This window comes from Neoarius graeffei, chromosome 15 (assembly GCF_027579695.1).
Source record: "Neoarius graeffei isolate fNeoGra1 chromosome 15, fNeoGra1.pri, whole genome shotgun sequence".
NCBI classification, from domain to species: domain Eukaryota; kingdom Metazoa; phylum Chordata; class Actinopteri; order Siluriformes; family Ariidae; genus Neoarius; species Neoarius graeffei.
Genome location: NC_083583.1, coordinates 70,287,530 through 70,403,493, shown reverse-complemented (window position 1 = coordinate 70,403,493; position 115,964 = coordinate 70,287,530). Strand labels below are relative to the sequence as shown.

General features: G+C 41.4%; 1 protein-coding gene across 1 annotated transcript; it reads right to left on the bottom strand.

The window, feature by feature from the left end:
• Positions 1-18,251: 18,251 nt before the first annotated feature.
• ell (elongation factor RNA polymerase II) lies at positions 18,252-110,141 on the bottom strand. The gene is made up of 12 exons (XM_060941818.1): positions 109,966-110,141; positions 81,812-81,856; positions 67,089-67,210; positions 66,588-66,751; positions 58,504-58,751; positions 56,089-56,213; positions 49,530-49,620; positions 43,699-44,266; positions 29,943-30,006; positions 29,625-29,796; positions 25,183-25,227; positions 18,252-20,071 (listed from the first exon to the last, which is right to left on the bottom strand). The coding sequence occupies exons 1-12, from the start codon at positions 110,098-110,100 to the stop codon at positions 19,955-19,957; spliced, it is 1,896 nt and encodes a 631-aa protein (XP_060797801.1). The 5' UTR covers positions 110,101-110,141; the 3' UTR covers positions 18,252-19,954.
• Between the last annotated feature and the right edge of the window lie 5,823 nt (positions 110,142-115,964).

Sequence of the window (115,964 nt, the reverse complement as noted above, 5' to 3'; positions counted from 1 at the left end):
CGGTGAAATGTAACTGAATTGTCTTGGCCAGCCCTAAGGGTCCCATCTGCATCTCATCATTGCTGAGGAGTGTGCTCCCATCACCCAATCAAGCATCCAGCCAGAGCAGGTCATGATATATTTTACCATATTAACATGCCATTGTTGTGTGTTATGCCTGATGTAAAGACTCTCGTCTCTGCTAGCCTACCACACAAATTTAATACTTGTCATTTTTAGGGCATACCTAACAACGTGTTTTCTTTCTCTCTCTCTCTCCCCCCCCCCAATCTGTCCCTCTGAGTTACATGTTGATCCTGGGATTGAGATGCTGGCCTCTTCTGCCCCTCGGACCTGCTTGATCCATCCTGGTGCCCTGTGTCTGGTCGGAGTTTTATCGCACCGCTCCTGTGAAGGACGGCCCCATGAGGACAGTTGAGGGTTATACCTGTTAAAACTGTTAATATTATAGTCAGGCTGTCTGTTGTTGCCCAAATGAGGATGGGTTCCCTTTTGAGTCTGGTTCCACTCGAGGTTTCTTCCTCATGTCGTCTGAGGGAGTTTTTCCTTGCCACCGTCGCCACAGGCTTGCTCATTGGGGATAGATTAGGGATAAAATTAGCTCATGTTTTAAGTCGTTCAAATTCTGTAAAGCTGCTTTGCGACAATGTTTATTGTTAAAAGCGCTATACAAATAAACTTGATTTGATTTGATACACTGCAAAAAAAAAAAACCTCAAAATAGGAGAATCGTTCGTTTTGAGTTTGAATAATTGAGTAAAATAGCATAAAAATACTGTGCATCTCCCGGTCTAGTTCAGTACATGCAACCACAATCATGGGGAAGACTGCTTTCTTGACTGATTGATAGTTGCCCAGAAGACAATCAATGACACCCTCCACAAAGAGGGTAAGCCACAGAAAGTAATTTCTGAAAAGGCTGGCAGGAAAAGGTGCACAAGCAACAAAGATGACTGCAGCCTTGAGAGGATTGTCAAGAAAAGTCAATTCAAAACCTGGGAGAGCTTCACAAGGAATGGACTGAGGCGGATGTCAGTGTATCAAGACCCACCACACACAGACATCTTCAGAGAAGGGGCTACAACTGTCACATTCCTAATGTGCTCCCGAACCAGAGATAACATCAGAAGAATCTTACCTGGGCTAAGGAGAAAAAGAACTGGACTGTTGCACAGTGGTCCAAAGCCCTCTTTTCAGGTGAAAGTAAATTTTGCATTTCGTTTGGAAATCAAGGTCCTAGAGTTCAAGGAGGAGAGTGAAGAGACACAGAGTCCAAGTTGTTTGAAGTCCACTGTGAAGTTTCCACAGTCTGTGATGATTTTGAGTGCCATGTCACCTGCTGGTGTTGGTCCACTGTGTTTTATCAAGTCCAAAGTCAATGCAGCGATGTACCAGGAGATTTTAGAGCACTTCATGCTTCATTCAGTACACACAACCACAATCATGGGGAAGACTGCTGACTTGATAGTTGCCCAGAAGACAATCAGTCAATCAAGGACACCCTCCACAAGGAGGGTAAGCCACAGAAAGTAATTTCTGAAAAGGCTGGTAGGAAAAAGTGCACAAGCTGAGATGCAAGCTTTATGGAGATGCAAGTTTCCTTTTCCAGCAGGACTTGGCACCTGCCCACAGTGCTAAAACTACTATCATGTTCAGCAAACCATTTGGTATTACTGTGCTTGATTGACCAGCCAACTTGTCTGACCTGAACCCTATAGAGAATCTATGGGCTATTGTCAAGAGGAAGATGAGAAACACCTGACCCAAAAATACAGACAAGCTGAAGGCTGCCATCAAAGCAACCTGGGCTTTAAAAACACCTCAGCAATGCCACAGGCTGATCACATCCATGCCACGCTGCATTGATGCAGTAATTCGTGGTAAAGGAGCCCCAACCAAGTATTGAGTGTATAAATTCAATACTTCAAACTTCTACTTTTCAGAAATTGGACATTTCTATATTGTAAATCATTTTTTGTTTTATCTTAGGAAATATTCTAATAATTTGAGAAACTGGATTTCTGATTTTCATGAGCTAGAAAGCCATAAATTAAAATTAGAACAAAAAAAGGCTCCAAAATATTTAACTTTACATGTAATGAATATTGAATATATGAAAAGGTTTACCTTTTTGACTTAAATTACAAAAAAACAAAAACAAAAAACAAAACACCATTTTCCATGATATTCTAATTGTTTGAGATGCACTAGTATATGAACAATGTCTAGAAACAGCACCAAATTCTATGGGCCTGAGCTCATTTGAGATGGACTGATACAAAGTGGAAAAGTGTGCTGTGGTCTGATGAGTCCAAATTTCAAACTGTTTTTGGAAATAACGGATGTTGTGTCTTCCAGGCTAAAGAGGAAAAGGACCATCCAGATTGTTACCAACACAAAGTTCAAAAGCCAGCATCTGTGATGGTATAGGGGTGTGTTAGCCATATGCAAGTTAGCCATGCCCATGGCATGGCTAACTTGCATATCTGTGAAGGTTCCATTAATGCTGAAAAGTTACATATAGGTTTTGAAACATATGCTGCCATCCAGATATCTTTTTCAGGGACATCCCTACTCATTCCAGCAAAACGGTGCCAAGCCACATTGTGTTTTTTATAATAGCATGGCTTTGTAGTGAAAAAGAGTGTGGATGCTAAACTGGCCTACCTGCCTCCCACTGAAAATGTGTGGTGCATTTTGAAGCGTTCAGAAGTAGGTTTTCTGATTACATAGTAACTCTGGATGGCCTTTCTGTTTCTTCATGTGCAACAGTAAAAGACCTCGGTCTGATCATTGACTCATATCGGTAACATTACCCAGATAGCTTTCTTTCATCTCAGAAATATTGTTAAGATATGGCATTACATGGTGCAGAAAAACTAGTTCATGCTTTTGTTACCTCCAGGTTGGATTATTGTAATACCTTACTGTCAATACTTTGTAGAGGCACCTTTCACTGCAATTACAGCTGCAAGTCTCTTGGGGGTATGTATCTATTAGCTTAGCACATCTAACCACTGGGATTTTTGCCCATTCCTCAAGGAAAAACTGCTCCAGCTCCTTCAAGTTAGATGGGTTGTGTTGGTATACAGCAATCTTCAAGTTATGCCACAGATTCTCAATTGGATGAAGGTCTGGGCTTTGATTAGGCCATAGGCATTTAAATGTTTCCCTTTAAACCACTCCAGTGTGGCTTTAGCAGTGTGTTTAGGGTCATTGTCCTGCTGGAACATGAACCTTCATCCCAGTTTCAAACCTCTGGCTGACTCAAACAGGTTTTCCTCCAGAATTGCCTTGTATTTAGTGCCATCCATCTTTCCTCCAGTCCTGACCAGCTTTCCTGTCCCTGCAGATGATAAATATCCCTGCAGCATGATGCTGTACTGTAGGAATGGTGTTGGGTTTGCACCACACATGGAATTTCCCATGATGGCCAAAAAGATCAATTTTAGTGTCATTTGGCCAGAGAATCATCTTCTGTGTGTTTGGGGAGTCTGCCACATGCTGTTGGATAAATTCCAAACACGTTTTCTTTCAGCAATGACTTTTCTAGCCACTCTTCCATAAAGCCCTGCTTTGAGGGGTGTACAGCTTAAAGTGGTCCTATGGACAGATACTCCCATCTCCGCTATGAATCTTTGCAGCTCCTTCAGTGTTATCTTTGGTGTCTTTGTTACATCTCTGATTAATGTCCTCCTTGCCTGGTCTGTGAGTTTTGGTGGGTGGGGCCTTCTCTTGTCAGGTTTGTAGTGCTGCCATATTCTTTCCATTTTGCTATAATGGATTTAATGGTGCTGCCTAGAATATTCAAAGTTTGGGATTTTTTTATGACCCAACCCTGATCCATACTTTTCCACAACTTTGTCTCTGACCTGTTTGGAAGCTTCTTGGTTCTCATGTTGCTTGCTTAGTAGTGTTGCAGAGTCAGGTTCCTTCTAGAACAGGTTGATTTATACAGACATCATGTGACCAATCACGTGACACTTTGATTGCACACAGGTGGATCTTAAATCAACTAATTATGTGACTTATGAAGTGAATTGGTTGGACCAGCTCTTATTTAGAGGTTTCATACGTATGTACACTCCAGATTTCTGTTTTTTCATCTTAATTATTGTGTCACAATCAATCAACAATTTGCAGCTTTAAAATGGAAGAGATGTTGTGTAAATCAAATAGTTCTAACCCCCCCCCCCAAAAAAAAATCCATTTTAATTCAAGCTTGTAATGCAACAAAAACAGGAGCCAAGGAGGATGAATACTTTTGCAAAAAACACTGTATAGAACAGCCTTCCCGGCACGGTGGTGTAGTGGTTAGCGCTGTCGCCTCACAGCAAGAAGGTCCTGGGTTCGAGCCCCGGGGCCGGCGAGGGCCTTTCTGTGCGGAGTTTGCATGTTCTCCCCGTGTCCGCGTGGGTTTCCTCCGGGTGCTCCAGTTTCCCCCACAGTCCAAAGACATGCAGGTTAGGTTAACTGGTGACTCTAAATTGACCGTAGGTGTGAATGTGAGTGTGAATGGTTGTCTGTGTCTATGTGTCAGCCCTGTGATGACCTGGCGACTTGTCCAGGGTGTACCCCGCCTTTCGCCCATAGTCAGCTGGGATAGGCTCCAGCTTGCCTGCGACCCTGTAGAAGGATAAAGCGGCTAGAGATGATGAGATGAGATGAGATGAGAACAGCCTTCCAAGTAGCGTTTGGAACCCAGACACAGTCTCAGTGTTTAAGTCTAGGCTGAAAGCATATCTTTTTAAGTTTTGGGGGGGGTTTTAGGTAAAAGTAGTAGATTTGGAGGGTCCTCAGGCATAGTGTGTTTTGGTAAACTGGGATGTGTGGATGCTGTTGCCCCCTACTCTCACATGTTCACTCAGGTTTGTTGAGGGTATAGTGGCTGGCTGCTTTATGTCCCAGGGCTCCTTTATGACCGGGTTACCTTCTGGCTTTCCCTTTTAGTTATGCTGTCAGAGTTAGTCTTGCCAGAGTCCCTACTTGCACTCAGTGCAAAATGTATACTGTTCTTACCCCATAGGTGACACTGGGCATACCCACCAACCTGCAGTCCCCCCCAATCTGTCTCTTTCTGTAGAGTTACATGTCGATCCTGAGACCAAGATCCTGACCTTTTCTGCTTCTTAGACCTGCCTGATCCATCCCTGATGCCCTACATCTGGCTGGAGTCTCATCACGTTGTTCCTGTGGAGGACGGCTCCATATAGACAGTCGAAAGTTGCACTAAGATGGCTCTGAACACAGTTTTGCTATGATGGCTGAAGACTACAACTGACATGATAACCTTGCAGTTGTCAAACAGTTTTGCACTTAAGTCTCTATCAATGAACAGTTGATAACCAACAAAATAGACTCCATGCTAAAACTATAATACATTTCCTGGTTACACAGTTGTACTTTGTGGCTATATGGGACACCATTATAGAAGCAAGTTTATTTATAGTCATACTAACTCATCACCCAGATGAGGATGGACTCCCTTTTGAGTCTAGCTCCTCTCAAGGCTTCATCATGTCGTCTGAGGGAGTTTTTCCTTGCCACCATCACCACAGGCTTGCTCATCAGGGATAAATGAATTTATTAGGGATAAAATAAGCTCATGTTTAAAGTCTTTAATTTTCTGTAAAGCTGCTTTGCAACAAATATTGTTAAAAGTGCTATACAAATAAACTTTATTTGAAGAACAAAATAAAACAGTCTCTGAACTCTTGAGCAATATTTAGTTCCCAAATATTTACTGAGTTGTTAAAAGAAAAAGTGATGTAACACCATCTTAAACATGCCTGTCACAACTTTTTTTGGAATGTAGTGCAGACATCAAATTCATCTCATATCATCTCTAGCCACTTTCTCCTTCTACAGGGTCGCAGGCAAGCTGGAGCCTATCCCAGCTGACTACGGGCGAAAGGCGGGGTACACCCTGGACAAGTCGCCAGGTCATCACAGGGCTGACACATAGACACAGACAACCATTCACACTCACATTCACACCTACAGTCAATTTAGAGTCACCAGTTAACCTAACCTGCATGTCTTTGGACTGTGGGGGAAACCGGAGCACCCGGAGGAAACCCACGCGGACACGGGGAGAACATGCAAACTCCGCACAGAAAGGCCCTCACCGGCCACGGGGCTCGAACCCAGGACCTTCTTGCTGTGAGGCGACAGCGCTAACCACTACACCACCGTGCCGCCCACGTCAAATTCAGAATGAGGGTATATTTACAAAACAAAACAAAAAAAGTTTAAACATCTTGTCTTTGTATTTTATTCAATTGAATACAGGTCATAAAATATTTGTGAATCATTGCATTCTGTTTTTATTTCCATTTTACAGTGTCCCTACTTTTTTTTTTTAATTTGGGAATTGGGGCTGTAGAACGAGTATGAAGGCGTTTTTCTGCATCAAGTAATGACATTTATGTTTGCAATATTTTTGAGATGAAAAAATACTATTCTTGTAATATCTATACGAGCTTCATATGAAATACTGGAGTCAAAAATCACACTAAGGTCTTTTACTGCTGCACAACATGAAACAAATGCCATCCTAAGTTATTATGTAAATCAGAAAACTGACATCTAGTGGTCCTAGAATAAGCACTTCTGTCTTGTCAGAGTTAAGCAGAAGGAAGTTAATAAGCATCCAGTATCTCTCCTTTACACATTCCCCAATTTTATTAAGTTGCTGGCTCTCATATGGTTTTGCTGAAACATACAACGGTGTCATCAGCATAACAGTGGAAGCTAATACCATATTTATTAATAATTCTTCCCAGAGGTAGAATATATAGAGAAGTTGGCAGGTTTCCCCTAAAACAGAACCTTGTGGAACACCAAACTTTACTTGGCCAAGCATAGAAAAGTCACCATTTACATCACCAAGCTGATAACGATTAGTTAAATAAGACCTGAGCCATGAGAGGGCCTTCCTTTAACTCCAACAACATTTTCTAGTCCATCAAGGAGAATCAAATGGTGTCAAAGGCTGTACTAAGGACAAACAATACAAGCAAGGAGACACAGCCCTAATCAGAGGTCAGTAGTGCTATGATGAAGCCTAAATCCTTTGACTTAATGTTATTCCTATGGCTGTGCTACAACCCTGTCTAGGATCTTGGAGATAAAGGCCTAGAGTTGGACAGCTGATAGAAGTTAAAAAGTTTGTGTTTTTTTTTTTTTAAACCAAGAGTTTGATCACGGGCGGCACGGTGGTGTAGTGGTTAGCGCTGTCGCCTCACAGCAAGAAGGTCCGGGTTCGAGCCCCGTGGCCGGCGAGGGCCTTTCTGTGTGGAGTTTGCATGTTCTCCCCATGTCCGCGTGGGTTTCCTCCGGGTGCTCCGGTTTCCCCCACAGTCCAAAGACATGCAGGTTAGGTTAACTGGTGACTCTAAATTGACCGTAGGTGTGAATGTGAGTGTGAATGGTTGTCTGTGTCTATGTGTCAGCCCTGTGATGACCTGGCGACTTGTCCAGGGTGTACCCCGCCTTTCGCCCGTAGTCAGCTGGGATGGGCTCCAGCTTGCCTGCGACCCTGTAGAAGGATAAAGCGGCTAGAGATAATGAGATGAGATGAGTTTGATCACTGCTAGTTTAAAGGATTTAAGTACATAGCCAATGCTAAGGGAAGAATTACCTATTTTTTAAGAAGAGGTTCAATAGCTTCTGGTATTATCTGTTTAAAGAATCATGTAGCTAAGGGATCTAGTATACAGGATGATTTTGATTAAATTAATTTAATTTAGTCTCTCAATGGGGAGTAAAACATTCTAAATCGCTGATGCAATATATATAGTGCCCTCCATGATTATTGGCACCCCTTTTAAAGATTAGTAAAAAAGGGTTGGGGGGGGCCTGACCCTTTGGTGAAGTAGCTTCATCTTACAGTGAAAAAAATTCAACCTTTATTTGAAATACATTTATTCAGAGAAAAACAAATCCCTCATCAAGAAATAATCTTCAGCAAAATCACACCCACCAAAAGGTGGATTTTTTTTTCCTAACCCTTTTTACTAATCTTTACAACAGGTGCCAATAAGTGTGGAGGGCACTGTTATATTGTTATTCACAGGGTTTGCCATCAAATTGTCAAGCTTTAAAGTGTCAATTTTTTCTGCCTGATATTTTCAATTTTGTTGCTACTACATACTGAAGGAGTTCATGGTTCAGAGCTGGTCTTATTCTTAGTTCACTTTGCAGTAGTATCAGATAAGAATCTAGGATTACTTTTGTTATTCTCTAGTAGGGTGGAGAGATATGTTGATTTAGCAGCACTAAGAGCTTTTCTATAGTTCAGGACGTTCTCCTTCCATGCTAATTGGAATACTATCAATTTAGTTTGACACCATTTACGTTCTAAATTTTGAGTGGTCTGTTTTAAGGTGTGTGATCATTATACCAGGGTGCTAGGTCCCCCCCCCCCCCCTTCTTTTTCATTTAAGTGGAGCTACATTATCTAAAGTATAGCAGAATGTTTGACTCTAAGCATTCAGTTGCCCGATCAAGTTCTGTGGAGTCTGATATTGATCCAAACAAAGTTGATAACTGAGAAATTGAGATTGATAAAAACCTGATGTGAATGTACATTTGATGCAGTAGCCTGGCAATGAGTGAGGCAATGAGTGAGGCAATGATCTGAGGTGGCTTCAGGTTGTGGAAGTGTGATTATATTATTTATATTTAATCCAAATGTTGGTATTAGATCAAGAGTGTGACCACCATTATGGATGGATCCTATTAACTCCTACTAGATCTTGAATGGACACAACCGCTGTTCTCAGTGTTCTCTTGACAGACACCTCCTCCTCTGCCAGTTAGATAAGGGTGATGTACTAACTCCATTTCCAGAAAAGTTGAGATAGTTTCCAAAATGCAATAAAAAAAATCTGTGATTTGTTAATTCACGTGAACTTTATTAAATTGACAAAAGTACAAAGAAAATATTTTCAATAGTTTAACTGATCACTTTAATTGTCTCATCTCATCTCTCATTATCTCTAGCCGCTTTATCCTGTTCTACAGGGTCGCAGGCAAGCTGGAGCCTATCCCAGCTGACTATGGGCGAAAGGCGGGGTACACCCTGGACAAGTTGCCAGGTCATCACAGGGCTGACACATAGACACAGACAACCATTCACACTCACATTCACACCTACGCTCAATTTAGAGTCACCAGTTAACCTAACCTTGCATGTCTTTGGACTGTGGGGGAAACCGGAGCACCCGGAGGAAACCCACGCGGACACGGGGAGAACATGCAAACTCCGCACAGAAAGGCCCTCACCAGCCACGGGGCTCGAACCCGGACCTTCTTGCTGTGAGGCGACAGTGCTAACCACTACACCACCGTGCCGCCCCACCTTAATTGTATTTTGTAAATATAAAAACAGTTAGAAATTTGATGCCTGCAACACACACAAAAGTTGGGACAGAGGCATTATTACCATTATGTTGCATCACCTTTCCTTTCAGTAACACTTTTTTAAAAATCATATGGGATCTGAGGATACCAAGTGTTGCAGTTTTGCAATTGGAATTTTTGTCCATTCTTGCTTGATACAAGACTTCAGCTGCTCAACAGTCATTGTCTGGTTCTCCTCTTCATGATGCACCATACATTCTCAATAGAAGACACAGATCTGGTCTGGCAGCAGGCCAGTCAAGTACACACACTCAGTCTGGGAAGCCACACTGTTGTAACCTGTGCAGAATGAGCCCTGGCATTGTCCTGGTCAAATGAGCATCGACTTCCCGGGAAGAGACGTTGCTTTGAAGAACACGTCTCTCTAAAATCCCAATATATGCCTCAGTGGTACCTTCACACACATACAACTCACCCATGCTGTGGCCACTGATGCACCCCATACCATCACAGATGCTGGCTTTTGTACCTTTTTCTGATAAACTGGATGGTCATGGTCATCTTTGGCACAGAGAACTTGACGTCTGGTTTTCCCAAAAACAAGCTGAAATGTGGCCACAGCACGTTTTCACCGTCTTTTGGCCCATCTGAGGGGAGTTTGGCCCGATAGAAATCTGCAATGTTTCTGCATAGAATTGATGAATGGCTTCCTCCTTGCATAATACAGCTTCAGGTTGTATTTCTGGATGCAGCAGTGGACTATGTTAAGTGACAGTTTTCCAAAGTACTCCCGAGCTCATGTGGCTATATTTGTCACATTAACATGACTGTTTCTCAGACAGTGTTGCCCTTTACATTATGAGACGTCTTAGAATTCCCTTAATCTTTTCACAACATTACAGTATGTACTATAGATTTTGAAAGACCTAAAATCTTGCATTGAAAAATGTTCTTTTTTCATAATTCCCTCACAAATTTTGGCACAAAGGGGTGAGACACGACCTATCCTTGTCTGCAAAGACTGAGCCTCTGATGCATGCTTCTTTATCACCACCACATTACCAAGTAAACTGCTTATTATAGAATCTGCCAAAATGGTGTTACTCGGATACGCTATAAACGTTTCAGTTTTATTCTGCCTCTGTCACAAGGTTTTTTTTGTGTGTGTGTTGCAGGCATCAAATTCTACCTTCATTTAAATTTACAAAATACAATTAAGTTGGTCAGGAAAACTATTGTACTTTTTAAAGTACTTTTGTCAGTTAAATAAAGGTTCATGCGACTTAAATCACAAATTTTTTTCATTGCATTTTGGAAAATATCCCAATTTTCTGGAAATTGGAACTGTATACAAGTGTATTCAGGAGGACTAGCTTCATTTAATGCTACATACTTATTTGGTTATTTAAAGGGATCCTCCAGCAGATTTATTCTCTATAAAATTAGTCATAGATTTCAAAAATCAAACTTTGATTTCCAGAGACCAGATAGTGTGAGAGAAAAATGAATTTTCTTTAAAATGTCAGATGGGCTTCCTGCAGTGGTGACGTATGCGATGACATCAGGTAGCGGTCGCTTGGAGCACCTCAGCTGTTTATATTCTCTGTTTACATTGTAGTTTTGTAAGTGTTTTTTTTTTTTTTAAACAAATTTATCTGTTTTTAAATAAGTATGCCTCATTATGTAGCATATAAACGCCACAATAATGCTTTAAAAATAAATTTAAAAAAAAGAACAAGCTGGAACTCAAGTCAAATCTATTTTTATAGCGTTTTTAACAATAGACATTTGTCGCAAAGCAGCTTTACAGAATTTTAGTGACTTCAAACATGAGCTAATTTTATTCCTAATCTATCCCCAATGAGAAAGCCTGTGGCGACGATGGCAAGGAAAAACTCCCTCAGACAACATGAGGAAGAAACCTTTGTGCATCTCAATGTCTGGTTTTTGGTGCAATATCTCCATAGGTGTAGAGAGGCCCATTTCCAGCAACTATCACTCCAGTGTTCTAATGGTACAATGTGTTTGCTCATTGCCTCAGAAGGCTAATGGATGATTGTACAAGGGTTTTCTGATCATGTTAAGCCTAGGTCACAACCGGACATACGATTTTTTGGCGTTTCCCAAATCGCTGCTTTTTTTTTTTTTGTTCGTGGAGAAAGACACACGTTGGCCGTAAGTTTGTCTTGCAACCTGAAAAAAACGTAAGTGCCCGTAGAGTTTGTTTGACATGACAAAGAACCTCTGCGGCCAGTCTACGGCTTGAAAATCAGCACATCACACACGTGCCCTCTGTGCGTTTCTTGCATTTTTTTGCACGTAGACAGACCGTAGGAGCACGTACGGCCGGTTGTGACCGAGGCTTTAGCACAGCTAAAAACAGTTTAGCTCTTTAGAGAAGCAATAAAACTGACCTTCCTTTGAGCAGATTGAGTTTCTGGAGCATCACATTTGTGGGGTCGATTAAATGCTCAAAATGGCCAGAAAAATGTCTTGACTATATTTTCTATTCATTTTACAACTTATGGTGGTAAACAAAAGTGTGACTTTTCATGGAAAACACAAAATTGTCTGGGTGACCCCAAACTTTTGGACGGTAGTGTATACAATTGGTTCTGACCCGCACTCATCTTTTCCTTTCTTTTCACTGATTTCCCCCCATTCACTTTTCCCCCATTCAAATGAATGGAGTTTCAAGAGGCAGGGAGGAAAAAAACAAAAACTAGAAAAGCACTTGGAGAGCGCAGACCTCCGCCAAGAATCCTTTAAAAAATTCCGGGATCCAGAAGGTGATCCGGATCACCGCCAGAATTTAATGGATTGTTACTTGTGCCCAGTCACACCTGTGGGAAAAAATTCAGAGCAATCCGTTCATAACTTTTTCCGTAATGTTGCTAACAGACAAACCAACAAACAAACCAACAAACGCTACCGAAAACATAACCTCTTTGGCAGAGGTAAAAATCCCACTTAGTGTCATGTTACGCTTCACGCTGTAAAATCTGTTTTAAATCATGCCACACACTCCGTTAATCTATTCAGCACCATGTAGAGCATGAAAAAAAGATTTTAGAGCACGAAGCATCATGTCACGCTACAAGTTGAGCCATTTTAAACCAAGATTTTAGAGCACAAAGCCATACACACTATACACACAGTAGATCATGTAAAAAGATTCTGCAGCGTGAGGTCTCGTGTCTGATCCAGTTTCTCTGTGATACTTTGCCACAGCTGAGCAAGCACACTTGGCATTTTCTCTCTGGAAATGGAGTCTAGTTCCAGCTTGTACTTTCTTTTTAGCATCACTGTGGCATTTATATGCTACATAATGAGGCATACATATTTAAAAACTGATAAATTCAGTAAAATAATTGTAAAACTAGAAAAACTACGATGCAAACAGAGAATATAAACAGCTGAGTTGCTCCAAGCGACTGCTACCTGATGTCATTGCACGTGTCACTACTGCAGGAAGCCCATCTGACATTTTAAAGAAAATTAATTTCTTAAAATGAAAGTTTGATTATTATTATTTTTTTAATCGGGGACTACTTTAACTTAAGTTTGAGAATAAATCTGCTGGAAGATCGCTTTCAACTACATGATCAGTCATCATTTCATTCACAATAAGCACTTTAGACATAATGCTGTCATAGTTAGTTGCTGGAGTCCCTGCTTGTACTCGGTGCAATATGTATACTGTTCCTACTTATTCAGATGACATTGTTAGGTATGCCCAATCTGTGTTTTCTCCCCCCCCCAAATCTGTTCCTCTGAGTTACATGTCAGTCCTGGGATCGAGATGCTGACCTCTTCTGCTCCCCGGACCTACCTGATCCATCCTGGTGCCCTGTGTCTGGTTGGAGTCTCATCACATTGCTCCTGTGGAGGACGGCCCCATATGGACAGTTGAAAGTCACACTTGGAAGATGCTCTGGACACTTACAGTAATGCTTTTGTGGCTGAGGACTACAGTTGACTTGCTAACTTTAGGACTGCAGTTGTCATGAACAGTTTTGCACTCAAGTTTCCATCAATGAAGAGTTCCATCAACAAAACTGACCCATGTTAAAACTGTTAATGTTATAGTCATGTTGTCTGTTATTACCCGGATGAGGATGGGTTCCCTTTTGAGTCTGGTTCCTCTCGAGGTTTCTTCCTCATGTCGTCTGAGGGAGATTTTTCTTGCCACCGTCGCCACAGGCTTGCTCATTGGGGATAGATTAGGGAAAAAATTAGCTCATGTTTTAAGTTGTTCAAATTCTGTAAAGCTGCTTTGGGACAATGTTTATTCTTAAAAGCGCTATACAAATAAACTTGACGATAAAACTTATGAACTTCACCCTTAGTGTTGGCGAGCTAGTGTGTGAAGGTGTTTGGCTTGCTGGCGAGCTAAGCGAGACATTCTGTGAGACCAGTATAGATACTAACTCCAAGCAGAGATAAAGATAAAAAAGCAGACAGTGAAAATTACTGTGCTGAATTGTTGGGGGAAGATACAGATCAATCATAGGCATGGTCTCCCAGGTGGTAATAACAATGAGCACTCAGGACAGGTGGCGGTAATGTGAGTGTAATCTAGAACACTAATTACTCTTGCAGATAATTATTCTGCAAATGTAGCTTAAACTAGATAGGGTTACACATTGTGTAGGTTGCCCAAAGTCAGCTGGGATTGGCTCCAGCTTCCCCTGCAACCCTGACGGATAAGCAGTATAGATATTGGATGGATGTAGCTTAAGCTCATGCTCTTCTCTAGAAGTCTCTTTTTATGGCCAGTCTGTGTAAATGAGGAAACAGTTACTTGTAATGAGCAGACAAGCTATGCTTTTGCTGAGATTCTTGGCATCACCCACATCATACAAAACTTGCCCATCAGTTTTATTTGTACGGTGTGTAACAACAGACATGGACAACGCAGCTTTACAGAAAAGTGGATATATATTTATAACCCTAATGATCAAGCAAGAGCTGAGAGTAGGACCATTGAAAAACTCTGCAATGACATGAGGAAGGAAGCTGCAGAAGAACCTGACTCAAAAAGAAACCCATCCTTTTCTGGGTGATCATGTGATTAGAGGATACAATTGGGGAAGAGTATTGTTTTATAAAAGTAAAAAAACAGCCCCGAGTGTGTTGAAAGGATGTGTCGTATGAGCATCACATCTTGAATGATTGCAGTACAGTTCTCACTCAGTGCTTTATCCTTGGCGGGGTGAATCCGAAGCCTATCTTGGGAATACTGGGCATGAGGTGGGAATAGACCCTGGCTGGGATGTCAAGCCATCACAATGTACTATTCACACACTCATTGATGCCTGTGGACAACTCCTCATAGGCAGCAACATGAGTTCAGGATCAAATCCAGGACCCAGGAGCTGTGAGGCATCAACCCTTCCTCTGCTGTATCCTTGTGCCATCTCTGCAGTAGAGTTTTTACCTTTAAATACACAATATCTAAGTAAAGTTATCCACTGATGTACAGGTAAGTCTTGGGCATACACTGTTTTTGGCAAGTACAATTGTATACCACATTTATTAAAAAAAAAAAACACTTTAGGTAGTGGAATAGTGAGAACATTTGCAATATTATGCTGTAAAAGGTGGCAAAGTAGAATAAACTACTGTCTCTGCAGAAATTCTAAATCTATTATATAAAAAAAATTAACCACGGAAATTCATAAGGCTTTGGTGATCTCTCCATTAGAACTGACCTTTTCTTAGTTTATGCTCCCAAATCCATACATTTTCAAGGAATGGTACCGGTATAACTTTCCTAGTTTAGTAGCGCGTGTGTGTGTGTGTGTGTGTGTGTGTGTGTGTGGGGGGGGGGGGGGGGGGGGGGGGGGGGGGGGGGAGACTGGTTAGAATGAACTGGGGTGTGGAACTCATTTTAGCTAATGGGCTATATTACCCCCGGTTATTTCATGTAGGACAAATCCTAAAATTAGTTCAATACCCCAATAATACATGAACTTCTCTTAGACATACTTACTTTTCAGCATTTTACCCAAAATATACATTCTGAATGCATGGATTAAACATGCAGTACATCTACAAAACAGATAAACAGCCTGTGATTAATTTTTATTAAAAAAAATTTAATTAATCATTTTATCATACATCAACCCCCTGCAAAACCCCCAACCCCCTGCAAAAATAGGGGGAAAAATGGAAAAAGAAAACTGATAACTGCCTGTAGTGCCCTCACTAGAGCTGTAGGCCCAGTTTATGGGGGGCAGGAATGCTCTCATAACATTTTTTCATTAACACAATTGCTGTTTTAGAGAAAGCCAGAAAACAGAAATGGAGAAAAAAACTCCCGAATCCAGAGTTTCTGTTTCACTGTCTTGTTTCCAGACAGTAAAAGGAGAAAAACACTACATGATTAGTGCCAATGCTGAAGTTGCTGCTGATCATATTCTGCTGCAAGTTTCTTTATGTGTACCAACTTGTTGTGGAGATATTCACAGCAGTTCCTCTCTTGGCTGTAGTTAGGATTAGTCTGTAAAGAAACATTTTACCATAAAGTCCCTTGCCCAAGTATTTCAACTCTGTCACATTACAGCCCGACACTGAAATGATCTTGAAATTATATATAAAGTGGAATTAAATTAATTTTTACTTGCTTTTAAAAATAGACATCGTCACAATGATTGATTGGGATTGTATACAAAACTTGTTTAGGTGTCAATTTTTTAAACTCAATGAATTACATCACTAGCACATTTTATCAGTATCTAATTTTAATTGCTCCATTGTGGACCAACACAGACTAGCTCCCCCCAAAAAAATTTCAGTTCAATTATCCACAAGAAAATGTTAATTTGGAATACATTTTAAATTCAGTTGGTGGGCTGGATTAGATCCTTCATCCCCGCAGCCCACATGTTCAATTCCCCTGGGTAGTCCTCAACTGAATCTACTTCAGCGGAGTTCTGATAACTGCTGCATACCAGTCAGGAAAAATAAACTATGGAAGATTTCTGCTGGATGTACCTCAACTGCCACTTCATAATAAAATGTCCAGATTAGGCAGAAACCTCAATTTAATAACAGAATTCTATAGTAAACCCAAACAGATACTAGAGCAGCATTGGTGAAAGATGAAAGTGGATGTGTCCGAGAGCCAGAGTTTGGAAGATGCCTTGGGGAAATTCATGGTGCCAAGCAGAGTTTAGAATGTAAACTCTAAACTCAATTCAGTTTAGGACTACCCAGGGGAGTTGAACATAAGGGCTGCGGAGATGAAGGATCTAATCCAGTATGTCTTGTCCAGAACCCCACTCAAGCAACTTAATCCAAGATTAGAGATAGACATTTTTACATAAAATTGCCAGACTTTCACAATACATTTTAACAAAATGTCCCTAGTGTGAGCTAGGATATGAGGCTTTTCTTCATTTCACTGCTTTCAACATTTAATCAGGATATGGTGCTAGATTCTTCAGCTTTAAAAACTGTAAGGACACCAAGAATCACCACCTTTGTAGCAAATTGAGAGATACAAACTCTTAAAACGGCATTACATACTAACTAAAATCAGTAAGATGGAAGCAGTCAACAATTATCTTGAGGACTAATTGAGGGTAAACAGAAGAATTGTTGCTTGTTGACTTGGCCATAACCAATTTATAGAAAAGTAAATGTAGTGGTCATCTTGGAAATGAGGCACACGTGTACAAACTTTCTGCTGAAACTAAGTTATTGCATCTAGATCTCCAGGAGGAGAGGTATCCTTTCTAGCCCCATTTAAAAAAAAAAAAAAAAAAAAAAAAAAAAAAGACCTTTTCACTCATTTTAGCATTTCTATATCACTGCATAGAAAATTGGTGCACTTGCACCAAATTCAACAATTTTTTTAAATCATGTAACTGAGGAAAACCTTTATCTAGGCTAATCCATGGCATCTAATGAGACTGCAAGAACAAACTAATTTCTAAGCCTTTGCTTCCACCTAGTGAACCAAGTGATACAGTATTTTAAATGCAGGCATCTAAAGTCATTGTCTGAAACTGCACTAAAGTGGTGTTTCTCAGTTCTGGTCCTGGAGTACCACTGCCCTGCATATTTTGGTGTCTTCTCTCCTCTCTCTCACCTACTTCAATGTAGTTCAGGCTATTTCATTCACATTCAGTTGAAGTTGATAAGTAAGCAGCAGGTAAAACATCAACATGGCCATGGTACGTCAGGATCAGGATGAAGAAACATGGCTCTCAAGGAACATTAAAATGACCCCAAAATATAAAAAAGGTTTGAGAATTTTATTGAAATTCTAAGACAAATTTCAGTCCCAGTCCTGAACATTTAAAAAAAAAAAAAAAAAAAAAAAGCTTTGGGTTTTAGCATTAACATTGAAACTTTTTTCAAAAGCCTCCCCCCCTTTTTTTTTTGGTTCAAACAGCAGCACACTGTATCTTGCACTATCCTATACAACAGGTCATTTGGCATATTTGAAGCTAATCGTGTTGACCGCATAACTAAAATAAAAAATACTGAAATTAAGACCAGTTGAAGATTGAGGTGAGTCCTAAAATAATGCAAGGATGTAAACAGTGTTATTGTTTGCAGCTCGCACCAATTAGCTGTAGCACCAATTAAAATCACGTTCAGGAGAAAACAACCCTGGTGGTTTGTAAAGACAAGGTTCTATTAAAATGTAGTTTAATTTAGAAAGGGGCTAAGATTTCTGCTAAGTGCTATAAATATCTCTCCACCTAACCAGGAACTAACCTACCCAACACAATGCAGTGTCAAATCAAATAAATAAGATAGTGTAATTAGAAGAAATTAAACCCAATACTAAAGGATCAGTTGCTCCTCACACCGACGGGGAAAACAATGGAGGGTATGTTCTGCTCTCCAGTCTCAAATGTTGACAGATATGCATCTCATCAGGTTTTATTAGAATTGGAATACCCTTCTACAGTAGTAACAAAACTATTGTACAAGTTCTGGTCTTTTTTTCCTGAACACATTTCACAAAAGCATGCACTAAGATGGACAGGACAAATGTCTCCTTGCAGCAAAACCCAGGTAAGAGTAACAGCAAGAGGCTGTGCAAAGTGCAGAAATTTTAATATTTAAACATAAAAAGCTCAATATCAGAAAGGATCTTCTGATAAGATTGAACAGTTGAACTATTTCTAGACAGCTGTCAATTTTAAAATCATTCTTAACATCTTTACAGACATAATAGGAGTTGTGACTGGTCTGACTATGTAGATGCAATTGAAAAGTGAACACTCAGGATGACAAATACTCAGACTGATCCTGCATTATGGGTTAGCAGTCATCTCAAAATGCTGGCACTTAAAAGGTCAGTTACATAACTGCATGGTGTGAATTATGATTGGGGGGGGGACCCCGTCTTCATACACATTCCTCCAAACTGCAGTTGGTCTAAAGCTCTACATGACCAAAAGGACTGGCAAATAAAAATACGATACAGCACATATCCAGCTCATACTCTCTGGATCTCTCCATGTGCACGCATTCTTGATACTTTAAAGGGATACAGCCATATTTGAGTGATCTTGTATATAATTTACCTGATAAACATGACTTGAAAACCAAGTCCATCGAGGCTGGTGTAATGCTTTTGCACATATTAAATAGTAATAGGTAACTTCATAATAGAAGGGTGGGCACAAATAGATGGCTGCAATCGTAGCACCCGACTATCACACAGGCTCTTAAATAAGGAAAACAACCACCTTTGGCATAGCAGGATCCATCAAGCCAGAAATTAAAGTCAATAGCATACAGTCAAAGCCTTTACACAGACACCATTGTCCCACCTGTAGGCATATCAACATCCATTGCATGGAAGAGACCAATACAATAAATCACACACAGTGTAAAAACAGGCTAAACTGGCTTGGTTTGAGATATTCAGGAGAGTCCCTGCATAAGCCAGAGAATAAACTTAATGAACTGCAAACTATAGACTACCTGGAACCAAAGGCAGAATTTGCATAAAATACTGTTTTGTGTGTGTGAGAGGTTGTTTTTTTTTTCTTTTTTTTTTTAACCTTGGAAAAAAGTTTAGAGCTCATACTGAGGAGTGTACAACAGATCTGGTATAAACCCCCAGGAAGACGAAAGAATAAATATGAGTACCTTCCATTCAATATATAGGGAAACATGATATTTCTCTTAATTTCCTTTAATAAACAAAATAAGAAACTTTGAGAAACCAGTTTCAGTGTTGCCTGCCCCAGTTTATAAAGCAAGGGGGGAAAAAAATCCAAGGTCTTCTGTTCTTTGGGAGACCTATGTGCTATTAGAGAGGGAACCAATGCCCAGAAGACTTTTCCATATGCAGTGTAAAACACCACCCACCCAACCCCCTGCAAAAATGGGGGGGAAAAATGGAAAAAGAAAACTGATAACTGCCTGTAGTGCCCTCAGTAGAGCTGTAGGCCCAGTTTATGGGGGGCAGGAATGCTCTCATTACATTTTTCATTAACGCAATTGCTGTTTTAGAGAAAGCCAGAAAACAGAAATGGAGAAAACTCTCCCGAATCCAGAGTTTCTGTTTCACTGTCTTGTTTCCAGACGGTAAAAGGAGAAAAACACTACATGATTAGTGCCAATGCTGAAGTTGCTGCTGATCATATTCTGCTATAAGTTTCTTTATATGTGCCAACTTGTTGTGGAGATATTCACAGCGGTTCCTCTCTTGGCTGTAGTTGGGATTAGTCTGTAAAGAAAACAATGGGAGACTATGATGAGTATTCTGTACAAACAGCACCTATACATACATGTCTGTGGGAGACAATATTGATAAATTTAGCCACCAAATTTATCTTGATTCCATTTTATTTCATTCACAAATGAACAATGCACATTTTTTTTAATGTTTTGGAATGTACAAGAGACAAGCTAAGCCATAAAGTCATTCCTTCAACAATCTGTCCTTCACCCTCTCACTCACTCACATATAACCTATTGTTCATGTTACAGCCAAAGCTACTGTCCAAACTGTGCTGTTATGCACACCTTCTGACCAATCAGATTCAAGAATTAAACCAAGCTGTAATACAAGCCTGCATGTCAAACAATACAAATCACATACTGCACAATAAGTAGGCTATTCATAAGTGTGTGTTTATATTACACAAGTTGAAAAAAGTTAAGCAAGCCCATACTCCCTTCCCTGAAAAAGTGCTCGTCTCAATTCAGGAATGAATGAATGAATATATTATATATATTTAAAAAAAAAAAAACTCCCCACATCCTTTTTTACATGAGCCAGCACTGGGACTAAACACATGCATGCGTGCACATACAGGTGCTTTAAGATAGCGTTTCCTGGCAGATTCAATCTGGGTTATGGATCAGCGTGTCGACTGGGAAGTTCAATATTCTTTCAATATTCTGAAAGTGGAGAATGCAGGATTGAAAAATATCTGCGCTTCAAAGACCTTCCTGACTTTCTCAGCAAAACTCACTAATACAAAATAAAATGCACACACAAAAACACGCTTGAGAGTGACACCAGCAGGGTTGCCAGGATTGTGTGTTTATATGCCACATTGGGCTAGATTTGAAACCACACATCAGAAATGTATGTGCAACACAAGGAATTTGTTTCCAACGCAAATACATTTACAAAAGAAGAAAAACACAACTACCCTTCCCAATTCCCAAAGTACTTGGGGTCATTTTATGCAGTTTACGAGATGATGCTGGGATGGAAATTGTGTTCAGACCTGGCAACCCCACACACAAAATGGTCCATGTTTTGTTTGAAGTGTGTGTGAATAGATCAAACAGTTATTATCCCGTTTCAATTACACTGGTCAACAATTTTTCAGAAGTTGTCTGCTTCAGAGATGAAATTGGCTGTTATGAACTTTGTGTTGAATTCAAATATGACAAAACAGCTGATTGGTTATGGCTTCCAAGATATTTAAAGACTTCACATTTTATACTTACGTACATTGTGTCGATAGTAACGTTTTAAGTATAAATTGTAAACCTAGGTCTCTTCATGTGTTTATGGTCAGTTTACATGATATTTCACCTGTTTTATATAACACTAGAAAATCAGCAAAAAGTTTACATAAATAAAATGTATTATGAACCAAATGGGAAAAAAAATAATTACGTACAAGTACCGAATATACTCCGTCCTTATTCAATGTGTACTCCATGCTTTTTGGCAGCTTGCCTCTTGTATTCATGAAATGGAGCATCTCTTGTCAAGCAAAGACTTAATCTCGAGTACATAGCACTGTATGATTTTTTTTTTTTTTTTGCGCTGATATACTGGTACCAAAATCCAGAATTGTGACACACAAAAGCATTTTTGAGAAAGTCGGCAAGCAGTCTTATTTTGTCAATTTGGGTGTGCCGAATTCAAATCTGCAATATGCCGAGCTCTATCTGACCTCTGTTGACCTCTAGAGGTCATTGAACTTTGGGCCTGTAAACGTCTCAGCTGAACCCAGTTTCTCAGCTTTCTAAGGAATGAAATGTACTAAAATGATTAATGAAGTTAGCAGATGGCCTTGTTTGTTAAATGTTTGGGTGCTGAATTCATTTTTCATTTGTAAAACGACATATGACCTCTGATAACCTCAAGGTCATTAAACTTGGCCTATAGGCGTATGCATTTAACGGCATTTTTAAACTGACTTTACTCCCCCAAAAAGAATATGAACAGACAAAAAACAAATAGAAAGGAACAAATACAACATTAAATGCCAGTCCATGTACATGTGACTTACTTTTCACAATGAGAATGCCTAGGCGATCACCTTACATAACATTGCATTACATTTAGCGGTTATTGTTTATACAAAGCTACTGAAAAAAAGAACAGATTCAGCAGCATACAAAATGTGGGGGCATACAGGGTATACAGGTTAATCAGGGTTAGTATATATGAGAGTTTTTTTCTTTGTTGTTTTTGTTTTAAACGGGGTAAAGCCTTTACAAAAAACAAACAAAGAAAAAAAACTCATATATACTAACCCTGATTAACCTGTATACCCTGTATGCCCCCACATTTTGTATGCTGCTGAATCTGTCCTTTTTTCAGTAGCTTTGTATAAACAATAACCGCTAAATGTAATGCAGTGTTATGTAAGGTGATCGCCGAGGCATTCTCATTGTGAAAAGTAAGTCACATGTACATGGACTGGCATTTAATGTTGTATTTGTTCCTTTCTATTTGTTTTTTGTCTGTTCATATTCTTTTTGGGGGAGTAAAGTCAGTTTAAAAATGCCGTTAAATGCGTAGGCCTATAGGCCAAGTTTAATGACCTTGAGGTTATCAGAGGTCATATGTCGTTTTACAAATGAAAAATGAATTCAGCACCCAAACATTTAACAAACAAGGCCATTTGCTAACTTCATTAATCATTTTAGTACATTTCATTCCTTAGAAAGCTGAGAAACTGGGTTCAGCTAAGACGTTTACAGGCCCAAAGTTCAATGACCTCTAGAGGTCAACAGAGGTCAGATAGAGCTCGGCATATTGCAGATTTGAATTCGGCACACCCAAATTGACAAAATAAGACTGTTTGCCGACTTTGTCTCAAAAATGCCTTTAACTCCTTAAAGGTCCCATAGCATGAAATTTTCACTTTGAGTTTTTTTAACGTTAAAATGAGTTCCTCTGACCTTCTTAAGTCACCCCAGTGGCTAGATATGTCATGATGTGTAAACCAAACTATGCTCACCCTTTGTCAACATTTGAGAATGGCACGTCAAAATGGCGCGTTGATAGGCTCTTCCCTTTACTACGTCAGCAAGGGAGATGATCCCCACGCCCCCCCTCTGGATTCCCACCCACTGTATGGATTGCCCGCCCAGCTCAAAAGTTGCCACCATAGATACGTCACTTCAATTTTGTAGTGAGGAGACCACAGAGGACACAACAACATGGCACCACCTAAGCGAGCGAAACATGGAAATTGCGCTGTACATGGATGTGACAACACAGAAAGGAGTCTGTTTTTACTGCCGACGGGAGAGCCCCTGAAGACGCAGTAGCTTAATTTTATTTACTCCAATAATACGCCGTTGAGTCTACCTAAGACGGTGTATGTTTGTCAGAAGCATTTTCCTGATGAATGTTTCCACAACTTGGGACAGTACAGGGCAGGTTTTGCACATCAACTGTCACTGAAGCCTGGGTCCGTACCAAGCATCCCTGCCGCATCAGCCACAAACACCGAACAAGTAAGTGTATAACTGTTAAGTCGTTTTGCCGTGTTTTAAAATCGGTGCGTTAGCCTTGCAATGGCTACATTAGCTGTGCAGCTAACCGCTTCCTGCAGTTAGCCAGGTACTCTGCGCTACAAAACCAAAAAGCATGCAGCATGCTCTGTTAAACTGAGTTTAGTCTGGAAATTGACTGTAACTTATGAGCTTATGTTTGACTATTGCTCCGCAATGCATGTCTTCTGTTGGATAAGCGATATGTTGCTGTAGTTGCTGCTTCTATCCTCTTTGGTTATGGAGTGCGTGTTCAAGCCTAGGGTATTATACGTTCGTAAACTACCACTCCGAACACTCTCACTCTCTGTTGTCTGTGTCACGTTGAGTTTACGAAAGGAGTCTGAGGGAGAACGGGGTTTTGTCTTAGCAGCGTGGCTACAGACGCTGATAGCAGCGAGTATGTGTGCGCGCAGCTTGGTCAAGACCCTCCCCCCATGGCCCGTATTGTACCCTCTACCCTTCCCCGCCTCCATGCTTCTCATTAACAAAACGACGCACTAGGAAAAGGGCTGAAATGGGGCTTTCTCCCAGGAGGCTATATCTACGTGCTGAGGGTTCATTTCGAGAAAGGCTGCGGATATAACATCCGGAAACCTCCACGAGCCCGTTTAAAGCTTCAACAAACCACCATGCCATGGGTCCTTTAAATAAGCACTTTTTTGAATTTTGGTACCAGTCTATAGGGCAATTTGTTCAGCAGAGTGATGCAAGTTGACTTATGATTGCATCATTCGCTGTTTTGCCAAAAAAGTACGTACTATCCAAAGCCAATCATAGATTTATTCATAGAGTCAATCTTGAAAACTAGAGCCAATGAACAATTTTAAGTTTCATTTTCGTTCTCAGCGACCCAGAATTAGTAAAGTTTGACTACATTTATTTTGGAAGCATTTTGGCTGTAGATCAGTGTTATTGTACTTTTACAATAAAAGTTTTAAAGCAGACAAAAATGGAAACCATTTGTGTTGAAAATGCATTTTATGGAGACACCACAATATCATATTGAATTTGAATTGTGCATCATCGTTACAACCCTAAAAGATACCATTAGGTAGTTCTAGACCTCTGTATGAAGTGAAAGACATTAGACAATTTAACCCCCTCCCCCAAAACCCTTTTACAATATGACTGCACTATTGAAATGCCAGTGTTCACATAAACATTACAGAAATTAATTACATACATCAAGTTCACGTCACTAATTTTCAGTTTACTTTAGCACCTGAAACACAGTGGATCCTCTGAACTTCAGTCTTGGGGACCCACTGTCCTACAGTTTCAAGCATTTTCTAAACACAAACTCTTGAAACTTAGTGTGGCTGTCCATATGTCTGCGTACAAAATTATCACTTTCCTAGACTGGGAAAGGGTGTCTTAACACAAAGAACTGAAATGTTCAGCTTAATGACGACAACTACTACTGTGAATAAATTACACATTATTAATCTAATATACATATTTGTCAAAAGGTTACCAGCAACATAACTGACAATGGCCAACAAGAGCTCTCTTGAGCAGGTATTTGTTTTCCCTGGGTGCCAAATGTTCCCCCACTGTAAAAGACCAAGTTTGAGAACTTACCTTTTTTATTTTGCGATACTCTTGAAGTATTTGATTGTGGATTGTCTGCAAAAATATAATTCAATATCAGTGCTTGAACTTTTCTGCATTTTGTAGTGTTACAACCGAGAACTGAAATTGACTGAATTGACACAAAATATCCCATAATAAAGTACGTGTGCACATGCTTGTCCAAAATGGAGCAATGGGGGCATGGCCAAGCATCACTTGGAGGAGGAGTGGGTGATCTCATGAATGACTGCATACTTGTGTGAGATAAGTGATACTCTTCCTATATGTTGTGTCTTACAGCAAAGAGATGCTGAACAGACAGATGGCAGTGAAAAGCAGTGCAACTTTCTTCAATAGTGTCCTGCTGAGCCTGTGCATATGAAATGGCATTTTTGTTGCATTATTTCAGTTAAGCTATAACTGCTGAACTGAAAAGCTTGCTCTAGAGCCCTGCACTCCCACGGGACCCGACGCAAAGCAGTGCGGCACGGGACAAATTTTGAAAGCTCATTGCGGGCGCGGGCGGGAGGGGGAGTGCACAATGCGGGAGCAGGCGGGAGAGGCGATAAGCTGCAGTCCCGCTAACTAAAAACGTGTTTAAAATAAATTTATAAATTATTAATTTAATGTCTATCATATATAATTTGTGCTGGATATTTTATTTGCCATTAATAAAAGCATTTTAAGATGCCTAAATTTGCAGATGTGGTCTAATCTCGCGTACGTTTCCGATTCCTTTCTGCTCTTCCGTGTTTGAGATCTCCGATCATGGTAGAAGAGCAGAGCTCCTCTAGTGAAGCTCACAGTGCTTCAGAAGCAAGTGCTGCTTTAAAAAGAGGTGCCTGGCAACGCGCACCCTCGCTATGTGCGCTAGGTGAAGGATCGGTCAGTGGAGAGCTCAGCTAAGCTCAGCATGTTTAATTCCCCAAGCCAATGACAAGAACTTCCGTGAGAAATAACGCGAACGTCTGCATCATGCGGGATTTGCGGGCGGGAGCGGGACAAAATATGGCAGGCGTGGGCGGGACTGAAAATCATAATTCTTTGCGGGAGCGGGACTGAAAATTCTGTCCCACGCAGACCTCTAGCTTGCTCCATCACACCTGCACCCCAAGTCCTCATTCTCTTCACACCAACCAGGGTGTCACTGTGGTCCTGAAACCCAGGAGAATTTGAGATGAATATGTCCTTAGCCAAGAGCATCAAGCTCCTCCTGAGCTTAGACCAGGTCCATCAGCAGGCCAACCTGCATATGGAGCAAGTCTGGCGCTTCAAACTCCTGGTGGCAGAGGTTAGTCCACCTCTCATCCATCCACTGATTGAGGGAATGAACTGGCTGAAATTTCAAAGGCTCATAAAAAGTATGCAAGTAGATGGATCCTGCAGTAGTGGGATATGGAATTTGTGCAGTGCTGACTGCTGAAAGCCCAGAAAGTGGGGATTCCTACCAGGGATTTCCCCTTGCACACCTTCAAATCAACTGAAACTCACTGACTTGGCTGGACTCGCTGACAATGTTGCACTGTCCTACACATTTCTATTATCAAAAATTGTACAGGGTGATGCAGGACACACACAGGAAAGAAATGAGGTAATTGTTGGTAAGTAAGTGTTCTATACAGCTCATCATAATCCCACAGCTAGACATTTAGAACATAAGACACCAGAACTTCTTACTGCCTGTTTCTGTTCATCTGGCATTTGTGGTGACGCACGCAGGTGGTATGCAGCATGCCACCCTTTGGCCACGCCAAAAGTGTCACTGTCTCCACTTCTACTCATACAAGTCCCCTTCCAAAAGCACAACGGTATCACTGTGTTAATGTGAGTGGATTTTAATACACAATCACCAAGAAACTGTGGCTCTTAGTAACATCTAAGTACTCTTCAGAGATAGCAGAATCCTGAGAGTCTGACTGACCATGCCACATACAATTTAAAAAAAGAAATTCGGGGATGAAATTGATTTGTGCCAGTGTTAAACATCTGCAAACAGATGAGACTCATCAAAGCAAACTAATCAAACCCTTAAATAATCACTCTTATGTTTGTACATGTTTATGCTGAGAATTGTGATAAATGGCAGTCTGAAAGATCCCACAAGCCTCCAGGGGGTTCTCCCATGCAGGGATAAGCCCCATGGTGTCTTAGAGGTCATCTGGGAAGATGACCCTTCACAGAGCAAGAATGGAATTCAATATGCTCTTGCCCAGAGAACAAAACCCCCAACACATTGGGCCAATTAACAAAAGGGGAACTTGGCTGAGTGAGTTTTCACCAGGAGATACCGTAGTGTTGGTGTTATTACTGAAGTTGTACTCTAAACTACTCGCAAAAATGGCAACAGTATTTGAGCTCACACAGCAAGTTGGTGAAAGTCACACTTGCTCTACATCACTGTCTCTCACTGAGAAACACATAGCATATAAAAAGAGCATCATTAATTAAAATCAATCAATCAATCAATCAATCAATCACACAGACTCATTTATGAAATTACCCACTCCTTCTCCAAAGTAGATTCCACCAGGTGTGGCTGCATTGCGGCCACTCTAGACAATGCTTGTGATTCCATCAAATGTGCTGCAGCACTTTTCAGAAGCGGCTCTCTGCGCCACACAAAATACACGCCTAGTCTATTTTTGCCACAAGCCATGCTCAAGCTGCACAGCCAGGCAGGAAGAAGTGGAACAGCATCACATCACTTCAACGTCAGAACCGGTGGCACCAGTCCAGAAGTCAACTGGATGGAGGATTTTGGCCATGGGCCATGAGTTTTTCATCCTGGAAACTGAAAAACACAAGGTGTTATGACACCACAGACCTTCCCCCCCATAAGAGGCCTACAATAGAACAAAGTAGAAATAAACAAAACAGACCCTCCCAAAAAAAACAAACAAAAATGGAGAAACCACCAAAACCAGTCAACAAAATCGGGTAGACATAACGCTCTGCTTCTGAAATGCTCTCAGTGGGGTACGAAGCCGCACTGAGGATGGAACAAAGCCACATTGCAGACACAGTGTCACAGAACTGTGCCCAAGGGTAAGGCTCTGTCCTCTTTTCATAAGCAACACTTGACAATGCCCCAGCCACCACACCTGGTTTTGTGTCCCCTGGAGGAAACACGTTAGCCTTCCCTGGTTTGTAGTAGCTTGTGTGCAGGAACCGGAGACCAAATTTTGGGGGGGAATTGTAGGAAAAGCTGCTGTGGTCTGACCAGACCATCATTTAACTTTTTGGTCTTGACACAATGCCACATTTGGTAGAAACTGAATACTGCTCACTCTGAGAATATCATGACCACAGTGACGCATGGTAGTGGTAAATCAGTTGTGATCAAAAACTCTTTCCACCCTAGTAATGGTTATAAGACTGTAGAGGTCAGGCAAATGCCTCTGCAGCCACATGGCCAACACAGAAAGGCCTAAGAGACATTTCTACCTACAGGATCTTGAACTCTCACAAATCATTTAGGGCACCTGCACATGATTACATACACTGAAATCAGTATTCCTAACCAGACTCAAGCTTTGCGATAAGCACACTTACACAAGTATTACTGCACATATACAGTTTATTTCCTGCCTACTTTCTTATTCTCCATTTATTTAACTGTATTACCTGACTAATCAGTGTTAACCAATCGACATTGGTCATCACTAACTCAATACAACATTCACAACCCTGTACTTGCCCTTCCTGGTAACCCAACCCTAACTCTGGGCTGACAGCAAGATGCATAGAGCCAAATAAGGACAAAATCTTAGAAGAAAACTTGCTCCAGTGTACAACAGGAGAACATCCCCAAGCATACTGCCAAAACTACACTGGAGTGGTTCAAAACTATAAATCTGAACATATTAGTATGAGCCAGTCAAAGCCTAGACCATAGTTCAGAGAATTGATGCTCGCCAACATTCTCCATCCAATCTGACAAGTATTATGTAACCAACCAACAAAGGTCAACAAACCTTTTTTGGTTTAATTAACCTTTGTGTTTTGCAACTTAAATTTAACAAGTGTGTAAATCAAATACCCCCCCCCCAAAAAAAAGTCAATTTCATTTCCAGGTTGTAACAATGTAATAAACAACTAAACAACTTGTAGAGTGAAATGAAAAATATATATTGCATAATGAAAAGTAAAAAAAGTTCAGATAACTTTGATAACTTAATTGTATATACACAAGACAGCAGTGTTCTCTGTGGCTATGGCTAATTATATAACCATACGTTATCACTTGGATCTCCCTACATCAGATAAAGCACAAGTCAGTCAGAAATTGTGGCTTAGGTGTCCTCATACGCAATACAAGTACTACTGATACTGATCACTAGAGGTTTCTGTTCCTTATTTGGCTTTAAATGCGTCATATTGAAATGTAGAGCTTAAAAGGCAAAGGCAGCAACCTAGTCAGACTAACCAGTGTGTATTGGTACAGTAGTTACCTTATACTGATCTGTGCCTTGTTGGAGCTGTTTAAGCTCAGCGTCCAGCACAGTGAATTGCCGGGTGATACCCTCTATTCGTGCATGGAGTCCCCGGTACTCACTATACTCCGCGTTAAAGTCATTCTTATAGCTTTGACGCTGCTCCTGGGAGCCAATCTCAGTGTATTTTCTTCTCAGACATACAAAAAGAAGGGAAGTCTCATCACTAAAAATATATTTTACATGAGAAACTAAAAACATATGCAGGACTAAAATACAGGAACCCAATGCCAAATTATACATGGTATTTAAGAAATGCAGAGATGGAGTACTTACAGTAAATAGTCTGCCACCACAGATGAGGACGCAGGAATACTGGAGCTGTTCATTCCATTCAGATCTAAAAGGAAACAAACAAGTGAATGCAAGTACAAGGGGATTCACAGAACAGACTTGCAGAAACCCTGCTGGGGACAAATCGCAGTGATGAGGCCATTATTAAAAAAATGTTCTGTTTCCGGTCCACCGGCCGGGTGAGTGCTGTTTGTGCGGTTGAAAATTTTTTTTTAACGCCGTTTTTTCGACATTTTTTTTCAGGTTCGTAAATCTAAAATCGAACTTGACATTTACGCATTCCCAGGGCTTTCCACTAAGGCTCACACTAGCCAGCCATGACAAATAAGTAGCCAGCCGGGGGGGGGGGGGGGGGGAGTAAACACAAAAACTCCTGTGCACGCAGTTCCCAGGATTAAATATATTTTCCACAGACCATTTATATATTCACTTTACTCAAATACAAAGTAAAATGGCAGTAAATCTTTTCTTTTCTTGCGTATTGCATCACGAGGCGTTCCTGGCTTGTAAATCTCTTATTTTCGGTGCATGACACATTCACGCAGCTGAGCATGCTATGAATTAACAACGACAACAGTCTGCAGTGGGGCTACACAATTACACACTCAGCGAACATTTCTCCATTTGTGTATGAAAATACACTCCAACCACTCAGTTTGGTTTCATTTACAACCAACGGTGTCTTTTGATGCCAGCACGTAATTGAACGAGAGAAGACTGGTTTACCGGAGACAAAATAAGCGTTATCTCTGCTTCTGTTCCCTCCAATGTCGCCTCCGACACATTACTGCCTCCGCCAAGTGCGCGCACACACCGCATGTCGGGGCCGCGGAGGAGTTACTCTCCCTTGATCAATGAAGTCGGTGGGGAATTTGTGGTTATCGGTACAAATAGCGCGAATCACAACTTAAATGAGTGCGGTTCAGTTTGACATTATTGTCAGTCCGTTAGATAAACATTTAATTTTATTAAAATCGAAAATTAATATTTAGAGCCTGTGGACTACAAAAATAATAGTCATTAAAGTAGCCGGCTGGACTTAATTGTGTAGTCGGCTGTATGGCCGGCAGCCGGCGCTTATGGAAAGCCCTGCATTCGGCGCAGAATATAGAATCAATCAGCTCTGCGCATGCGCCGTGCGGCACAAAAAAATGGCAGCCACCATGAAGGAAGGAGATCCGGAGTTTTCAAACGCTTAAGTGTGAAATCGCAAAATGGTATTCTAGCGAACAGCAAAATAGTAAAGATTCAGAAAAACAAATCATTCAGTGATCATTTTAATAGTGTAATTTCATCCGAACTAGGCCTAACGCTCGATTTAGAACTACAAAAAGTCCGTGTGTCGGACATTAAGTACCTTTGTAAAAGTTTTGCAAATGTTGCAGTCAGCATTTAAAATGCTAGCTTAAAGTTTTTGTACAAGTTTCAGTTGATTAAACTGTCATATTTTATTAAATGTGTCTGCTTTTGTAAAAGTACTGAAAGAAAAACCAAACAGCATTGCGATTTATCATCCATCCATATATTTAAAAAAAAAAAAAAATCCCTCCCTCCCGATTGAAAATTTTTTTGCTCACCCAGTGGACAGGAAACTAATTTTTTTTTTTAAGGATGGCCTGACGAGCTGGGTAGATAAATGGTTCATCCTAGGGGTAAAAAATATAATCCTGTGCAACATGTAAAGCTACACTGCATATGTCAAAGGCCAATAAGAAATAAAAAGCAGATATCAAATAAATAAATTCCTGACATTGTAAATACTGTTATCGTAGCATAAAGTTCTATGTTTGTGTCAATCACAATTAGCTATGAGAGCTGTATGTGCGCCATCAGTTCCACATCATTTGCACTACTTTTATAGATATGTAGCATTTCATTAAAAGGTAGACTGCCCTTCAGATTTTTCACGTTTAGGTCATAAGAATTTTTCTCAACATCCAATCTTTTTTTTTTTTAGTGGACTGAAAACGACTGAATATGAATCACAGACTTCCGATTTTATTACTTTTTTCCCCCTAAAAGAAAAGCCAGGTGGCCCTAAATTCTCCACCATTTTTTCCTGCTTCACCATGACTTCATTCAAGATACTACGTTATGCATCACGTGGTGGGCTTTCCCCGTTTGCGCAAGGCATTGTGGGATACAAATTTGAAACAGTGGAGAACAATGGTGGACATGAATGTGTGAATGAAACGAGAAAGACCAACTACAGTAACGGAAAGCGAGAAAAGATGTTATGTTGAAAAGGAAAGAAAACGCAGGACCAAACTAAAATATCGGCGTTCAGCGAGCACCTCTGTGTGATCAGTTGCTCATTTAGCAACAGAATGATGTAATTGTTGGCACACGGTCAAAGGTAAACCTGTAGATGGCAGTAATGAAACACTGGATGCCAGCTGCCATAAAACCCGAACGATGAAGACAGCGACGACGATTCAGGTAAACCTGCGCATGCGCACATGGACTTCCTCTGTCCGCTTGACTGCACAAAGCGAGCGATTTCATGCACATTTGCTAGGGAATCCCCTCAAATTAAATAACTTCCCAGCCACAGAATGCCTTAAAAAAATAAATAAAAAAGTACATCACAAAGACCAAATTTCAGAGGGAACTAAATTTCACCGATTTTATGAAATCGAAAGGCCATCTACTTTTAAGATTAAAACGTAGGGAAGAATAATGTGCTTCAACTGGACAGGGACAGTTTCGTTAAACGGGCAGTGAACAAGGCTTTGGGATTGAACATGCTTGTACAATGTCAGTGTGGTGAATTTAAACAGGGGAATTTGATATTTTTATTAAAAGAAAAAGCAGTTCAACAGTAAAATAAAAAGCGCCATATGGATGTACATGACCACAATAACATTTAAATTCCCTATTTAAAATGTGTATACCTTTTTGGGAAATACAGTATATGGCCAAAAGTATGTGGACACCTGACCAGCACACCCAAAATGTGGTTCTTCCCCAAATCCCACAATATCAGAAGCACACAACTGTATAGAATGTCTTTGGATGCAGTACTGGAACCAAGAAGCCCAAATCTGTTCCAGCACGACACTGCCCCGTGCACAAACGGTGCTCCATGAACACATGCTTTATCAAAGGTGAAGTAGAAGAACTCTAATGTCCTGCACAGATGCCTAACCTCAACCCCACTGAACACCTCTGGGATGAACTGGAACACCAACTGCACCCCAGGCCTCCTCACCCAACATCAGTGCCTGATCTCAAGAATGCTCTTCTAGCTGAATGCCCCTCGGACCTGCTTGATCCATCCTGGTGCCCTGTGTCTGGTCGGAGTTTTATCGCCCCACTCCTGTGAAGGACGGCCCCATGAGGACAGTTGAGGGTTATACCTGTTAAAACTTAATATTATAGTCAGGCTGTCTGTTGTTGCCCAAATGAGGATGGGTTCCCTTTTGAGTCTGGTTCCTCTCGAGGTTTCTTCTTCATGTCGTCTGAGGGAGTTTTTCCCTTGCCACCGTCGCCACAGGCTTGCTCATTGGGGATAGATTAGGGATAAAATTAGCTCATGTTTTAAGTCGTTCAAATTCTGTAAAGCTGCTTTGTGACAATGTTTATTGTTAAAAGCGCTGTACAAATAAACTTGAAACTTGAATGATCACACGTTCCCACAGTTGTACCCAAAAATCTAGTGGAAAACCTTCCCAGGAAAGTAGAGCTGCTTATAACCAGGGAAAAAAAAAAAAAAAGGATTAAATCTGGAATGGAATGTTTCATAAAGCACATACAAGTATAATGGTCAGGTGTCTATATAGTTTTGGCCACATACAGTTGTGCTCATAAGTTTACATACCCTGGCAGAATTTTTGCTTTCTTGGCCTTTTTTCAGAGAATATGAATGATAACACAAAAACTTTTTTCCCCACTCATGGTTAGTGGTTGTGTGAAGCCATTTATTGATAAACAACTGTTTTCTATTTTTAAATCATAATGACAACAAAAAACATCCAAATGACCCTGATCAAAAGTTTACATACCCCAGTTCTTAATACCGTGTATTGCCCCCTCTAACATCAATGACAGCCTGAAGTCTTTTGTGGTAGTTGTGGATGAGGCTCTTTATTTTCTCAGATGGTAAAGCTGCCCATTCTTCTTGGCAAAAAGCCTCCAGTTCCTGTAAATTCCTGGGCTGTCTTGCATGAACTGCGCGCTTGAGATCTCCCCAGAGTGTCTCGATGATATTGAGGTCAGGAGACTGAGATGGCCACTCCAGAACCTTCACTTTGTTCTGCTGTAGCCAATGACAGGTTGACTTGGCCTTGTGTTTTGGATCGTTGTCATGTTGGAACGTCCAAATATGTCCCATGCGCAGCTTCCGGGCTGATGAGTGCAAATTTGCCTGCAGTATTTGCTGATAACATGCTGCATTCATCTTTCCTTCAACTTTGACCAAGTTTCCTGTGCCTTTGTAGCTCACACATCCCCAAAACATCAGCAATCCACCTCCGTGCTTTACAGTAGGAATGGTGTTCCTTTCATCATAGGCCTTGTTGACACCTCTTCAAATGTAACGCTTATGGTTGTGGCCAAAAAGTTCAATTTTGGTCTCATCACTCCAAATTACCTTGTTCCAGAAGTTTTGAGGCTTGTCTCTGTGCTGTTTGGCATATTGTAGGCGAGATACTTTGTGGCATTTGCTTGGTTTTAACAGAGCCCCTGATTTTCCATTTGTTAATCACAGTTTGAACACTGCTGACTGGCATCATCAATTCCTTGGATATCTTTTTGTATCCCTTTCCTGTTTTATACAGTTCAACTACCTTTTCCCGTAGATCCATTGACAATTCTTTTGCTTTCCCCATGACTCAGAATCCAGAAATGTCAGTGGCTGGATGAAAGATGCAAGAGTCTGTCTGGATCCCAGAAACTCACTCAGCTTTTATGCACACACACTGATTACAAGCAAACAAATCACAGGTGAGGACGTTGCCTTTAGTAGCCATTCAAACCCATTTGTGTCAACTTCTGTGCATGTTATCAGGCCAAAATCACCAGGGTATGTGAACTTTTGATCAGGGTCATTTGGGTAGTTTCTGTTGTCATTATGATTTAAAAAGAGAAAAAACAGTCGTTTGACAATAAATGGTTTCACCCAACCACTAAGCATGAGTGGAAAAGATGTTTGTGTTATCATTCATATTCTCTGAAAAATGGTCAAAGGATCATAGATTCTGCCAGGGTATGTAAATTTATGAGCACAACTGTAGTGCATCTTTTTTTTTAAAAATATGGTGAATGTCATTTTCTGACTGACTACATTTCAATGCAGCTACTGGCACTGCTCCAACACTAATCAGAGAACTCTCAACTATCTAAAACATCCAGCCAACACTGAATCCTTTCTCGAAACAGTCCCCCAAACAAGGCTCCAATTTGTCATTTGATGATGTCTTTCCAGGAAAGCATAAGCTTCAATATAGGCACTCCATGTGAAAAGTATCCTGCCTTCTAGACGTGCTTCAAAAGCTGCAGCATGACATAAGTAGTAGTATCGGACACCAAGTTTTGCTATAGTTGCTACGATGTGAATGACATCTTAAATCAGATTGTAGTCCCCCCCCAAAAAAAAAAAAAACCAAAAAAAAAAACCCCACACCTCCTAGACTTGTCTAGTCTTGTTTTTAGCAGTAGACAAATATTTTATTGAATAATTCAGATTTTTTTAATTTGCACTCAAGGGCTCAATTAAATGCAGTATTTGGTAGTTTTCTTGCCATTTTTATTAACCATATAAAAATTTATTTTTTCCAGAGGTAACTAGCTCAGAATCAGACGTCTGCATGAGAATTAGGATAACTGAAAAGTAACAAGTGCAATAGCAGTAAATAAAAGCAATCTTTGATTGCTTACATCTAAAGTGCCAATTGTTAATGAATTTATTACTGATCAGGACTTTAATGTACCGTATTTAACAGAAACATGGATTAAGCCAAATGAATATATAGCATTAAATGAAGCTAGTCCTGGATACAGTTATATTCGCAATGCCAGCAGCGCTTGAAGTACGGGAAGCACCTATCCGTTTACATAGTAAATTGCAAATTTTTGATCACTGTGCACAAACATAAAAAGTACAAGGAGCTGGGTATTTTATAGGACCCCCCCCCCTGAATTTTCAGAATGCGCACTCAGATTTGCAAGATACGGATTAGTTTTGACACCGCAATCTTTTTTTCTGCTGGGTGCGGCCATGTTGGATTTTGGTCGAAAGCCGATGACGTGCCACCCCGTGACATTAAACTCTAGCTTGCTTTCTATTGGTTGACACTGGCTAAAATCTATACCAGAGGTCGGGAATAAATCACAACCCCTGGTGGGCCTTTTCGTGGTAATTTCGGTCAAACCGGAAGCCGGACAGAGACAGCGGAAGTTCTAGTCATGGCCAATAAATGTGTATCCTTCTGTGAAAAACAAAAATATTGGATTCTGGAGGATGGAGGAAAAAAAAAGAAGGTCCAGGGATGTTAATAATCTTGTTTTGAAGAAGCCACATTTTATTAGAAACAGAATTAGAATACATGGCACTTTTGAGCACCACCCTCTGAAAAGTAACGTGTAGAACTGTGCTGCCACCTTTTGCCTTGTGCCATCACATGCAATAAGGGGCATTTGTATGCCAATTAGGTGAGTTGTAGAAAAGAGAACGCAGTCAATGAGGACAGATTTAATACGTTAAAAAAAATCTATGCTGATTATTGTTATCCTTAATGATCTTTAGTTGGGTTTGAATGATTCGGTACAATGGCCAGCAAAGTACCTACAAACAACAGTTCTGGTCATGCCATTGTGCAGTTGCTGAAGTTGATTTGAATAGTTCATTCCATCTCACTATGCAAATAATGCAATTAAATTTCAAAATAAAAACTACTGGAGCAAAAGGTTATTTTTAAACTCTAAGCAATTGATAGATGTTTTGGGCACAAGAATTGCTCCTGAAGGTGCTTTACTTTGACATTGAGCACACTTCTTTGAGGTTGGTGGAGTTGGTGCATGCGCATTCTGTGCTATGCACTTCCTGGTTTCCAAGTTGTTTGCGACAAGTCTTTTCCGTGAGTGTTGGCATTAAATCACTAATCTTTTTAATTTTTTTCTACAAATAAATGTTCCAGTATCCTCTTCATTTTTTATTGTACTTTCCACTTTTGCTTTCCTTTTTCCATTTTTTCGGAAAAACGCCAAGACTGGAAGCTTTCTTTTTTCTCCTCCTGCATAAAGACCACAAGCGGAGGCCCATCCACATCGGATCTGCTTTAATATCAACAGATCTTTGATTAAGGTACGTGAATCTTTTCATCATGGCACACCTTCAACCTGTTCAGTGTGCGGAGTGCAGAATGTTTAGTCATTCTTCCTCTGTCACTAGTGATAGCTTTATTTGGGATAAGTGCAGATTAGTTAGCTCTCTGACAAAGACTGCAGTCCTAGAAGCGTGTATCCAGGCTTTAGAGAAGGTCAGTGAGAATGAGAACAGTGTAGTTTCTGGAGCGGAAAGTCTGGATGCCCTAGGTGGAGTTAGTAATCCCCCAACTCCGGCATTAGAGCCCTTACAGCAGGGCGAATGGGTGACGACTCGGCGGCATAAGCGTAGAGCCAAAGCTACCACTAAGGCTTGCCCACGGGAGCACCACTCCTCTCCGCGTCACGTGTCGAACAGGTTTGCTCTCTTTAGTGATGCACCTGCTAAGAAACCTGAAAGAGCTCTGGTTATAGGGGACCATCATACAGCACAGCTCAGCCTTTAGGGGTACCAGCAGCTTTAGTCAGGTGGAGCCAGGGCGCCAGACATAGCAGGTAATCTTAGGGTCTTAGGCAAGCACAGGTTCTCAAAGATGGTTATCCATGCAGGAGCTAATGATACATGCCTTCGTCAGTCTGAGGTTACCAAGAATAACTTTGTAGAGGTGTTTAAATTAGCGAAGGCGATGTCCGATGCTGTAGTATGCTCTGGCCCCATCCCAATGCAGCGTGGCGATGTAGCTTACAGCAGGTTATGGTCGCTGAACTGCTGGTTGTCCAGGTGGTGCTCTGAAAACAGTGTAGGCTTTATAGATAATTGGGCTAATTTTGAGGGCACTGCTGGCCTGTTAGGGCAGGATGGTATCCATCCCACTCAGGAAGGTGCTGCTCTCATTTCTTGCAGCATAGGTCATAGTCTCAGAACAGGCCTAGTTAATTTCTGACAATCCAGAGCCAAGGCCAGGGAGCAGACGAACAGGCTAAACCGACCGTCTGCTCGCTGCACAGAGTCGTCACTCAGGGTCCACTACATCGAGACTGTGTCTGTTCCCCGAACTCAGCAAAAAAGTAGAAATATTCAGAGAGTTTGTTCCAGTAACCTAATCAATATAAAATTAGATCATACTGACTGTACAGCCGCTGCCAGCACCTTTGATCTGAAGGTGGGGCTATTAAATGTTAGATCTCTTACATCAAAAGTGCTAATGGTTAATGAACTCATTACTGATCAGGAGTTTAATGTATTGTGTTTAACAGAAACATGGATTAAACCACATGAATATATAGCATTAAATGAAGCAAGTCCTCCTGGATACAGTTATATACACCAGCCTCGTCTACCTGGCAGAGGAGGAGGCGTTGCGGTTATTTATAATGATTATCTAGGTGTAACACAAACCTGGTTATAAATTTAATACATTTAAAGTTCTTCATACTCGTATAATGTATGTAGCCTCGAAAAATAAGTCTACCCAGTTAATCCCGTTACTTATTATTTACAGGCCCCCGGGGCCATATTCTGAGTTTCTTTCTGAATTTGCAGATTTTATCTCCGACCTGGTTATTTCCTTAGAGAAAGCTTTAGTTGTCGGAGAGTTTAATATTCACTTTGATAACCCAGAAGACCCTTTGAAAACAGCGTGTGTCTCCATTTTAGATTCAGTAGGGATTAATCAGAATGTCATAGGACCGACCCATAATGGTGGTCACACCCTCGCTCTAATACTAACATTCGGGTTAAACGTAGAAAATATAGTCATACTTCCACAGTCTGAAGTTATCATTATCTTCTCATTCAAAATATGTTTGAGTAATAATATATGCACCTCACCACACTACTGTATGAAATGTACATTCAAGTCAACTACTGCACAGAGCTTTATAAATGATCTCCCAGAGTTATCAACTTTGATTGGGTCACTGTCAGCCCCCGCAGAACTTGATCAGGCAACTGAATGCTTAGAGTCAAAGTTCAACCATACTTTAGATAATGTAGCTCCTCTAAAAAGGAAAATGATCAGAGAGAAAAAATTAGTACCCTGGTATAATGAGGACACTCGCACTTTAAAACGGACCACTCGAAATTGGAACGCAAATGGCATCAAACAAAACTGGTAGCGTTCAAATTAGCATGGAAGGAGAGCTTCCTGAAGTATAGAAAAGCTCTTAGTGCTGCTAGATCAACATATCTCTCCTCCCTAATAGAAGATAACAAAAATAATCCTAGATTCCTATTTAATACGGTAGCAAAATTAACCAGGAATAAGTCCACTATAGACACATGCACATCTGTAGTATGTAGTAGCAACAACTTCATGAATTTTTTTTAATGACAAACTTGAGAATATCTGACAAAAAATTCAAACTACTAATTTAAGGTCAGACAATGCAAGTGACCCTGAAGTTAACTATATAACTATCAGATCAGCAATTAGAATGTTTTACTCCCCTTAGAGAAATCGAATTACTTTCATTAATCTCCGCATCAAAAGCCTCAACTTGCGTACTAGATCCCTTAGCTATTCAAACAGATAATATCTGAAGTAATTGAACCACTTCTAAAAATAATAAATTATTCTCTTAAGATCTGCTATGTACCCAAATCCTTTAAACTAGCAGTTATCAAACCCCTGATTAAAAAACCTGACCTTGATCCCTGTCAGCTGTCCAATTATCGGCCAATATCAAACCTCCCCTTTATCTCCAAAATCCCTGAAAAAGCTGTGGCACAGCAGTTATGTTCATATTTACATAGGCATAACATCCATGAAATGTATCAGTCAGGATTTAGACTTCATCATAGCACAGAGACAGCTCTGGTTAAAGTAGTAAACGACCTACTGTTGGCGTCTGATCAGGGCTGTGTCCCGCTGCTTGTGTTGCTTGACCTTAGTGCAGCATTTGATACCACTGATCATTCCATTCTTCTGGATAGACTAGAAAATGTTGTGGGAGTTAAGGGAATGGCCCTCTCCTGGCTCAGCTCTTATTTAACTGATCGCTATCAGTATGTTGATGTAAATGGTGATATTTCTAGACATACTGAGGTAAAGTTTGGTATTCCACAAGGTTCTGTCTTGGGTCCACTGCTCTTTTTCTTTATGTGTGTTACCTCTGGGTGATATTATTCGTAAACATTGTATTAGTTTCCACTGTTATGCTGATGACACACAGTTGTATGTTTCTGCAAAACCTGATGAGAGACACCAGCTTAATAGAATTGAGGAATGTGTAAAGGACATTAGACACTGGATGCTTATTAACTTCCTTCTGCTTAACTCTGACAAGACTGAAGTACTTGTACTAGGACCACATGCAGCTAGAAGTAAGTTTTCTGATTACACAGTAACTCTGGATGGCCTTTCTGTTTCTTCACGTGCAGCAGTAAAAGACCTCGGAGTGATTATTGACCCCAGTCTTTCATTCGAAACTCACATTGATAACATTACCCGGATAGCTTTCTTTCATCTCAGAAAGAATTTCATCTTGGCAATATTGCCAAGATAAGAAATTTGTCACTACATGATGCAGAAAAATTAGATCATGCTTTTGTTACCTCCAGGTTGGATTACTGTAATGCCTTACTGTCTGGATGTTCCAATAAGTGCATAAACAAGCTCCAGTTAGTTCAAAATGCAACAGCAAGAGTCCTTACTAGAACTAGAAAATATGACCACATCACCCCTGTCTTATCCACACTGCATTGGCTCCCAATCAAAAATTTCGTATTGATTATAAAATACTACTATTGACCTTTTAAAGCACTGAATGGTCTCGCACCACAGTACCCGAGTGAACTTCTGGTCCTTTATGACCCGCCTTGCCTACTTGGATCAAAAGGTGCAGGCTATCTGCTGGTACCTCGTATAATGAAGGCTACATCAGGGGGCAGAGCCTTTTCTTACAAAGCCCAACAGTTATGGAACAGCCTTCCAAGTAATGTTCGGGAATCAGACACAGTCTCAGCATTTAAGTCTAGGCTGAAAACACATCTGTTTAGTCAAGCCTTTTGTTAATGGTGTTTATGAGGTAAAGGAGTAGATCTGGAGGGTCCTCAGACATAGTGTTTTGGTAACTGGGATGTATGGATGCTGTCAGTCCCCACTCACTTGCTCACTCGCGTTTGTTGACGGTGTAGTGGCTGCTGCTTTATGTCCCGGGGCTCCCTCATGCCTGTTACCTTCTGGCTCTCCCCTTTTAGTTATGCTGTCATAGTTAGTTTTGCCAGAGTCCCTGCTTGTACTCAGCGCAAAACGTATACTGTACCTACTTATTCAGGTGACATTGGGCATACCTAACAACCTGTGTTTTCTCTCTCTTCTCCCCCCCCAACCTGTCCCCCTGAGTTACATGGCGGACCTGAGATCGAAACGCTGACCTCTTCTGCTCCTCGGACCTGCCTGATCCATCCTGGTGCCCTGTGTCTGGTTGGAGTCTCACCACATCGCTCCTGTGGAGGACGGCCCCATATGGACAGTTGAAAATCACACTTGTAAGACATTCTGGACACTTACAGTAATGCTTTTCTGGCTGAGGACTACAGTTGACTTGCTAACTTTGGGACTGCAGTTGTCATGAACAGTTTTGCACTCAAGTTTCCATCAGTGAAGAGTTACATCATCAACGAAACTGACTTCATGTTAAAACTGTTATAGTCATGCCGTCTGTTGTTGTCCAGGTGAGGATGGGTTCCCTTTTGGGTCTGGTTCCTCTCGAGGTTTCTTCCTCGTGTCGTCTGGGGGAGTTTTTCCTTGCCACCGTCGCCATGGACTTGCTCATTGGGGATAGGTTAGGGATAAAATTGGCTCATGTCTTGGACTCATTCAGATTCTATAAAGCTGCTTTGGGACAAATGTCTATTGTTAAAAGCGCTATACAAACAAACTTGACTTGATTTGCTCAAGATGGATGTATGTTGCTGGAAGCGGCCAAATAAGGCTGATGGGAAAAATTTATTTAAAAAAACCCTGAAAATTTCAATGCAGCTGTAACTTCTGTTCTATTTAACCTAGAGGGAAAAATAAAACCAGATTTGAATTCAGAACTTCATACTCTCTTGATATGCCACACTCCTTGATCACAACTATATTTAAAAAATGGCCCACCATTGCGAGTTATATACACCAGCTTTGTCTAACTGGCAGTTATAATGATAATCTAGGAATCATCAAAAAAAAAAAAAAAACCCTTCATAAATTCAATGCACTTGAAATTCTTTATACTAACATATGTAGACACAAAAATAAGTCTTCCCAGTCGATTCTGCCAACTATTATTTACAGACCCCCAGGGAAATATTCCAAGTTTCTTTCTGAATCTGCAGATTTCATCTCGAACCTGGTTGCTTCTTTCAACAAAGCCTTAGTTGTTGGAAACTTTGACGACCTGGAAGACCCTCTGAAAACCGTATTCATGTCCATTCTAGATTCAGTAGGGGTTAATCAGAACATCATAGGACCTACTCAAAATAGGTAGTTACACTCTCGATTTAATACTCACAATCGGATTAAATATAGGTCACACTTCCACAGTCTGAAGCTAGCCCAGATCATTATCTCATCTTATTCAAAATGTGTCTGAGCAATAACATTATGCACCATACCACACTACTGCATCAAAGATACATTTCATGTCAACTACTGCAAAAAATTTAATCAATAGTTCTCCAGAGATAGCAACTTTGGATGGATCGGTGTCAGACACCACAGAACTTAATTAGGCAACTGAATTCTCAGGGTCAGTCCTCTGCTATACTTTAGATAAATGTAGCTCTCCTTAGAAGAAAAAATTAGAGAGAAAAATCTAGCATCCTGGTATAACAATGAGACATGCACTTTAAAACAGACCACTCTCTGAAGTCACATCCAAGATCTACAACTGCTGCTTGCTTAACAGAATTAGACCTTCCATCGGTAAACTTCTCTGCCCAAACCAAAATGGCTTTTGCCAAGGCCGGTCCACTACAGCGCACATCCATGCCCTGGCTGTTCTGCTCGGGCCCCTTTCATCAAGGCACTTTCATCTACAGAACTGAACCTTTTGTTCCCCCCCCCACTATTCTGTGTAGAGACTGTTGTGCGATACTTCCACGAGATGTTTCACTAACAACTACACGACAGTCAAAGTCACAGAGGTCAGACTTTCTCCCTGATTCAGATGTATGATATGAACTTTTAACCAAAGCTCAACGTTAATGCTATTTTAGCTGCCTGATAAAATACTAAATAATGAATAAATAAAATGCACACTAAAGATTTAAGTAACTGCACACGACAGATCGTGCTGTTATACAAAAATAAAGCATGCCGGGGGTGGGTAGGCGTGATGTGGCATTCCACCCTGAACCTGAAACTATCTGTACTGTTGTACAAAAATTATGCGCACCTTCTGACCAATCGGTTGCGAGCAAATTATCTGCACTAGAAGTCTAATGTTTGTAATTCTCTAATGTGTCTGTACTTGACACCATCTGTACCTGCACTTTTATGTGGAATACTCCTCATTCTCAGGTCTGGACATGAAGTAACATTGTACAATTTCTTCAGCTGCAATCCATCCTCCTCCTCTCCTTTCCTCTCCCTCTTCTCCTTCTCTGGATCTCTCTTTCTGGACTTGTCTTTACCTTTGTGTTTTTTGGACTTCTTGGACTTGCCATGCAGCGAGGGCGATTTGCTGCGGTCTTTTGATCCTTGTAGGCTGCAGGGTGCCAAAGGTGTGGAACCCAAAGGTGTGGAACCCAACACTGTATTCGTGTGTAGAGAGCTTCCTGTTAAGGCTGTTTGGTTAAGCCTCTCAGCCACTGCTGCCTCCTGGGCTTCACAGTCCCGGCCATTGTGGCTTGAGTCATTGCTGACGTCTGACAGAGGCTCAAGATGCTGAGATAGCTCCAGTAGTGGAAGCGGGGCACTGGATAAGCCGCACGAGTCCTTCCCATTTGAAGTGTTCAACTTGCCGTTGACGGGTGCTGATCCCTTGCTGATCAGGTGCGATATCCTGGACTTTTTGCTTGCCAGGGGGTCGATAAAATCTTCAGTAGTCCTTTTCTGTAAAACAAACATGAACGTCTTACAAGAGGTTTTATTTCTTTTATTTATATATACAGTGGGGCAAAAAAAGTATTTAGTCAGCCACCAATTGTGCAAGTTCTCCCACTTAAAGATGAGAGAGGCCTGTAATTTTCATCATAGGTACACTTCAACTATGAGAGACAGAATGGGGGGAAAGAATCCAGGAAATCACATTGTAGGATTTTTCATGAATTAATTGGTAAATTCCTCGGTAAAATAAGTATTTGGTCACCTACAAACAAGCAAGGATTTCTGGCTCTCACAGACCTGTAACAACTTCTTTAAGAGGCTCCTCTGTCCTCCACTCGTTACCTGTATTAATGGCACCTGTTTGAACTCGTTATCAGTATAAAAGACACCTGTCCACAACCTCAAACAGTCACACTCCAAACTCCACTATGGCCAAGACCAAAGAGCTGTCAAAGGACACCAGAAACAAAATTGTAGACCTGCACCAGGCTGGGAAGACTGAATCTGCAATAGGTAAGCAGCTTGGTGTGAAGAAATCAACTGTGGGAGCAATTATTAGAAAATGGAACCCATACAAGACCACTGATAATCTCCCTTGATCTGGGGCTCCACGCAAGATCTCACCCCGTGGGGTCAAAATGATCACAAGAACGGTGAGCAAAAATCCCAGAACCACACGAGGGGACCTAGTGAATGACCTGCAGAGAGCTGGGACCAAAGTAACAAAGGCTACCATCAGTAACACACTACGCCGCCAGGGACTCAAATCCTGCAGTGCCAGACATGTCCCCCTGCTTAAGCCAGTACATGTCCAGGCCCGTCTGAAGTTTGCTAGAGAGCATTTGGATGATCCAGAAGAGGATTGGGAGAATGTCATATGGGTCAGATGAAACCAAAATAGAACTTTTTGGTAAAAACTCACTTGTCGTGTTTGGAGGAGAAAGAATGCTGAGTTGCATCCAAAGAACACCATACCTACTGTGAAGCATGGGGGTGGAAACATCATGCTTTGGGGCTGTTTTTCTGCAAAGGGACCAGGACGACTGATCCGTGTAAAGGAAAGAATGAATGGGGCCATGTATCGTGAGATTTTGAGTGAAAACCTCCTTCCATCAGCAAGGGCATTGAAGATGAAACGTGGCTGGGTCTTTCAGCATGACAATGATCCCAAACACACCACCCGGGCAACGAAGGAGTGGCTTCGTAAGAAGCATTTCAAGGTCCTGGAGTGGCCTAGCCAGTCTCCAGATCTCAACCCCATAGAAAATCTTTGGAGGGAGTTGAAAGTCCATGTTGCTTAGCGACAGCCCCAAAACACCACTGCTCTAGAGGAGATCTGCATGGAGGAATGGGCCAAAATACCAGCAACAGTGTGTGAAAACCTTGTGAAGACTTACAGAAAACGTTTGACCTCTGTCATTGCCAGCAAAGGGTATATAACAAAGTATTGAGATGAACTTTTGTTATTGACCAAATACTTATTTTCCACCATAATTTGCAAATAAATTCTTTAAAAATCAGACAGACAATGTGATTTTCTGGATTTTTTTCCCCCCTCATTCTGTCTCTCATAGTTGAAGTGTACCTATGATGAAAATTACAGGCCTCTCTCATCTTTTTAAGTGGGAGAACTTGCACAATTGGTGACTGACTAAATACTTTTTTGCCCCACTGTGTGCGCACGCGCGTTTTTTATATCACATACATATTTTGTACTATATAAATGTAAGCAAACGAGACAAAAAGTATTTTGTGATCATTTCAATAATATATCAGTCAATTATGAACAGTATATTGTAGACTACAAATAATATAAATAAACATGCATGTTTTAGAAGAGTCGAGTTTTGCCTTGTGAGCAAGTACAACACTCTGCCGACAGCTAGACAGTGGCCAAGGCATTAGAGTTCAGAGTCCAGTTAAGAGCTGCACAACTGTGACTGATTAACAGCAAATACACGTAATTAGAGAGAGACAATATTTCACTCCATAGGTCCATGACAGCAAACAGTGAATAGAAACTGCAATATATTATTTAAAATCCAACAAGGCCGAATACACTGATCATTTCTCAGAAATGACCTGTGTTCCCACTGTGAAGCAGATCCAAAACAACCAACACAACCAGTGTAAAATTGCACAAGAACAGTAAAGCGAGGCAAAGTTCATCTTGGCCAGGCTTTTTATTTTCTTACACTCTGAATTCAGGTTACAGATTTTGATCAATTGCAAGACCTAAGGCTTTGGAGATTTAATGGTTTGAGCATTTTGTCCTTATTTCTAGCATGCACTGCAACATTTTGCTCTTTTCAAGAATACTATGAAATCACATTATTTTATGTTTGTGTCACTGTGTGGGTACTAATGACTTTTCCCTCTGTACAGCACCACAATGTATTTGAAATGAAGCAATCAATGTGTCATTGAAGTGTAGACTTTCAGCTTTAATTCAAGGCCCTTAATTTAAAAAAGAAAAAAAAAAAAACTGTTTTGGAATTAGTTTATTTCATTTTAAACATAGTCAGTTAATTTTCACAGGCTCAAAAGTAACTGGATAAACAAGATCAACTGTGAGCTACTGTTCACTTAGGTTCCCCGCTCTCGCTTATGTCAGAATGCAAGCAATCGAAGGAATAGGACACTTATTATGAATGTTTACTTCAACAAATAATTAACCCTGAAACAAGTAAAGAGCAGTATTCTCCCCAGGGATTTCAAATAGCATCCTGGTAAACGGTCATTTTGAAATAGCATTTTTCTTCTTGAAATAGTGTCAAAATCCACCCTGTACGTTTCATAAGCGCATTCAGTTGGTAAACAGGAAGTCGATGTGGGACAGACCTGAAAACGGTATACATGGTACAGAACCCCAAGCTGAAGCTCAGTACCAAATATCAAGCAGTTGAGATTTGTAGTTGCTGAGAAAAATATGTTATGAAAATTTTGTAAATCTACGCTGTTTCATAAATACATTAAGTCGGTAAACAGGAAGTTGATGTGTGACAGACCTGAAAACAGTATACGCTACCGTTCAAAAGTTTGGGGTCACTTTGAAATGTCCTTATTTTTGAAAGAAAAGCACTGTTCTTTTCAATGAAGATCACTTTAAACTAATCAGAAATACACTCTATACATTGCTAATGTGGTAAATGACTATTCTAGCTGCAAATGTCTGGTTTTTGGTGCAATATCTACATAGGTGTATAGAGGCCCATTTCCAGCAACTCTCACTCCAGTGTTCTAATGGTACAATGTACATGGTCTTCTGAGGCTCATTGCCTCAGAAGGCTAATGGATGATTAGAAAACCCTTGTACAATCATGTTAGCACAGCTGAAAACAGTTGAGCTCTTTAGAGAAGCTATAAAACTGACCTTCCTTTGAGCAGATTAAGTTTCTGGAGCATCACATTTGTGGGGTCGATTTAATGCTCAAAATGGCCAGAAAAATGTTTTGACTATAATTTTCTATTCATTTTACAACTTATGGTGGTAAATAAAAGTGTGACTTTTCATGGAAAACACAAAATTGTCTGGGTGACCCCAAACTTTTGAACGGTAGTGTACACTGTATAGAAAAAGGGTGTTTCAGACAGACAGAGGTAAACCAGTATACCCCCTCCTTCAGAGCAGGGGTATAATAACTAACAACTAGAAACAAGTATCATTTTTAATACTTGGACGTAAATCCTTTGCAGTCAATGACCACCTGAAGTCTGAAACCCATGGACATCACCAAATGCTGAGTTCCCCCCCCCTTTGAGATGCTTCAGTTGCTGCTGGTTTGTGGGTCTTTCTGCCTTCACTTTTGTCTTCAGTAAGTGAAAAGCACGTTCACGATCAGCTGACTGACTCGGCCATTTAAGAACATTCCATTTCTTTGACTTAAAGATTAACAAAACCAAAAAATAAACTCCTTTATACCGACAGATAATATCCATATAAGACATGTTCGAGTGTTCACTTGTTCATATTTGTACTTATAGACCATGTACAAATTTTATTTTAAAAGAAAACACAATATCCCTGGGCGCTGATGTCTTACTCTCTCCAAGGTTCAAATATCAGGCTCGGAATACAAATCTTGACATCACCTACACACTACATGATTTACCAAGGCAAGTGGAGCTCATGGATATGTTGCTTCTAAATTGTTGTAAACAACCTTAAAGATGCCCGAGTGTCAAGCATTTGGGTGTAAAAATAAGCCCCATCACTGAAGCACTGAACAACTCTGTCCCTCCCTCCAGCTTTGGGAGCCTTCTGCTGCCTATAAACTCATCTATGGCCACTCTCAGGGTCCCTCCCCCCAAAAAAATTATTTTTCCTTGTATTTTTATGTGACATGCTTGTTTTTATTCACTGATAAAAGCGATCTTTTTAGATGGGAACACTCACATTGCTTTGGCAACAAGATTGTTTACTAATATCTGTCTCAGTATTGCGTTATCTAACAGATTTATACTTCATAAAAAGTGTTAATTTGCACATTTTGTTACCAGTATATTAAAAAAAAAAAAAAAGTTACAGAAAATTTTTGATTAGCTGTTTAGAATTGGAAGCCTTTGCTACATGTACATTTCAGCACAGTGAAATTCCTTCTCTGTATTCAACCCATCTTGGGGGGGGGGGCACGCAAGGTGGCACCCAGCGATGATTTTTAAGAATTAGAAGCCTTTATTTGATGGCTCCGTGTTATGAAGTTAAACGGCATACTAGCGATTCGGTTATGTCACAGGCGCATATTTGGTTTCAGTGTAAATAGTTGCATCCAGGTAAGCCTATTTTTAGCTTACCTGGATGCAATATCATAACTTTTAAAATGGATAAATTGTTAAAGTTTTATTGTTAACATGTGGAGGGCACATTGGGACACTTGCCATGATCAGCAAACAGCATTTATTTTTGGGTTTTGTTTGACTAACAAGCTCTTGGGATGCTTCAGCAGTATGTTTTGGGTCATTATCCATCTGTATTGTGAAGCACTGTCCCATCAGATTTGCGGCATTTGACTCCACAGAAAGTATAGTTCTATACACTTCAGAAATCATCCTGCTCCTTCTATCAGCAGTCATATAAATCAAACACTAGTGACTCAGTTCCACTGGCAGCCATACATGGCCATGATTTGGCTACTCCTAAAGTTTCTGCTCTCTCACACAGAAAACGCCACAACTCCAAATGTGGTAAGAGAGGGAAAAAAAATTAAATAAAAATACAATGGATTCCATGGGATGCTACCTCAGTGGAAAAGAGAGAGAGTAGACTGACCTGAGATGGAGAGCTACTGGGCTGTTCTTTGTGTGGGCTGACTGGATTCTCCCTGGTCAGGAGACCACTATTCTGAGCCTTGCACAGTTTCCTGTGGAGAAAAAAAATAAAATAAAAATAAATAAAAAGACTCCTCCTCAAAAAAAGGAATCAGAAGAAAATCACACTGATGATAGATGCAGCAGATATACTACAAAAACCAACAGCACAATTGTCATATAAATGCAGATTTTAAGAAATCACACATGACATTGATTCACAATCACCGGTTTTCCCTATACAAAGGAATTGGTTGTGTATGCCAATTTAATACCTCTGGTCATATTTTTATATACCAGTGAAACCTACAGTGGCATAACAAATCTTTCCACCCATCCATCTTCTACTGTTTATCTGGTTCTGTTCACAGAGGCAGCAGTCTCAGAAGTGATGCCCAAACCTCCCTCTTCTCAACCACCTCCTCCAGGAGAATGCTAAGGCACTCCCAGAAGTACCTCCCCTGGGAGGCGTCCTGGAAGCATCCTTGACAGATGCCTGAATTACCTCAGCTGGCTCCTTTTGATGTGAGCAGCAGCTTTACCTTGAGCCACTCCCGAACAGCTGAACTCCTCACACTAAGGCTGAGCCTAGATATCTTGCAGAGGAAGTTAATTTCTGCCGCATGTGATCCAAAATTGCATCCTTTTGATCATTATCCAGAGCTCATGACCATAGGCGAGGGTAGGAACATAGTTTGACCAGTAGCTTCACCTTATGGCTCTGCTCTCTCTTCACCACAGATTAGTATAGCATCTGCATGACTGATGACACGCCACCAATCCGCCCGGCAATCTCCCGTTCCTCCACCCTCGCTCCTAAACAAAACCCGGAGATACTTAAATTCCTCCACTTGATGCAGCGACCTACCCCCAACCTGGAGAGGACATTCCACCCTTTTCCGGCTGAGGACCATAGCCTCCGATCTGGAGGTGATTCACACCCCAGCCGCTTCACACTCTGCTGCAAACCTTCCTAGGGAATGCTGGAGGTCACAGCTTGATGAAGCCAAAAGAACCACACCATCTGCAAAAAACAATGACGGGATTCAAACAATAGCCTGACTAACTGCCAGCAACACAAACCAAGCTCATATCAGTGGGCCTGGTACCCCATACTCCCAGAGTGCCTCTCATAAGACTCCCCGAGAGACATGGTCATATGCCTTTTCCAAGTCCACAAAGCACATGTGGACTGGTTGGGCAAACTCCCATGAACCCTCCAGTATCCTTGAGAGGGTAAAGAGCTGTTCCTCCTGAATCCGAGGTTCGACTAATGGAGGAATTGTCCTTTCCAGTACCCTGGCACAGACCCTCCCAGCGAGGCCGAGTGTGATCGCCCAAATGTTTGAGGACATCCTCCGGTTCCCCTTCTTTAAGATGGGAACCACCACCCCAATGTGCCAGTCCAGAAGCACTGTCCCTAACCTCCACGCAATGTTGAACAGGCATGTCAACCAAGACAGCCCAACATCATCTAAAGCTTTCAGGAACTCCGAACAAATCCACTCCCAGAGCCTTGCTGGTGAGAAGTTTAACTACAGTTTCCCCTACCATTAATTATATTTGGGGGGGGGGGGGGGGGGGGGGAGCATATGCAGCTACTGAGTGCCTGCAGAAAGAGTGCCTGCTCAAAAAAAATAAAATAAAAAAGGGGGATGTAGGCACTCTGACCATATACAAACATCACCCGCTAAAGCTGCTCTTCTCTCATCCACTCAAAAATGATTCAAACAATAGTTAGCAAGGTCACAACCCCCAAGTGGCAAAAGATGGAGGACATATGACTTTTTTTTTTTTTAAAGTGGAAGATGTCGTCTTCAGACACTATATTAAGTTAGCTGAAATGTTATGAAAATGTATAATAATGAGATCATGTTGGAATATGAGATCACTTTGATATCACTCCTTTAACTGTTTGTTCAGGTCCAAATGCTCTGTAATAGGAGCTGCAGGGAGGGGTCTTGCAGCTGATCCTCCTCATCCAGCACCCCCCCCCCCAAAAAAAAAAAAAAAAAAAAAAAAACACCCCAAACACCAGTAAACTTTGGGGAAAACACTGAATTACCTCAGTTCTAGGTATGGATAAGTCCTCCCCTGAGTCCTCAAACTTTGCCTCCTCTATGGAAGGCATGTCAGACAGGTTCAGAAGATTCTCAAAGAATTCCTTCCACCACCCGACTATATCCCTGGTTGAGGCCAACAGCACTCCATCCCTGCTGTAAACAGCATGGGCAAAGCACTACTTTCCCCTCCAGAGTTGCCTGACGTGCGAGATGCCAGAATCTGTTTGAGGCCAACCCCCCCCTCCAAAAAAAGGGGGGGTTCCCATGGCTTCACCAAACTCCTCCCACACCGAAATTTTTGCTTCCACGACCACCTCAGCCGCACTCCGCCTGGCCTGTCGGTACCAGTCAGCTGCTTAAGGAGGAGTTCCACAAGCCAAGCAGGCTTGGAAAGCCTCCTCCGACAGCTTGGCGAATCCCTCAACCACTGGAGTCCACCCCCCGGTTCAAGGATTGCTGCTATGACCGGCACCAACATCCTTGTGATCACAGCTCCATACAACTGCTTAAGCAATGGAGGCCCGGAATATTGTCCATTGAATCCAAATGTTCCCAGCCTCTTTTGGAATGCAGGAGAAGCTCTGCTGGAGGTGCGTATTGAAGATCTCTGATGGGGGTCTCTGCTAAAATGTTCCCAGCACACCCGCACCATACGTTTGGATTTGCCAGGTCTGTCCGGCATCTTCCCCCACTATTTAATCCAACTCACTACCAGGTGGTGAGCAGTTGACAGCTTGGCTCCTCTCTTCACCAGAGTGCTGTCTAAGGCATACAGCCATAGGTCTCATGATACGACTTTAATAAAAATAAAATCCGATCATCAGCTTAAGACCTAGAGCTTGAACATGATGTGTTATGGACAGACTATGCAGAGCACAGAAGTCCAATTACAGAGCACCATTCAGGTTCTGATCAGATGGGCTGCTCCTGTTAAATCACACCCTTCCAGGTTTCACGGTCATTGCCCACGTGAGTGTTAAAGTCCCCTAGCAGAATGATAATCACCCAAAGGGGTGCCTTCCAACACCCCACCTAAGGCCTCCAAGAAAGCTGAATACTCTGAACTGGTGTTTGGTGCATTAGCACAGACAAGAGTCAGGGCATGTGCCTCAACTTGAAGCTTCAGGGAGTCAACTCTCATCCACTGGGGTGAACTCCAATATACTGGCACCAAACTGAGGGGCTATAAGAAAACCCATACTTGCTCACCACCCTTCACTGAGGGCAACTCCAGAATAGAGTACAGTTCAGCCTCTCTCCAGAAGGTTGGTTCCAGAGCCTATACTGTACATTGAGGTGAGACCCACTATATATCTAGCCAGTACCTCTCTACCTCCCGTACCAACTCAGGCTCCTTTCCTACCACAGGAGATTACGTTCCATGTTCCAAGAGCCAGCTTTGTCAGCTGGGAGATCACCTTGTACTGCCATCCAATCCACATTGCACTGGATCCTGACAGTTCCCCCTGCTGGTGGTGGGCAGACCCACAATACTCTTTTGGGCTGTGCCCGGCCAGGCCCCATAGGTAAAGGCCTGGCCACCAGGCTTTTGCTGGCGAGCCGCTACCCCAGTAACAAATTCTTAATTGCAAAACTGAATTATTAGTGCGTTTGTCTGGCATAAAAATTGGGACAAGCAAGACTGACATGGGGCATAATGTGACTAGGTCCATTAGCAGGGACACTGGGACATAGGTACCTTGAGATAAAGAGAAACAGACTTGATTGAAAGGATGAAAAGGAAAAGAGGAGGAGGGTAGGTTATTGAGAGTTTGTCAATTACCACTGTTTGTCGAAATATGTGGCACCTGGCCATACACAAATGTTGGACCTTTGCCAGCCACACATTGCATTTGGATTACACATGCTGTGCCATAAGACCTTTGAACTGTTTGGCTGTTCAGCCTCTTGCACGTGGTGTGCGTGCACATGGTGTCACTGATTCAGAACCAAGAGTGACCGGGTGGTTGGGAGATATGATGGCTGCAGAGACTCAGATTGTTTTGCAGGTCAAGGGGCCCACAGGGCCCCTCCTGGGAAAAAACAGGGGCCCATTTCTACAATGGGGGGCCCAGTGATTATCCTTCAATTGAAGCGAACCTAGTGAGCGAAGCGAGCCCAATGTACAGCTGGGGCAGCCCAGGGGCTGTTTTTTTCTTCTCAATTCTGGTTTTTTTTTGGTATTAGAAGCCATATGAAGCAATGTAGATGACAAAAATCAATGCTTCAACCAATATATATATATATATATATATATATATATATATATATATATATATATATATATATATAACCAAATATATATAACCAGATATTGTTTAATCAGTGGCAATATTTTGGAATTCAACCACAGGCCACTATACATCACATCTATATTATCTCCTCCTTGTAAATTATAATTTATTTTATTAACTTGTTTTCAGTTTGGTGTAGGTCTATAGTAGTAGTCACCAGTGGTAGTGGTGGTTGCTGTTGTAGTTGATGTTGCAGTAGTTGTTGTAAATCTAGTATGACTAATTACCTTGGGTATCAGGGGTATCAGTTTTTTCAGGTGAATGTACTCTCTTTCTGCCGAAGAATGACAAAATAGATGTATTTTTCTTTTTTTCTTATCCATGTTTTCTTGTCTCTTTCGAATATTCGTACATAGACCATAAGACGCCACCTAGCGAAAGTCTTGGATCAGGTTTTACTTGCTTGGGACGCTACAAACGGGGTGGCATAAATACACGAATGGGTCCGACGTATATTCAATATGGCGGCGGTCAAAACAAATTAATCCGATGCTGAAATCTGTTGAATATCCAGATAATTATGTTGGAAGTTGCATATTTGTGCAAGATTTTCAATATTGAGACCATGAAGTCAAGTAATACCAGTCCCCCCAGGATTTTGTGGGCCTTTTTTGTGATTGTTGTGGGCTAAAATGTCTGATGTCGCGGGGGGTTTTCCAAAAAATTGCAATGAAAGTTGGTGTTTTTTAGGTTTTTGTTGCGATTACATTGCGGGAGGAAGTGAAAGTTGCGAGAAATTGTTGCGATTTTCTCTTTTTGTGATTAAAATTGAGTGATATGTTAAACATTAAGTTATTACTGAAAAACTATTGATTAAAAAAAACAGACACTGAGAAATGGTCCTATAAACAACTTTACCAATATAAAAGATTACCAGGACTACAAAAATGCAGAAAAATAGGCTTTACTTATCCAAATGCACCTGTTGGTTCAAAAGTTAAAGTGCATAGAACCTCACAGCACAACATGAAGTTACCTTAAAATATAATATAAATGCCTCAGCTTTCATGTAAGAAAAAAAAAAAATACTAATACTAGTACTGTGTGCAGGCAGTCTCTCCTGAAGACTAAATTAAACAATAATTATAAACTAAATGCCTCAGGCTTCATAGAAGAAAAAACAATTTGAACAGAATCTCAGTATGATGCTGAAGCTGCCTAAACAATGGAAAATAAAATACCATTTTGGCAAAAATGTTGGCATCCATTAATTTCTTGTATTAAGTAAAAAAATAAATAAATAAAGTGCACACAGTCCTTCACTGTAAACATAACACACTTTCAGTAACAGAATTTAAGCCTACATAAACACTGACTAGCACATGCTGCTTCTCTTGAACGGAAACATGGAAGTAAGCAGTGCTGCCAGATACTGCTAACGTTTTCCAGCCCAAAATATGTTCAAAACCCGCCAACTAGGCAGGAAACCGCCCAATCTGACAACACTGGAAGTAAGGCGGAAGGTAGTTTGTCGACGTCACCTCAAGATGACGCCAACGATTGGTCAAATTTGCGGGAAAGTTGCGATGATTGGATATAATTGCAACACCGCCCTGAATTCGCGGGGATTGGTTGAATTTGCATTGAAGTTGCAAATCGCAACATCGCGAAATCCTGGAGGGTCTGTAATATGCCACGAAACGGTCCAAATAGGGTATAAAATGCTCGCGTCCATATTGGCCCCTGCCCCTCTCGACAATGCGTTCATTATTCGAAACAGTGCATCTTAGACGCGGGCACGCCAACAATCTGAGTCTCTGTGGCTGATAAACATTATCCAAAAAATGCAAGTAAAGCACAAAAGGTTGGGCTGATATTCCTGACACTGATAATCCTCATGCAGGATGGCATCTATGATTCCTTCATGTTAGCAAGACTAATGTTTTTAAAGTACAGCCAGAACAAAGCACATCCCACCACAGGCTTTAACTGAGAACAAAGCAAAGTATATTTATTTCCCCCACAAGTTGTCAGAACAGAAGAAAAAAAAACCCAACAACTGGAAAAGAAAAATAGTATTTAAATTAATAATTAAAAGGCCAACATCACGCTAGATCAGAAGGCTCAAACTGTAATCCTGAAAGAAAAATATATAAAAAAGTATTATTTTATACACACAAAAATAATGGGTCTACATCAGACATGGTTTCTATACTCAGCTTACCGTACAAGGATCCTCTTTAGAATTTGCTGGTCTACCTCAGTGTAGCCAGGCCAATTTTTCTGAACCTCCTTAAACAAACAGTCCTTCAATGTGAAGGTGTTGTCCTTGCTATTCAGATTCGCCACCTACAGGGAACACAAGGAGCAAAGCTACACTTTCTCAAAATTTCAACACTAATATGCACCAAAGCATATTACTATTAAGAATTCTGAAGTGTAAGAGCTGGTATGTTGTCATAAGTTTGAAAAACACTGCTAACCAATACATACCTCCTATTTAATTAATTAATTAAATAAATAAATAAATGATGCAAACCATAACACAAAAAAAGTCCACAATTCTATAAGATTAATACAAAAAGCCTCTTCTGGCATGCACACACAAGTATTAATCTAAAGCACATGCTGGGCATTTCCCATACCTGCCAACCTTGGAAAAAAATTTTGAGTAGCAACTTATCACGGTGGTGCAGCGCAGCATGGCGTGAGACCAGGCACATTTGCTGATCAGTATTGATTGTAATGAGTGAGCATGTGAACAATGTATTAATAAGCACAGAGTTCCCACTCACCACCATATCTAGTTATTCAACATACAAGTAGACTATGAAGAAAACAAGAACTCTTTTAATGAAAAGGCATGAATATATTTCCAATGCTTTCACCAAGACATTTGGCACAAGGCAACTGTGCCCGAAAAATATGGTCCTTTATACAGACCTTAAACTTAAAGATGAGGGATAAATGTACTGCCTTTGGCATATTGGTGTCTTAAATACATTGGGAATTATAAACAACAAAGAATCCCAAATAGCATGCTATGTCCCTTTTGACATTTAGCATTATATTGTATAGATAACAGAAAAACCAAAGGGCTATAGCCTATGTCTTTTAAAACAGACGCCGGCAGTCTGCAAAAAAGACACACACACAATCCTTTTTTCATAAATTTAGTTTTGACCGTAAAAGAGATTCTTGCTACACTTTGAACTAGGCTACACTAAACATCGAAAGTGAATATTCCAGAGTACCTATATAAATATATATTTTTCAATATTAATATTTAGTAAATGCAAACTGATAACCACACTTACAGAAAAATTTACTGAAAATAAATTATAGGCTACTCTGGCCTATCCAATAACAGCCTTTATAATATTCATATTCACTGACCTGGCCTAATTTGGAAAAAATAATGGCCTATGTATATAAATGCAAGCATTTCTATGTTAGCAATATTATTACCTGTATTTCCTTGATGGCTAATGTCAAAATCATAATTGCACACTGTGCAAAATGCATGATTAGGCAGTTTAGAGGGGCAGAGGCATGGCCATTGATCTTGATACTTCGTTAGGAACTTCTGAGGGGCATAGACTCGCTTCTTTTTAGATTTGCTTCCCTCTCTCTCTCTGTCAATATCCTCATCTGACGTCATGTGTATTATTAACTGCAAGGCACGCACATACACAAACACACATCATCATCCACCACACGCACTTACGTGAAAACACTTCGTGCACTGCTCACTGAATCTCACATGCACGAGTAGCCTAGTTCAGAAGATTTTAACGCGTCTATCGGTTGACTGGATGGAAACATCAGTAGGCTACTATATTTTCACTTTAGGCTATGCAATATTTTTTGGATTGAGAAGCCTGGGTCAAATATCAAAACAAGCTGGAACAAATATTTCCTTCAGATAAGGCGGAACACTGTGCTTTGAACTATGACGTTAGGACAGTTGTCCTTGCTTTATTCACAATACCCTTGCCCTGCCCATTTATCTTCGAAACGGTGTTTAGCACCGCCCTCCCTTGTAAAACCAGTCACAGTATGAAGATCAACCGAGAGGGATGAAAATCAATTTCGTTACTTTCGTTTTGACGGCTCCTCGGCTCTCCGCTTAGCCTCATAGCTTAGGCCTAGTTGAAGAGTTTAAAACTAGCGCTGTGATTGGTCGAAGTCTTCTTTTCTCTCCAGGTTGCTGGTCAATGCGGTTACACCCATAGACGAGTTGCCTAGTGCACAAATGCACAGACAGTTGAACCGGAATATTAAAGATCTTTGAACTCAAAGCCATCAATGGCTTTTTGCGTATTCTGAAGTGTTAAATCGTAGCAGCGTGGTTTGATGTCTAAACGCGTATCTGCTACGCAAAATGCGTAAAGGTTGGCAGGTCTGATTTCCTAACCTGGTAACTTGGCTAACAACAATAGCAAAGTAACAGTGAGTTAATGAAATACATAGCAACTTAGCAACTCAATGAGACCAGTAAGCAGTTACCAGCACCTCTTTTTCCTACATTTAAGCTTCCCAAGAAGCCTGTGTGAACTTTAAACAGACACACACCATCTGAATAACAGAATGAATGTTTTTTCCTGTGAACAAAACGAGTTTGCAGCATGACATGAACCTGTTGCAGGAGGCTGTCCAAAGTGTCCTTATCCTGAGGAGAGAGGCCGTCCTTTATGAGACGCACCAGCAACTCAGGCTTGCGGTAGGGTTTGAGGGCAAGTAAGTGGATGAGGCGCTCCCTGAGTGGTCGTGGCAGCACTGTACTCTTTTTCATGCTGCTGGAGATGAGTACAGGACGAGAGAAGCGCCGCGATGGGGCCACGTCTGAAAGGGCCATCGCTGGTTTTCGTATCTGGACCCGTTTACCTGAACAGGGAACATGAAAAGACTCCGTCAGTCAGTCTAAAGAACAGTTCATCTGGTGACCCAGAAAGTCTTGTTCGAGTTTCTTGCCAGCAAAATACACATTTACTTCTATACTTACAAAAATCATGGCGGTTTAAAAAAAAAAAAAAAAAAACCCAGGGGGAAGGTTAGTTAACAAAACTTAACAGAATTACAGTACGCAATGATCATTTCCTCACTAATAAATGGTGACCAGTGGAGAGATGTTTAAATGCCACAAGTGATTTTTACCTCAGATGTGGATGATGCCAGTTATCAAACTGAGAACTCATTTCTCATTGTAATTTGTGTTAGCAATAGTGATTGGGTTATAAATTAGGCTCCGGCTGATATATCAAGAGGCCAACAAGACAGTCCGATAATATTGCTTAATAACCTTACTGTGACCGACTGAAATAAGAGCCGATAAGGTGCTTTTATTCCAAGTTACGCAGCTGCCAATTAGCCTGAAGGATACACACAGTGTTGAGCAGACACATGCTGCATGTCAGCATATTTATGAACCTCAAGTGAAGGTAAATGCAGTTTTATTTGCAAAGGTGACAGATTTTATATTGGACTGGCCTTTTGAGGCACAGTGAAATGTTCTCAGTGTCACAAGTTGTTTATTGGTGCGTCTCTGCCTTGTGAGTGGCCAAAAAGGTCAAGAAAAATTTCAATGCGTACATTGAAATTTGGTGGCAATGTTTTGGCAGGCAAATTAAGGCTACGTTCACACTGCAGGCTGAAGTGACTCAAATCCGATCTTTTCGCCCATATGTGACCTGTATCCGATCTTTTATTGACAATATGAACGACACAGATCCGATTTTTTCAAATCCGACCCAGGCCGTTTGGATATGTGGTGCTAATTCCGATTCCTATCCGCTCTTTTCATATGCAACTTCAGTCTGAACCGCCAGGTCGCATTCATCCGACTTACACGTCATCAACAAGCCACAAACGTCACTATTCTGCGCTGAAGTAGGTGGCGGGTCTCTCAAAAAAGTTACAACAACATGGCGCATAATCACGGGCGCAGATAGAGGGTGGGACGAGTCATATTTAAATTCACCTCGCTCGGTCCCCCCTACTTATAGGGAGGAAAAAACGTCTATGCTGTCTTTCTTTGCAAAAGGCAAACCTCACGGAAAAATCAAAAGACTAATTACCATTCGGTTTATTGAGGTGCACAGCAGTGTATACATAGTTGCAACAACTCACATAAAACAAAACAAAGACTGATATTCGGTTGGTTGAGCTGCGCAGACTGCACAGGTTGCGAGCTCGAGCTTGGTTGCTATGGTTACTAACAACAAGTTTGACAGGCATATCGGGGTTGGGGTTGGTTTGCTGGTAGCTTTGTCCCCCCCCCCCCAGTTTTTTGTCCCCCCCAGTTCAAAAAACGTATCTGCGCCCCTGCGCATGACATCAATGCGAGGGACGCTTCGGGCTGTGAAGGTTCTGAATCTTCTCAATGGAAGGACGCAGAGGTTAGGGAGCTGATTTCCATATGGGGGCATGCAGCTATTCAAGCTAGATTGGATGAGTCATACCGCAACCGGGCGGTTTTACTTCCGTAAACACTGGCCATGCTCACTGCGTGTGACGTCGTCGTATCCTGCAGTGCGCATGCGGAACACTTTTAGGTCGCTTTTCGTTCATACTGAGGATCACATACAAGTCGCATATATTTGTTAATGTGAACGACCTCACAAAAAAATCGGATTTCACAAAAAAATCGGAATTGAGCATTAAGCCTTGCAGTGTGAACGTAGCGCAAGTGGCACACACTCACAGACGGGTTTGGGAATACTTTCCAAAGCTCAGGGAAACTTCCCCAAACATGTCATCCTTGATGCTCGCAGGGGCCTCAACACAGCGGATCGACATAGTCCAACCTTCACCGAGACTTAAAAAGTGCATTTACATTTGGGGATCCTTTGGAGCATGTTGCTCTTGGGACCCAGTCGTTATGGGAAACACCAGACTGATTTAAGCACAATCAGCACGCGCATAAGGACACTTTTCATAGACACTGTGTCCAAAACCACTCACTCTCACTATATAGTGCTGTCTGAATGTATAGTAGGAATTATTACACCCTATACAGTAGACTCATAGTATCCCACAATGCATCGTGAAAAGTAGTGTACAACCGATGGATAATTACAGAAACAAAATGTGAGGCAAGGTCAGTAACACAAAAGACCGCAGAAAGCAGTCATAAACATGGCTAGAAATAAATGTGACAGTGATGCTTCACAAAATCTCTGAAAACCACGTCCTCATATGCACGTGCTGACTGCACTCAAATCAGCATCAGGTATTTCCCATAACACTTGAGTCTCAAGAGTGTCATGAGCAAGCTTGCTCCACCAGGCTCAAGTGCAAGAAGGTGCAACAGTCAAGTGTTCACCTGCTGTGTGACCACAACTTTTAGTGTACATCACCATGCATCACCACCAAAATGCCTCATTTTCCATCGATAACCCATCACAAGCTGTAGTGTCACCGTAAAGTACATTGAGTATTCTATTGTTAGATGTGCATTGTCTTTATTTTGTTAGAGCACGGTCATTAAAAATATCTAAAAGGTCTCCCTCACACACCTCTTTCCCACAAGTTGACACCATTCCCTGAGGTCTTGATGAAATGTCTGCCATGCTTTGGTCAAAATAAAACCACAGCTCCCTTCTCATCCTGTCAAAACAGCTGATTTGAGTGTCATTCCTTTAAATGATGGAGTCGTCACTCCAGTGAATGTGGACAGAATAAAACAGGTTATTCCACTCAATCTCATTGTACATGGCTTATAGCCACCTTGGTGGTACGTGGCCCATTGGCTATCAGCTCGTGAATGACTCAATTTCATGGAACAACTTAAATGATCCTTGAGACATAGAAATGGGAGCCAAATCTGGCTTGTTAAAGCGCATATTTTCTGTAATAGGCAGCTCAAAAGAAACTGACTGGATGTCTTATTTCAGAGTTTGTGAGTTGGCAGGCACTGCAGATACCCAAAATGTATGTGCACAAGCACTGAAAGGGTTTTTCATAGTATTCCAAAAACGTTGGGACACTGTAAAACAAACAGAACATGAAGATGTGCAAATCATGGAAACCCTACATTTCATTGAAAATAGTACAAAGACAACATATCAAAATGTTGAAACTGAGAAAATTTATTGTTTTGAAAAATGTGCACTCATTTTGAATTTGATATCAGCAACACATTTCAGAAAAGTTGGGATGGGGCAAAAAAAAAAAAAAAAAAAGTTGTATAATGCTTAAAAAACCCCAAAAACAATTTAAACAAAAACACACACGCATGCACTGAATTTGGTTAATTGGCAACAGGTCAGTAACATGGGGTATAAAATGAGCATCCCAGAGAGACGGAGTCTCTCAGAAGAGAAGATGCTCTGTGAAAGACTGCATGGGCAAACAGTGCAACAATTTAAGAATAACATTCCTCAATGTGAAATTGCAAAGAATTTGGGGCTCACATCATTGACAGTACACATCATTAAAAGATTCAGAGAATCTGGAGAAATCTGTGTGCAAGAGACAAGGCTGTAAACTGACACTGGATGCAGGGTATTACCTAGAAATTGAGAGAAGGGTGTCTGATGGCTGAACAAAGAACTGCTTTTTGGGGGGGCATTTACATGCCTTCTGGTGCACGCTCATCGAATACATTAACAATTTCCCAGTAAAATACGTATGAAATTTCCCTCCAGATGTGTGCTTGGCTTTCTCAGTTACCCTCTGTAGTACACTACCTGGCTCTGCAACATAACTACATACGCTACACTGTGGTCACGTGGTCCAGCTGAGCCAATCAGAGCACGAGAATTGATCAACAAATATGGCGTCTATTCCCTGCTGTAGAAATGAGTGAAGCCATCCGGCCACCATGTTACGACTCACATCGCGTGCATTTGGTTTGTGTGTTAAAAGCGTTGTATCCGATCAAATTTGCCCCAAACAAAGTATTTCCTGGACCCCCCACCCCCCATACCTCCTCTTGTTTTCTCAACTTTACTCACATTCGTTACACATAGTGCTCCCTTTCACTGCTAGTCCCCCCCCCCCCTTCCAGTTCAGTCTCTGATCATTTTTTTGAACAGCTCTTTTACTACCATGTTTTTAAAGAGATTATTTCAGTTTTTCTTTATACAGAAAATCATATTTCGGATGCCGCCCAGGCACTAAGCCGTAGAACAGGAAACACGGCCAACCCTGATTTAAGAGTACTTATCAATTTAAACTAAAATCATGGTCAGTCAGTCATATCCATTTTGTCAATTTGTGCAAGTGGGTGTGACATGTAGATGATTTACATTGTCAACTGTGCTTAGCTTTAGGTAAATGAAAATAACTCCTGACCAAGCTAGAACAATAACAGCTCTCTTTATTTGCATCCCTCACTGCCATTTCTACCTAAGGCTATGGTCCTTCTTTCATTTAGACTCCTGAGGCTAATTTACTCAGTTCATTTTTCTTTTTGAATTTGAGCTGGAGCTTTCACATTCAATATCAAACATGTCTAGACTTTGGCTTTGATCTAGTCTGGGACGTTTCCATCGAAAATCTGACACACAGTCACAGTGTTCATCCCAGATATCAATGTCAGATTTTCAACAAAAACAGACAAGACGATATAAGAGTTTGTTTTTTTCCCTTTTGCTCTTTCAAACCATCATAAAATGCTTTTGGGGGTCCACGTGTGCACAGTGCCATTTGCATGTTTAAAATAATCTCATCTCATTATCTCTAGCCGCTTTATCCTGTTCTACAGGGTCGCAGGCGAGCTGGAGCCTATCCCAGCTGACTACGGGCGAAAGGCGGGGTACACCCTGGACAAGTCTCCAGGTCATCACAGGGCTGACACATAGACACAGACAACCATTCACACCTACGGTCAATTTAGAGTCACCAGTTAACCTAACCTGCATGTCTTTGGACTGTGGGGGAAACCGGAGCACCCGGAGGAAGCCCACACGGACACGGGGAGAACATGCAAACTCCGCACAGAAAGGCCCTCGCCGGCCATGGGGCTCAAACCCAGACCCTCTTGCTGTGAGGCGACAGCGCTAACCATTACACCACCGTGCCGCCCCACGTTTAAAATAATAATAAATAATAATAATAATAATAATAAAAAATCAAAACAAAACACCCTGTCACACACCATCAATACTCCCAGGTGAAATGTCTGTCCACAACCTTTGACTTGACGGTTTGTACAGTTCACTGCTGCACATGCATTTATTTATTGTATATGTATTCATTCTTGTAATTTTTCCTCACCAACTACATAACGCGTCCAGTTTTGTGTAGCTTCCAGTAGCCTAAACAGCTCCGCTCTGCGATGAGAGTGGCAAGATGGTGGCCAGATGGCTTCATTCGGATGAGCTCTCCAGATTTTTATATAGCGCTCAGTGCCCGAATCAAAGAATTTCGTGGTGAAATAACTGGATTTGTAGCAAATTATGGGCAGCGGGGACTACATAAAAATCACTTGAACATTGAAAGGCAAGTTGTTGTTTTTTTTTTTCCCTGGGATCAAGTAGCGGGTGCAGACAGACAGCCTGTGTAGCCAGAGAAAACCGCTGCCGCACCTGGACATCTCTGATTAGAGATTTCACACATGCCTCAGATGAAATTGCATGAAAAGTTCTGCGGCTTCCTCAAATGGGAAGCCCTCAATGGCCATCTTGGCATAACTTCGATGAACAAGGCAGTCTAGTGTACAGATAAGTTGGTTACGGAGGCAGACCTTTATTCTGTTGCTACAGCTGAACCTGGCTGTAGTATGAAACAAGGACTATGGTTGGATGCTGTGCTGTGCACTGGCCAATGGGAGCACGCTATTGGTTCTGAGCAGCAAATCACATCCCGCTTCAGAAATAATGGAGAGCAAACATTGTACCAGAGAAAAACACACGTGGGATGCAGATTTATTGGGTTACTTGGAGTCCCCACTCGTCCACTAGTGTTTATTTTGATCTGCCAGTGCAACTAACATTGCTCGTTTTTGTTTCATCATAATTTTCTCCAATAGGAATTTTGAATCCCGTCATCACAGAAAATTACCCGTCGAATTCTAGTATTGGCCGTTGAAAAGACAGGTCTCTAGATAATACGGAGATTAGATACCTGTGATCTTCAGGCCCTCAGGCGACCCTGCATTAAAAGCAGACACGTGTCTGTAGTGGAAATCACTGTATGGGCTCAGGAACACTTCAGAAAACCATTGTCTGTGAAAAAAATAGTTCATTACTGCATCCACAAATGCAAGTTAAAACCAGATATAAACAATATCCAGAAACACCGCCGCCACCTTCTCTGGGCCCCGAGTTCTTTTACAATGGACTGAGGCAAAGTGGAACAATTTCCTGAGGTCTGATGAATCAAAAGTAGAAATTCTCTTTAGAAAATCATGGATACCATGTCCTCCAGGCTAAAGAGGAGAGGGACCATCCAGTTTATCAGTGCACAGTTCAAAAGCCATCATCTGTGATGGTAGGAGGGTGCATTAGTGCACATGACACTGGTAGCTTGAACATCTGGGAAGGGATCATTAATGCTGAATGATATATACACATTTCAGAGCAATATGTTGCCATCCAGATAAAATCTTTTTTCAGGGAAGGCCTTCCTTCTTTCAGCAAGACAATACCAAACCGCTTTCTGCGCACATTAAAACTACATGGCTCCGTAGTAAGAGTCTGGGTGCTAAACTGGCCTGCCTGCAGTCCAGACCTGTCTCCATTTTAAAACATTTGGGGCATTATGAAGCACAAAATATGATAAAGGAAACCCCGAACTGTTGAACAAATGAATTTGTATATCAGGCAAGAATGGGACAACATTTCTCTTTTAAAAACTACAGCAATTGGTCTCCTCAGCTCCCAAAGGTTTACTGTGTGTTGTTAAAAGGTAGAGGTGATGCAACACAGTGGTAAACATGCCCCTGTCCCAACTTTTCTGAAATGTGTTGCTGACATCAAATTCAAAATGAGTATATACACTTTTGAACAAAACAAAATCTCAGTTTCAACATTTGATACATGTTGTCTTTGTACCATTTCCAACAAAATATAGGGTTTCCATGATTTGCAAATTATCACATTCTGTTTTTATTTACAGTTTACACAACATCCCAACATTTTTGAAAATGGGGTTGTATGTCCCCTTTAATTATATGAGAATGAAGCCTATATACATATATAAAAGTAATTATGTTGTGTATATATTACATGGCATGAAAGGCATTTAGCAGACACTCATCCAGAGTGACCTACAACATACTCGGAGCAGCCCGGGGAGCAGTTGAAGGTTCGGTGCCTTGCTCAAGGGCACTTCGGCCATTCCTGCTGGTCCAGGGAATCAAACTGGCGACCTTTTGGTCCCAAATCCGCTTCTCTAACTATTAGGCCATGGCTTCCTCACGTAGTTAAGAATGCCTTTTTTCATGTACGTTTAGGCCTGCATAAATATTTCTGTACTATTCACAATATTTTAATACATTCCTATTTGAATTAATTTGAATTTGGGGGTGGGCATCGACTGATAATATTGGTTATCTGACATTGTTATTGGTGCTAAAAATAAATTTTCCAGTCAGGCCCTACTGAAAGTGTAGAAGCATGTGAATGTGAAAAATCTTCAAATTAGTTTTTCTCCTTTTTTCACAAGAATTTTACTTCCAATTAAAACATGCAAAAGAAAGAGAGAAAAATACAGAGGGTTTTCTCAGGTCACCACACAAATCATGTACCACTACAATTAGGGATTTTACCGTCTTACCCACATATCTCCCACCCGGCTTGATGACGATGGCAGCACGGCTGCGTGTCTCCTCCTCTGCCTGAGCCATGCTCTGCTTGGCCTTCTGGTACGAGTCGTCTGTGGCACACACCGTAATTTTATCCTGGATCCCTCCCAGGCAATCCAGCTGTATGCTCCCTTCACTGAGGAAACCAGAAGTGCACATCATTACCAACCTGAAACTAAACAGAATCTGTTTGAAATAAGGTTTGTTAAGCTGAACTTCAGTCAGCTGGAGCAGCTAAATATGGATAACACAAAAGCACAATACAAGTAAAGTACTGAACACAACCAAAGATATCAGCATAAACTCCCAACTTCTATATATATCATCATCTGATTACAACCGAGTAAATAAATGGAGTTGATAATGTGCCTCAGAATGAATGGATATTTCAATCTAATAACTTGAGGTGCTACAGTTTGATCCTCTGGGAAAAACTGCTCATATACAGAAGCACAAACAGAAAACTAACCTACCTTGTAATGTACTGCTGGATGCAGTCGAAGCTGCCCTGGGGATTATCCCTCCCCACATTGGACAGATAGAACATAAACGTTCGTAGATCACTCGGACTCGGGGACTGGGGTATTGAGATTTGCTGTTTGGAGATAAAACATAAAACAATACTCTAAAACCTTTACTAGACAAACTGTGGATATTGCTGGTTTCAATTCCGAGGTTAATTAATCTTTTTTAGATTGCATATATTTTTTGAGAGAGAGAGAGAGAGAGAGAGAGAGAGAGAGAGAGAGAGAGAGAGAGAGCGAGCATGCGTATACTGGTCTGGATGAACAGATCAGTGGGTAGAGATATCTGGCAATTGATCAAATCAGATTTATCTATTTATTTTTAAGAATATTTCAAATGCCAAGTAGAAGTTTTTCAGTATAACTGATTTAACTCCTATGCATCTTTTTGCATAATTTGTTGTTTACAATCATCTTCATGGACTCAAACTTAACCTATTTAAAAATCATAACTACAGGGCTCAACATTAAGGACTGCCCGATTGCCTGGGACAAGTGAAACATGCATTCAGGCAAGTGGGATGCGTCCCCGACATGCCTGACCGGGCAAGTTGGAACGAGCGTATATTACGATCTAGCGCCACAAAAATTAGGCTTTTTGATCTTTAATTATTTCAGTTCCTAAAAGCGTCCCTCACTATGTATCCACCATTATGTCTTGGCTGTTTTCTTAGTCTCGGGTTCATTTACTGCTTTGCAAGTTATTTTATATCCCCCACCACTGTTGTAGTATGGTACACATACTGTTTATAGACAGTATTTTTTTTTTCTGCTCACATTTGAGTTAGCTCCTTCATGAAAAGGGTTTGATTTTTCTCACAGGTGAAGCAGCTTCCTTATTCAACACAGAAAACCCAGATTGGTTTCAAAACAACTCGGGCATATTTATTAAAAACAAACAAACAAAAACAAACAAACAAAAAAAACACTCAACAAGGAGCGACATGTGCGATAAATCCTGAATAGCTTCGTTTCTGTTATCAGAGGAACACAGTTCTGTGCAAAACATATTTTATTTATCATCCACCTCTAGTTTTAAAAAGAATAAATAAAATACCCACACCCCATACTACTTCATGACAGACCAGCTGCACTGACTCAGTTACTGTACAGGTTGCCAGGTCTGTATAAAAACACCCACAACCTACACATTAAACAATTTTAAACTCAAACATTATCCTGTCTCATGACGCAGTGCGGGGTTTTTGAAACCGTGCAAGCTCTCGAAGCCTGCTGGCGGTTCCACAGGTGACGTCACGAATCTGGCTCCAGACTCCCTTGGGATTTTTCCCAGACGCGTTTTTTTTTTTGCTGTAGATAGATGGCTTTGTGCAAAATTACTCTTCTGGATGAGTGTGTAAAGGGACATACTTTCATATACATTATATTTATTTATATAAATATATATATTCATTAAAAAAAAAAACGAAATTGGTCCAGGATATGCACTTTAAAGTCCTCATTTCCCACACTGCTGAAAGATAAAGAAAAGCCAAAGTATGTTCATACACAATCTCGCATTCTGTCATGTTTACATGCAGCCTAATAAATCTTAATAATCTGACAGAGGTTAATATGAAGACCGTGCGCGCACACAAATCAATAACTACCCACATTAGTAGTGGGTAAGGTCAGTGAATCTACCCACATCTTGTGCAATATTTATCTATGACAAGCATAACATCCTTCACAAGTGTATGTTATGTGAATGTCTGTACATTAGTATACCTTTCTCATCTCATTATCTCTAGCCACTTTATCCTGTTCTACAGGGTCGCAGGCAAGCTGGAGCCTATCCCAGCTGACTACGGGCGAAAGGCGGGGTACACCCTGGACAAGTCGCCAGGTCATCACAGGGCTGACACATAGACACAGACAACCATTCACACTCACATTCACACCTACGGTCAATTTAGAGTCACCAGTTAACCTAACCTGCATGTCTTTGGACTGTGGGGAAAACCGGAGCACCCGGAGGAAACCCACGCGGACACGGGGAGAACATGCAAACTCCACACAGAAAGGCCCTCGCTGGCCACGGGGCTCGAACCCGGACCTTCTTGCTGTGAGGCAACAGCGCTAACCACTACACCACCGTGCCGCCCATGTTTGTACATCAGGTTTGTTAATTTTGTATCTTATAGATGGATGGATAGATCCTTTTTGTAAGGCAGTGAATTTCCCTGTGTATCTTACACTGAGAATCAAGCAATCTTGCCTTCATGTTTGCACCTCAGGCACAAGAGTAAACCAATACCAAATGAAAGTCTGATGGAACAGACTGGCTTTGTGTCCTTTTAAGATTCTATTAAATAAAAGAGCAGTAATCACCATGGAAACCTTTGTGATTACTTTATTAGAATGTGTACATGCGTGTTAGTCATGATGTGCTCTAAAAGGGAAACGGAAACAGCTCATGTTAGAGATTTTAATCTATTTACAGTAACTGAGGTTAGATTGGCGTTGAACACTGAGGCAGAGGAATTGAGCCAGAAAAGTTGCCTAGCCTTTATGTTCGAGTGAAGCCTTTACACAAAACGGCCAACCCTTCCTCCAGAACACCAGACCAGAATACACAACGTGGAACAACTTTACTGCAGTCACAATGTCGTACTCCTGCTGCCCATTTAGGCTTTGCTGAGGGGAACATCACTTAAAACTCAATAAAAGCACAAGATTAAAAAGGGGAGCATGCAAACATTGGGAGCATAGTAGGACAGAAATGCTCAGATATGTACACAACACTTCATTTGTTTCTCTGGCTAATTTAGGAAAACTCAGTGACAGCAAAGCAAACACTTGCATGTGTGCAAGTGAAAACGAATCTTCATATCAAATCAAACATGTGAGCAGAACTGCTGCGCTGTACAGCCCTGGGAGCCACAAACTGCATGGACTATAAATAGACTGCGTGTAGTGCTTTGAGACTCTATTATACCCCCGAGTCTGCTAGAACAACAATATTTTGCTCACTAAATTGTGTGTGCTGGTGAGGTCCGAGTTTACAGTGGTGTGTAAAAACTTGTTTTTTAAATCTCTATTCAATAAATCTTTTTAAAATGTGTAAATAATTTAACAGGATGTCAGGGTCAATTTTGTGCAATTCTGATACTTCTCCATGATCACTCACAAATGAACACCTCAGATTCTGTACAAAGTTGATCACATATTGATACGTACTGATCAGAGGCTATAAACTCCAGTGCGATGACGTCCCCGAGTTCACCTTAAGGTTTATGGGTGTTCCAGGGCTCTACGTTAACTTTGAGACATGGTTGAAATCTGGTTGCCCGAACTCAGAACATGGTTGCCCAAATATTACTTTTTTTTTTTTATTATTCAACCTTCTCAGACGCTGTCTGTATCAACAAGCATTGACACTAGCGCCCCGTGCGAGTAATGCGGTAATTAGTCATGTAGTGAAGGACATACCAATATTCAGTCCCCCCAGGATTTTGCGGGCCTTTTTTGTGATTGTTGCGGCCTAAAATGTCTGATGTTGCGGGGGGTTTCCAAAAAATTGCGATGAAAGTTGCGGTGTTTAGGTTTTTGTTGCGATTACATTGCGTGAGGAAGTGAAAGTTGTGAGAAATTGTTGCGATTTTCTCTTTTTGTGATTAAAATTGAGTGATATGTTAAATATTAAGTTATTACTGAAAAACTATTGATTTAAAAAAAAAAAAAAAAAAAAAAAAAAAACACACTGAGAAATGGTCCTATAAACAATTTTACCAATATAAAAGATTTCCAGGACTACAAAAATGCAGAAAAATAGGCTTTACTTATCCAAATGCACCTGTTGGTTCTAAAGTTAAAGTGCATAGAACCTCACAGCACAACATGAAGTTACCTTAAAATATAATATAAATGCCTCAGCTTTCATGTAAGAAAAAAAAACTAATACTAGTACTGTGTGCAGGCAGTCTCTCCTGAAGACTAAATTAAACAATAATTATAAACTAATAAAATAAATGGCTCAGGCTTCATAGAAGAAAAACAACAATTTGAACAGAATCTCACAGTATGATGCTGAAGCTGCCTAAACAATGGAAAATAAAATACCATTTTGGCAAAAATGTTGGCATCCATTAATTTCTTGTATTAAGTAAAAAAATAATGTAAAGTGCACACAGTCCTTCACTGTAAACATAACACTTTCAGTAACAGAATTTAAGCCTACATAAACACTGACTCACACATCATGCAATGTTGCCAGATACTGCTGACGTTTTCCAGCCCAAAATATGTTCAAAACCCGCCAAAATGCACTTAAAACCGCCCAATCTGATAACACTGTGCACATGCTGCTTCTCTTGAACGTATACACGGAAGTAAGGCAGAAGGTAGTTTGTCGACGTCACGTCAAGACGACGCCAACAATTGGTCAAATTTGCAACACTGCCCTGAATTCGTGGGGATTGGTTGAATTTGCAAATCGCAACATCCTGCAGGGTCTGAATAGAACACTGAATATGCACTACGCGATAATTATTAGCAATGGGAAACTGCATTGCGAGCCTGCGATGTGCAAATGTGAATTCTGCTAGTTGTTGAACATCCCGTAATGATAACATGGACGCGGTCTTTCCGAGTCAAACAATCGCAAATCGTGATGGAATTTCATCATAATATGAATGAATAAACATCGTTTTTCCACACAAGTTGACCTATTTGGGTAGTTGCCTGATCGGGCAAGCATTTGTGAGAGTCTGGTTGTCGGAATCTACTGAATGGTTGCCCCGGGCAATCGGGCTACTGTTAATGTCGAGCCCTGTGTTCGATTCCCCACAAAATTTACCCGTCAAGATCAGCAATGTGACCTTTTCTGAAATAAATGTATTTATGAAAGTTAAAGCACATGCTTTAACTAAGTAAACTATATAACTATATGCTATAACTATAAGTAAAAAAGAGATGGAGAGATACGGCTAGACGGACAGAGGTAAACCAGTAACCCCCACTCCGAGGGGGGAGGGGGGTAATTATCTCATCTCATAAGACAAGTTTTAGTTCACACATTTTTAATCTTTATTTTCCGTAAAGCTGCTTTGTGACGATGTCTATTGTTAAAAGCGCTATACAAATAAATTGACTTAAGCCTCGGTCAAAACCGGCCGTACATGCTTCTACGGCTGGTCTACGTGCAAAAAACGCAAGAAACGCACAGAGGGCACGCGTGTGACGTGCTGATTTTCGAGCCGTAGACTGGCCACAGAGGATCTTTGTCATGTCAAACAAACTCTACGGGCGCTTACATTTTTTTTCAGGTTGCAAGACAAACTTACGGCCAACGTGCGTCTTGCCCCACGAAAGAAAAAAAAAAAAAAAAAAAAGCGCGATTTGGGAAACGCCAAAAATCGCACGGCCAAAATAAATAAATAAATCGTACGTCCGGTTGTGACCTAGGCTTTAGCTTTCAAAACTCCACCTACTACTGGAGAGGCAGAATGCTCCTGGTGCAAAATTCAAATGTACGGTATCTTGATTCATGTCAGATGGTGGAACAAAGCCTACACCTTAGGGCAAAGGTCTTCCCACACACACACTTGAGGTTTAAATGTATTTTAATAACCGTTTCAGACCTGCAGTTTACATTGCATTGTTAAAAAATAAAAATAAGGCTGAAAACTTGACTACATAAAGATTTAATGATTACAACAAAAGGTTGATTTGCTTTAAAAAAAATAATTATTTATATACACACACACACACACACACAAAAACGATCAACTGTAAGCTACTGCTAACTTACATTACCCGCTCTCGCTTATATTGGAACGCAAGCAATCGAAGGAATAGGACACTTATGAATGTTGACTTCAACAAATAATTAACCCTGAAACAAGTAAGTAAAGAGCAGTGTTCTCCCCAGGGATTTCAAATAGCATCCTGGTAAACTGTCATTTTGAAATACAAAACTAGCATTTTGCTTCTTGAAATAGTGTCACCCTGTACGTTTCGTAAATACATTCATTCAGTAAACAGGAAGTTGATGTACGACAGACCTGAAATGGTATACACAGCATAGAACCCCGAGCTGAAGTTTGCTACCAAGTGGCTATGATTTGTGGTTGCTGAGAAAAAGGGTGCGTTTCGGATGGACAGAGATACGGCTAGACGGACAGAGGTAAACCAGTAACCCCCACTCCGAGGGGGGTAATTCTCTCATCTCATTATCTCTAGCCGCTTTATCCTGTTCTACAGGGTCGCAGGCAAGCTGGAGCCTATCCCAGCTGACTACGGGCGAAAGGCGGGGTACACCCTGGACAAGTCGCCAGGCCATCACAGGGCTGACACATAGACACAGACAACCATTCACACTCACATTCACACCTACGGTCAATTTAGAGTCACCAGTTAGCCTAACCTGCATGTCTTTGGACTGTGGGGGAAACCGGAGCACGCGGAGGAAACCCACGTGGACACGGGGAGAACATGCAAACTCCACACAGAAAGGCCCTCGCCGGCCACGGGGCTCGAACCCGGACCTTCTTGCTGTGAGGCGACAGCGCTAACCACTACACCACCTATAATAAGTAAAAATTGCAACTTAAGTTCTACAACAGTTAGTTCTGTTGCACCAATTTGATTGGTTGAGGGGTGTTTCAAGAGCGCCGATATTTCCTATAACAGCACTGGGACGTTTCATGGTGTGCATAACGCTGCTCGTACATGTTCACCATATAAAATTCACTTTCTAGTTCAAAAAAACTGTTAATACAGTAGAGTTAGCAAGAGTGAGATCAACTTTAATCTCATTGTAAATGTGTATAGTGACAAAGGCATTCTCTTCTATTCTAAATGATACTTTTCAGGAATATAAAAAGGTTTTACTTAAAATCTCAAAGTCAGTGAGTTAGCTGACATGGTGCGTGATGTAAAGTAAGCGTGACTTTTCAGGATCCATTTTTGCTAGCGGAGCAAAAATAAACAGAACATTTGACCACACTGTGTCTGAAATGCCACCTACTTGATAAATGTTCTGGTTTACAGAACTGTTGCATAAAAGCAATATTGCACTTGCAATCGTATGGTGATCAAAATCCGCACAGCTGTTATCAACTGTGTCTGAATCCCAGCCATGCAATATTCAGCATAACCGCACTCTTGCTCATGTGATTTTATAGTCTCCAGCAATGGTCAAACCACAACTGTTCACGAGGAACATTAGTCAGTAATGCGATTTATAGAAGTAGTTATATTGGAAATGTAGGTTCTGTTTCTTAGAGTGCTCTCCACCCTTTCAGCTGTACGATAAACTTAGTTGAAATGTTTTATTTTATTCTCAATTTGGGCATAAGCAACAGAAGTCTTATAGTTTCTCAAAAACCTGGGAAGTGGGGCTTATGAAGAAAACATTTAAAAACACATACATCTGTGAACCGTAGCAGTCAAGAACTGGATTATGAAATGTCCTGCTTCAAAACATGACCAGGATAAAATCAGGACAGGCGAGTGGTGTGTTGTGTACAGGCAGCAGAGCTGTGACTGACTCAATGTTGGATTTAGGTCTTGTCTTTATATGTTTCAATAAAGAAGACACATAAAAGCATAAGAGATTCTTCTTGCTTTTGGTGCATAATTGTTTCCCCTCCCCCCCAATGGTCAAAGTAGCGTCAGGGTGGTAATGGGAACATGGACTAACTGCCCACTTCACCCACCCACACAGTCTTACGCCATACACAGTGCTGATGTGTTCTCAGATCAGCCTCCTTTAACCCAAGGTTCCTTTCACATGTGGTCTGCAGGTGTGTTTCAGCTTCATCTTCTATTATTTAAAAAAAATAAAATTCTCAGTTTTAAAGACTCTTACTTATTTGGCTATAGACTTGGTGAATACTGCAGTATTCCCTTTACAATTACTAAATATTATAGCTGAAATCCTTTACTGGCTCATGCTGAGCAAAACAAAACCTTCCAGAATCTGAAAGTTTCAAAGACGCAAGGAAGAAATGCATCATTAGCTCATTCAACTGATCAACTCCGCAATTAGTATACAAATAAATTAACATTTAATTCAAAGCAAAAATATTTCCATTGCAAGGTCATACATAACTTAAAACTTGTATACATTGGGATCAGAAAGTATTCAGATATTTTCATTTTTTACATACTTCAACCTATATAAAAAGTGTACAAAAGCTAACTAGAAAAGCACTCTGAGAGCACAGACCTCCCCCAAGAATCCTTTAAAAAAATCCAGGATCCAGAAGGTGATCTGGATCACCTTCTGGATCCATAAAAATTTAATGGATTGTTACTTGTGCCGGGCGGCACGGTGGTGTAGTGGTTAGCGCTGTCGCCTCACAGCAAGAAGGTCCTGGGTTCGAGCCCCGGGGCCGGCGAGGGCCTTTCTGTGCGGAGTTTGCATGTTCTCCCCGTGTCCGCGTGGGTTTCCTCCGGGTGCTCCGGTTTCCCCCACAGTCCAAAGACATGCAGGTTAGGTTAACTGGTGACTCTAAGTTGACCGTAGGTGTGAATGGTTGTCTGTGTCTATGTGTCAGCCCTGTGATGACCTGGCGACTTGTCCAGGGTGTACCCCGCCTTCGCCCATAGTCAGCTGGGATAGGCTCCAGCTTGCCTGCGACCCTGTAGAAGGATAAAGCGGCTAGAGATAATGAGATGTTACTTGTGCCCAGTCACACCTCTGGAAAAAAAACTTCAGAGCAATCCGTTCATTACTTTTTCCGTAATGTTGCTACGAGAGCGAAACAAATATCATTCATTAGGCATGGACTGGAGATCATGTGTGCCAAGTTTCGTGATGATCGGACAAAACATGCGGCCAGGGTCACTCTACCTTCACTTTGGACAAAATTCAAAATGGCGGAAAATCTCATTAGGTGGAGAATGACATCATAGGGTACGTTGGAATCGTCTAGCTCCAAGGATTCCAACGGCACCAGACTTATGAAAATCGGACATACGGATCAAAAGTTATGTGCATGAACGCATGTAAGACTGATCAGTTGGTGGCGCTAGAGCGTGAGATGTATCAACATGAAACTTGATGAAATCAATCAGGGTCCACTCCTCTATCAGTGTACCAAGTTTCATGACTTTACACCTTACGGTTTGGCCTACAGAAGGAAAAATCTGTTTTTTGCATCGCGCACCCATTCATTTCAATGGGGAAAAAAATTAATCCTTTAAAAAAATCCGGGATCCAGAAGGTGATCTGGATCACCGCCAAAATTTAATGGATTGTTACTTGTGCCCAATCACACCTCTGGAAACAATTTCAGAGCAATCCGTTCATTACTTTTTCCGTAATGTTGCTAACAGACAAACCAACAAACAAACGCTACCGAAAACATAACCTCCTTGGCGGAGGTAAAAAGTGTCCCCAATTACTTTCCAGAGCCCTCTGTAACCCTGCTGTTAACAGGCTCGCTGGCTACGGAGGCTCTCTGTCAGAGGGTGGTTTATACTTGCGTGTTGAAACATGGATCTGCATTAAGAAGCAGAGAGATGGGGGAAGGCGTAGGCCAGGGAAAGTGAAGATAATCTGGATACCCTCCATGACACTTTATATGACTTGGTATTTAAAACAAAAACACAAGGCATGTAATGATTCACCCAAGTCACAAATTTGATTCCCCCCCAAATGTTATTTTCTGAGAGGGGAAAAGAATAAATAATAAAAAAAATTCCCTATTCTTTATCAAGTTTTATTCTTTTTGCTAAATTAATTTACCTACATTTGTAAAGGCTGTAGGAAAATATAACCCATTAACAAAAATATTCATTTTATTAAAAGTTAGGATAGTTAACAAGTCAACCTTTTCTTAATAAATTTACAGTGGTGCTTGAAAGTTTGTGAACACTTTAGAATTTTCTATATTTCTGCATAAATATGACCTAAAACATCATCAGATTTTCACACAAGTCCTAAAAGTAGATAAAGAGAACCCAGTTAAACAAATGAGACAAAAATATTATACTTGGTCATTTATTTATTGAGGAAAATGATCCAATATTACATATCTGTGAGTGGCAAAAGTATGTGAACCTTTGCTTTCAGTATCTGGTGTGACCCCCTTGTGCAGCAGTAACTGCAACTAAACGTTTGCGGTAACTGCTGATCAGTCCTGCACACCGGCTTGGAGGAATTTTAGTCCATTCCTCCGTACAGAACAGCTTCAACTCTGGGATGTTGGTGGGTTTCCTCACATGAACTGCTTGCTTCAGTTCCTTCCACAACATTTCAATTGGATTAAGGTCAGGACTTTGACTTGGCCATTCCAAAACATTAACTTTATTCTTCTTTAACCGTTTTTGGTAGAATGACTTTTGCGCTTAGGGTCATTGTCTTGCTGCATGACCCACCTTCTCTTGAGATTCAGTTCATGGACAGATGTCCTGACATTTTCCTTTAGAATTCGCTGGTATAATTCAGAATTCATTGTTCCATCAATGATGGCAAGCCGTCCTGGCCCAGATGCAGCAAAACAGGCCCAAACCATAATACTACTACCACCATGTTTCACAGATGGGATAAGGTTCTTGTGCTGGAATGCAGTGTTTTCCTTTCTCCAAACATAATGCTTCTCATTGAAACCAAAAAGTTCTATTTTGGTCTCATCCATCCAAAAATTTTTTCCAATAGCTTTCTGGCTTGTCCACATGATCTTTAGCAAACTGCAGACGAGCAGCAATGTTCTTTTTGGAGAGCAGTGGCTTTCTCCTTGCAACCCTGCCATGCACACCATTGTTGTTCAGTGTTCTTCTGATGGTGGACTCATGAACATTAACATTAGCCAATGTGAGAGAAGCCTTCAGTTGCTTAGAAGTTACCCTGGGGTCCTTGGGGACCTTGCCGACTATTACACGCCTTGCTGTTGGAGTGATCTTTGTTGGTCGACCACTCCTGGGGAGGGTAACAATGGTCTTGAATTTCCTCCATTTGTACACAATCTGTCTGACTGTGGATTGGTGGAGTCCAAACTCTTTAGAGATGGTTTTGTAACCTTTTCCAGCCTGATGAGCATCAACAACGCTTTTTCTGAGGTCCTCAGAAATCTCCATTGTTCGTGCCATGATACATTTCCACAAACATGTGTTGTGAAGATCAGACTTTGATAGATCCCTGTTCTTTAAATAAAACAGGGTGCCCACTCACACCTGATTGTCATCCCATTGACTGAAAACACCTGACTAATTTCACCTTCAAATTAACTGCTAATCCTAGAGGTTCACATACTTTTGCCACTCACAGATATGTAATATTGGATCATTTTCCTCAATAAATAAATGACCAAGTGTTATATTTTTGTCTCAATTGTTTAACTGGGTTCTCTTTATCTACTTTTAGGACTTGTGTGAAAATCTGATGGTATTTTAGGTCATATTTATGCAGAAATATAGAAAATTCTAAAGGGTTCACAAACTTTCAAGCACCACTGTATGAACAATTGTACACCATTTGCTTCTCTTTTCTTTATCTTTCAGCAGTCTGTAAAGAGCTTCGATTTCGTGTTAAATCTATTTGTACTCGATCACACAACAGCTCTTTTACATCAGTTTTTACGTTTTCATGACAGAGCTGTGTTACTTCCACTTTGCTTGAGGTCCCGTGGATTCCAACTATTGTACGCTATTTTGCTTTCTGCTGTCTAAACACACAGTGAGGAAAAAGTAAGATTATGCAGCCTGATAATTGTGATTCATTTTTTATTTCAATTCAAACTGTCAAATTTGCATAGTGATTTATCACCACATGATGCATCATTGCATGCCTAATAAATACCACCGTCATGGATACATGCATCATTCTTCTTGCCTCATATGCTCTGGGTTTTTCATTTTGTACCATTTGGAGTCATTCAGATTTCTGTGGTTACTCGAGTTGGGTTCTCTCATTACCAGAAACTGTAGGGTTTTTACAGTAACCTTTTTTTTTTTTTGAAGGGGGGGGCCTTGATGCTTACGGTAAAGTCCTATACCCCCCTGCAGTTTTACCATGATGCCTGGGACTATTTTGGAGGTGTGCTCATAACACCGCACCAAGCACAAAAGCACCGCCTCACAGAGTGCTGGACAACCCTGATGTTAAAAAGAGCAATGAACTCCCTGCAGTCTATGGTGAGGAGCACAGGCATTATCCACAGCAAACCAAGGCTTGGAGGGAGCCGACACCACAACTGGCAGACAAAACACACAAAAAAAAGTCACCCCAAACAAACAAAAAAGAAAAACAAAAAGGGAAAACAAAAAATAAAATAAGCTCCATGTGGTCAGACACTCATTCATATTCTCTTAATCCACTGAATATTTGGTCATTACTTTGGAACTAGACCTAAAGTTCTGCATGACTTTTGTAAACATCAGAAAGAAGCCCCAGTGCGATAATCAACTACAGGCACAGAATGGGACGCTGCGTCAGAGAGTTTGTGACACGCCAAGCTGCAGCTACTCAGAAGAAAGTCCACTACAAGCCAAACTAATCACACAGGACATGACTCAGCGACGAAGCAGGACTCAATTATCGACAGCATGTTTTGTGGTGTGGAGCAAGTGGAAATGTTTTAAATGTCTTACAAGCATTATATTAAAAAATAAAAATAAAAATCCCCCCCCCACACACAAAAAAAAAAAACAGATGCCCCACTCCAGATGACATCACAACACGAAACACAGTTTCCTGGACTGTGCGTCAATGGCATAAACATGAGCACTGGATCCAATTGAGACATGGGCATCTGGCAGAACCTGACATGCAGTATTGAGAGGACACCCTACTTCAGAACTGGTGTCTCTGCACACTTTAACACGAGAAAATTCACTCGAGTGAGCATGTCACTGCTGTAGAATAGAAGCTGAATGAACACATGAACACACACCCCTAACATTTTATCACAATGACCTTATAATAAACGCAAATATGGATCAGGACCAAACGGATATAGAAGAACCATGAGAAAGCAAGAGTAATTAATTCCATGTGATGTGTATCCCTCTACCCAGTGATGGAAAGAACGTCACAACCAGGGCTCGAAATTAACTTTTTTTCTTTGTGTCCCCCAGTGGTCCCGAATTCTGTGTTGTATTGTCCCGAATGGAAGCAATAGTGTCCCCATTTTTTTCCTCTCTGAAATAACCAGTGGTTAATATTATCATATGAAGTTACTATTATATTTGTAACTATGCGATTTTGAACCCTTTATATCATTTTTACAATAAGTCACAAGACACAAGCGACACATGTCCTATACATCATCTACTTCAAAATTAGTTATTGCATTTTCAGTTTATTAAACTTTGGCGATCTCACTGATACTGATAATAGATACCCGTTTATTTAAAGGGGCCAACTAGCTCATTCAGAAAATGTTTCAACTCCCTACATCTGCAGTACACTTTAGTTGAAAATAAGACCCCTTTTATGTTAATTTCATCTACTTATACCTTGAATATCTGTGGGCACTTATAAGGCCAACTTATAATTTTCACCATTACCGTTATCCATAGCCCTGTGATGACCTGGCGACTTGTCCAGGGTGTACCCCGCCTTTCGCCCGTAGTCAGCTGGGATAGGCTCCAGCTTGCCTGCGACCCTGTAGAACAGGATAAAGCGGCTACAGATAATGAGATGAGATCGTTATCCATTTTATGAACTTTCCGTTATCCATTTTTATGAACTTTCCGTTATCCATTTTATGAACTTTCCGTTATCCATTTTTATGAACTTTCCGTTATCCATTTTTATGAACTTTCCGTTATCCATTTTATGAACTTTCCGTTATCCATTTTTATGAACTTTCCGTTATCCATTTTATGAACTTTCGCTGCTGGGTGCAAATGTTAGCAACATCAGCATAGTGCCAGGTCCGAGCCCAGTTGTGCTGCTGACTGACTAAACTTTCTGAACTAGAAAGACACTAAGAAAACTCACTTATTCTGTTGAACGGTATCTTCCGTCAATATCATCCACATCATTCCTGTTGTATTTTATAACGTGTCTAACAGTGTTCATTAAGTTCATTCAGTTGCTCGCGTTGCCTGCAGACCAGGCGATGACACTTTGGATCCTGAAGGTCCCGGAGACGTTATGTCTGGGCTTTCAGTTTCTTCCCCGCGGTCGGTCCGCTTCAACCACTTCAGCATTTTTGTTCTGGCAAGAGTCGGCGCAGCGTGTGCGGTAGCAATTCCATTCCAAGTCCATATAATGCGGACTCCGGCCGAAGATTCTAGAACAGAATGCGCTGCTCTGTAGCCTACGGATGCAGGGGCATCGAAAGTGTAGCTACTAATGTATTTTTCGCTGTTAACGTTTTAAAATTAACAAATTAGGTGAATGTCTACGTATGTGTTACGGCTTTGTAAATAATATTAATGTCGAACTTTTTTTCTAGATCTATTTTTTTCCATTGTCCCGGGATTGTCCCAGATATGATAATTTTGTGTCCCGATGACATTTTTTATGGTCCCCGGGACATCGGGACACCGTTAGTTTCGAGCGCTGGTCACAACCATATCTTTATGCTACAGTAGATGTGGCAACACTGCAAATCTGTCAACATGCTCCTTTCACACTTGATGAACCTTTTGATGAGGGGAATTCCTGAGATCGAAAGTGAGGCTATGACTTCGAAATGGCCAACTTCCAAAGTAAAACAAGGTTTCATCACATTTCTAGATATAAATAATTATTAATAGAAGTTAATACTTACCCCTTGGTTTTCAGTGAATCGTATTAGTGGTTGAGCAGACAGACCCTGAGAAAGACAGGAAAGGTTATAAATTGAGAGTCACATGAGAAAACATGATAAAAGCTTAGGACGGGGGGGGACTCAACCAACATCAAAACGTCATGACGCATTCAAGTAAACTCTTGTGTCATGCAGCAGTCAAACTGAGGGCCAAGTTAGATTGAAAAAAACAAGGCATGTGATATTTGCTTGCAATAGTCAACCTGTATTTCAAAATATAATCGACTTATGTTTTCCACAGTTAATGGAAGATGTTGCTATTTTTATTTGGACAGAACGCATTGAACCTCACACACAGACTTAGGGTTGCCACCTGTCCCGTAAAATACGGAATCATCCTTTATTTGGCAATTAAATCTTGTGTCCCGTATTGAACCGATACGGGACGCGATTTGTTCCGTATTTTCATAAATGTCCAATACACATGTCTGTCTCACACAACACTAAATCTAACAATAATGAACAAAATAAAACAGGAAATACTCCGTTGCGGCGGCACGGTGGTGTAGTGGTTAGCGCTGTCGCCTCACAGCAAGAAGGTCCTGGGTTCGAGCCCCGGGGCCGGCGAGGGCCTTTCTGTGTGGAGTTTGCATGTTCTCCCCGTGTCCGTGTGGGTTTCCTCCGGGTGCTCCGGTTTCCCCCACAGTCCAAAGACATGCAGGTTAGGTTAACTGGTGACTCTAAATTGACCGTAGGTGTGAATGTGGGTGTGAATGGTTGTCTGTGTCTATGTGTCAGCCCTGTGATGACCTGGCGACTTGTCCAGGGTGTACCCCGCCTTTCGCCCGTAGTCAGCTGGGATAGGCTCCAGCTTGCCTGCAACCCTGTAGAAGGATAAAGCGGCTAGAGATAATGAGATGAGATGAGATGAATACTCCGTTGCGGGATCTACCCAGGACACAAACCCCTCCACTCTGTCACGCTCTGTGCGTCTGTGCCTGGCTGCCTGCGTCACTGCGTGTGGCGCTGTCACGGTTGCCTAGAGACAGACAACACACACCGGCGCTGCTCAAAAAACCCGGGCCTTTTAAAAATGTCTGCTGCACCCGGGACTCCACCACGTCCTCAAAAGCGTAAACGCTTACAAAAATACAGACGTGAGTGGGAAGAGGCACATCCTTGGCTGGATGAACTCAGGACTGTTGAGAGAAGGAGTAATGTTTTGCACTTTGTTTTCTGCATTCTTGAATAAGCAGACACACGTTTGTGTTTTTGTTGTTTTTTGTTCTCTTTTTTTCCCTCTCCAAGTAAAAATGTCCCCAAGGTTCACAAAGAGAGTCCCTACACCAAGAACAGTTATGCACTTACATTTACAGTGATAAGTTCTCAATATATTTAGATTATATTTTAAAAGTTCATTGTTACCCACTTGTACATTATACATTTTTACAGCATTGGCAATAAAGCATTTCAAGCTTTAAGTATGAGTAATTGCTTTCTTGATCACCCCTTTACTAAAAACACCTACAAAAAATAATTTATATACCACTGCTGGGGCACCCCACCCCATGGGAGTCGTGCCCGTGGTGGTCATGGCCCCAAGAAGCCGTGGTGGGCGTCCCTTATTTTCATTTCTGAATGGTGGCAACCCTACACAGACTACACATTACATTTGGCTGCATTAACTGCAAATAGAAATAAATCAGTGCAATAAACGCACAAAATGATAAATCGTATACGTTTAAAGCATCAGAAATGTCTGAAAAATCAGGATTGGCCTCTGAGGTGGCATACGCCACTGATCCAACTCTAAACTAGTAGAGCAGGACCCTGTGCATATGGCTGCACGATCATTTTTCATGGAGTGCAATCAGTCCATTAAAACGATTTTTAAATAAATAAATAAAAATAGTTGACCAAAGCATTAGTCTTCGTTACCAGTCAACTTCAGCAAATCAAACAGAGATGCTTCCAGGATCAGAGGACTCCTAGCTTTAAAGTCAACATGGTGGCACTTTATTTTCAGTTTCTCTCAGGGAATCAATGCTCACATCACTGCACTCAGTTTAGTTACTTTGATAACAGCTTTCTGATATCTGATCTCCATGTGGCTAGTCTGTTCCCTCATGTAGGTAATTTCTCTCTGTCTAGACACCATGAAAATGTGGCTTAGGTTTTCATTTTCAGTTGATTAAAACAGTCATAACTGAAAATAATGTTTGTGGGATCCATTCAGACTCTGAGCAGAGAATAAAGTAACAAAATGAACATGGCCAAGTGTTCGCCAGCGTGACTCACGGGGGGGGGGCTGTGACTGAAATACTGAGCTGAACTTATTCCACTGTTGGCCATGGTGACTTCTTTTCACATGTACCACATTTGCTGTATGTTTACGGCATTAACGCCAGCGCATTGTACATATATTTGCAGAATCTGACATGCTAATGTTTGCCCATAACTTGCAGGCTGTAAACATTAATGTGATGATACACGGGGCAACTTTTTGGGCAATGTTGCCGAGCAATGTTGCTGGGCAATTGCGTTTTGACTCTTTTCTATTGAGATTGGGCAACATTGTTTCTTTCTGAATGGTTTTGATAATCTCTGGCAACTTTTTGAGATAAGCCAATCAGAACGCGAGTATCGAGTCATGTGACCTCCGGTGAGGTTCGGATCAGAAATTTCAAACAAATATGGCGGCCGCTCAGTGTCAGTGGAGTGAAGAGATGGAGAGACTCCTCATCTGTTTTTACGCCGGTAAGTTATTTTAATATTCTATATGGAGGAATTTACCTCACCAAAGCTCTAAAAAACAACAGACAGCTTGATTAAATGGTCACAGCAAAAATTAAGATATCGATTTTTTTTAGCTAACTGTTGTTGCCCATTGTTAGTTGCCCTGAAAAGTTGCCCTGTGTCTCACCTAGTTGCCCGTTGCCAGCAACATTGCTCAGCAACATTGCCCAAAAAGTTGCCCCGTGTATCATCACCATAAGAGTTGGGGGAATCTTCCAGCTTCTGCTTTCTGCTGGATGTAGGATTTAGTATAAGCTAGTGTGCTAGCATACTTAAGGGAAAACAGCATGGTTAGGAGATGCGCAAAGCCTCCCGATTCCATATTAAGAGGAAGTTAATTTTTAACAGGAGGGAGTGTGGGCTTGATTAACTTTATTACACCTCATATAATAAATGGCATTTATGACTAATATGCAACTTCATTATGTAACTCTGAACATATGCTGATGTACTGAATCAAGAACACTGTACTGATGGAAACAAAATGATCCACTACATTGTTATGGCCCTACAAAGTTTAAATACTTTTCTTTGTTGCCATTTGCATTCCCACCCAGGTTGGTTTAGTTCGTGGTTAAGCTCTTTACTTCAGTATTTCTAGATTTCTCCTCTCTCATGGCCTATTTTCTGAAGTGCTCCAGTCCCTTTTCAAGAAAAACACCCCTACATCATCATGCTGCCACGGTCAAGCTTCACAGTTAGGATGGGGTTGTTCTGATTAAAAGCCTCGCCATTTTGCCTGCATATGTAGAGAATTATGGCCAAATGGTTGCATTTTTCTGTTATCTGACCAAAGAACACACCTCCAAATGGCTGGTGATCATGTGCAAACTTTTATACCGGCCTTAGAGTAAGAGCTTCTTCCTTATGTGACAGTCTTTCAGGCTGTGATGAATATGGATACGTTTGTACCAGGTCACAATTCCAGTGGGTCATGGCTTAGCTTTGTGCCCGAGGCCTCCAAGTTCTTCTCCAGGTCCTATGTTATTGTCTTGGGGCTCGGTTGAACTTTTCCAATGTTCATCCCTGGGAGTTCATTTGTATCCATGCGGTCCCAAGATTTTTATATTTGCATACAATTCAGTTGTTAAACAAATTATTCCTATTTAGGAACCATTCTTGTGGATAGCCACAGTTTTGTTCCTGAGGGCTTGGCTGATTTGCTTGGATTTTCCCCCCATGCCATCATGGATCAATGACCCCAATTAACTCATTATAAGTGGCCAATCAGAAGCTTCCAAAAGTCATTACACAAATTTTAAACAGTCTGGAAGACTTCAGAAGAGACAGCCAACATGGTGTCTGTAACCCATGACCCACTGGAGCTGTGACTGGAGCTGAAACAAATAGGTTTTGAATTGACAGTTTTAAAATTACTGCTGATATGAATAAAGTAGATGAACTAAATGACTTTTGAAAAGAAGAGTCTGGCAACATGAGATGTGTGGAGTTGTACAGGTCTTTAACTCAGGTTTACATAAAAATTTGGCCTCAAGTGTAATTACAATCAAGAAACAAGATTTGATCTCGTAATCTTAAATGTGGGGAATAGTAAATGCTATTAATAGCTGTATTATTTAGTCTATTCCAGCTTAGACCTAACCAGGGGTCTTAAAAAAGACAAACAACAAAAAAAAAAAAACACACACACACCTTGTTACTAAGCCTGTGCTCTCCCTGTGGGCCACAGCCCAATCGCAGTAGGGATATAACAAGGACACACAGCAAACAATAACAAAAATGCCTGGCGGTCTGGGAAACCCACGAGATGCTGCAGCAGCAAATAAATTTTAAAAACCACAACCCTTTTTGCTGCTCAAAACCTTTTTTGTAGGACATTATATTTGACAGGTTGTTGAATTCTTATTTAACTTTGTGTCAAAATCTGTTTTTCTTCCCTTTCAGCTAAAAACAGACCTTTTTAGCCATTTTTGGCTAATAAATAGTTAACCTTGTTAACCAAATGAAACATACATTGATGGTTATTTCACATTAAATGACATCAAAATATTGTCCAACTCCTGTGACTGAATGCAAGGATACCCCACACCTGTTGGGGTTTCCTTTGCTTAAAATCCCTCAGTTAATGAAAAAAAAAAAAAAAAAAACACACCCATGCACAAGTCATCCCAGATTCAGCCAAATTCGATTACTTCTCTTTTGGGGTATATTTGCAAAAGGGAAACATATTTAAGCTCGGGAAAAGCTGGCTCGGAGTGGTGATTGCAACTTTTGCACTCATGCTGCCATTGTCTCGGCTCTCTGGAAGTTGAGAGACAAACACCAGCTGCCTCGGTACTGACCATCCCTGTGTTTCAGACGGCCCCTGAGCGAAATGTAGCAAGGTGTGCCACCAATAGGAAGGAAATCCTGAATCAAAGTTATCAAAATCACTCTTGGTGTAACCCTAGCCATATCAGTTTTATAGCAGGACAGGTGAATCAGTGTTTAACACCAGCATCATCCATAAGTGAAACTGATTTAGCATTTATGCACTGTAAGCAGGCTCCAAAAACTCAAACTACTATCAAAATGGTGGCAGATTGGACCAGAGGCTGGAGTGCAGATCATATGCAGGTCTGTTTAACCCAGCTACAAAGGATTTCACTGGGCTTTGGTGTGAATCAACCACACAGTGCCAGTTCTGCAACGCTGGCTTTACCCATCATCATGATGGATTGGGAGCAAGTTTGCCTGGGCTGGATACCAACAGCTGACATTTACAGCATGTCTGTAGTGGCGTCATTGGATGAAGCATTACTTTTCAGATGTACAACTCAATGCCTTGCTCTTGGCATGCATAGACAATTCACTAGCAAGTCTGCTGCTCATCCTGGAGCAAATCACTCCAATCTGCAAGTATGAACTGACTGAAACCTGCCTCTTGGCAGTAGGACACCTAGGCCACCATGTAGACCAGCTCTCAATCATTTGGTTTATACGGTAGATGGCAACAAGCGAGCTTGACAATCCATTCTGCCAGTCATGTGCAAACACCATTGTGAAACCCACTCAACATACCTACAGTCAAAGAAGTCCTAGGGAGAAGAGTGTAGGTTTCACAATCAGAAACCAGAACAACCAATGGGAGCCACTAGATAGTGGCAAGTTCGTGTGTATCCTGGTAGAGTATTTGGAAGTTCTAGTTGTTAGGCATGTGAAATATAGTGAGCTCATCATCCCTAAACAATATTACATGGCCATGATGGTCTATACTTCAGTGACACATAGCTGATTATATTTTATTACCAGATCTGCCAAACATTACACATTTTGCTTAGCTGCCCTGCATTGGAGTAGGATACAGTTAAAAAGAGTCAAGGCTTAACGTTTGTGTTGACTGGTGCATGATGCGTATTGTAGTTTTGAGATGGAGCTGTCTGTAGAAGTTAAAACCAACTGGAACAACCGACACTCATTCAGCAGCAAGGTCAAACAAAAACAATTATTTCCTATAGACCCTTTTCAGTCACGTGACCTTCGTGAACGCGACCACCATTTTGGACATGTAGTGGACTTCGGCTCGAATCAGTTTGAATGCGAGGAAGGCGACAAACGAAAAACATAAAAGAAAAAGGAGCGAGATGCAGAAAACACCTTCACTATCCAGCGACGTAGGGCATTTACAGGGCGAGCAGAGGTATTTGCAAAAATTGAGATTAACAGGCTTAGAGAACGACGTTTACCTGCTTCCACTAGGATTGTTCACTGACGTACGCTCCGGCTTGCTCCCCCTCAAATTAAGCAGCGCGCTCCGTAACCTCGGCCGGAGCACTCCAGGAGCAAGCCGGAGCGCACTGCTTAATTTGAGGGGGAGCAAGCCAGAGCGCGCTCCGGAACCTTGGACATTGGCTCCGGCAGCTATTTACACTGGATCCGGTGTAAATAGCTGCCGGATCATAATTACAGTAAACTAGTAAATACAGTAAAGGAAAAACTTGAGACTGAAAGGTTTTAACAGTCATCCAAATGACTGAACGTAAACATTGCTACAGTAACATACTAGCTACTATGTTGTTGACATTAGCTAGTCAACAATAGCTACTACAGAAGAACAAAGAGGTTACAATGGGTTATTTTAGCCTATTTGGTTACACACTCGCCGCCACAGAATGTTAACAGCAATGTAATGCCTTTTCTGGCTAATTTTATTCGTCTTACCTCCAACAAAGTGGTCACTACACAAGCGTTGGTATGCCGAGGGCTGCCAATCTTTCCTGTTAATGGCCGCTATCCATCTTCTCCGTCAGGATCCAATAAAATGATAAACCTTGCCTTGTTTGTTGATGGTTACTACATCCAGGTGCACAACAATATAGTGGCATGATGGAAGTCTTGCTGAAAGTAAAAACTTTCTTTGCTGCCGTTCCTCAATGTTGGCTGTGGTAAACTACTGGTAGTACATGTCCAAAATGGCGGCCGCGTTTGTCGTGACGTCACGTGAAAAGGGTCCATACATGCTTTGAAAAATTAGGGGAGGTCAGTAGGGATTTTTTTTTTTTTTGGGGGGGGGGGGGGGGGGGGGGGGGAGAAAATGTTTCCATGGCTATCACCACTCTTTTTCCCCCAATATTCACAATAAAATATCCACCCACCCAGCACTCTGTTTGAATGCATGTTTGCAGGTATTCTGTTTTCAGAAATAAACACTAAAGAACACTTTTCAAAGATTTATTTTGAACCATACTAGGGATGGCGAAAACTTAAAAAAAAAAAAAAAAAAAAAAAAAAAAAATTTCTTGACCGACCACCGAGCCTCATTAGCCAGTTAACCTAGGAGTTTAAAATTCTAGAATTGGAATTATTAGAATCCATTCTAAATCTAACCGCGAGCATCCGCACATTCAGTCCCAGTCACTGCCCTCCACTCACATTACCTTTTCTACAGCGCGAAACAGTCAAACGCAGCACTGATGTCGAGGGGTTTGTATTGGAGCGGAGGGCAAATGGCCATGTCAGCAAGGGGCACGCACTTTCAAGTTGCAACTTGGCATTAAAAATATCAGTGTGAACATGTTCTCAATAAATTGCCGTCATTTTCTAAGCGGCAAGCTTTAGCTCAGTCACTACCAGTGCTTGCATTGAGTAGCCTATGGAGCACTTGCAAGTGACGTCACAGCCGATCCAGATTGTGACAGACGCCATCTTGTTGGTCAAACACCATATTTCCGCCTTCTACTTCTACTTCTGGTTCTACTTCTGCTTTTACTTCTACCTTTTCTTCTGGAAAACCCTACTATATACAATTCTACTACCACGGCTGCGGCTACAAGCTCTCCCTACCTGTGCACGTTTATGTTTTTTTGTGTGTATTTTTGCGTGTTGTTCGTCTGTACCGGACTTCAATATCCACTACAACCGTATGGACTTACTGGACATTGGTTTCCAGCAGAAAATGATGGTTTGTAGCGATTTCCATCGCATGCACAACATTCCGGACGAGATAGCGAGACCAGCGGGGTCTCCGTGGATTGTTATCGGAAGCAAAGCGAAGGAGGCGGCGCCGGGAGCGGAAGCAAAAGCGAGGCTGCAGAGCCGGCCTGTTGACTAAGCTCAGAAAACAGCCACTCAAATCTCCACTGCTAAGCCTCTACCTCTCCAACGCCAGATCCATGGTAAACAACACGGACAATTTGGAATTACAGCTGGAATTACCTTATTCTATTATCGGCTGGTCAGTGCTATACTCAATACTTAAGTGACTTACCCGTCCAATGAGGACTGTTATTTTCTTGTTTACAAGATGCCACATCTGAGTCGCTGACAAATCCTGAATTTCTGTAAAGATAACTGTCCAGAGATTTATAAGCACACAGTGCTTCACCACTGAACAGCGAGGGAAAGTTGATGAGGTAATTATACACGTCCGGGTATTCCGCTGGCAGTTCAACATCCACTGACACGGTCGTGAAAACTCCGTCCGGTAAGCCATAAGGGTCACTAATTTGTAGATCGTTTATTTTAGACACATATCTAGTTATCTATTCATTAGAAAAATGAGCCGTGTAGTCCGTCGGTTGAAATTGATCCATTCTGTACACCAGTGCAGCAGTATTCAGCTGTGTTTTTTACCGACAAGATGGCGGCTGTGTACTTTCCGGTCACGTGACTGCAAGATCTCTATTGAAAACAATCCTATCATACACTTGCCCCATCTTAACTTTTCATTGAAGACAGGACGTTTTAGCGATACGGCCCCTGGTGTTTACAGTTAACTGCAGTAGGCTGTGTGTTGATATTGCATACTGCTACAGACTAGGCACTTTTCTTCGAAGTGAGACACAGAGACCTCCTACTGCAATTGTCTTCCCAGCTACTGATATTACGGTTACATGGCTGCCAATTGTGCACAGCCATTGGGAATGGGATAGCTGGAGCTGAGCTGATTAGCCGCTAAGCTAATATAGCAACTGTCTGATGCTAAGTAACATCAGTGAGTAACCAGGTTAGTTCAGATCTTGTGTATTATTATTACGTTGACATTAATATTCACCAGACTAATCAACCATTGACTTCATTCATGCGCCGTGTTCTTGTTTCTTTGATAGTCAAGAATTTCCTTGATGTTACGTACCTGGTTAACATCGTAGTAAAACGTAATCCAACACTGAGACTTTTCTTTTGCCGAGTGGCAGCTGTCTTCAACTGGGGTGGAAGGGCAGGACATGACTGAATGAGTGTTTCTGATTTGTCAGCTGTCATCCTTACACTGCATGGCATGCCCCAAGTGTTTACAACACAGAATTCCAGGTTCTCCGCTCCAAAATTGGCAGCTTCAAAACGATTGATTTTTTTTTTTAACCGACAACCAAAAAAAATTTTAACCGGTTGACGTCGATTCGGTCAACCATCGGTCAAACGGTCATCGGTTAACATCCCTAAACCATACACAAACTTCTCACACTGAACATGTGCGTTGAACGGTAAAGATCAGCTGTTCAATGTCTACTTCCCATATGGCCTGGAGCAAATGTCTTCTATGCCTTTTTGAAGGCACTCGTCACATACTTCAATAACTGCGGCAGCGGGGTCGTGGCCAAGCAGCAGTCTGTGAATGGAGGGCGGGGTCGGGGAAGGTAAGTGGCTAAGTTATTCCACCTACTGTCGGACTGTAACAGTTCCTGATGTGGGTGGAGCACAGAAGCACGGCAGGCGAGAGTTGATGTTTACACACAAACACTTTATTGACCTTTTCAGCTAGCTAGCTAGCTAGCTTTCCTTCTCTTTCTCTCACTCACACATGCGTTGTGGTCGGGGAGAGAGCCCCTTTTCTCTGCTCTCTCGCTCTCCTTTTACGCTCCATCCCTGTAACAAACACGCACATTAATTGACAGCAGGTGGAATGACTTAGCCACTTACCTTCCCCGACCTCCATTCACAGACTGCTGCTTGGCCACGCCCCCGCTGCCACAAACTTAAATCTTTTTCTCAGATCTGGTTTAACACAGACAGTCTTCAAGACAATATGGACAAACGTCTGTTCTTCCAAATCCACTGCTATAGTAGGCTATTTCAACAGGCTCTGCACAGTTGAGAGGCATTCTGACACCACAAACTGAGGCAAGAAAACGTTCAGGGGGCATTACTGGCGCCCTGCAATAGTACTCGAACTCTGACAGCAACACCGTGAGTGCTGTTTGTTGCCGGTTTGTCAACCGATGCTTCGCGTAGATTTCTGTATTTACTTTAGAACTACTGGTACAAGCTAACAAATCTTCAGTCTTTAAATGTCTCTTTTTCTAGCGACATAATTTGTCTAAGACTGGGCTTGCGATGTGCAAGACATGTCTTTCAGCACACAAACCACCGCCATTTTCGTTGCTTCCTGTTAGAGGTAGTCATGCGCATGCGTGCAATCAGCTGTTTATGATGCGAGAGACACTCACGCTATGCATAACGTACGGACGTTGGTCTATGATCAGGGACAACCACGCTATGTGCATCACATGAACGTTTTGTAGACAGAGGGGGTCGGTTGGGTAACCAGAAACAAAGTTGTTCTTTTTTGTTTGGCCCAACTTCTGACATCACTGTGAGGGAAAAATACCCAAAAATATAGAAATTGCTTTTGATGAGATACCCGTTAACTGAAAAGCATTCCAGGTGACTACCTCACGAAGCTGGTTAAGATAATGTGTGCAAAGTGTCAAGGTAAACACTGGATACTTTGAAGAATCTAAAAGATGAAACGTTTTGGATTTTAAACACTGTTTACCATAATTCCATGTTATTTCATAGTTTATGTCTTCAGTATTGTTCTACAATGGAGAAAATAGTCAAAATACAGAAAAACCTTTGAAGGAATAGGCATGTACAAACTTTTGACTGGTACTGTAAAAATAATGTTAATGGTGATAGTGATTAAAATACACTTTAGCTAGCGTTCTCCAGCACTGCCCTGTAGCATCAGAGAAAAATGCCCCCCAAGTTTAGTCTGCATTAGGGTAGGATCACCATCCAGCTGATAGTCATCATCTCTGCTCTCTGTAAACCAGGAAATAATGGAATTGCTTGTTCTTCCTGTCTGTTCTGGACAATTAAAAATCATTAAAGTGCAAAAATTCATATTTTATAAGCCTCCCATTTACTTATACACACACGCGCTCAAAGGTTTATGGATGCCCGACATGCGGTTCTTCCCCAAACTGTTACCACAGAGTTAGAAGCACATGATCATGCGCTATATATTCTGTAGCGTTACAATTTATTTTTCATGTATCAGGCATATAACTAAGGCCAAAAAAAAAGTGTTTCCGGTTACGCAGATTTCAAAACTAGGGTCGGTAGGCAGGCATTTTTTTTTTGAATTTTTTTTTTCAAGATGGCTGCCATAACCTATATTTAGACAGGAATAATTTCACAAAATATAATGAATTTCTTTGCAGGTCACCTGAGTTACCACCTTCTGATGAATCTGATGCAGCATGAGACACCTTTTAACATGAATTTTTCTGTAAATATAACAGCTCAATACACCATACATGAGAGAGAGAGAGAGAGAGAGAGAGAGAGAGAGAGAGAGAGAGGCCCCGCCCCTCTCTGCTCCCTGAGTGGAGCTCGTCACCTTGGTAACGGTGCAGGGAAAAGACACAATATAACAAGCAAAGAGCGCTTTTTCTCAGAGTTCCCTCTCCTCGAACAACGCTGATTTACATGGAAACGAAAGGAGCTATTCACAAAATTCTTTCACATTGAGTGCTACAAGGCTCCCATGAACACAGTAATGTAATTTTTTTTGTCCCTAGTGTAAAAAATGTGGACACTAGAGCGAGTCAAAAACAAGTGACTTTTCTGATTTTGCAGTAAAAGCGCTGCCACGTTTATAATGTGAGTCTATGGAGAGCGCGGCTGTCCTCTCCTTACTTTCAGGCTTCTCATTCAAAAACTGTAAATCCTATCACTCAGGGAGACACTTGTCTTGATTCACACAATGTGTGACTACAACTTTTGAGAAAATTGTGTGTAGAGTGAAAATTGTGGCTGAGAAAACAGTTTAAATGAGAAAGTTAGAGCTTTTTTTTTTTTCAAGCTGCCTACACTCTAAACTCCTGAGCGCCACTGGTGTGTAACGCCATAGACACCCATTATAAAGCCTGAATTTCTCCAGATTTGCTCATGGTGTTTGATCTGTGACTGATCAAAAAGTATAGAACCTAGCAAAAAAGTTGAATGCCAGATCCACACAGGAGAATTTTGTCTCCGTTTTAAAGTTTGAATCATGTCTCTAGGTGAAAGACAAAATAAGTGTTATCTCTGCTTCTGTTCCCTCCGACGGCCCCGACACACTACTGCCTCCGCCGAGTGCGCGCGCACACCGCATGTCGGGGCCGCGGATGAGTTACTCTCCCCTGATCAGCGAATTCGGCGGGGAATTTGTGGTTATTATCGGTACAAACAGTGCGAATCACAACTTAAATGAGTGCGGTTCAGTTTGACATTATTGTCAGTCCGTTAGATAAACATTTAATTTTATTAAAATCGAAAATTAATATTTAGAGCCTGTGGGCTACAAAAATAAGTCATTAAAGTAGCCGGCTGGACTTAATTGTGTAGTCGGCTGTATGGCCAGCAGTCGGTGCTTGTGGAAAGCCCTGATTTTCCCAGTGAGTGACAAAAACTTGCGGTTCACGCGGTTGGGTTATATGTAAAAGTCGCGACTGGGAAAAAAACGAAAAAAAAAAGTTTAGGGTCAGGCGGTACGGATTAGGGTCGGTCGGGTAACCGGAAACACACTTTTTTTTTTTTGGCCTAAACTGGAAAAAAAAAAAATCCAGCCATGTGAAAAATTAGGGCCCCACTTTGCTCATCTCACCCTAGCCTGGTCATTTGAATGGGTTGCTGACACGTCACTATTATCTGGGCCTAGAGCCCAGAATGTTCCACACCACACTGGCAGAGTGCCAACCTGAGGACAGAGGGTGGCTTCTGACCATTGCTTACTGTTTGCTGTACAGGGCCATACAGAAAAAGAAACCGGTATAATTCAGAGCCAAACACGAATAAAATTCAGAATGCATCTCTCAGCCAAAGGGAGGTTAGAAGTTGCAATTCATCTTTAGCTCAAAACCTAGCTAATGCTTCACAAAACGGTCAAATTGGCAAGTCCAAATCGGTGACCAACAAGTAATTTGATTTCATATGGTTAAACTGCTCTTAAAACTTACTGACAAATCCTCTAACAAAGCAGACGAAACCCCATCACCAAATTCAATAAAACACAGAAGAGGCAAACGAGGGAGTCAGGGGGGCACTTAAACTTGTATTAGACCTACATAAATCCTTGGAATGTAACGATGGAACATGTACAGTTATTTTAAATCTTATATCCAATTTATCTTCTCCATATGGTAAAATACTTCCTAAGGCAGTAAGAAGCAACTCCCTCATTGTGTAATATTCTGCTGAAGTAACAAACAGCCAAGGAAAACAAGCCAACCACATGAGCTGAAAGCACAAATGGAGAAAAATAAAACCCCAACGGATAACACTGGGTCATCATGACCAGGCTACAGTACGGGTTGGTCAAGACACGATTGCACAGTGGGCAGGGAAGCAAGGGACAAGTACAGCTTGAAGAGGTGGGTCTTCAGTCTGCACTTGAAGGTGGTCAAGGAGTCACCAGTTCTAACCTTCCCATCGAGGTCATTCCACCAATTGGGAGCCAGGACAGACAGTGGTCTTGAGAGTCCGTCATCAAACACCACCCCTAGGTTTTTCATATTGGGCAAAGATTCAACAAGTTTTCCACAATATGTGCTTCTCTACAGTCACAATGCACAGTGTAGGTCAAAACAGATGAAAATAGTCTGTTAAGTACCAGATCTCTGGATTTTCTAGATTAATAAATACTTGAGAATATCAAGTGAGGGTTTTCGTTTCATGAGAAACGAAGCTCAGGGTGTCTAATATCACAGTATATGAAATCACAAACATTTTACAATTCAACTTGGAATCCAGACAGACAGGAATGTTTAGACTGACATTCCATCTAGCAGATGTTACTTTTAATCCTCTAGATGTACATAAAATATGCAAACCAGTAGGTGAACAATGCTGGTCAAAAAGCCTAAATCAGCACTGGAGCATTCAAGACATGACCACTGTTCTAATCCAAAGGAACAGTTCTAGGACTGGAATAACTGATAAATCAGATGATTTATATGTCTGTTGGAAAACATGATGTCTGCAGCTTTAAGATCAACATGAATAAACTCACTCTCAAGGTGTTTAATTACAGCTTATAACTCATTATGGTTAATTTACACTCCAGACTTCACCTAATGCTATTGACTGCAGCTACAACCAATTCTCAACCAGTTTTCAGCATTTCTTTCTGCTGTAATGACTAGGGCCTGACGATACAACTGACTGATCATGGTGTTTAATAACCTTGTTATCCACTGAAATGAAGCTAATCAAGAGCCAATAAGGCATCTTTATTCCAGGTTCTACAAGTACCAATTAGCCTGAAGGATACAGGACACGCAGCTTTGACGAGCAGTGAGCAGAAATGTGCCATGAAGATAAACGTTGTTTTATTTATAAAGGTGATAGAGATTACATTAGATTGGCCTTTTGCGTTCACAGAACAAATACATTACTTGCATATATTTACCAAGAAATCCCTGTGTTGAAAGTGTGCCAAGTTAGTAAGCTAGCTAGCATCCTATGGCATCAGTTTTAGGTCATATTGTGAGGGTGATAAACCATGCTCATAAACAAATTGTTATTTCTCTCTCTCTCCCTCACACACCCACCCACCTCTGGGGTTAAGAGCTTCGCCAGCAAAGCTCAGAAGGTTTAGAATGAGTTGGTCATGTATTTAGATTAATATCATGAGTTTTTAATCATACAAGCATGATAAACATTAACAGAAACTTTGTACTTTACACTTTATGTGCCCACTGCCAAATAATATTACAACCCTGATTCCAAAAAAGTTGGGACAAAGTACAAATTGTAAATAAAAACAGAATGCAATGATGAAGTTTCAAAATTCCATATTTTATTCAGAATAGAGCATAGATGACATATCAAATGTTTAAACTGAGAAAATTTATAATTTAAAGAGAAAAATTAGGGGATTTTAAATTTCATGACAACAACATCTCAAAAAAGTTGGGACAAGGCCATGTTTACCACTGTGAGACATCCCCTTTTCTCTTTACAACAGTCTGTAAACGTCTGGGGACTGAGGAGACAAGTTGCTCAAGTTTAGGGATAGGAATGTTAACCCATTCTTATCTAATGTAGGATTCTAGTTGCTCAACTGTCTTAGGTCTTTTTTGTCGTATCTTCCGTTTTATGATGCGCCAAATGTTTTCTATGGGTGAAAGATCTGGACTGCAGACTGGCCAGTTCAGTACCCGGACCCTTCTTCTACGCAGCCATGATGCTGTAATTGATGCAGTATGTGGTTTGGCATTGTCATGTTGGAAAATGCAAGGTCTTCCCTGAAAGAGACGTCGTCTGGATGGGAGCACATATTGCTCTAGAACCTGGATATACCTTTCAGCATTGATTGTGTCTTTCCAGATGTGTAAGCTGCCCATGCCACACGCACTAATGCTGTGGCATGGGCAGCAGTTGATCTGATAATCTGATATTGCTCCACTATTTGTCGGCGCAGAATTAGGGGGATTGGTGATCCTCTTCCCATCTTACTTCATACCATCAGAGATGCAGGCTTCTGAACTGAGCGCTGATAACTTGGGTTGTCCTTCTCTTTAGTCCGAATGACACGGTGTCCCTGATTTCCATAAAGAACTTCAAATTTTGATTCGTCTGACCACAGAACAGTTTTCCACTTTGCCACAGTCCATTTTAAATGAGCCTTGGCCCAGAGAAGACGTCTGCGCTTCTGGATCATGCTTAGATACGGCTTCTTCTTTGAACTATAGAGTTTTAGCTGGCAATGGCAAATGGCACGATGAATTGTGTTCACAGATAATGTTCTCTGGAAATATTCCTGAGCCCATTTTGTGATTTCCAATACAGAAGCATGCCTGTATGTGATGCAGTGCCGTCTAAGGGCCCGAAGATCACGGGCACCCAGTATGGTTTTCCGGCCTTGACCCTTACGCACAGAGATTCTTCCAGATTCTCTGAATCTTTTGATGATATTATGCACTGTAGATGATGATGTGTTCAAACTCTTTGCAATTTTACACTGTCGAACTCCTTTCTGATATTGCTCCACTATTTGTCGGTGCAGAATTAGGGGGATTGGTGATCCTCTTCCCATCTTTACTTCTGAGAGCCGCTGCCACTCCAAGATGCTCTTTTTATACCCAGTCATGTTAATGACCTATTGCCAATTGACCTAATGAGTTGCAATTTGGTCCTCCAGCTGTTCCTTTTTTGTACCTTTAACTTTTCCAGCCTCTTATTGCCCCTGTCTCAACTTTGAGATGTGTTGCCGTCATGAAATTTCAAATGAGCCAATGTTTGGCATGAAATTTCAAAATGTCTCACTTTCGACATTTGATATGCTGTCTATGTTCTATTGTGAATACAATATCAGTTTGAGATTTGTAAATTATTGCATTCCATTTTTATTTACAATTTGTACTTTGTCCCAACTTTTTTGGAATCGGGGTTGTACCTAAATTAGACGAAACATAAAACTTGTTACCTTACTCAGTCACACTTGAATCAGAACGCTGAGCGCCAACTTATGCGTTCATAAAAGACTATTCACATGGTAACGATATGATCACTTTCACTCTTGGTTTTGATTGGTTTCTCTTTCGTGGTGGAAACGCCCACCAGAAACAGGACAAAGTCCATCAGCCATAGTTTAGGCTACCTGTTTGAAGGTTTTATGATTTTATGCTCAGGAGGCACTCCAGATAATTCAGGACAGCGATTCAATTCAATCTTGAGAACTGCGACACTAATGAGCGGTGTCATTTTGAACTTCGACTCGATCTAGCTGAAGAGCGACTCGATCAAGTGTAAATAGTTCTTGTATTTCTTATGAGCACATCTGTTGATGTGCGTGTGCTGTAATTAGAGCTGGGCGATAAATCGATTTTATCAATTGATTCAAATTTACAGTTAAGGACGATATGTTTTTATGAAAATCGGTTTTCTCAGAGTTTTAACTTCCGCCACCGACGCTCTCCTCTGCGCATGTGCAGAATGGATCGGGCAGCAGTGACGGATCAGGCACTGACACTATAGCCCTCCTCCCACGCACTTGCCCAGCGGAATGAAAACAGCATTAGCACACCATCCAAAGTAAAGCAAGCAACCATCCCTGACACATTTTCAAACTGTGTGCCTTATGATAAGAATGGGGCATGGTGAAAGGCAAATCACAGATGCTATCGTGATGTTTATTGCAAAAGACACGGTGCCCATACATATGGTGGAAAAGTCGGGATTTTTTTCCCCCCATTTTGTCAGTTTTATCGAAAAGGACAATTTTATTTATTATTATTATTTATATTTTTTGAGGGGACATTTTATTTATCTCATTATCTCTAGCCGCTTTATCCTTCTACAGGGTCGCAGGCAAGCTGGAGTCTATCCCAGCTGACTACACCCTGGACAAGTCGCCAGGTCATCACAGGGCTGACACATAGACACAAACAACCATTCACACTCACACCTACGGTCAATTTTAGAGTCACCAGTTAACCTAACCTGCATGTCTTTGGACTGTGGGGGAAACCGGAGCACCCGGAGGAAACCCACGCGGACACGGGGAGAACATGCAAACTCCACACAGAAAGGCCCTCGCCGGCCCCGGGGCTCGAACCCAGGACCTTCTTGCTGTGAGGCGACAGTGCTAACCACTACACCACCGTGCCACCCACATTTTATTTATTTATTTTTTTAAGTTTGAGGGTGCATTGTGTCAGTTTGAAACCAAGCTACGTTGGAGAAAGCTTTCTAAGAGTTACTGTATGTTCTCACTGTTTACAATGGCATGGTCTGCCATCTCCTCTACAAGCTTGTTTTTTGGCTTCTTTTTGGTTTCTGGTTGCACTTTAACCCCAAAGGGGAAATTTAAGTGAAAACAAAATAAAAGGTAAAGCTTGTTTTGAACCATCTGTAGTTTGATTTTTATTGTGTGTGTGTGTGTGTGTGTGTGGGGGGGGGGGGGGGGGGGGGGGGATTAAAATCGAAAATCGGATGTGTGGTGAAAACTAAGATTTTTTTAGGCCATATCGCCCAGCTTTAGCTGTAATGCATAACCTCTGCATGCTTCTTGAGTAAATAAAATACCATCACTTGTTTGCTCTCTTTTCTTCGTCTTTTTCTGGCACTCTAATAATTTTGGCATGCTCTGATGTCAATTCCAACAAATCTAAGCAGTATTTTCAGTCATGCTCTTTTTATATCGTGCACAAGTTCAGCTACAATATCTACGTAGTGTGTCATGATTGTACTTTTTAAAATAAATAAAAATGCACCTGCTTATAAAAAGCAGTTTTAGAACGGTGTTGGAATGTGTGAAGGGGGGGGAACCGTTTTGATCACTTGACCTGATGGGATTAAGAGTTGGCAGTGGGAGGGGTCTTCACTCATTGAATGGAATGGAATTTTTTTTTACTCTTCTCATTGAATACTCCTCCCATGGTCAACTCTATCCCAAAACAATAGAACAAATTTGATGGCCAGTTAATTGTCCAAATCAATGGAGCAGATTTGTGCTTGATACATTCCTAAGACTGAACAGAATCACCTCAAGTGACCAAAAGGGCTCGTCACAATGGGTAAGGTCACACACACACATATTCCAACACAGTTCCAAAACCTGTTTTTTACAAAATCTTCATTAATCTGTTATTTTTTTAAAGTACAAATCATGACACACACTACACAGATATTATTGTAGCTGAACTTGTGCTGAATACAAACGGCATATGACTTTGAAAATACTGCTTAGATTTGTTGAAATTAACAACTTTGAGTATGCCATAATCATTAGTGCCAGAAAGTCCCCTCAGACCCCAGAGGGTTAACCACCAATCACACGATATATAGTATCAGTCAAAAGTTTGAATACACCTACTCATTTGTAGGTTTTTCTGTATTTTGACTATTTTCTTCGTTGAAGAACAATGAAGACCTCAAAACTATGAAATGACATGAAATATTTATGGAATTACTAAGCAAGTGTTAATCAAAATATATATTTAGGGTCTTCAAAGTAGCCACCGTTTACCTTGACACTTTGCACACTATTGGCATTATCTTGATCAACTTTGTGAGATAGTCACATGGAATGCTTTTCAATTAACAGGTGTGCCTCATCAAAGGTTTTCTTGCCTCCTTAAGGTGTTCGAGACCATCAGTTGTGTTGAATCGAGGTCATGTTGGTATACAATAAAAAGGATTTAACAGCAAGTTAGAATTCCACAACCGTAGTAATCGGTATCGTCTCAAGAACCACTCAAATAAGTAAAGAGAAACGACATCCATCATTACTTTAAAAGACATGGTCAGTCAATCTGAAATTGCAAGAACGGCTGCAAAAGCCATCAAACACTCTTGAAACTGGCTCTCACGAGGACCATCCCAGGAAAGGAAGACCAAGACTCACCTCTACTGCATAGGACAAGTTCATTAGCGTTACCAGCCTCAGAAATCACCAATAGTACCTCAGATTAGAGCCTACATGAATGCTTCACAGAGTTTAAGTAGCAGACATCTCAACGTCAAGTGTTCGGCAGAGACTTCACGGTCGAATTGCTGCAAAGAAACCACTACTGAGGGAGGTCAATAAGAGGAAAACTGATTGGGCCAAGAAACACAAAGAATGGACTTTAGACCAGTGGAAATCTGTACTTTAGTCTGAGAAGTCCAAATTTGAGATTTTCAGTTCCAATTGCCGAGTCTTTGAGAGATGCAGAAAAGGGGAACGGACGGTATCTGCATGTGTGGTTCACACTGTGAAGCATGGAGGAGGTGGTGTGATGACATGGGGGAGCTTTGCTGGTGACACTGTTGGAGATTTATTCAAAACTGAAGGCACACTTAAACAGCATCACAACCACAGCATTCTGCAGCAACATGCCATCCCATCTGGTTTACACTGAGTGGGACCATCATTTGTTTTTCAACAGGACAATGAACCAAAACACCTCCAGGCTCTGTAAACCAGAAGGACAGTGGAGGAGTGCTGCACCAGAAAACCTGGCCTCCATAAATCACTTGACCTAAACAGTTTGGGATGAACTGGACCACACAGTGAAAGAAAACCAGCCAAGAAGTGCTCAATATATACAGGAACTCCTTCAAGACTGTTGGAAAACCATTCCAGGTGACTACCTCATGAAGATGGTTGAGAGAAGGCCAAGACTGTGCAAAGCTGTCAAAGCAAAAGGTGCCTATTTGAAGACTTAAATATAGAAACATTTTACTTTGTTTACACTCCCCCCCCCCCCCCCACCTACTACCTAATTGTGTTATTTCATATAGTTTTGATGCTGTCAGCATCGTTTTACAATGTAGAAGATAAAAACAAAAACTCCACTGAATTAGAATACGTGTCCAAACTTTTGGCATGCACACAAATTAGTGTTTTTTCCCTGAGAAAAATTGCTGGCAATGTTCTTTATATAAAAATGGATACATGCACACAGTTTGATACCATAGACCTGAGTGAGAAATGTGACTGATGGCAACTAGGTAGCCCAGCTAACAAAACATAGCAAGGGTCTATAGGGATTTTTAACAGCAAGTTAGAATTTGTTTATATAAAAATGTCACATTCTGCTGCACAATCAGAAAAATCTCCATTAACACATACTATCAAAAATCAACCAAGAAAAGAGGACTTGAGGTTACAGGCAGTTAGAAGGGAGAACAGGATTCTACCTTTTCTTACACAGGAGGCAGTAGCACCTGAGGTAGTAGCATACAGAGCACGAGACACAAAGCCAAGTTCTAGCTAGCAGGTTCTTAATGTGCCTGTGCTTGGCACTGGGGCAGAGTACCTCGGAGCATAACTCTTCGTCTGGTGAAATTACCAGAACTGCAGTTCATGTCAATCCTGAAGGTGTCCAACATACTACCCAAGGCTTGTACCACAGAGCCTCAGCCGACAGCCACTTTAGTGGCAGGATACGTGATGCAGAGACCTGCTACACAGACACTGACAATCCCTGTAATGAGGTACAATTAATTCAGCAGTGACCCATGAGTGGAAGAGCATGTACAGTGTTACAGGTACTTGTGTTTAGGGCTGGGAATCGATCCAGATTTCCTGGATCGATTCGATTCCGATTCATAAGGTCACGATCCGATTCGATCTACTTAGATATTGCTGGATTGTCACTTTAAAGTAAAAACTGTCCCTATTGACAGGAACAGCCCCATGTGTGTTTGTGCATGTATCTGTGTAAGAGGGACACACAGAGAGAGAAGAGTCAAGGATTTATTTTGGAATGAAAAAAATCCAGGTTTTATTTGAATTCTAAATTGCCACTATACCTCTATGTGGCACAGTTTGCACACTGCTTTTGTTCTGTCGAGTTCGTCTCTGTCCTCGTAACGTTTGAATCCAAAGTAATGCAATACATCAGTTTTCAGGCCAGGTGGTGATTTTAGCTGTGCAGCTTCAGCCATCTCGCGTTCTTAAGTTTCGGTTTCGTTTGCTGGCACCCGCTTTTTATAGCGGTCCTTGCGCGGTCGAGAAAATAGTGCCTATAGCCACCTGGAAGAGACTGATCCACACATTTTTGAATCAATCTCGTATTTTCTGAACGTGAATCGATATCGGATCGTGGATCGATCTTTTGAACCCAGCCCTACTTGTGTTCAGGTCACCACCATTTTAAGTGTGGCTGTCGTAGTGGTCTGGAGCCTACCCTGAACTCCACGGTGTATGGCGTTGAGCAAAAATGGTGGTTTGTAATCTGTATGGAAGAGTCACTCAGATGCAGCCACAAGACAAGACATACCAACCTTGTGCACCTATCAAGTGCCAGTGGGCAGGGCGTTGTACCCTGGATAGGTGTGAGGGAAAGGTAGGGACTTATCCACCGATCCCAGGATCCAGAGTGAGTTGCTTAACAGGTATGCACTGCTGAGCACATACGTGATACAGAGACATGCATGATCTAGCTCTTCTAACGTCAGCAGCTCCAGAGGATGAATGGAAAATGGAAGGACAGATGCTCTTATCCCATTATCCAGAGCAAGCCACTGAACAAGACAACCCTACTGGCAAAGGGTGCATGTCAAGACGTACACAACATGCAACATACACATTAAATCGAGTTGGTTATGGCTGCTCGTTGGTAGCATTTTGTCAGTTTTTCTTTTTAATTACTTACCTCTTAACAAGGTCAGGCATGTTGCAAACTGAAATCTAGACTATACATGTAACAAATTATCTGTGACTAAGTTCATTATAAACTAAGGACAATTGTTTAACCTGTGTGCTCTTTGGTGAACAGCAGCTGAGATACTTACTGAATTCTTGTCTAGTTGCCCTGACAAACATGCTGTTTCATGTTGTATTTATTTCCTCCTCAATTTAATTTTTGTGAGTAAAAACAAATCTTTTTCTCTCCAATAAAACAGTAGATGAGCGAATCTATATTTTAATCTGGAATGATTTGGGCAGGTGTTTTAACTCCAACATTAACTGACACCACCTGGAAGCACTGCCCACTCCCCCCGCCATCTCACATGCTTTTGACCTGAACTCTCAAAGGCATCCCTGGGTAAACAAGAGAATATTTTGAGTTCAAGAATATAAAATACAATCTCTGTGTACATGTGACTCAGCTAACATTAAACAAGTGTGTTAACTATATTTATTAGAGATGCTGAAAATGTCATCTTAAAAACAGGTCACATTTTGCTCACATGAATCTAATCGAATTGCAGAAACAGCAAAACCTGTGCAATAGCATAACATGATTCACTGTTTTTAAAATGTGTGCATGAACAGAAACAGCCACCAGTCATTACACTCAACCTACAAAACCAGATGATCAACTATATTGGGACGACAAAAGGTAATATCTGTGAAAGGGCCACTGTCAGAAAATGTGACAAATTCACTTTTAAAACAACGTAGTTTTTTTTTTCTAAAGCCGTTAATCCTGGCCCTCCATTATACATTTGTTTTAAGAAAATTTAACAGAACAGGGGGGAAAAGAAAGGAGGGGGGAAAAAAAAAAACCTTGCCTGCATTTACAAAAATTGCATTTAGCCTAAATATACCAAAAGGTCATTACTGCAATGTATCTAAATGAGGATCAGTGAAATCTGAATGAAAATTCCTTTGCTTTTAATTTTATTTTCACTTTTGTTTCTGAAATATTACCTCTATCTTCATTTTTTTTTATTGTGGAAAATATCTTTGCTTCCATGTTTTTTGGTGTATAGCCTAAAATGTGTGCAAGAATGTGTACTTTCTTGATGTCTTTACCGTTACCCAAATGGTAAAATCACGCTGTAACTCAGGGCTTTGACATTACAAAGCAGTGCAACTACATGAGGACAGACAAGGAGGTTGAACAGCCATTTGGGGGGGGATCCAGTACACTGATCAGGTAAATATGAAATTTCGAGATGTCAGGGAAATTAACTGTCTTTGCCGTTACCCCCAAATGATAATGATGCTGCATGTTGAAAAAATTTAGTTAGCCAAGTAGCAAGTTAAGATGGGATAATAAATGCATAATATGGTTTTTTTTTTCTTCACTCAGTGACCCAAAAATGCCATGAGATGTCTTTACCATTACTCTACAGCAGGGGTGTCAAACCTGATCCATAAAGGGCCGTGTGGCTGCAGGTTTTCATTCCAGCCATGCAGCAGCACCCTGATTTGGCTTATTCAATCAACTGACACACCCACCCTTTAATCAAGGGTGGGTGTGGCTGCAAGTATTTGACTGTGTGAAGACAGTTCAGTTGATTGAATGAGCCAAGTCAGGTGTGCTGCTGCATGGCTGGAATGAAAACCTGCAGCCACAAGGCCCTTTATGGATCAGGTTTGACACCCCTGCTCTACAGGGTAACAGTAAAGACATTATGGGCAACGATAAAGACAACTGGGCATTATTTTTTTTTTCTAATAATAAATCTCTTGGTTTGTGAATTCATGAAATGTTCGTCGTCTGTTAAATACATTTACAGGGCTTGTAACTAGTGTATACAAAAATTTTTGAAATGTCTTTACCATTACTCATCACATTTTCTGAGAATGGCCTGAAAACATTGTTGGCTATGATATTCTTTTAAACATTTATAAAATGTTAAACATTTTCTGGTGCATACAGTAGGGTCCATAGATATTTGGACAGCACCGATTTTCAGAAGTTTACCACTGTACACCACCATAGTGGATTTCAAATGAAGCAATCAAGATGTAATTACTACTTTAAAATTACAGCCTTTTTTAAACACCACACAATCCCCTCCCCCATTTTCACAAGCTCAAAAATAACTGGACAACACAAGTAGAACCATAAACATAATTTTTAATACTTGGACACAGTCAGTGACCACCTGAAGTCTGGAACCCATGGATGACATCAAATGGCGAGTTCCCCCCTTTGAGATGCTTCAGGTTGCTGCTTGTTTGCAGGTCTTTCTGCCTTCAGTAAGTGAAACGCATGTTCATTTAGTTTGAAGTCAGGTGACTGACTCAGCCATTTAAGAACATTTCATTTCTTTGCCTTAAGAAGCTCTTGGGTTGCTTTGGCAGTACGTTTTGGGTCATTATCCATCTGTACTGTGAAGCACCGTCCTATCAGATTTGGAGCATTTGACTGAATCTGAGCAGAAAGTATAGCTCTCAGAACTCATCCCACTCCTTCCATCATCAATAAACACCAGTGACTCAGTTCCACTGTTAGCCATACATGCCCATGTCCACCATGTTTAGTATGCTTTGGACCAGGAGTCCTTCCTTTCCTTCTTCATACTCCTCTCTTCCCATCATCCTGGTACAAGTTAATCTTGGTTTCATCTGTCCAAAGAATCTTGTTCCACAACTGATCAGGCTCTCTTAGATGTTTTCTAGCCAAGTCTAATCCGACTTTTCTGTTCTTGAGGGTTACCAGTGGTTTACATCTTGAGATCAAACCCTCTGTATTTACACATTCATGAAGGTGTCTCTTGATTGCAGTATTTGATAATGACATTTCTCTCCCCGATCGTGTTCTTCGCATCTCATTATCTCTAGCCGCTTTATCCTGTTCTACAGGGTCGCAGGCAAGCTGGAGCCTATCCCAGCTGACTACGGGCGAAAGGCGGGGTACACCCTGGACAAGTCGCCAGGTCATCACAGGGCTGACACAGACAACCATTCACACACACATTCACACCTATGGTCAATTTAGAGTCACCAGTTAACCTAACCTGCATGTCTTTGGACTGTGGGGGAAACCGGAGCACCCGGAGGAAACCCACGCGGACATGGGGAGAACATGCAAACTCCGCACAGAAAGGCCCTCGCCAGCCACGGGGCTCGAACCCGGACCTTCTTGCTGTGAGGCGACAGCGCTAACCACTACACCACTGTGCCGCCCCCCGATCGTGTTCTTGAATTGGATAATGTTTTTATTCACCAAAGAAAGAAATCTATGACCATCCATTTTAGTTGTCGTCTGTGGCCTTCCAGGCACTTTATTGTTGCTGAGCTCACCATTACAATCGGCCTCTTTAAGAAAACGTACTAGCTTGGCGATTTGGCCACTTCTAAAGTTTCTGTTCTCTCTCCAATAGGTCTGCTTTGTTTTTTTCAGATTAAGGAGTTCCTCCTTCACGTGCATCAACATGTGTTTGAGAATTGCCATGAACAGCTATCAAATACTAATTCACCACTTGGAATCAACCCCAGACCTTTTCTCTCATTAATCTGTCATGAAATAACAAGGAAAAAGACCACACCGGGCCATGAAACTGCATATCGGTCAATTGTCCAATTCCTTTTGAACATGTGAAAATGAAAATACAATGTAAAAATTGGCTGTAATAAAGAAATGGTTAATGTGATTTTTTTTTTTTAAACCCCTTGAATTAAAGCTGTACTGCCTTTCAGATTTTTCAAGTGTAGGTCATAAAAAGAATTCCCCCGACACCCAATTATTTTTGTGTAGTGGACCAAAAGCTACTGAATTCGAATCACAGACTTCCAGTTTTATTAGGTTTTTTAAAAATAGATAAAATTAATTAATTTAGGCCGCATGGCCCAAAGTTCTCTGCTATTTTTTCCTGCTTCACCATGACTCAATTCAAGATACTACATCATGCTTTCCTTGTTCACGCAAGACAAGGCATTGTGGGATACAAATCTGAAACAGGAGAGAAAAATAGAGGACGAGAGTGTGCGAATGAAACGTGAAAGACCAACTACAGTAACGGAAAGCGAGAAGAAAAGACGTTATGTTGCGAAGGAAAGGAAACGCAGGACCAAACTAATAAATATCGGCGGTCAGCGAGCACCTTCGTTTAGCGACAGAATGATGTAACTGTCAGTGCATGGTCAAAGATAAACCTGTAGATGGCAGTAATGCAACAGTGGATGCCAGCTACTGTAAAATCCAAAAGGAGAAGGTAAATTTGTGCATGCGTACACAGACTTCCTCTGTCTGTTTGACGAGTAGTTGCTCCAATCCAAAGATTTTATACATTTGAAAGGTTTACCATGTAAAGAAAGAAAAGCCACAGAACAACAAATCTGTAACATGAACAAAACTTGTGTTATTAGCTGAATAATTGCAAGAAACTATCTTGAATAGTAGACAAAATAATATTTGCTGTTAGTGCATGGTTTTACAGGGAAGTAATGACTGAATGGCGTGACAGTTTCCTGACAGTGAAATGCTCACACGGGGCTTTCTGTAAACCTGGCGATAAACATTTCCATCTACTCCTCTGGTGGACTAAAAATGTTAATTTACACGTTCAAGTCACCATCCCATGAGGTCATGTGCTTAATCTATGCTTGACAAACCGTCCACTGAGTGAATGGGACATTAGTTGGGCTGTTTTAAGGATTCAAATTTTAACAAAACTCCAACAAATAGCTCACAAATTCTCCAGTTTATCAGGGGAAAAAAAAAAAACCCTGTTCACTGGGATTTCTTCCGAACACATGAAATTAGTGGTGAGACTTTCCCCTGATATCTTGCTTCTTATTGCAACAGTAGTGGATTTGAGACATTTTAATTCGACACATTACTGAATATCAGCATAAGCTTTGCTTCACAACCTTGACTAGTTTGTGTTATAAGGAATTTCACAAGTCATGTAATAAATATGTAGACTAGCTAAGAAGGGGAGAAAAAAAATGCCACAGAAAGAAGCAGGCCAAGCCATAAATCCATGCATGAAGGAAGTTTCTTGAGCTTTGGTAAACAAACAGTTATTTTTGTTAGGTTTAAAAACTAAAGCTCAGAGACCACACCAAAGGATTATGAGTCAGGTCAATGTACAAACTTCAGACTTGGTCGCTTCCATGTACATATCTACATGTATATTAGCTTGCTAACAAACTAGCTTACATTTTTAGCATATACAGTTTGTGTTGTGCTGATCCTAAGACTGTCTTTTCTGTCATTTCCTCATGTTCATATTCTTGAAAATAACTTCAGTGGTCGGTTAAACACCCAACACCATCCTCCTACTGAGTAAAACTGGTTAGTTAGCGAGTTGTTCTTGTTAACGAGTCCTCTGTCAGTAGATACCTGTCGCTTGCTAAGAGCCTGACGGATAATCATAGCTCCTTTCCTTTCCTTTCCTTTCCTGTCGAGCTAGGCTAACGTTAGCCTTAATAAAAAGCTGAAAGCCAGCATAAGGTACTGACTGACTGCAGCAGGAAACAATATTTGCTCAGCTAACCCCCTCAAAAAACAACAACAGGCAGAGATGATGGTCAGAAACAGAAGAATAACCGTTACCTTACTGCTCTGATATTCTTCCAGCGTTTTCAAAGCAGTGTCAGTAAATTTAACGTGAAAGACTGAGATATTGCTGCCATTGCTCACTCTTCCACAAGACAGACCGTAACACTGCTCCTCCTTTAACGCCGCCATCTTGCTACCATTTCCACGCTCACGCACTTCTCGGAAACGCGACAGACTTCTCGTGCGTTTCTCATGAATATTCATAACGCGGCCGTTACGTGTTGGGCGTGGCCTCGGTTGGAGGCGCCCCCATTCAGGATGATGGGAAATTCCTGGCCAGACATCCTCTCTGGATCTAACTTCATGCACCCAGGGGCCCTTCCGAGCTAAAGGAATTTCCTTCGATATCACAACATGAGAGCAAATATGTAGCTTTTTTCCCTTTTCTTTCCTACTCATCCATTTATACATTTCAAACTCTGTGCATCTTGTTTTTGTCAATGTTGTTTCATTTCTTACTAGAGCTGCAGCTATAATTATTGGCAGTCCATAATTATCGACACCTTTTCAGATTAACCAGCTAAGGGGCGGCACGGTGGTGTAGTGGTTAGCGCTGTCGCCTCACAGCAAGAAGGTCCGGGTTCGAGCCCCGTGGCCGGCGAGGGCCTTTCTGTGTGGAGTTTGCATGTTCTCCCCGTGGGTTTCCTCCGGGTGCTCTGGTTTCCCCCACAGTCCAAAGATGTGAATGTGAATGGTTGTCTGTGTCTATGTGTCAGCCCTGTGATGACCTGGCGACTTGTCCAGGGTGTACCCCGCCTTTCGCCCGTAGTCAGCTGGGATAGGCTCCAGCTTGCCTGCGACCCTGTAGAACAGGATAAAGTGGTTAGAGATAATGAGATGAGATGAGATTTCCAGCTACAACAGTTCCATCCATCCATCCATCCATCCATTATCTGTAGCCGCTTATCCTGTCCTACAGGGTCGCAGGCGAGCTGGAGCCTATCCCAGCTGACTACGGGCGAGAGGCGGGGTACACCCTGGACAAGTCACCAGGTCATCACAGGGCTGACACATAGACACAGACAACCATTCACATTCACACCTACGGTCAATTTAGAACCACTAATTAACCTAACCTGCATGTCTTTGGACTGTGGGGGAAACCGGAGCACCCGGAGGAAGCCCACACAGACACAGGGAGAACATGCAAACTCCACACAGAAAGGCCCTCGTCGACTGGGCTCGAACCCAGGACCTTCTTGTTGTGAGGCGACAGAGCTAACCACTCCACCACCATGCCACCCAGCTACAACAGTTATTATTGGTTAATTAATCAACCTGAAAACCCCCTTCAACTTTTGATCTTGTCATCTGATGACACAGCTCGTTACCTGAGATGGAATTTTTTTTAGCACAATCAGCAATTTGAGGAAAACCCGGATGTTATCATCGCAGGTAAGCATGGTGGAAAGGTCATGGACATGTTTTTACTGATCAAATTCACGATATTTCATGATATCCTTGTCAAAACCTACTTTGTTTCTTACGCTTTCATTTGACAGTCACCATTTTGTATCTAAATGCGCATTTGAGAAGTCACGTGAGATGTCGATAATAGTGATCACTTTCACCGGTGCCCACTATTATCAACACCCTGTGGAATTAAGTGACATTTACAACTGTTATGTATCGCTCTTTGTGTAACATTGTTGTAACATTGTGTAACATTGAAGTACTTAAAAAAAATAAAAGTGCTGTGATTTATAATACTTTTTTCTGATTCATAACAGAATGGAATGCTTATAGAGTATTTGGAATCCTATTGCAATAAATAGAATTAGACCAAAATTAAATTCCTAGCATATAAACAATTACATGCTTGAAATATTCAGGTTTTTCTATTCCATTCAGTTTTTTTCAGTTTGTTTAAATATCTACCACGTATTACAATATCAGTAGACATTTTATATTTTGGTTCAAGGAATGATGTGACCTTTGACCTGGATTTTCATGTGGTTGCAATGTCAACTGCTTGTTGCCGGTTCAATTCCCTGGACCAGCAGGAATGGCTGAAGTGCCCTTGAGCAAGGCACCTAACCCCAAAAGGCTCGCCAGGCTGCCCACTGCTGTGGGTATGTCAGGGTCCTGTTGTACATCACTCTGGATAAGAGTGTCTGCTAAATGCCTGTAATGTAATAATTCATCTCTACAGGAGCAAAAGTGGAGCAGTTCTCATCCAATAAGTGGACGTCACAAACAACACTGTAAAAAATTATATATTAGCAAGTTAGAATATCATTGAAACGATCTAGCATTTCCTATTAGAAGAATACAAGACACCAACTCTGAGATTATTAAAGCTAGTTCTAGATTGTAACCAACTTATTCCAAGATGTCTTGTCAAGTAAAATTATCTGTCCATGCAGCAAGATAATTTCACTAGTATTAAGTACTTTTCTCCTCAAATTTAGTTTAAAATTTTTTTGCAGTGAACATAACTGAAAAGGGAAGCAGTAATACGTTTGTGGCTCTTGTTCCACTTCACTCCACACTCCTCTTTGATTATGAGGAAAATTCACGTTTTTAGAGCTGTAACTCGGTTTTCAAGAAGAAAGCCGAGTGCACTTGAAAGTGGTCACGACAGTGCTTGCTCATGTTAACTCTAGTAGAACCACCATAAGTTTTGGGGGCAGAACTTTGTGTACATAGATGGAAATTGTTTAACTCTAAAATTTAACTCTTAGAGATATTTTTCCACACATTTTACTTGAACGGACCGGCTTGACCTTCACAGAATCATCTCTGCCATGTAGCGAGTTGACATTTTCAATGCTAGCAATATTCCAAAAACAATCAGTAACACTGCAGTGACATTCTAGACTACAGATCTTAAACTGTAACATGAGATTGAGGATATTTTGTCAAAGTATATATATTTTAAATTCTTTCAACTGATCCATTCAGTTTTGCATAGTTATTCCATTGTAATGATCCCCAAACTGGCTGTCTCACAGGTGGCTGTGAAGGAAAGAAAAGATAAGAATAAGATAAAAGATAAATAATATTTTGTTCAAAGCTTCCATGTATGACACATAGATGAAGAAAAAGTTCGAAATGGGTTTTTGAAGATCACTAACAATGAATTTGCTTTGGTTTTGCTGTACAGAGAGCCAGCTGGTAGAAGTCATATACCTTCAAAACAAAAACAAGTTTGATTCTGGGAAGGGTGAGCCGTTTAAAATTGCAGTTGAATTTAACATTAATTATACAGTACTTTAAAAAAAACTTATTCAGTTTTAAGTGACCAGTCAATTAGGTTTATAACTTTCAATATGTGCTTTATCCAGGTCAGGGTTGCAGTGGATCTGGAACCTACTCCAGGAATACTGGACATGTGGCAGGATAGGACACACATCCATACAAGATTCACATACGGGGCAGTTTATCTTGGCTACTTACTGGCATGCTTCTGGGAGGTGGAGGAAACTCACATGAATGCAGGAAGAACTCTCCTCCAACCCATAAAGCTGGCAACCTTCTTGACATGATCTTCCTCAAAAACTGCTCTGCCTCAGATCCCATAGTTACCCCATCTGTCTGACCATCACTTCATTTCATTCTCCCTCCTTCTCCACCCATCATCCCCCCACCCCCACTGTTACAGTCCGTCGTGACCGCCGTTCCTTCTCCCCCCGTTTGAATCCTTTGTCAGTCTGTCCACTGAATCTGCTGCATCCTCCCTGCTCTCCTCTCTCTCATTACTGGACATATGATCTCTTGTCTCCAGGCCAGCAAGAGCTTCCCCTCCTAGTCCCTGGATGTCCAAAACACTTTGCTCCTACAGAATCGGTATCTGTGCAGCAGAGAGGAAGTGGAGAAAATCCAGGGCCCCTGCTGACCTTTCCTGCCACCAGTCCCTCCTTGCTGAGTTCTCAGCCTCACTCAAATCAGCCAAGATGAAGTTTTATCACTCCAAAATTCACACCTCCATCTCCAACCCTCCTCAATTCTCCACCACCTGCACCTGAGGACTTTGCAGTCTTTTTTGAGGAGATGATCATGACAACTCCTTCACCACGCCTGCCTCACCCTGCCACCCCCTCCCCACCCTCCCTGTCTCTTCCCCCTTGCTCTCTGCTTTTTCCCCCTCTTTCCACTTCTGATGTCTCCCAGCTCGGGATAGGCTCCAGCTTGCCTTTGACCCTGTAGGATAGGATGAGAGGCTACAGATAATGAATGTATGTATGTATGTATGTATGTCTCTCAGCTCCTGCTCTCTCACCATCCAACCATCTGTGCCCTTGGCCCTATTCCTTCGTCTCTCCTGCAGATCATCATTCCTGACATCCTCCCATTTACCACCTCCCTCATCAACTCCTTGTCCTCCAGATACTTTCCTTCCAGCTTCAAATGGGCCCACATCACCCCTCTGCTGAAAAAACCCCACCTTGGACCCCTCTGTCATCCAGAACTACTGCCCCATTTTTCTCCTTCCCTTCCTGTCAAAGATGCTTGAACATGTTGTTGCTAACCAACTCTCCTCTTTTCTCTCATAGAACAACCTCCTGGATCCTCACCAGTCTGGCTTCCATGCCGGACACTCAACCAAGACTGCGCTTCTCTCAGCCAGTGAGGCACTTCATGCAGAACATGCTGCCTCCCTCTCCTTGGCCCTGATTCTCCTTGATCTTTCTGCTGCATTTGACACTGTTGATCATTCCATCCTACTGTCATCCTCATCAGCTCTAGAGATTTGTGGGACAGCCCAAGGCTGGTTCAAGTCCTACCTCTCTGGTTGCTCCTTCCAGGTTACCTGGTCTGGTTCTATATCAGCAGCATGCCCACTAACCACTGGTGTCCCTCAAGATTCAGTCCTTGGTCCACTTCTCTTCTCCCTCTACACCCAGTCTCTTGGCCCAATTATCTCTGCTTATGGTCTATCCTACCACTGCTATGCTGATGACACCCAACTGTTTTTCTCTTTTCCCCCTTCTGACACACAGATCTCCGCTCACATCTCTGCTTGCCTGTGTGACATACAGAGCTGGATGGACAACCATCACCTGAAGCTCAACCCAGGCAAGACGGAGATAATCTACTTTCCTGCTTCATCCTCTCCACCCCTGGACATTGTCCTTTCCATGGGGGACATCTCTAGTTCTCCTTCACCCAGTACGAAGAACCTAGTGGTTGTGTTCGATGACAAACTCTCCTCCTCGGCAAACATCGCTGCAGTGACCCAGATGTGTAGATTCCTCCTCAACAACATCCAAAGGATCCGCCCTTTTCTTACCGCCTACTCAACTCGGCTCCTGGTCCAAGCGTTGATCCTCTCCCGCTTGTACTACTTCAACTCTCTCCTTGCTGGCTTTCCAGCTTCTGCCATCAGATCCCTACAGCTCATCCAGAATGCTGCAGCTCACCTGGTTTACAACTTCCCTTGTTCTTCCTATGTCATCCCTCTGCTTGCCAACCTGAACTGGCTACCTATCGCAGCTCATATCAAATTTAAGACATTGGTGCTAGGTTACCAGGCTGTCAAGGGGTTAGGGCCAGCATACCTCCAGAATCTGCTCCGCCCCTACACACCAGCCAGAGCCCTACACTCTGCTACTACTGGTCGCCTGGCCCCTCCTCCTCTCCGCTCCTGCCCAGCCCGCTCAAGACTACTGTCTGTCCTGGTTCCCTGTTGGTAGAATGACCTTCCCATTGAGATCAGAACTGCAGACTCCCTGACCACCTTCAAGCGCAGACTGAAGACACCTCTTCAGGCTACACCTCTCCCCTGCCCACTGTGTAACTGCGTTTCAGTCTAGACCAACCCAGGTTGTGTATGGTCTAGCCTGGGGTTAGCTGTTTTGAGTTCAATTTAGTTATACGTTATATGGTTGGTTTGTTCCCTTGGCTGTTTGAGTATTGATATTTCAACAGCATATTATGCTAGGTATTGCTGTCACTAGAACTTTCTTGTCTAGAAGTTCAGCACTTCACGTACCTGACTTTTGCGTTCATTGTATGTTGCTCTAGATAACAGCGTCTGCTAAATGCCATGT

Coding starts and splice junctions, on each gene's coding strand:
- ell (XM_060941818.1), bottom strand. CDS start 110,100: ATGGCGGCGTTAAAGGAGGAGCAGTGTTACGGTCTGTCTTGTGGAAGA. Junction 58,752..66,587: donor GCCGGGTGGGAGATATGTGG/GTAAGACGGTAA, acceptor TTCCCTGTTCAG/GTAAACGGGTCCAGATACGA. Junction 25,228..29,624: donor AAGGCACAGATCAGTATAAG/GTAACTACTGTA, acceptor ATATTTTTGCAG/ACAATCCACAATCAAATACT.